At 37.9% G+C, this 144,179-nt stretch overlaps 2 protein-coding genes and 1 long non-coding RNA gene across 4 annotated transcripts; 2 read left to right on the top strand and 1 right to left on the bottom strand.

Annotated features, from left to right (window-relative positions):
- Nucleotides 1–29,704: 29,704 nt before the first annotated feature.
- On the top strand, nucleotides 29,705–60,751 carry Tbpl1 (TATA-box binding protein like 1). The gene is made up of 7 exons (XM_027938517.2): nucleotides 29,705–29,793; nucleotides 53,945–54,122; nucleotides 56,083–56,165; nucleotides 56,331–56,394; nucleotides 57,789–57,892; nucleotides 57,986–58,080; nucleotides 60,203–60,751. Exons 2-7 carry the CDS (start codon nucleotides 53,988–53,990, stop codon nucleotides 60,280–60,282), a joined length of 561 nt encoding a protein of 186 aa, XP_027794318.1. The 5' UTR covers nucleotides 29,705–29,793; nucleotides 53,945–53,987; the 3' UTR covers nucleotides 60,283–60,751.
- Nucleotides 60,752–63,415: 2,664 nt separating this feature from the next.
- Slc2a12 (solute carrier family 2 member 12) lies at nucleotides 63,416–114,822 on the bottom strand. Of its 2 annotated transcripts, XM_071613009.1 has the most exons (6): nucleotides 100,892–100,961; nucleotides 100,440–100,550; nucleotides 96,675–98,015; nucleotides 79,137–79,259; nucleotides 75,344–75,476; nucleotides 63,416–64,557 (listed from the first exon to the last, which is right to left on the bottom strand). In XM_071613009.1, exons 3-6 carry the CDS (start codon nucleotides 97,876–97,878, stop codon nucleotides 64,404–64,406), a joined length of 1,614 nt encoding a protein of 537 aa, XP_071469110.1. In that variant the 5' UTR covers nucleotides 97,879–98,015; nucleotides 100,440–100,550; nucleotides 100,892–100,961; the 3' UTR covers nucleotides 63,416–64,403. The 2 variants fall into 2 exon arrangements, with proteins under 2 accessions (XP_071469110.1, XP_027794305.2); XM_027938504.2 differs by lacking the exons at nucleotides 100,440–100,550; nucleotides 100,892–100,961 and adding an exon at nucleotides 114,525–114,822.
- On the top strand, nucleotides 108,347–128,998 carry LOC139706017 (uncharacterized). The gene is made up of 3 exons (XR_011707702.1): nucleotides 108,347–108,429; nucleotides 121,092–121,202; nucleotides 128,921–128,998. It is a non-coding gene; the product is annotated as an uncharacterized lncRNA (long non-coding RNA).
- The last annotated feature ends 15,181 nt before the right edge of the window (nucleotides 128,999–144,179 follow it).

Raw genomic sequence — 144,179 nt, 5'->3', positions numbered from 1 at the left:
ATTTAATATAATATTTCATATTAAATTAAATTTTTAAATAAAATACATATTTTTAAGTAAAAATATGTTTGGAAGGGCCTTACACAGATCTCTTAATCCATGTAAACTTTGATTATAAAATCTTCCTAGGATTTAAGGTAGCTTCATACCCAGGTCTAATGGCTGTGCCAGGAGTTTCTGATGTAGTGTAAAAAGGATTTCATGTTCTCATAAATCTCAATAGGTCATGATAACAATTAAAGAAATAATTCTTGCAAATTACTGTTATAGTTTATGAAAATTCATTTTGCATTATTTCCCCCCTTCTCAAATTTTTCTGTATAAATCATTCCTTTCTTTTCACATATCAAACCACAAGAGGGCAGCCTTGTTTCTTGTTTCCTCTTCTGCTCTCTCCATCAGGGATCCTTATTGTTTTTTTTGTTTTGTTTTGTTTTGTTTTGTTTTGTGGGAGGTAAATATTTTTTTTTCTTTTTTTTAATTGGTTGTTCAAAACATTACAAAGCTCTTGATATATCATATTTCATACATTAGATTCAAGTTGGTTATGAACTCCCAATTTTACTCCAAATACAGATTGCATAATCACATCGGTTACACATCCACATTTTTACATAATGCCCTATTAGTAACTGTTGTATTCTGCTACCTTTCCTATCCTCTACTATCCCCCCTCCCCTCAGGGATCCTTATTGTTACAGAGTTTGGGGTTTGGGAAGGAAAAAAGCAAAACCCTGAAAAAGTAATTGATCAACCAAATTATGATATGTGCATGTATGAATATATCACAACAAATTCCACATTTGTGTATAATTATAATGCACCAATTTTAAAAAATAAATAGAATGGAGACCAGTAGAGGTGATTGGGGGTGGGAGGGGAAGGGAAGTACTGGGAAATGAAATGGAGCAAAATTATGTTATATGCATAAGTGGTTATGTCACAATAAACTCCCACAATTATGCATAATTACAATGCACTAATAAAAATAAAATTTAAAAAACCCAACTGATGCAGAACCACATTCTAGAAGAAATTTATAGAAAAAAAATAATGGGAGCCTGTGTTTTCTTGTTAGTAAAAAATAAATTAGATGACCTTTAAAGTCCATTCTAGCTCTAATTTATGATTCTAAACCTGACTCAATCCAAAACATGGATCTACTGAGCTTGGACTGAGAAGTGAGAAGAAGATAAATATAGGAAGATTTCCCCAGCAAGCTCTACAGGCGTACTCCAGAGATAAGTGACATGGGAGGTAGGAGGGAGGCTGTTCCAGCATTTTCCAAATAGAAAGTAGGAAAACATTAAGCTCAACAAACCTCTTGAAAGTTCAAAGATCTCCAGGACAAAACAAATTAAGAAAGACAGTGACAGAAGTTTAAAAATGAGTTGGAAAACAGGGCTGGGGTTATAGTTCAGTGGTAGAGTGCTTGCCTAGAATGAATAAGGCCCTGGGTTCGATCCTCAGCTTCACATACAAACAGCAACAAACAAATAGACAAAATAAAATTTAGAGTCTTTAAAAAAAAATGTTGGAAAACACAGGTCAAAGTTTCTGTTACCATGCCCTATTAAATGTGCTAAAATCAATACTTACTAAATAAAAATACCACCTTAGATGAAAGCTAGAAAAAAAATCAACTCCTAATAGACTTATTTGTCTAACAGCTGCTTAGAAGAGAAATACAAAACCATCCCTACTCAATAAAAGCAAAGTTTCTGGGCGGAATACCAATACCCGATCAATAATACCTTAATTCCTTTGGGAAAAAAAATAACAGAAAAGTAGCAGTCTCCATGGTGTCAAAAAAGAAGAGACAGAAAAGAATTTCATTTGTCTTCTGTGGATTTGTTTAGCAGTTAAAGTCCTATTCACCTTACATATAAATTTGGTCTATTTTGAATAAGACAGATCCTATCCTAGGTCAATATTGTTTGACACCAAAAATAGCCAAGAGTTTTTTCTTTGAACAAATTTCCTGGTCACTGATTATTTTTGTGATAAAAATACCTTAGTGTCAATATTTACTGGAGGCAATATACCAAAGTATTTCAGAGCCCAAGCTTTGGAATCAGACCAGTTAATTTTAAATCTCTGGCCACTTAAGCAAGTTATTCGACCTAAACTTTTTCCTCATATTTGTAGAGATAATATAACACACTAGGCTATTTTTGAGGAGTAATTGAGACAATAAAAATAAGCATTGTGTAGAATTTTCAGGGGGGAGGGAGTACTCAACAAATAGCAGATATTGCCACCAAGAACTTAGTTGAAGTTTTATTAGTTTTCATGGATATTTTTAAATGGATTATAATGGTTTTCCAGACAATACCATTATGTGGAAATAAAAATAATTTTACTCTGCCTTTATTTCCATTATTCCTTTTCTTATCTCACTGTATTGGCTATAATTTCTAAAACAAACAAACAAACAAGAAAGAATGATGACAAGCGGTACCCTTGTCTTAGCTTTAATGAAGATACTGCGAATGCAGGCTTCACAAATAATCCAAACATGGAAGACATCACAATGATCAAGTCTTACTTCATACCTATCCCATTCCCTTGCACTGGCCAAAGGTAAACAGTATTCTGAAATTTCTGTTTATAATACCTTTCATTTTTCTTGTGGTTGAAGATGCTGTGGAGTTACCCTGGTCGTGTATTCACATATGAGCATAGGAAAGTTATGTCTGATTCATTCTATTGTCTTCTCTATTCCCATCCCCCCTCCCTTCTCTTCATTCCTCTTTGTCTAATCCAATGAACTTTTATTCTTCCCTTCCCCACCCTCCCTTATTGTGGGTTAACATCCATGTTTTAGAGAGATTCTAACATTCCATCTTTGGTTTTTCGGGATTGGCTTGGATTGTCTTATTTCACTTAGCATGATAGTCTCCAGTTCCATCCATTTACTGGCAAATGCCATAATTTCATTCTTCTTTCTGGCTGAGTAACAATCCATTGTGTATATGTACCACATTTTCTTTATCCATTCATTTGTTGAAGGGTACCTAGGTTGGTTCCATAGTTTGGCTATTCTAAATTGAGTTGCTGTAAACATTGATGTGACTGCATCATTGTAGTATGTTGATTTTAAGTCCTTTGGGTATATACTGAGGAGTGGAATAACTGGGTAAAATGGTGGTTTTTAGATAGTTCTGCCTATCTAAGAACAAGGAAGATTATTCATCTTTAAGATTTTCTTTAATTTCTTTCTTTTAGGTCTTTCACCTCTTTTGTTAGGTTGATTCCCAAGGGTTTTTTTTTTTTTTCTTTTGAGGCTATTGTAAATGGGGTAGTCTTCCTAATTTCTCTTTCAGAGGCTTTGTCACTGATGTACAGAAATTCATTTTATTTATGTGTGTTTATTTTATATCCTGCTACTTTGCTGAATTTATTTATTAGTTCTAGAAGTTTTCTGGTGGAATTTTTCGGATCCTCTAAGTATAGAATCATGGTGTCAGCAAATAATGATAGTTTGAGTTCTTCTTTTCCTATTCATATGCCTTTAATTTCTTTTGTCTAATTGCTCTGGCTAGAGTATCAAAGATTATGCTAAATTAAAGTGGTGAAAGAGGGCATTTCTGTCTTGTTCTAGTTTTTAGAGGGAATTCCTTCAATTTTTCTTCATTTAGAATGATATTGGCCTTGGGCCTAGCATAGATAGCTTTTACAATGTTGAGATGGATTCCTATTATTCCTGATTTTTCTAGTATTTTGAACATGAAGGGGTACTGAATTTTGTCAAATATATTTTGTTCATCTATTGAGATGATCTTATGATTCTTTAAGTCTAGAGATATGATGAATTACATGTATGTATTTCCATATGTTGAATCAACATTATACCCCTAGGATAAACCCTACTTGATCATTGTACACTATCTTTTCAATATGTTTTTGTATGGAATTTGCCAGAACTTTATTGAGAATTTTTGCATCTATGTTTCTCAAGAATATTGGTTTGAAGTTTTCTTTCCTTGATGTGTCTTTGTCTGGTTTTGATATCAGGGTGATACTGGCTTCATATAATCAATTTGGGAGGGTTTCCTCCTTTTCTATTTCATGGAATAATTTGAGGAGTATTGGTGTTAATTCTTCTTTGAAGGTCCTGTAGAACACAGCTGAGAATTCGTCTGGTTCTGGGCTTTTCGTTGTTGGTAGGCTTTTGATGGAATTTAGAAATTTGTTGATGTCTTTGAGTTTGTCTATTTTATTAGAATATAGGATAAATTTTCAAAATAGTTTCTAATTATCATCCGTATTCAGTAGCGTCCATTGTGATATTTCCTTTTTCATCACAGATTTTAATAATTTGAGTTTTTTCTCTCTTTCTCTTTGTTAGCATAGCTAAAGGTTTATCAATTTTATTTATTTTTTCAAAAAAAACAACTTTTTGTTTTGTCATTTTTTTACTTGTTTCTTTTGTTTCAATTTCATTGATTTAAGCTCTGATTTTAATTATTTCCTGTCTTCTTCTGCTTTTGATGTTGATTTGTTCTTCTTTTTCTAGGGCTTTCAGATGCAATGTTAGATCATTTATTTATTCCTTTTGATCCTTTTAAGGAGTGAGTCCAGTGCAATGAACTTGCCTCTGATCACAAACTTCATAGTGTCCCAGAGATTTTGATATGTTGTATCAGTGTTCTCCTTTACCTCTAAGTATTTTCCATTTCATCCCTGATTTCTTCTGCTATTCATCCATCATTCAATAGTGTGTTATTCAGTCTCCAGTTGTTGCCTTCTATTTTTTTATTTTATCATTGATTTCTAATTTTATTCCATTATGATATGATAGAATGTACTGTAGTAGCTCTATATTTTTGTATTTGCAAGGAGGTGCTTTGTGGAATAAGTTATGATCTATTTTAGAGAAGGACCCATGTGCTGCTGAGAAGAAAGTGTATTTGCTCATTGATGGATGAAATATTCTACATATGTCTGTTAAGTCTGAATTATTGATTGTAGAAGGCATTCCCTCTAAAATCTGGAACAAGACAGGGATGCCCTCTCTCACCACTTCTGTTCAACATAGTTCTCGAAACACTGGCCAGAGCAATTAGACAGACGAAAGAAATTAAAGGCATAAAAATAGGAAAAGAAGAACTTAAATTATCACTATTTGCAGGTGACATGATTCTATACCTAGCTGACCCAAAAGGGTCTACAAAGAAACTATTAGAGCTAATAAATGAATTCAGCAAAGTGGCAGGATATAAAATCAACACGCATAAATCAAAGGCATTCCTGTATATCAGCAACAAATCCTCTGAAATGGAAATGAGGACAACCACTCCATTCACAATATCTTCAAAAAAAAATAAAATACTTGGGAATCAACCTAACAAAAGAGGTGAAAGACTTATACAATGAAAACTACAGAATCCTAAAGAGAGAAATAGAAGAAGATCTTAGAAGATGGAAAAATATACCCTGTTCATGGATAGGCAGAACTAACATCATCAAAATGGCGATATTACCAAAAGTTCTCTATAGGTTCAATGCAATGCCAATCAAAATCCCAACGGCATTTCTTGTAGAAATAGAGAAAGCAATCATGAAATTCATATGGAAAAATAAACGACCCAGAATAGCAAAAACAATGCTAAGCAGGAAGTGTGAATCAGGCGGTATAGCGATACCAGACTTCAAAGTATACTACAGAGCAATAGTAACAAAAACAGCATGGTACTGGTACCAAAACAGGCGGGTGGACCAATGGTACAGAATAGAGGACACAGAAACCAATCCACAAAACTACAACTACCTTATATTTGATAAAGGGGCTAAAAGCATGCAATGGAGGAAGGATAGCATCTTCAACAAATGGTGCTGGGAAAACTGGAAATCCATATGCAACAAAATGAAACTGAATCCCTTTCTCTCGCCATGCACAAAAGTTAATTCAAAATGGATCAAGGAGCTTGATATCAAATCAGAGACGCGCCGTCTGATAGAAGAAAAAGTTGGCTACGATCTACATACTGTGGGGTCGGGCTCCAAATTCCTCAATAGGACACCCATAGCACAAAAGTTAATAACTAGAATCAACAAATGGGACTTACTCAAACTAAAAAGTTTTTTCTCAGCAAAAGAAACAATAAGAGAGGTAAATAGAGAGCCTACATCCTGGGAACAAATCTTTACTCCTCACACTTCAGATAGAGCCCTAATATCCAAAGTATACAAAGAACTCAAAAAATTAGACAATAAGAGAACAAACAACCCAATCAACAAATGGGCCAAGGACCTGAACAGACACTTCTCAGAGGAGGACATACAATCAATCAACAAGTACATGATAAAATGCTCACCATCTCTAGCAGTCAGAGAAATGCAAATCAAAACCACCCTAAGATACCATCTCACTCCAGTTAGATTGGCAGCCATTATGAAGTCAAACAACAAGTGCTGGCGAGGATGTGGGGAAAAGGGTACACTTGTACATTGCTGGTGGGACTGCAAATTGGTGCAGCCAATTTGGAAAGCAGTATGGAGATTTCTTGGAAAGCTGGGAATGGAGCCACCATTTGACCCAGCTATTCCCCTTCTTGGTCTATTCCCTAAAGACCTAAAAAGAGCATGCTACAGGGACACTGCTACATCGATGTTCATAGCAGCACAATTCACAATAGCAAGACTGTGGAACCAATCTAGATGCCCTTCAATAGATGAATGGATAAAAAAAATGTGGCATTTATACACAATGGAGTATTACTCTGCATTAAAAAATGACAAAATCATAGAATTTACAGGGAAATGGATGGCATTAGAGCAGATTATGCTAAGTGAAGCTAGCCAATCCCTAAAAAACAAATGCCAAATGTCTTCTTTGATATAAGGAGAGTAACTAAGAATAGAGTAGGGTCGAAGAGCATGAGAAGAAGATTAACATTTAACAGGGATGAGAGGTGGGAGGGAAAGGGAGAGAGAAGGGAAATTGCATGGAAATGGAAGGAGACCCTCAGAGTTATACAAAAGTACATACAAGAGGAAGTGAGGGGAAAGGGAAAAATAATACAAGGGGGACAAATGAATGTCAGTAGAGGGGGCAGAGAGAGAAGAGGGGAGGGGAGGGGAGGGGAGGGGAGGGGGGATAGTAGAGGATAGGAAAGGCAGCAGAACACAACAGACACTAGTATGGCAATATGTAAATCAATGGATGTGTAACTGATGTGATTCTGCAATCTGTATATGGGGTAAAAATGGGAGCTCATAACCCACTTGAATCAAAGTGTGAAATATGATATATCAAGAACTATGTAATGTTTTGAACAGCCAACAATAAAAAATTAAAAATAAATAAATAAATTATTGATTGTATTATGTAGTTCTGTAGCTTCTTTTTATTTATTTTAATTTATTTATTTTTTAGTTTTTGGTGAACACAACATTTTTATTTTATTTTTATGTGGTGCTGAGGATCAAACCCAGTGCCCTATGCATGCCAGGCGAGCATGCTACTGCTTGAGCCACATCCCCAGCCCTCTATAGCTTCTTTATTTAGGTTTTTTTTTTTTAAGAGCTATCCAGTGATGAGAGACACATGTTAAAGTCACCCAGTATTGTTGTTTTGTGGTCTATTTGATTTTCAAACTTGAGAAGGGTTTGTTTGATGTACATAGATGCTCCTGTTTGGGGAATAAATATTTATGATTGTTATGTCTTGTTGATGTATAATTCCTTTCAGCAGTACTAAATGTCCTTCTTTGTTCCTTCTGACTAACTTTGGCTTGAATTCCACTTTATTTGATATGAAAAAGGAAACCCCTACTTTTTTATGCAATCCATGTGAGTGATATGTTATTTCCCATCCTTTCACCTTCGGTCTGTGGATGTCTTTGTCTATGAGGTAAGTCATGATTCTCTTGGAGACAGCATATTGTTTGGTCTTGGTTTTTAACCTAATCTACTAATTTATGTATTTTTCTTTGCAGGGGGATTACTAGGAATTGAACTCAAGGATACTCAACCACTGAGCCACATCCCCAGCCGTACTTTGTATTTTATTTAGATACATCATCTCACTGAGTTGCAGAGTTTCTCACTGTTGCTGAGGCTGCCTCTGGACTATCCTCCTGTCTCAGCCTCCCAAGACACTGGAAGTACAGGTGTGCACCACCACTCCCAGTCAATCTATGTCTTTTGATTAATGAGTTTAGGCCATTAACATTCAGGGTTATTAATAAGATATGACTTGTATTCCCAGTCATTTTGGTTTATTTCTGGTTTTTAATCTTAGTTTCTCCTTTGATTGACTATTCCTTTAGTGTAGTTCCTCCCTTTGCTGTTCACTTTTATTCTTTTCCTCTTCATATAATATTTTGCTGAGAATGTTTCATAGAGCAGGCTTTCTAGTTTTGAATTCTTTTATCTTTTTGTATAGTGCGGAAAGTTTTTATTTCATCTTTAAATCTAAAGCTTACTTTGGCTGGATATAAAATTCTTGATTGGCATCCATTTTTATTTCAGAGCTTGGTATATGTTGTTCCAGGACCTCCTAGGTTTGAGGGTCTGGATTGATAAATCAGCTGAGATCCAAATCGGTTTCCCCCTCTCTATAATCTGACACTTTTCTCTTGCAAACTTTAAAATTCTATCCTTGTCCTATATGCTAGGCATTTTCATTATAATGTGACTTGGTGTGGGTCTGTTGTAATTGTGTACATTTAGGGCCCTATAAGCCTCTTGTATTTGATTTTCCATTTTATTTTTCAGGTTTGGGAAAATTTCTGATATTATTTCATTGAAAGGATTGTGCATTCCTTTGGTTTGTATCTCCACACCTTCCTCTATTCCAATAAATCCTAAATTGATATTCTCATGTTATACCATAATTCTTGAAAATTTTTTTCATGGTTTTTTACCATCTTCTCTGTGTGGTTAACTTTATTTTCAAGGTTGTATATTTTGTCTTCATTGCCTAAGGTTTCACTAGTTTGTTAATAATGCTTTCCATTGAATTTTTAATTTGGTTTATTGATTCTGTCATTTTGAAGACTGCTATTTGATTTCTTTTTATAATCTCTATCTCTTTTTTAAAGTGATCTGTCACCTCTCGAAATTTATCTCTGATCTCACTCCTTACATTATCCTTTATGTCACAGATCACTTTAACTATATACATTCTGAACTTCTCTGACATTTCTTCTACTGTGTTGTCATGGATTCTATTTTGGAGTATCTTAGTTTGTTTGGGGTGCTTTGTTCCCTTATTTTTTCATTTTATCTGTGTGTCTTCCTATCTAGCAGTATGAATCTGAGGTAGTGCAGTTTCTACCCTGTAGACTTATAGTGTCCCTGAAGGGGACACTAGTACCTCACATTTAAGGGGGAGATCAATATTAACCCCACCCAATGCAAACAATATACAGCCTTAAGCCAAATAGCTCCTATTAAGATGTCTACAGTTTTGTCATGATAAACAGAAATGATGTGTTCAATTATTATCTGCAATATAAACAGTAGGTTTGCAAAAGGGTTTATCATGTCTAATGGTGGACAAAGAGAGAAATGGTGTAGGATGTGATTTTATGAGGGAGAAAGAAAGAAGTTAGAAGTAAAGGATTATAGGAAGTGTGAAAAAGGAATCAATAGAAGTTGGCTGTTAGCAGGAGAAAAGAGAGAAAGAGAATCCAGAAAAACAGATAAGTGAATGGAAAAATATATATGAAGTAAAAAATTAAAAATTAAAGGATGTGCAAAAAACTATAATATGTAATTCAGATAGCGCAGTCCTCAATAAACTGATCCATAAATAATACTTGGTCTCAAAAATGGTGGGGATGTGAGAGAGGGAAAAGAAAAAAAAATCTTGAAGGAAAATTGAGCAATTGTTTCCATTGGAGTTCAAAAGTTTCTCAGCTTCACTTTTTGGCCAATATGTGGGGTTGTCTGGAGATTGCTGGTAGCTCCACCCTCAGGATGATGAGGGTTGATATAGTTGGAGAGTTAGTCCTGGAGGTAGAACTCCTGGAGGCAAGGTCCACATTGGAAGACTGCACCCTAGGAATCTCCTTTCAGTTCCACTCATGTGATGTAGAAGCCTGATCTTAGCCCATTATGTCACCTGTGGACCCCACAATTTCTGGTCTCTGATTTAGTCTCTAAATTCGGTGTCTAAAGTTCCCACCCTTTTGAGATCAGGCACTTCTCTCCCAGGCATTCCTGTGGGCTGAGCATTGGGACCTGTTCTATGAGCCTATTGTGGAGAGCTATTCTGTATCAAGCAGATCAGGGCTAGGTAGTGAGAGTTGCAGGCCAGCCATGAAGCTGTGAGCACTGGGCTGGGTTGGTTTCTAGGACAGGATTGGGAGAGTGGAAATTTGGGAGCCATAGGGCCATGTTGGGTGCTAAACTGATGCCAGAACTGGTGGGACCAAGTAATGGGGGGATGCCAAACTGGGGAGGGAGTCAGGGACTGGGCTGGTACTGGGGCCCAAAGTGCCAACCCAAGTGGGCCCTGGGAACCCAATGGGTACCAGATGAGCTGAGAGCACGATGCCCTCACACCCTCTTCCAACCTTCCAAATCACTGTAGCCAGCCCCATCAGTTGCCAAGTGCTTTAGGACTTATGGAGCTGGGGAAAGTCCACTCTCTCCCACCTCTGCAGCAAGATGGTGGCTATTAGCACACCTAGTAGGAAGACCTCAGGTGTAACCAAACCTGCAGGCACCTTGATAATGGACTTCCAGGCCCTGCCTGGTGTCCCAACATGGATGGTGCTGTATCTCGACATGGTGATGGTGGTGGCAGGTGTGTTGCCTCATTTCTTGTTAATCCTTTTTCTAGAGGCAAAGTCTTTGGCATTTCAACATTTGATATGTTATTATTATTGTAAATACTCTTTATCAGTTTAAGAAAACTGGGTTTTATTTCTGACCCTGTGTTATGTTTTAAATCATGAATGCATATTAAAGTTTGTCTAGTGCTTTTCTGCATCTACTAAAATAGTCAACTGATTTTCCTTTTTAACCTATTAATTTAATGCAAAAATTATTTTGTCATGTGAAAACAATATTTGAGAGTTTTATTGACATATTACTGACATATAATAAACCACACATATTTAAAGTGTATAATTCAATAAATGTTAACATATGTATACACTCATAAAACCACTACCACAATCAGATAATGAACATTTTCATCACTCCCCAAAGTTCCCATATGCCCTTTTGGAATCTCTTTTCTCTTCCTACTCCCTTATTTCATCCCCAAGGAATCACTAATCTGCTGTCACTATGTATTAGTTTGAATTTCCTAGAAGTTTATATAACTGGAACATGCAGCATGTTCTTAGTTAGACCTGACTTTTTTCACTAGGCATAATTATAATTATTCTGAGATTCATCGGAGTTGCTCTTGCCTGTATCAATTATTCAGACCTCTTTATTTCTGAGTAGTACTCTACTTTGTGGAGATGTCACTGTTGGCTTACCCATTCACCTGCTTGTGAATATCTGGATTGTTTCCCGCTTCTGTTACAAATGAAGCTGCTATGCAGATTTGATATAAGCCTACATTTTCATTTCTAGGAGTAGAATGGTTGTATTAGATGAGAGGTACAGATTTAATTTTTTAATATACTGCCAAATGGTTTTCAAAAGTGGCATTACTATTTTACATTCTTCCAGTAGTATATGAGTTTTGGTTCTTGCATCTCTTTTTCACCACTCGGTACGATCTCTTTCTTAAAATTTCAGCAGCATCTCATTGTGGTTGCATTCACACTTCTTTGCTCACAAATTCTTTTGAGCATCTTTTCACATGCTTATTTGCCAGCTGTGTATCTTCAGTGAAATGTCTGTGAAAATCTTTTGTTTATTACTTTATTGAATTGTTTGCTTATAATTGAGTTCTTAGGGCTATTTATAAAATATGTGATTTGCAATATTTTCTCCAAATTTGGCTTACCTTCTCATTCTCTTCACAATGTTTTTCAAAGAGTAGGAATTTTCATTTTTATAAAGTCCTGTGTATTAGTTTAGCCTTACTGGGTATTCTTTTAATGTCATATATAAGAAATACTTATCCAATACAATATCAGAAAGGTTTTCCCTATGTTTCCTTCTAGAGGTTCCATAGTTTTAGGTCTAGGATCCATTTTGAATTAATTTTATGTATAGTACAAGGTATGAAGATATGGATTGGATTGAACTTCTTTTTTTTTTCTTTTGCATTTGGCTACCAAATTATTCTAGCACAGGTTGTTGAAGAAATTATCACCTCTCCACTGTTTTGTTCAAGAATTTTACATATTACCACAGGCTGGTAATTTTCATATCTCGCACTTCCTTTGTTATGCTTTGATACTAAGACATTTTAGTTTCATAAAAGAAATCTGGAAGTATTTTTTTTTCTTTTTTTAGTATTTCTTATTTTTCTATTTTTATGTCAGATTGAAATTATTTGTGGCTGGGGATGTGGCTCAATGGTAAAGGGCTTGCCTAGCATGTGTGAAGCACTGGGTTCAATTCTCAGCACCACATAAAAATAAATAAATAAAAAGATCACAATTATTTTTCTTCTTTGGTTAAGCTACCCACATAAGTCATATGGAACTGGAATTTCTTCATAAAATTTGGTTTTGACCATTGATTTGAGATCTTAATTATGGAAAAAAATGTTTGCTAGGAATTTTTTCTTATCTTCTATATCTTCAAATTCTTTTGTATAAAGTTTATCATACACTCTTTATTGTTGTCTAATGATTAGAGTATCTGTAATAATGTTTCCTTTTTTATTCCACATAAATTATTTCTACCTTCTTTTTTCTCAATCTTAATTAAGCAGATATTTATGATTTTATTAGTTATTTTAAAGAACCAACTTTTGGCCCTATTAATTTTCTGTTATGGTTACTTTCATTTTATTAATTTATTTTATAATAATTAATATTTTTTTCTCTTTATGTTCTGTAAGGTTACTTTGTTTATTTTAATTTCTTACTGCTGACAAAATTCATTAATTTCAGCCTTCTTTATTTGCTGATATGTATGCATGAAAGATTTTAAACTCCCTATAGTTCAGCTAGATCACAGAATTTACCAATAGCATATTTAATGTCATTAAGTTTAAAATATTTTCTAATTCCTATTAAAATTTCTCATTGGTCCATAAATTATTTCAAATGGAATTTCTTAATCTTCAAATATATAAGAATTTCATGTTATATTAGTGTTATTGATTCTAATTTAAATATTGTGTTCAAGGGAACATGTTTGAATGTTGTCAATCCATTGACTTTTTTTTTAATTGCTGTATGGTGCAATGTTTAGTCAATTTTTGTATATGTTCTATATGTGCTTAAAAATATTTGTTCCCAAATGGGGTGTGTGTGTGTGTGTGTGTGTGTGTGCGCGCGCACGCGCGCGTTTGGGTTAGCTCAGACATTTTCTTTGTGTTATGTTAATCTTTTCTTTCTTTCTTTCTTTCTTTCTTTCTTTCTTTCTTTCTCTCTCTCTCTCTCTCTCTCTCTCTCTCTCTCTCTCTCTTTCTTTCTTTGTTCTAATCAGTTATACATGACGGCAGAATGCTCTTCAATTCATTGTACACAAATGGAGAACAAATGTTCACTTCTCTAGTTATACATAAAGTAAAGTCACACCATTCATGCAATCATACGTGTACTTAGGGTAATGATGTCTGTCTCATTCCACCATCTTCCCTATCCCCATGCTCACTCTCCTTTTCTCCCTTCCCTTTGGCCTACACTCATCCAATACACTCCCCCACCTCCATTATAGACTAGAATTCACTTATCAGAGAAAGCATTTGGCCTTTGGTTTTTAGGGATTGGTTTACTTTGCTTAGCATGATATTTTCTAACTCCGTCCATTTATCTGCAAATGCCATAATTTTATTGCCTTTCAATGATGAGTAATATTCTATTGTGTATATATACCACAGTTTCTTTATCCATCCATCTATTGAAGGGCATCTAGGTTGGTTCCACATTTGTCTATTGCAAATTGTGCTGCTATGAACATTGCTGTGGCTGCGTCACTGTAATATGCTGTTTTTAAGTTCTTTGAATATAGATCAAGGAATTAAATAGCTGGGTCAGATGGTGGTTCCATTCCAAGTGTTCTGAGGATTCTCCACACTGCTTTCCAGATTGACTGTTCCAATTTGCAGTCCCATCACCAATGTATGAATGCACCTTTCCTCCCACATCCTCACCAACACTTATTGTTGCTTGTAATCTTGTTAATTGCCATTCTGACTGGATTGAGATGGAATCTTAAAGTAGTTTTGTTTTGCATTTATCTAATTACTAGAAAAGTTGGACATTTTTTTCATATATTTATTGATCTAATCTTCTATTTCTTGAATGCTTTGTTTTAAATACTGGTTTAATCAAGTTCTAAGAAAGGTATAAGTATCTTCCAATAGTGTTATGGATTTGTATTTTCCACCTTTTAATTCCCTCACTTTGCTTTATTTATTTTGAGGCTACATTAATAGGTACATACAAATTTAAAATTGTCAAATATTCCTGGTGATCTGATATTTTATTTATTTATTGGTACCAGGATTTGAACCCAGGGGGCTTAACCACAGAGCCACATCCCCATTTCTTTTTATTTTGAATTTTGAGACAGGGTCTCAGTAAATTGCTTATAGCCTCTTTAAGTTACCAGGGCTGGCCTCAAACTTACGATCCTCTTGCCTCCACTACTACCCCCTACCCAGGAGTTAATAGGATTACAGGCTTTCACCATCATGCCCAGCCCGATATTTTATCATTACATAGTGATCTTTATTAGTTCTGGTAATGCTTTTGCTTTTAAAAGCTGTCTTGTCCAGCTATATTAACTTTGTTTTGGTTAGGATTTGCAAGTTACATTGTTTCAGACTTTTTCATACTTTAGCTTTCAGTCTTTCTATAGCTTTATGTTTAGATGTGTCTTATACCCTATATATATCTGGATTTTAAATTATTCTGCAATTTATTTATTATTCTTAGGGTCTAAGTTGCTTAGGTTCTCACTAAGTTGCTGAGGCCGGCCTTGAATTTGGGATCCTCCTGCCTTAGCCTCCCAAGTTGCTGGGAATACAGATGCTTTTCTCATAAATTTCACTTTTAACCATAGCATTTAGTCTATTTAGATTTAATGTAACCTTCCAAATATCTGGGTTTTAATTTACCATTTGTGTGTGTGTGTGTGTGTGTGTGTGTGTGTGTGAGAGAGAGAGAGAGAGAGAGAGAGAGAGAGAGAGAGAGAGAGTGTTTTGTTCTGCCTGTTCATTATATACTTCTCTTTCCTTTCTTGCTTCTTTTCAGTGGACCGTTTCTTAGAGTCATTTGATTCTTGCTCTTTACCTGTGGGAAGTCATAGTCTGTTTCTATTCTTTGAGCAGTTATCCTACTAAGCATGCATACTTAACCTTTACCTTCCTTCCTAATAGCACAAGCTTAGACTGTTTGGTTCCATTTACTCCTTCCCAACATAAATGCTATTACACATTAGTTTTCTATTTTTCGATGCCATGCTATTGTGTGTTCTTTTATACATTCAATTTCAGTATGTGCTAGATTTACTATTTTATTGCCCACTTTTCTTTGCTCTTTATTCATTTTATTTTACAAGTTTAATCTGTTTAAGATAGCTTTTCTTTTATTAAATAATCATAGTCACTTTATTGCTTGCTTTATAATCTGTTAGGTACAAATATCAAGTATCTGTGGTTCTGTTTCTGTTGTCTGTTGTTCCTGTTGGTTCTTGCTCATGTTACCTTCCAGTCTTCTGTGCCTGTTTAAACCTGACTATTTATGTGCTGCTATTAGTACTTGGAAAGGCACTTGTGGGAATAATTTGAAGCCTACCAGGAATCTGTCTCCCAGAGAGATCTGTTTCTGCTATGCAACTAGGAATACTATCAGCCTGAGATCATCTTAACCTAAATTCAAAGTTTGAAATCCCTTGGACCACCAAGGCAATGGAAACAACCACAGGAGGAGTTATCGAGTTCAAGTGAATTCTTACCCTCAGGATACAGCCCTTTTATGTCCATCCCACCATAGGGTCAGGAGGGCCTCCCATTCAACTTTCCTCTTTGTGTAATCTCTGGGCAATTAGATATCAAAAGGAAGGTTTAAAATCTCAGGATGGGCAAACGTCCACAGGGTATAAGCACTTTCCAATGCCCATTTTCTTTTCTTCCTTCTTCTCTGTTCTCAATTTTGGTCTCATAGTATTTTAGTATTTGCTTTTAAGAAAGTCTTCGAGATAATGCTAAGTAAAGTTAGCCAATCCCAAAAAAACAAATGGCGAATTTTCTCTGATATAAGGTGACTGATTCATAGTAGGGTAGAGATAGGGAGCAGGGAGGAATAGATGAACTCTAGATAGGGCAGAGGGGTGGGAGGGAAAGGAAGGGGCCAAGGGGTTAGCAATGATGGTGGAATGTGATGGACATCATTATCCAAAGTACATGTATAAGGACATGAATTGGTGTGAACATACTTTATATACAGAGATATGAAAAAATGTGTTCTATATCTGTAATAAGAATTGTGATGCATTCCACTGTCATGCATTTAAAAAATAAAATCAATTAAAAAAAAAAGAAAGTCATCTAGATATTCCACCTCCACCCTCAGCATTTTTCATAGTTTTCATCAGTAGGGTTGGGCAATTCCAAAATCCACAGGTCCATTCCTTTCTTCCTGAGTCACTCTTGCTGTTATTTTTTGTTTGTTGAGGTAAAGTCTCACTATGTTGCTCAGGCTGGCCTTGAACTTGGTATCCTCCTACCTCAGCCTCCTGAGTGTCTGGGGTTACAGGCATCTGCCACTGAGACCAGCTTACTCATACATAGGTTTGCAATAGATTTATTTAGATTTACATATTTTTAATTGGTGTATTATAGTTGTTCATAATAGTAGAATTTGTTGTTACATATAGTGTGTACATGCAAACAACATAACAGTATAATTTGGCCAATATAATTCCCCAGTATTTTCCCCTTTTTTGCCCTCTTCCCTCGCCCTGGTCCTTGTCTCTGTTCTACTGCTCTCCCTTTGATTTTCATGACCCCTGCCATGCACCTTTCTTTTCCTTTTTCCTCTCTAGCTCCCACATATTAAAGAAATCATATGAACTTTGACTTTGTGAGTTTGATTCATTTTGATTGATATAATATTCTGAAGTTCTATTCATTTTCCTGCAAAATGACATGATTTCATTTTTCTTTATGACTAAATAAAACTCCATTGTGTGTATATATCATATTTTCTTTATCTGTTCAACTGTTAATGGACACATCAACTTAGTTTGGCTATAGTGAATTGTACTGCTATAAACATGGGTATGCAGGTATCACTAAGACAAGGTGACTTTAATTCTTCAGGATAAATACTGAAGAGTGGTATAGTCATATGGTGGTTCCATTTCTAGTCTTTTAAGGACCCTCCTACTGATATCCATAGTGGTTGTACTAATTGACAGTCCCATCAACAGTGTAAAAGTGTTCATTTTTCTCCACATCGTCTCCAGCACTTATTATTGTTTGTATTCTCAAAGGCTGCCAGTTTGATTGGAGTGAAAAAAAATCTCAGGGTAGTTTTCATTTGCATTTCCCTAATTGCTAATGGTTTTAAACATTCTTTTCTGTATTTGTAGGCCATTTGTATTTCTTATTCTGAGAAGTGTCAGTTTAGTTCATTTGCCCATTTATTAATTTTGTTATTTGTGGGTATTGTGAATGTGTGTGTTGTTGTTGTTGGAGTTCTTTATATATTCTAGACATTAGTCCTCTGTCACAAGAGTAGCTAGCAAAGACTTTCTCCTATTCTGTAGGTTCTCTCTTCACATTCTTAATTGTCTCCTTTGCTGTGCAGAAGCTTTTTAATTTGATGCCATCCCATTTATTAACTACTGACATTATTTTCTGAGTTTCAGGGTTCCTAATGAGAAATTCATTGTCTGTGCCTACAAGCTGGAGTATCGACCCTACATTTTCTTCAAGGAGTTGCACAATTTCTCATCTATTTCCTAGGTCTTTGATTCATTTTTAGTTGATATTTGTGCAGGGTAACAGATAAACATCTAGTCTCAACCTACTACATGTGGATAACCAGTTTTCCCACCATTTGTTTAAAAAGATGTCTTTTTCTTCAGTGTTTTTGACACCTTTGTCAAGGATCAGATGGCTATAAATGAGTGGGCTTGTCTCTGTTTTTTTCTTTCTGTGTGATTGGTCTGTGTGTCTGTTTTTAAGCCAATGCTATGCAAATTTTGTTACTATAGCTCTGTAGTATAATTTTAAGTCAGGTATTGTGATATCTCCAAAAAAAAATTTTTTTTTTACTTAGAATTATTTTTACTATTTAGGTCTTTTATTCTTTCAAATAAATTTTAGGACTGTTCTTTCTAATTCTGTGAAGAAAGTTAATGGTGATTTGATGGGGATTGTGTTGAATCATTTGTTACTTTTAGTAGTATTTTAACAATGACCATTTTAACAATATTTATTCTGGCTATGCATAAATGTGAGACGTCTTTCCATCTTCTTGTATATTCTTCAATTTCTTTCTTTAATTACTTATTTATTTTTTAACCCACCAGAACACAATCTCTGTCCTTTCTTTCTTTCTTTTCTTTTTTTTTTTTTTTTTTGGCACTAGGGATTGAACTCAGGGGCACTCAAACACTGAGCAACATCCCTAGCCCTACTTTGTATTTTATTTAGAGACAGGTTCTCACTGAGTTGCTTAGCACCTTGCTTTTGCTGAGGATGGCTTTGAACTCGAGATCCTCCTGCCTCAGCTTCCCAAGCCATTGGGATTATAGGCATGAGCCATTATGCCAGGAAATCCCTGTCATTTAACTGGTGAACGCAATATATTTATACACATAATATAATTGATTTAATTCATTATTGCACTTTCTGACTTTTTGAGTCAATTGAATGCATTTACACATATTATAATTCCTAAAAATTTAAAATTTGTTCCCACTTTCTAGCTTTGTGCTTTCTACTTGTTCTACTTTTCTATGCTTTATTTTTCCTCTCTACTTTGTATTTGTTTACTTGTTTTTTTATTTCACTTTCTTTCGTCTGCTAGAAAGGAATTTGTACACTGTTTGATTCTCTTGTGATAATATTGTTTTAGTTCCCTTACCTAACAATAAGATCTAAAATTCATCATACTTTAACTTCTCTTTCAAACAGTACAAGTCTTAAGGACTCTTCTTGCTTCAACATGCAACTCTTTTCCCCAATTTGAATTGCTAAGTATGTGTCATACAATTTCCAGAATAGAAATATAGCGAGTAATATTTTCAACATTAAAGATTAAAATGCATATCAAAATAATTTTTAAAATGTTGTATATTTTAAAATAATGATAATATTTATCTTAACTTTTGTTATAAATTGAATTGTTAAAATGCCTAACTGAGCTTTTGGCCTAACAACACATATTTACCTGTTTATATTTCTGAAATCCAATTAAATTAATAGAAGAAATAAAAAGAAAATTAATTTATAAAAGCACTAAATACAAGTCTGGGGGCCACCTGAAAACTAGAACAGTGGAGAATTTCTGGATATAAAGTAGATGTCATATAATATAATAACTCTGAGGAGGAGAATGAGATGGCAGAGGAGATTCAAGGAGATTTCATTTTGTGTGTGTAAGTTCTGCATTTCTACAAAGAAAATGTGTTCATGTATTATTTGTGTAGAAAATGAAGTTGCATAATCATTTATAAATAAATTATATGAATCAAGGATACAGATTTGACAATAAAACCTAACACAGATGAGGATCTTTGAAATTTATACATTTGAAAAATGTTATAAGAACTCCTTCAGTAGGGGCTATAATCAAAGATAGAGGGGATCTGTAATCTATGTGGAATGTACTTTTGTTATAAAATAAGAACTTACTACGTATGTATTTTATCTAATGGCTGGCCAATTGACTTAATACCATTTGTTAATAATGTATCCTTGCCGAATAGAATTAAAATGTCACCTTTATCATTTGCTAAATTTCTTTAAATAAATGGAACTTTTCCACTCACATTCTTCTCCATCTTTGTATCATCACTAAACTGTATTAATTATTATTGCTTTTCAGTGTGTTTTTCTATCTGGCAATATTGATGTTCTTCTTTTGCAAAATTTTGTTATGCTTTTGCATTTTATTTTTCAGATTAAATTTAGAATCTGAATCTGATTAATTTCATAATTAATTGTCATTGGCTATTAATTTGGATCATGATTATAGCTGCATTTAAGGAGAACTGACATCTTTACACTATTGAGTCTTCCCATGTAAGTAAGCAGTTTAACACTTGTTTCACTTTTCTTTAAATCTTTCATTCTACTTCTGCTTCTGTCTATGCCAGCTTTGTTATCTGTAAATATAATCCTCATCTTCACAGAGGAGGAAATGTCAACTTGTTGCTTTGGATTCATACCCTCCCAGTTCCACTACAGAAAAGGAAATTGCTCTTTCGCCCAGCTGCACCTTAATAAATACAGCAGTAGGCTACCTGTGTTAGTCACCTTTTAATTGCTGTGACCAAAATACCTGAGGAGAACAACTCAGAGGAGGAAAAGTTTATTTGGGCTCACAGTTTCAGAGGTTTCCGTCCATGGCTGGCTGATTCCATTCCTCTGGGTCTTGGATGAGAACAACCTGGTGGTAGGGTATGGTGGAGGAATTCTGTTCACTTATGGCAGTAGGGAAGTAGAGAAAGAGAGTAGGAGGAAGGGGGCCTCCAAGAAGATAAACTTTTCCAGGCCATATCCCTGGTGAACTACTGTTAGGGTTTAGATGTGATGTCCCCCAAAAGCTCATGTGTGAGACAATGCAAGAAGGTTTGGAGGAGAAATGATTGGGTTGTGAGAGTCTTAACACAATCTGTGAATTAATCCCCTGATAGATTAACCTGAGTGGTAACTGAAGTGGTAGGGTGTGGCTGGAGAAGGTGAGAATTGGGGTGTGGATTTGGGGTATACATTTGTATCTGGAGTGGAGTTTTCTCTCTCTGTCTCTCTTTACTTCCTGATCATCATGTGAGCTGCTTCCCTCTGCCATACTCTTTTGCCATAATGTTCTGCCTCACCTTGAACCCCCAAGGAATGGAGCCAGCCTTTTATGGACTAATACCTCTGAAACCATGAGCCCCTAAATAAACCTTTCCTCCTCTACAGTTGTTCTAGTCTTTTTAGTCACAGCAGTGAAAAAGCTGACTAAAACAACTTATTTCTCGAACAAGGTTTTACCTCCCAGTAGTCCATCCAACTATCAATGAATTAACCCATTAGAGTGAATTTATCCACTGATGAAGACAGAACCCTCAGAAGCCAATTATTGAGTGCATAAAATCCCTACCTCTGAATCTTGCTGCATCTGGAACCATACTTTCAACACATGAGCTTCTGGGAAATATTCCAGATCCAAATAATAACATGTGCTGGCTTGATCACATACCTTCTTTCCATCCATTCATAATAGTTCAGGAAGGTGGGGTATTGAATTCAATTAGGAAAGATAAATCATACAGTAATTTTAAGCAGAAACAGTAATATAAAAAAATCTCTAACAGGGTGCTGGAAATGTTAATGGGTTGGCTAGTAAGAAATAAAGAAAACTCTAAGTAATATAAAAACAACACATAGAAGGAGCAGGCAAGACCCCTAGGGCTGAGATGGAGGACACAAAGCAGAGCCTCCCTCCATCTGCTTCACCTTAACCTGCACCATTGTGGCTGATCTTCAGGTCTTATTGGAGAGGACATGATCATGGCTCCCTGAATGACAGAACCTATAATGCTTCACAGATAGAATTCACTGGCAATCGACCTTCTGTGTGGTAAGAAAAGCAGATGACAGGGAGGTTTCTCTCTAGAGGCACTCTCCCTGGAAGGGTTGGGGTTGGGGGTCATTGCTGCAGGAGTCAGATGTTGGAGAAGTGGCTCATAACATAGCAGCTACATACATTTCAGGCACCTGGCTGACTTCTAAGTTTCCACATGCCCCTTTCTACACCCAAACGGTGCTAGATTTTTTAGTGATAGATATAGCTATCTTTCTTACAAGTGACGTTGGCCCTTTCCACAAAATGAGGAAACTTAGAATCCCAGGAGTTATTGTATCCATCACTGGATATATAAATTAATCCTCAAATTCACTCATAGTTCCTCCAAATAGTCTATTACCTGAAGACTAATAGTGAAGTCAACTTCTGTATAGAGTCGCATTGTGACCTTGAAAAATATGTCTAAAAGTATAAGCTAGTGGCCAGAGTATAAAGGGGAAAGGATAGTTGAAGACAGGGGGAAAAATGATGAATGGGCACAGAGTTTCTTTTTTTGGATGATGAAGATGTTCCAAAATTGATTGTGGTGATGGTTTCATTACTTTGTGAACAAACTAAGAACCATTAGATTGCACACTTTAAGTGGATTCATTGTATGATAGGTGAATTATATCTCAATAAATGAATAAATCTATTTTAAAAATAAAAAACCTAAGTGCTACCTCGCAGTGCCTGTGATTGGAAACTTATTTGGAAATAAGTCTTTGCAAAGGTAATTCAGTGTCAAAATGAAGTCCCCCTGCATTGAAGGGTGGGACCTAAAATCAATGGCTGGTGTTTACAAGAAAAAAGGGGAGGTTGAGACAAAAATGATATGGAGATGGAGAGATAGAATGGAGTGATAAGTCATAACCCAAGGAATGCAAAGATTGTCAGGCAGCCATCAGAAACTAGGAGAAATGCATGGGACACATTTTCCTTTATTGCTTGTGAAAGGAACTAACCTATAAATATCTGGAATCTGGATTACCCAGAGCTGTGAGAGAATACATTTCTACTGTTTTAATCCACTGAATTTATGGTACTTTGTTATAGGAACTCTGGAAAATTAATACGCCTGCCAACAATTTGGATATAAATAAAAATGGCGAGGAGTGATGAGAAGAAAATGGTTAGTAAATACAAATTGATACCCAGAACAAGTCAATAGAAAATATCCAAAGATACTAGTCTTTGTTTCTACAGTCCTTGTCCCACAAGTCTAAAATTGATATTTATGGCTTCATTTTTTTCACACTCATTCTGTATTTCCCCTAACCTCAGTCAGAATGTGAGCTGCTTGGGTTTCTTTACCTGGTAAAGTGATCCAAAAAAATGGTCAGTTTTGAAGGGTCCAACTCCTCAAACACTCTACCTTTTATTTTTGGTCACTGTCAGTTTTCATTGATCTTGATATTGGGAAACACTAAGAAGATACCCTGGATTCTACACTGCTCTCCTTGCCTCCACTGTACAGAAGAAAGCCAATTTCTTTTTGGTAATTAGGATCAATCACTCCATCAGACAGATTACCTTTTGCCTTTTCCTTTTGCTTTAGAAGAATAAAGAACCCAATGGTCAGGTGGTAGTCTGCCATTCAGTCTCGTGAAATCATTGTTGCATCTCCTGACGGAAGCACTTTCCCCTTGGGGTCTAAGATCTCTAGACCAGCAGCTAATTTCCCAGGTAAGGAAGAAAAAATTCCAAGAGAAGGTTGTTAGGCGATATCATGAGATGAGTCATTCTCTCTGCAGCATCTTGATTCAAATGTGTCTTAGCTATGGGAGAGAGTGCCTCATGACTCAAAGCATGTCATGTAAGACAGAATCTTATTTTTCTAGGGCACTCTTTCCCAGCTGGGACCATAACTAAATTGTCCATAAGTCATTTCACTGTTCGGTGAAGCCAGCTGCTTCCCTATGATGGTGTATTTGGTCAGCCCAATTAATTCTGTAGGCACTTTTGATGTAAAATGAGTTCCCAAGAAGAGACAATATTGAGTAGAATTCACTGAGAGTAGATGAGGCATTTAGTGAGTTCCCAGAGAGTCACGCTGGCAGGAACATTATGAGGAGTAAAAGCAAAGCAATTTCCAGAATATGTGATTATTTCAATAAGGACAAATCTTTGTTGGATGATGGAAGAAATCCAATGTAATCAACCTGCCACCAGATGGCTAGTTCATTGTCCCCGGGAATGGTGGCATATTAGGGACTCACAGTGGTTCTCTCCTCTTGAGGGATTAAGCATTTGGCAGTAGTGTTGGCAAGGTGAGCCTTAATAAGGAGACATCCAGGTTGTTGAACATGAGCATAACTTCCATTCCCACCACCATGACCACTTTGATCATTGCTGAGAGCCACAGCCAAGTCGGAATGGCTCCTGGCATTTTGCCAATAGTATTCGTTGAGAGGCGAGCCATTAAGATGATGCTGAATTGATTCAATTGTATATTAGACCTTTACTATCCGCCTGGGCCGCTACTTTGGAGTTCTCGTGCTACTTTGGAGTTCTCGTGGGGATTCCTGGAGAGTTCGCATTGGTTGGGGAAGTGCCAGAGGAGGGATTTCTGGTTGGTGGTTCCTGGAGGAGCCGCGTGGCGTTCGGGAGAGTTCCCGGGGAGTGTGTGTGGAGTGTGCTGGTGGAGTTCAGAAATAAAGTTTGTTCCTGCTTCAGTGGCTCGTGACTTGTCCCCAGCCAGACTGCGGCAGATCATAGGTCTATTGATCAGGCAGTGGAGTGACTGAGTAAAGATGCTGACTGACATCTTCAGGGTGTGCCATTCTATCCACCTAGCTATTAACAGTCTGCTCCACAGCATATACCTTTGGTGTGTCTTCAGTTAGGACATAAATATCTTAACAGTTTGCACCCATTTGAAGAAGTCTGCCTTTTCCCCAGACTTCCTTGCCACCTACTTTCCAATCCCATTCCTCCTAAGACTTAACCTTATAAACACATTAGCAACTGCCAATTCTGGATCTCTCACTCTTGATATGCTGGACAAACACTCTGAATTATGCCAAATAGAAGTTTCCTTTACCACTATCCTTTAGACCCCTGAATAGGGCTGGGAAAACCACTTGTGCTGCAGAAGGTGGATTCTAGATAGGACTTCTTTATTGCAGGAGCCTGTCTGACGGACATGCTTGAACTTTCTTATTTCAATATTTAGCCATCATTCTTTACTAAGAGAACTTAAGAGTCCAGATCCAACTTCACAGAACAATGAATTTGGAAGTGACAGGCAATAAATCAATTACAGCATGGATACTATATAGTTGGCCCAACTTAGATCAAAAACATACTTTTCTATAATCACCAAGGACACTATAGTCAGTTTGGGCTAGGCAGAGAGAAGTAGCTCCTCAAAACATGGGAGAAGAACACTCTTCCCAAAAAGGAGATGAGTTCTAAGCTAATAAAGAAAAGTTTCCCCTACATTTCACTCTTTGGCTGCTCAAGGCATGTATGAACACACACACAAAAGGACACATATGTGCATGCACACACATACCTTTGCCTTATATCTCTAGTTCCTCTTAATATAAATCAACTATTCCATTTGCCATTGCAAATATATGCAACTGTCCTACTACAGTAGTAGTAGAAAACTCAATCACATCCAGCTACTGAATTATGCCCTAAATTTGGGAGCTTCAAGTGCTGTCAATTCTGATCAGATCCACATCAGGCTAAATGATAATTAGAAAAATTATCACTAGTGCACAAATATATGAGAAGTAGGGGAAAACAGGACAAAAACTAATAAGAAAAGGGAAAAGTAAAAACAGCATGCAATGATGGTAAGGATATTCCATATCCTGCTAGTCAAGAACAGTAAAAGAAAGACTGCACTTCTCCAGCAGACAACTAAGATCTTTGGTTATTCCATCAAAATTCCAAGATTTCCCTCGTCTCAAAGACACTGCCTTAAATATGTAGTAAGAAGGATGGACATGGTAGATCTGAAGCCTGGGACATCGCCTTTAAGAAAGTTCAAGAGTAAGTAACTTTTTCCAGGTTGAAGACTTTCTGTCATACCTTAAAAGTTCACTTGGCTGCCAGTCAGAGTCATTTGGGGAAATCCATTAGCTTCTTATCAAAAATCTCACTGAGAAATAAGCTTTGAATATGGACCTTGTCCTTCCTGTTTCTACCTCTTTGAAACTAGCCGAGCAACTTTTGATAATCTCTGAGAGATCTTAGTTCAGTGACTTTTGTCACAGATTCTCTGAGGGGAGGAGGAGAAAACATGTTTGGGTTATAAAGCCAGGTCATAGCATCAGACTCCATCCCTAAGTTGTTCACCACTCAAGTGACAAAATGGGAGGAATTATCTTTATGGTGAAGGAACATAACAGAAAATATTTGGGGAGAATCCTGAGGAACAAGGCATCCCTGACTCTATACTCTCTATTCTCATACTTAGTGTAATAACTTTATGTGAGGCAGAAATTTAGTTACTCCAACTGGCAGAACAGATATATGATCCTTATCCGTTGTTTTAGTTACCTTTTTTGCTTCTATGACTAAAGGACCTAACCAGCACAGTTACAGAGGAGAAAGAGTTTATTTGAGGACTCACAGAAGTCTTAGTCATAGAAGGCCAGTTCCATTTGTTGGGGCTTGAGGTGAGTCTGAACATCATGGCAGAGTGTGTGGCAGAGGGAAGCAGCTCACATGAGATTAGGAAGCAGAGAGAGGTCTCCACTTGCCAGTTACAAATATATATATCCCAAAGCCATGTCCTAATTTGCACCTCTTCCAGCCACACTTTACCAGTTTAGTTACCACTCAGTTAATACCTATCAGGGGATTAATTTACTGATTGGGTTGACTCTCACAACTCAATCATTTCTCCTCTGAATCTTCTTGCACCATCTCACATGTGAGCTTTTGGGGGACACTTCACATCCAAACCATAATGTCAGGATAGGATAACTAACCCACTGGCAGCAAGAACTCTTCGGAACAATGCAATATGTTTTTTACCCACTAAATGCCTGTCTCTTTTGGAAAAGCCATGCTGAATCACACGCCTCTTAGCATTAAGGGAGACAAGAAGCAGTCAATATTTCCCAACAGCCTAACAGCCTGTTGTTTTTGTTGTTGTTTTGTTTTTGGTTTTTTGTCATGTTCCCTAAAGCCAGATCTTTACTGAGTATAACAAATGATGTACCAATGTCTCAAACTGTCTATGATAAAGGATTCATTTGTTGTTGTTTAGTTACCAACCCATCACCAATGCTTTCATAAATAGAAAATTGCTTCCTTGGATGCCACTGTAATGTCAAATTGTTAAAAGTTTTAAAATTTTCCTCTATTAAGAGGAACATTCTATATTCATAACATTGCTGCTTACTATGGCTTGCAGATTGGCTTTGGTCTGTATATTACATTTTCAATAGCACTGAAATAACCAATAATACTTGCAATTTTTCTAGCCTGGATGGATGGCTCCTCACCATTACAAATGCACCTTGGTTAAACCAATTCTACATGTTAGAACTGGACCTTCCATCTACCCATTTCCAGATGTCAACTTCTATATTAATCTAGAGCCTTAGAACATAGTGTATTCTACTTTAGAGTGCATTGTTTCTTACCTGGCATATGAATAATGGGGCACTTTAAAAAAGCAATGAGTCCTATGAACTTTATCTCAGTGTCTTACTTCTTTCATTTGAAGTGAATTTCTTGGTTAGAGAAATAGTTGTTGATAGCATATAAGTATTCAAAAAGTCTATTATTAACAGAAAATGGCGTTTGCAGTGAAACCACATTCACCTCCATAATGAGAAACTATGGTAGAGAAGAAAATGGTTGACTTATCCATGACAAAAGGGAACCCAAAGAAATTGGGATGCTTGGTTCTAGCCATCTTGTTGCTGGTCTCCTTAAAGGACAGTGTCTTGTAAGGGCTTTGGAATAGGTCACCATTATAAAATGGACTTTTCAGCAGTGGCAATAGTTACTGGAATAGAGCATTCCACTGCTCCTGCCTTTGCCTTGGTAAATAGGTCATATTTTTCTCTACCTTACAACCTTACTTTTCCTACCACTTGGAAGAAAACCCAAACTATTCTTATGGCCTACAGGGTACTGCCGGGTTTTAAGGTCCTAATGTATCTTCAAATTCTATTGTCACTCTTCTCTCTCCCATGTTCCAGATGCCTTAGCCATGCTAATTTCCCAGCACAGCAAGCTCTCACATATCCTGTTCACTCTGCCTGGAACATTATATGTGCTTCCCTCCAACTCCCATTCTTTTAGAAATAGGTTGAAAAGTACAATACAAACATTATTTTCTAACCCAGTTTCTTATTTTCTTCATTCTATCTAAGACAAGATACAATTATTTAATATTCCTTAAAAATAAAATTAGATTTCGAAACAAATCCAATCGGTCTACAGAGCTTTAAAGTGCTTTTCACACTCAGTGGAAAGCAAAAGATCAAGAGGTATCCTTGGAGATCCGATAAATAATTAAATACCCCAGTAGCTGCAACCTCCCCTCAGAATTCTGCCTGTGTTTTCTTCAAATGTTCAGTGGCATTTCCATCTGCATTCTTGATTCACAACAATCGGAAGCCAGGCACCTATGAATCCATCTCATGCATGGTCTTTTAATAATTAAATCGGGGCTACCCATTGGCTCAGCCGGGATCAAAGGCTGCAGGCCAGCTGGGGGAGCTGAGACCCGCGCCCGCTTGGGAGCGGGGTTCCACGCGGCGGCGCTCCCGGGGCCGTTGAGTCTCGTTCCCGCGGGCAGCTCCTCTCCGCCACCCCCGAGGAGCCCCGAGATCGCACTCGGGTCCCGGTGCGACCGTTCAAACCGGCGAGTGTGCGCCCGGGGCTCCCCGGGTCGCTGCAGGGCTACCTGGGCGCAGAACCGCAGGAGGGTCTCAGTCTCCAGGCGCCCCGCTTAAGTGGGAGCCCCTTCCCAAAGTCCGACCGGCCAGATCCGCCGCTTCCCCGCAGCGCCGGTCGCCGCCGGCAGCCGCGCTCTCCCTCCTCCCACTCCGGCATCCGGCTACCCTGCGCAAAAGCCTCCGAAGCGCCCCCGCCCGAGGGAGAGCTTGGACCGTAAACCCGAGTAAGGACTATCGAAGGAACAGGCGGCAGAAGTGGCATAAGCTCCCTCGTTATCCGTCCATTTTTCTCTCTCCATCCTTCTATCATCCCCTGCCGCTCTCTTCTAGGACTAGGATTCGAATTTCTCAGTAAGAGCTTTATCGCGACGTCGTAAATTAACGCGTTTGACTAAAATAGTGACAGAATCGTTTAGTGGTTAAAGACTACTTTAATCGTGATACGAAAGGCATTTTGCATAAATTGAACGGACAAGAAAGTTCTGAGGTTTGACAAAAATTTAAAGTCCATTTATGTATAAAGTACCCAGAAATTACACGTTTAGAAATCAACTAAAAATATACGAGGGATGCGGATTATTTACAATCTTTTCAAGCGATTCTCAAGTTAAAAAAAAAAAAGTCCGGCCAAAGACCACACATCGCCCCATGTCACGCCAGCCTCGCTAAACCTGAGGTCAGGAGAGGCCGGACTCTTGGTACTAGGAAGGAGGAAAAGGGAAAGGGGACAGGGGCGGGGAAAAGTGACGGGAGCAGAGAGAGCCGGAAATGAGTGGCTAGCGAGGAGCCCCAGAGCGCCCTGTCCGGTGGCGCTCTAGCCCCTGCGCGCCGTCTCTATGCTCCTCCGCGTCTGGTCTATTTATTGTCGCGGGGAAGCAGGGGCCGCCCTGTACCCGGAACAACAAAGCACGAAAGACGGAGCCCGAGCCTCGGGGGCTCCTAGCAACGGGCCGGGGCGGGAGTTCCATGGAGACTGGGGAGCGCGCCCGCCTCATCTTCATTCTTGTGCTCCAGCTTCTCCTTCGCATCCGACGCAACCGGCAGCAGCGCTGCCGCCGCGTCCTCTGCGGCCGCCCCGTCTTCCCACGGTAACCCCGTCGGCGATCCTGGGCGGGGGGAGGCGGGCCACTGGGCGGCCCCAGCGCCGGCCGCGGGGCGTCTGGTCGCCGGGCGGGCGTGTGCCGAGCCAGGGCCGCGCTGCGGGTGGAGTGTGCGGGGGCGGGGACTGGAGGAGAGGAGCGAGATGTGGGAAACTGGCCCGGTGGCCGAGGGAGGGACCAGTCTTAGGAGGACCGGGAATGATTTGGGGGCATCTCATTAGGGATAACGGGGTGGGGGTGGGGCGTCCCTGCCTAGGATCTTTATCGAGTCGGGTGTGGGGTAAACCACCCCTGGGAAAGACCGGGAAGGGAGTTCCCCGTCTGTCTCTGTGGAACCCTCAACCTGGGAATAGAGGAACCCTGCAAAGATGCTTGGGGTCCGTTGCTTCCCAGAAAACTTCAAGTGGCCTCTGCAGCAGCGGGAAGGCTCCCAGATAGCGGCTTTAGGGGCGCCTGGTGCTGCCAGTGTTAACAGCCCCAGTTTATTATCATTGTTATTACTGAACCAAAATTAGGCTTGATGAATAAGGATCTGGGACCGAATTGTGGGTAGGATAGGGTAAGAATGAGAGTAGGGATAATAGCTTAGTAATAGCCAATAAGAGCCTTAAAAATAAATCGAATAGGGAATGACGGTTTTTAAAAAAGCTCTCCTGAGGAGATGTGCATTTGCAGGCTCTCTCAGTGTGTTTATTGCAATAAGACGCAAACTGCAGCGAGTCCACATCTGTGAACTCCGACTGCATCTGTCACCTGCAGATCCAAAGCGACACTGGCAGTAACTAGTGTGAGCTTCTGTGTTTAGGGTTAAGAACATTTTCTGTCTCTTTCAAAGTCTCAGAAAATGGCAGTTCATTCAAATTGAAAAGTGACTTTTAACACTATCTGGTTGAAAGAATTATTCAGAGTTTGAAATACCCAATTATTCATTAGTTTATGCTCTCTTTTTAGCTTTACAAACTACTTAACGGTTTTATACTTTCCTAAACCATTTTAGGTCAGTAAATGAGACTTTTATGTGGCACACTGGAAAGGTCGCATATACATACTGCAATAATAACATTTTTGTGGTCAGTGGGAACAAAGCTCTTTATGTAAAACTGAAGATTAATGATGAAAATGAAATTGTTACAGAAGCAATTATGTCCAACACAGCTTATGTTTTGTCCTCCATTTCTTTTGCTTAAGACTGACTTCTCTTAAGGAAAAAAGTGTCATCTTGACCCCCAGTCCCACTTCTTTTCATGCTATGTATTCACTTTTCATGTTATGTAATGTATTGTAATTGTAATGACCTGCTACTATGGGCTCTCCTAAATGAGGAATAGCCAGAATAGGAGTTTTGAGTCCTGTATTTCATTTTAAGTATTTATATTTAATCTGGAATTGAGGTTCGGTGTCTCCAGTTGAAGTAATTTAATGTATGTGTGAAGAAGTGGGTGGTTTCCTTTAACAGGAATGGGAAATGTGAACATTGGGAAATGAATTGCGTTCTTAAGAAGAAAAAGTCAATATTGTGATCTTTGGATTAATGAATCAAATGCTATTGTTTAATCTTTTAATATGGCTGTTCTATGAATGATATTCTGAGATGACCTCACTTGAGTTTGTGGATATTGACTCCCAAGATTTATTTCATAGTATATATGAGACTTAATGAACTCCTTTGACCTCAGGGCTACCATCTGACTCACTTCCCCTGGACTTTGTTTGCTGAGTCTTCTGTCCATTTTGAGTGTGAGAGGGGATCAACACCTAGCTTCCACCTTTATTAATAATACAATTTCTGCTTTTTTTGCATTCTGCCCAAACATTCCTATCGTTTGGTATTGTCCTAGTTTCTCTCCTTACTTAATTGTGTTCCAAGCAAAAATGATTTTTTATACCATTTGTATTTTTTCTGGTGTTTTTTTGTTTTGTTTTAATGGAATTTTCAATATATGCCCTTAGCCTGTATATACTTTCATTAATGCTACTTCATCTGTTTTATTTTCCTTCTGAATTTTTCTCCTTTAGTGGAGAATTGGAGTGGTCATATCAGATGACCTGTGTTCATTTTGAATAACTATTGACTGAAAATATAACAGGTAAGAAAATTATCCAAGAATCAAAAGATCATATTGAAATAAGGCATGGGAAAATGTTTGAAGTTTTCAAAATAAAAGGCCTTTAGAAGTCCAAGTGGTAATACTGGAGTTGTAGATATAATCACTCTTTTAAAAGTAAAAGGGTAATGTAGAGTCTGCTATATATTTTAATTCTTATCCTAAAAAATTAATACAACTCTTTTTGATCATTTTGCATGTATTTGAATAAAGTTACATTTTGCCAAATTTGAGGGAACTGCTTAAGTGAATTTTGCACATTTTTCTTCACATGGGAAATTGTTACACCGAAATCTTTGAGAATGTATCTATGTATAGAATATGCAGAATTTGCTATAAAGTAAAATAAATAGCAAAACATAGCTGAATATTTTGGGAACATGTCATTTCTTACCTTCGGTGTGAAATGTTATTTTAATCAGCAAATAATGTACAGTCTAGCTGAGTAGGTGAATTCTGTTTTTAAGTAAAGGAGGCCAGTAATAACCTGGTGATTGATTTCCTTCTGTTGCATCATAGACCATGTGATGAAATTATTGCTATGAAAAATAAAGTTTAAATTGATTTTAGAAGAAATTTACAGTAAAATGTTTTCATAGGGTCACTACCAAAACTTTGTAGTGCTTTGAATATTTAGCTGTACTGTGACATTTGGACTAATATAAAGATTTTCTGAAATTTATACTCATTTTATTGCACCTTTTATATGCTTGCTGCCTCTTCAGGTGTGTAAAGCTGGATGAAATATATGTTTCCCTTCAGGTACTTTTTGTGCACTTATCCCAGAGAAATGACAAAACATGGGTAACAAAACACTATAGACGCAAATTTGAATTTTTTAATACTTTGTTACACACTGCCTAGTATTGTAATTACTAGTGTATGGATGTCATCTTGCCTGCTAAAACACAAGTTTCTTGAGGGTCAGGTCTATGAGTCACCATCACAGTGTATTGTTTGTATCCTTGTGTATTTTGATGATAAATATGTTTATTTTTATTTTGCTTCAGGCACTCATCCAGTGGATGAAGAGAACCTTTTTGGAATCTAGTTCTTGATGCCTAAAATTTCAATTTTTTCGTGGCTCTAGGGATGCAAGTTACAAGCAGCCAAAATTTCTAAAACATGACTAGGGCTTTGTTTTAACCAGTTGAAACAATAAAAACAATGGTTGGCTGCCATAACTTGAGCAGATACAGGATTTGCTGTCATCATATGACTACCACTTTGGGATATTTCAAAAGGGTGAAAGTCTATATACATATCTAAGATCTTTTTGAGGCCAGACAGACAAGTTTGGTTTTTGTATTATGACGCAGGCTTTTCTTTAGGAGAGAGATGGAGTTGTGGGTTTTTGTATAGTTGTGAAAAAACAAGATTCCAGTATTATGTTATTAGTGGAAAGGAATCAGGTCACAACAAAAGTTTTGTTTATCTGGTCTTATTTGTTGTTACTAAAGGGCAATTTGGTTTACATGGCTGGTTTTATGCTAGGTATTATGCTAGGGATCCTATTAAATGTTAAAAATCACTGAGGTGATTTCTGGCACAGTTCAGATATACTTTCATGTGAGAGTCAATAACTAAACTTTAAAATTTCATCAAAAAAGGGAGCACAAAGTGTGGTTTTAGGTTACTTTTACCATGAAGCATTATCCATTAATAAAGAATACTGAAAATCAGATGAAGTTAAGGACAGAGTTTTCTCAGGATATATGTGGGTGATGTTAGTTTTGAATTATGACTAGCACAATAAGTATCTATCTGTAGATATTGGCCTTGGTATGATTTGGTGTAACTCCCTAGCTCTGGGTACTTAGAATATCTTAAAGTAAACCATTTGTTTCCATTACTTAAATAGTTCCAAAAAATAGGGTGTTACTCTTCCTCCTGATAAATGGGATTAGAGTTGGTATAACTTTTGAGAGTATGGACTATGGCTACAAGTTGCCAGTGTTCTGCATCATGGCTTTTCAATAATGGTAAGGTCTTAGGGAGTGTTTTTCATTGTCCTGAGCCCCAGTTTCCTCATCCGCACTGTGGAATTAATATTAATATTACCTCACAGGGTTGCTGTGAGAATTAAATGTGAAGCACTTAGAACTTCAGTTTGATTTGAAAAAAAATATTAGCAGATACCATAGCAGGTGCTGTCAGCAGTGGTACTAGGTAGTGTGTTAAAGGTGAACCATTAGATCACTTGAAAGCTTTGTTTCTTTTGTTCATAGGCTTTTTACTGAAGCATTGAAGTTCTGTTCTTTTTGATCTTGAACCATTGGACTCATCTCTGCTGTTAGATTTTGGAAGGGGAGAGTACTTTTTAAAAATTTCGAATAGTCACACAGGCATCGGGTTATCACTTGAGGCAGATGGGCTAAGTAAAGAGAGACATCTATGTTTCTTGGATAAGGAAGGCCAACAAAAGCCAGATGCACCAAGTTGCAACTATTGAAATCTATTTTCCTGTGGACTTGACTATTTAGCAGTATGGTACTTCTGAATAAAAGGAATAGACTCCACTGGTTTCATTTAGCAGAATTAGTCTTTAGAAGACACTATTTTTTACTTATACAACCTTAATTGATGGTAAACTTGAAGCTTGTTAGTGCCAGTCCATTTAACTTTGAGTTTTCTGTGTGACTGTAAATGTTCTAAATGGTAGCCTTCTTGTAATTTTAGAAGTTGCTGAAATTGCTGCTTTGCCCCAGTAGTTCAAGTGGTTAAGAATGACTTTGTAGGATTATAGAATTATTTATTTATGGTAAAGCTAAAACCAAATATTGAGGTTACCTACGCAGGGAAATAATTTGATAATTCCAGCTTTGTTTAAGTTGCTATTGAGATAGTGAACTTTTAAAGTTAAGTCCAAATGTTTTGGTTTAAATGTATGAACATTTGAAACTACTGACAAAAAGTGTTTCTGCTTAAACAAAATGAATTTTAAACTCTTTTCTGTTTTGTCTAATATCCAGGTCTTGTTTATTACTTGAAATACATTTTTATACAATGTACATTATAAAGTGTATATGAAATATACTATTAAATGTATTGCTCTTTAAGTGTGAAGAGATAATGTTTTGTAATTCCTTTTTCCATGTTGTGCTAGTTTTATTCATTTTAGGTTTATTTTTTTTTTTTTTTTATAAAATTCTACACACTAAGGAGATTAGCAAATTTGTTTTCTCTTCAGAGGTGTGGCTTTTGTTTTTCTGTTCAAAGAAAGTGAATTCTAATTGAGACCATTGATTTAGTTGAGCAACTAGATTGGCAAGAATTAGCTTAGTATTGATATAATATTGTTATCATTATTTATTATAGATCTGAAAAATACTAAGAAAAGAGAAGAAATGATCACAACTACTTTGCCAAAAAAAATTATAGATGTAGAGATAGAGCTTCTTTAATTTCAGATACCCTGAGGACTGTGTCGGGAAACTTTTAATACAGCAAGTCTCCAGGATGTCAATACTATTGTCTATAATAAAACTTCCCAGTTTTGAGCAAAGGTCTAACACATTGTTAATGTTTCCCTATTGTCCTTTCCACCACAGTCTTTTTCAGGGACAGATGTTGCTTGCTGTCCTTCAAATATCAAGACAGTAAAGCCAATATGTAACCCCAAAGTGCAAATAAGATGAGTATTTGATTTATGGCAATAGTCAACATTTATAGAGCAAATTATTATTTGAACCTTAGCTGAGACTCCTGGTGAACCTGATGCTTTTATAGAACAAAAACGACTCCATCCTTTTTGTCAGATACTTATGTTTTGCCATAGAGCCCTTTTCTCTTATCTGCTTATGGCTCCAGTGCATTTCTTGGGCATCCCATTACTTGTGTGTCTGTACAGCCTACTGAAGTTATGCTGGGATCCCTTAATTGACCACAGTTGGGCACCTTTGGTGGTCACAGGAGGCACAACCATGTTAAAGCCAGTCACCAATTCATGAGACCTTCTTCAGATTTTGTGTGCTAATCTCAAAAGCAGTCTGTTCTGTATTCTTGGGGGATATGAAGTAAGGGATATGACATGGCTCAGTAGATTAAACATATTTATGAATAATTTATCATCTTCTCAGCAGCATATTGCTAACATAAATCTTTAGGTCAGTGTAGCAAAGAAAACCTTTGACTGACCAGTAATCTTGAAACTTTCACTTCAATATGCAGTACAAAACTACTTGGATAATTATAGTTATGCTTAATGACATTTTGGTCAATGAAGGGCTGCATGTATTACTCTTGTCTTTTGAGATTATAATGGAATTGAAAAATTGCTGTTACCACATTTTTACTGTACCCTTTCTATGTTTATATATGTTTAGATACACAAATATTTACCATTCATTGTGTGATTGTTACCTACAATATTCAGACAGTAAAGTGCTATGTGGATTTTGTAGTCTAGGAGCAACAGGCTATATATACAATATACCCTGGGTGTGTAGCAGAAGCTATTTTATCTATGTTTGTGAAAGTATATTGTGATGTTTGCACAGTGACAGAATCACCTATTGACACATTTCTCAGGATATATCCTATCTGACAAGTAATACATGAGTGCATTTAATCCGTGTATGCATTAAGAATGTGTACCTCTTGATTTACCCTTTTTAGATTTTTGGTTTGGGCCTGTTAAACTTGAAAGTGTTTCAGATGTCTGAATCTATATCTTTGTCTTGTGTTGTATCCTCACTCTTACTTTTAGATAGAAGAGTAATGACTTTATCATCAATTTCTGTAACTGATATCCTGAAAGTGACTGACAGGACAGTCATTGTATGATGGCTTCAGCTTTCATGGAATCACTGTAAGATATGGATGAGTTAGACCCTGGGGGGTGAAATAGAGGAGAGGTTAACATTTAGGGGGAAGGAAATGGAATGTAAATAGTGCTGAAAGTCCATGTGTATATTTTAATTAAAATAATATTTTCTTGTATCATAAATGTATTTCTGTATTTGCAAATATTCCTGAATACAGCTGCCCTTTAGAATTTGGAAGTCCTAACTCAAACACGTAATAACTTGGCTTGGTCAGGTAGCTTTATTTCTAGTAAAGCTAAAACCAAATATTGAGGTTACCTAATCAGGGAAATAATTTGATAATTCCAGCTACATAAGACAAATTGAAAATTTGAGTGCTTTGGGGCTGCAAATTCCACTTTCACGTATAGTGTGAAACTACTTGGATAATCATTTAATTCATGCATATATTAATGATGCAAATGCATGCCTCTTGATTTATTCTTTTTTACAAGGTAAATCTTCCCAGTCCCCTGCAGTACTGAGGATTAAACTCAGGCCCTTGAGCATTCTACACAACTACTTTACCACTGAGCTACATCCCCAGCCTTTTATATTTTCAAGATTTGAGTTTCACTAAGTTGCTCAGTCTGACCTCAAACTTCAGATCCTCCTGTCTCTGCCTCTGGAGTAGCTGGGATTATAGGCAATGTGCCACTATATCAGGTATACAAGTATAAATCCTAATCTTTAAAATTCTTATTGTTGTCATGATAAATGTCTGCATTTTCTACTTATCCCTCAGCCCCACAATTCTTTCCTTAATTTGTCCTTAAAATATTTATTTAATTTAGCAATATTTTATTGCGTTTAGAACCAAGTGCTAGTTACTGAGTCAAGATCTAGTTAAAGACACATATTTAAATTAAGCAGTTCTCAGATGGGTGTTGTGGCACAGATCTGTAATCAAGGTAACACAGGAGGCTGAGACAGGAGGATTGCAAGTTTAAGACCAGTCTGGGCAATTTAGCAAGACCCTGTTTCAAAATAAAAGAAGTAAAAAGGATGTAGCACAGTGTTAGAGTACCCTGGGCTCCATCCAGAGTACCATAAATAAATAATAAATAAATAAACAAAGCAGTTTTCTTCAGGAAGCTGGGTCCCTGTGATCTAGCAGGCTGTTGTAATACAGATAGGACTTCTCATTTTTGAGTCCTCTTCAAGTGTTCATTGGCTCCCTCTTATCCATCAAGATCTCATTTTAAAAATCATTTCTTATCTCTAAGATGTTTGAAATGCCTTCCACAGATCATTCCTCCTAAAGTTTCTTTTATCATATTGTTTCCTCGATCATATTCTCTGATTAAAAAATTGCTGGCCTATTTATTGCTTGTTTTCTTCCACTCGAATATAACTGTTATGAGGTTTCTTGCTTGATGATTTTGTTCTGAGCTGTATTCCCAGTGTATACCCACAGGCTGTGGCTCACATCAGTTACATACTAAGTGCAATTAAAAGTAAGAGTTTGTTATTTGAAGGAGTGGGGAAAGGGCATTCTAGGCAGGTATAAAATCTTGAAAGTCAGCCATTGTAAGCTGGAATAGTAAAAAGTTGAGAATGTTAAGGTATATTGGAAGTGAAAGATTAGATTATAAAAAGAAAATTGGAAATGGGATGCACACTGCATTTGAAGCCAAGCAGATTAGATTCTGTTATATTTTTCTAAAAGAGCCAAGAGATATTTCTTTAAGTAGGAGTATGGTACAAATAGGAAGATAATTCTGGTGGCTGTTTGGTAGATGAACTAGATTTTGGAGACTATCTGCAGTGAAGAGTTAGTTCCATTATAGGGTTGTAGCCATAATGATATGTAAGAAAGCCTAAAATAAACCTTGATTTGAATGCAGAAAAGAAGCTAGAATCAAAGTGAACTGGGCATAAAGAAAAATTGAAAGATGAAAGATTCTGAGTACCGGGTAGAGGATTTTGAAATTTCTGATTCAGGCATGTGAATATTGGATAGTGGCTCCATTCACTAAAATTAAAGAGAGAACAAGTATTTTTAAGGAGATCAATGAGCTTTGTTTTGGATGTATTGTTTTAATTTAATAGATAGGCCTAATAAATATTTGGGAATGTGGAATCAAATCTCTGATAGATCAGGATTAACATAGGCAGCTGTAAGCTTATGGGTAGCAATTGAAGCCTGGAAAGCTTCAAGAGGACAGGGATGTAAGGCAGTGGTTTGTAACATGCAGGTATCTTAGACGTGTCTGAGAATGTGGGGAAAACAGTGGCCTCCACAGGCACACAAGCAGACTCATCTGTATACAATTTCAAAGGGGTTCCTCACCTCAGGAACTGTTGTTTCAAGCTTTTCAGGAACTGTCCTAGACTTCAATTAAGAAGTTCTGGTGTAAGGGGCCCACAGAAAAGTATTTGAGATGGGTAGAGAACCTAAGGGACATGCCTCAGAAGCTAGGGATGGGGAGGGAGAGGGAGGGAGAATTTTGAGAATAAGAGGTTCCCGGTGCTTTAGGCTCTGGAAAGGTCTGGTAGGAGGGAGTTTCAGGTGTGCCATTGGATTCAGCAACAAGCCATTCATTTTTACATACTGTGTAGAGGCAGAAGGAGATTGTTAGTTTCCAGTATAAATCAGAGTTCAGGAAACAAGACCTAGTAAAGAGAGGGTGGAAATCTTGATGTTGTCTATGATATAATGTAAGAATATAGCCCCATTTTAAGGGACTTACTGAAAAGAAAATTCCATTATTTTGATTACCTTTTTTGAGAACCCAGTAGGTTCTCAACTAGCTCCCCTTTAGAAGCATCTTAAAATGGGTTTAAAAATTAGAGTCCTATCAAATTTAGTTAATATTTTGGAAGTAGTGGGAGGGGAGCTTCTTCATAGTCTTTGTTTGTTTCTTTTCTTTTTTTCCCCCCTTACCCAGTGTTCCTGTTATGGTTTGAATATGGTCCCCATTCTTCACTCAATCAAGAGTGTGATCCAAAAGTTTTATGTTAATGATGGTTTGAGGGTGGAAAATTTTTTTTCTCTCTGTGTTATTTAGGGTGTGGTACCTTTGGAAAGTGATTAGGTTTAGATAAGGTAGGATGGAGTCCCCATGACTAAATCCTGGTGGTCTTATGAGAAACAGAACAGAGAACAGACACACATAAACAGGTGTGCCCCCTGTCTCATGATGTGATGATTCTCAGTTGCCTCCGCACTCTGCCAGTAAGTAAGTAAACCTTCGCCAGAACTGATGTCAATACCATGCCATGCCCTTGAGCCTCTAAAAGTGTGAGCTAAGTAAACCTTTTCTTTATAAAGTTAGTCTGCCATGGGTAATTTGTTTACAGTAAGGGCAATTTAGTTAATATAGCTCAAACTGAAAAACTTCCTTATCACTCTTGCAGTTATCTTCTGTGTAAGAACCCTTCCTTTTGCTTGAATATTATCACCAAATTTCTTACCTTACTGTTGTGCTACTTGAAGTTAATTTAAAGACTTTGTCCAGACTTTAAATTTTTTAAAAATTGACTTTCTTCTGATCTCTAGCCACATTCTTTGTATTTGTCTTTTTTAAAGTAACTTTCAACTCTCAAACAAGAAATTCTTAATGGTGCTTACATGAGGAAAGAATATTCTGTAATCTGTTTGCTTTATGTATGTTGTTTTTTTTTAATCTTTGCTCTTTTTAACAAGGAAAGTTTGATACTATAAAAGTTTTATACTGTTTTTCCAATTAATTAATTTCATAATCCCTTTCTTAAATTAACATCCATGTATGAGACCTTGAAATGAGTTGTCTACACTAAAGCAAATTTTTATATAAAAGGTAACCCTATAAAAGCAGTTGAAAGAAAACTGTTCAAATAGGATATTTCACTTGTGTTTTCATCTTGCTGTGCTTTCTCTTAAATTCTTGCTGTCAATGGCTCAAGTTTGAACCTGCATTCAAACCCTTAATAAAAATCAGAATACAGAGAAGTTTGATCTTAATGGACACCAGCCCTAACACTGACCAGAAGCTAGAAGAGTGTTTGTTCTGCCATTAGCTACCCAGTGAATTAACAATTATACTTGTAAATAAAAATAATTTTTTAAATTATATTAGTTTAATGACTAAATTAACCTCATAAATTGTAGTCTTCTATTATCGGTAACTTAGGACAAATGTCAAACTTCTCTGTAAAGAAAGAAAATTTCCAGTTTTTAAATGGCCATCTATAATAAGTAAAACTAGGGACATGTGTGAAACTTACTTAAAAACTGATGCCTTGCAATTTAATTGAGGTGAACATCTTAAAACTTAATTTTCAAATTTAATACCCACATCTATTGTATTCTAATTTTCCTGCTTATGCAGTTACCTAAGTAAAATTTAGCAAAATATTCATAATGTGTAGTTGGTCAGTCTTTCTTTTTCTATTTCTATCACCATCTTCCTCGTATATTGCCTCCCCAAAGAAAAACCTCACAATCAACTACTATTTGTTTTGATTTGGAATGGTTTTGTTATTGAATATTTTTAAATTCATGGTTAAATTTAGGCATTTTTTAATACTAATTTCACTTACCAGATTCGTCAAAATTATATTCTTTTATCTTATCCATTGCTTTTAAATTTGAAGAAATGTGTTCCAAAACTTGAGGACTGCAATGAGTAACTAGAAATCCTTGCCATTTTTGAACATTTCTCTGTCCATGGAAAATGAAGAAAGGATAATAATAGTAACAGTGAGAATAGCTAAATTTAAATGCTTACCATGTGCAAGTACTGTGCTGTGCACTTAATATGAAATTTTACTTAACTTTCTTTTTTTTCTGTTTGCTGTTCTTTTTAAAATTTTTTAAATAATTTTTTATTTATATGAGACAGTGGAATGCATTACAATTCGTATTACACATATAGACCACAATTTTTCATATCTCTGGTTGTATACAAAGTATATTTACACCAATTCGTGTCTTCATACATGTACTTTGGATAATGATGTCCATCACATTCCACCATCATTTCTAACCCCATGCCCCCTCCCTTTCCCTCCCACCCTCTGCCCTATCTAGAGTTTGTCTGTTCCTTCCATGTTCCCCCTCCCTACCCGACTATTAATCAGCCTCCTTATATCAGAGAAAACTTTGATTTGGGGGGATTGGCTAACTTCACTTAGCATTATCTTCTCTAACTCCAGAGATATTGTATATCTCTCCTTCAATGTCTCACTAGTTCCTTCAATTCAGAATACCCTCCTCCCCTGTCTTTCCTGCAGACATGTCCTCCTTTTAGTGTTTTCTGTCAATAAATAGTAGCTTAAACCGTAAACCTGAAGTCATCCTCCCTCTCCCTAACTAACTCCATCCATTACCTGCAGATGCCATGATTTATTCTCTTTTAATGCTGAGTAATATTCCATTATGTGGAATATTATGCCACATTTTTTTTACCCATGCATCTACCGAAGGGCATCTAAGTTGATTCCACAGTTTAATTTGTGCTGCTATAAACACTGATGTGGCTGTGTCCCTGTAGTATGCTGTTTTTAAGTCCTTTTGGTATAGACCAAGGAGAGGGATAGCTGGGTCAAATGGTGGTTTCATTGGTTCAGTCCTCAGCACCACATAAAAATAAATAAATAAAATAAAGGTATTGTGTCCAATTACATAATTTTCACAGCACTCTGGTAGGTTCTGTTATCTGCCTTATTTTACAGATGGGGATATTGAGCATGGTGTGGAAAACTGCTATGGTCGGGGTATGCATGATGGCATGGTAGTGGGACTCAGAATGGTGACACTGGCTTAGTCTTGGGAATCAGATTTCTCAGTTCCTTTGATTTGTTAAGAAACATTTACCCATGATAATTTTAATTATTTTCTATTCTAGGGTTTCCACATTTTCATTTCTAATCTCTAGACCTAGACCAGTCCCGAACAGTCCACTCTTCTCTGATTATTGTGTATCTCTCCTTAGATGTCTCACTAGTTCCTTCAATTCAGAATACCCTCCTCCTTTCCCTGTCTTCCCTGCAGACATGCCCTCCTTTTAGTGTTTTCTGTCAATAAATAGTAGCTTAAACCATAAACCTGAAGTTATCCTCCCTCTCCCTTTTCCTCATCCCCATATCAAATGCAAAGCCCTGTTTATTCAGTTTCCTGAAAATACCTGTCTTTTTCTGTGTGTTTCTTCCCATCTTCAACCAGTACCACCACTCTCATTCATGTTACTGCTGTCATTTCTCTTCTGGACTGCTACACTATATCCTGAGTGGGTTTTCTTATCTGTTCTTATCTTCCAATGCTATTCCAAAAGGGGTATTGCTATATTTTTTAAATGTGAATGCATGTTTTTTTTTTTTTTTTTTTTAGCTTACCATTGCTCTTCAGATAAATGAAAATCCTTAACATAGCACAAAACCCAATTAGGACCCTCCTTCATCTCTAGCCTAATTTTATAGCATTTTCCCCTTTAATTCTCCCAACACTGGCTATACTGCCCCCCCCCCCCCACACACACACCAAGTACTGAACAGTTTATATTCTTAACTCCCCTCAGTGCTGAGAATACACGCTATTCCCTCAGGTCTTGTTCATTGCTGGATCCCTGTATTGTAGCATGGGGCCTAATACTTTGATTTCCAGTCTATTATTATAGAATTGATTCAATAAAGGTAATGCCTAACTATAGAACAAGTAGGAGTTAGCCACATGTGGAGGTATAGATAAATCATTTTTAACCAAAGGAAGAGATTATATTTTTTTACATATAAGTGCTTTTATAAATTAGAAATCTCAGAAGGAAAATGAACAGTGAATGTGAGTACTTTGAAGTAGTTACCTTCAAAGAAATATAAGTGGTTGGTAATATTGGAGAAGTTCACCCTCATTAGTATCCAGGGAAAAATCAGCTAATTCAGTGTTGCTTGTTTTCATACCTCAAGTTATCAGTGGTTTTTGTAAAAATCCTTTGGTGGCTAGATAAGAAAACATATATATATGGTCCTAGTTAATTTGCACAGATAAATACATTGATTTAATAATCTAATAACGTGTCTATATGATAATACTTAGCAGTAATTATCACTGTAGTATGATTCTGAGCAACTTTTTCTTTCTTATGTAATCAGAATGAAACACTGTCTTTTTGAAAGTCATATGTTAAGACAACTTATTTAGAAATATTAAGATATCTGTTCAAAATAAATGTTGCTTATACAGTATACCAACTTTTTCACCTTTGAGTTTGTATTCCCAGTTCAAAGTTGTATTCTATAAAATACAGAAGGTTCCTGGCTTATCATGGTTCAACTTGCACAAATACAAAAGTCATATTAATTCAGCAGAAACTGTACTTCAAATTCTGATCTTTTACCTGGCAAGCAGTATGTAATAGGATACTCTCTTGAGATTCTGGGCAACTCCCAGTCAGCCATCTATCTGATCAAGATGGTAAACCTCCAGTGTCTGCTGTGGACTGTGTTGCTAAGATGCTCAGTGATTCAGTATAGTAAATGCATCTTCCATTTATGATATTTTCAATTAATGGTGGATTTTTTAGGGGTGAACTCCATGGTAAGTCGAGGAACTTCATACACTGTCTCCCTCCCCTGTGTTACCCATAGTATAACTAATGGTAGCATTGACTGATATGACATTATTTTAAATAGAACATATTATAATTTGTGAGGTGCTCAGTAATTCCTCAGAACATCAGTAAATGATGTTTGCATTTTACAAGTGAGATTAGTAGCAGTTCAGAGCTAGTACATAGTTACATAGCTTCTGTTAGGATCATGTCTGTTGTCTTTACATCCAGGTTTTCTTTGTAGATAAGTTTGTTTCTGTGTTGAAACAGTTTTATTCTTAAGTAGGCTGCTGTTTAAACATTGTTAAGATAGGATTAGTATTAAATTATGAATTCTTATATTTCATAATATTTCAGTTTTTTCAACAAAACTGTTTCATGAGAACATAAGCCATTGACTGTATCTTTCCTTAATGAATGGTTCAGAAAATTAGCATTATTTAAATCTTCTCTCACCATCTTCTAGGCATCATTGCAATTTTTCATTGACAAAAACATAAAATATGCTCCTATTTAGTGTTTTGGTGTATGGGTTTTTTTTTTTTAATAGATAGTTTTTGTCAACCCTCAGAATTGTTGATTTCCATGAAAATAGCATCATGGCTCTCTAAATAGATTTTGAGAAATCATAACAATTATTATGATGCCAGTTATTCACATAATGGTACCTGCTTACCAATCTATAGACTTAATATCTAAATTGTCATAAATAGTAGATGGAGACATGTAGTGAAGATTAATTTTCTTTTAAACTTAGTGTATTGAGGATTTTGTGCATCAAATACTTTTGCTTTTACTTAAGCATTTATTAGATATTTTGTATAATATGGGTGGTACACTGTGTAATTCTTTCGCTTAGTTTAGATAAATCATCATCCCAAAGCTGAACTTCCTACATTTTCTTCACCTTGCATTCAGGTTCAGAGGGATGATAGAGGGATAAAGTTAGATGGACTAAGGAGCAATCTCACAGCAAGATGAATAGAACTAAAAACCTTTAACTTGTCTTTTGTGTGTCCAGGCATACTGTTTTTTCATGTAACTAGACTACCAAAATGCTAACCCTGAGGACTATCTTCTAAAGAATAAGCTCTTGGGCCCAGCACAGAAAAGTCCTCATAATTTAATGTCACCCTGCCAGATTTCCCTCAGGTGTCTCTTATACTGGTTTATTCAATGACAGTCCTATCAAGGGTCATGTTATATGCACATTTTGTTCATTTAATAAAAAAATGTGGACTTTACATTAATCAGTGCTAAATGTTATTTTTTGATAGTTCCTCATTGGGCTGGCTCAGTGACCAGCAAACTATTTCTTTTTTTTTTTTTCCATTTTTTTATTGGTGCATTATTTTTTTAAGTTGGCTTACATATTTATTCAATTTACTTCAACATGATTCACCATATCATTAAAAAAAACTGAGGTGTATATTCTGATATATGAACCACAAAGGCTCCCCGGACTTGCTTTTCAGGAACAACGAGAAGTAAATCTTAAAACAATAGTTGTGGTAGGCAGCCTCCAAGATGACCCCCAATGATCCTCACCTTTTGGTATTCATATCCTTATATAATTCCCTTTCTTTGAGTATAGACTGGATTAAGGTTGATCAAATATGGTGAAGCCCGGTGCTGTGGTGCACACCTGTAATCCCAGTGGCTCGGGAGGCTGAGACAGGAGGATGGTGAGTTCAAAGCTAGCCTCAACAGCAAGGTGGTAAGCAACTCAGTGAGACCCTGTCTCTAAATAAAAATACAAAATAGGGCAGGGGATGTGGCTCTGAGTTCAATCCCTGGTACCAAAAGAAAAAGAAAAAAAAAAAAAAAAACATAGTGGTTTGCTCAAGACTTAGGAAATGGTGCATTATACTTTTAAATAATGGTGGGATTCATTGTTACATATTTCAATTGCACACAGTGTAACAATATAATTTAGCCAGTATCATTCCCCAATATTTTCCTTTTCTATCTCCGCCTTCCTTTTCCATGTTTCTTTCCTCTACTCTTTGATTTCCATGAGATTTCCCCTACCTTTCTTTTTCTTCTCTAGCTTTCACGTATGAGAGAGAACACACAACCCTTGAATTTTTGAGTTTGGCTCATTTAGCTTGACATAATGTTCTCAAGTTCCATCCATTTCCTGCAAAATGACATAACTTCATTCTTTATGGCTGAATAAAACTCTATTGTGTATGTGTGTATATATATCACATTTTCTTTAGCCATTCATCCAGTGACAGACACCTGAGCTGGTTCTATAGTTTAACTACTGAGAATTGTGCTGCTATAAACATGGGTGTGCATATATCACTATATTATGATGGTTTTAATTCTATAGGATAAACACAAGGAGTGGTATAATTAGGTCATATGGTGCTTTCATCCTGTCTTCGAGTTTCATACTGATTTCCATAGTGATTTACAGTCCAACCAACAGTGTAAATTGTTGTTCTCCCCATCTTCTTTAGCATTTATTATTGTTTGTAGTCTGGATGGTTGTCATTCTAACTGAAGTGAAATGAAATCTCAAGTGTAGTTTTGGGTTGCATTTCCCTAAAGATGTTGAACTTTTTTTTTTTTTTGTATACCTGTTTGTATTTCTTTTAAGAAGTGTCTGTTTAGTTCATTTGTCACTGAAGTTTTACAGTGTAATTTGAAATCAGGTATTGTGATGTCTCCAGCTTTGCTTTTTTGACTTAGAATTGTTTTGACTATTTGGGTCTTTTATTCTTCCAAATGAATTTCAGCACTGCTTTTTTTCTAGTTCTGTGAAGAACGTCATTGGTATTTTGATGGGGATTGCATTAAATCTGGACATTGGTTTTGTTAATGTGGCTATTTTAACAATATTAATTCTGCCTATCCATGAACCTGGGAGGTCCTTCCATCTTGTATCTTCTTCAGTTTCTTTCTTCACTGTTCTAAATTTTCATTGTAGAGGGCTTTTGCCTTGTTGGTTAGATTTATTTCTAGGGTTTATTTTTGGTTTGGATTTGTTTTGAGACTATTTGAATAGAATTGTTTTCCTTATTTCTTTCTCAGCAGATTCATTATTTTGTATACAAAATCAATAGCTTTCCTAAACACCAATAATGTAACCTGCAGGTTTGTAAACTGCTTCTTTATGAACTCTGGCAGTCTTCTGGTGGAGTCTTTTGGGTCTTCTAGATACAGAATCAGATCATCAGCAACAGAAATAATTTAGCTTTTTCTTTTCCTATTTGTATCACTTTAATTTTCTTCTCTTGCCTGATTGCTCTGGCTGTGGTTTCAAGAACTAGAAGTGGTAAGAGTGGATATCCTAGTCTTGTTCCAGATTTTAAAAGAAATGCTTTCAGTTTTTCCCCATTCACTATGATGTTGGCTCTGGGTTTTTCATGTAGAGGCTTTATGATGTTGAGTTCCTCCTATTCTAGTTTCTTCAGTGTTTTTATCATGAATGGGTGTTGGATTTTATCAAACATAAAATGCTTTCTCAGCATCTTTTGAAATAATTATGTGATTTTTATCCTATTGATGTGGTGAATTTTATTTATTGATTTGCATATGTTAAACCATCTTGGCAACTCTGGGATAAAACCAAGTTAGTTATGATGTACAATCTTCTTAATATATTGTTGAACATGATTTGCTAGTATTTTAGTAAGGATTTTTGCATCTACATTTATCAGGAATATTGGTCTGTAGCTTTCTTTCTTTGATGTGTCCTTATCTGGTTTTGGTGTGAGGGTGTTACTGGCTTCATATAATGAATTTGGAAGTGTTCCATCACTTTCTGTTTCCTAGAACAATTTGAGGAGTGTTGGTATTAGTTGTTCTTAAAAGAGCTGGTAGAAGTCAGTTAAGAATCCTTCTGATGTAAGCTAGCAAACTGTCTTAAACAGCGACAGTAAATATGTTAGGCTTGTGGGTGATTTGATCTTTGTCAGAACCACTCAACTGTGCCACATAGTCTGTACAGAAACACATGAGCATGGCTGTGTTCCAATAAACTTTTACAAAACAGAGACGGGTCCATTGGCTGTAGTGTGCAGAACCCTGCCAAACCTTTTGTGATCTAGTTTGTTTCGTTTTGTTTCCCATCTGTTGCTCTGACAGTTCTCAAGTTTTTTTATTAATTCATTAAACTGTTTAGTTATAATACTCAACTATGGATCTACCAAGCAGTTAATAGCTACTGTTTAATACACACTTGGTGTTATGCTATGTACTTGACATGGATAACCACACTTAATTCATTAAAGCACCCTGGAGATGGAAATGATTGTATCTCCAATTTACAGAAGAGGGAATGAAGACTTAGAAGTTAAGTAATTGATGATGTTATTGCACAGTTAAATGTTAACTCTAGGTAAGAGCCGTCTTTTGTAGGGTTTATACTGTACAGTCAGGCAGATGTGAAAGAACACTCTAAAAGACAAAATGCTATTTTTCATTACTTGACAGTCGAGGGACTGTCCATTTTCTGATGTGCTGTGCTATTTAGGGAAATTTATAAAGAATCTGAAGTTAGTTTGGATGGCATATCATACTTTTAGAATAGTGATCCTGTGTGTTCATGCTGTATTAGCCAATTGAGGTAGCCTTTGATGAAATTCATCTTAAGAGCCAGGAGATGGCAGTGTTTTCCAGGTGATAATTGGAGGTTGCATTTGTAGTAGTTGCTGGAGTAATGCTTTGTAATACCACTCAAAAGTCCTAAAATATAGGACCTAAAATACAGAAAATATATTGTTGTCCGTAACACCATTGAGCAAGGAATAAGCTGTTGCAGTTTCTGTAGTGCATTTTCATAGAAATCTATTTCTATGAAATCTATTTCTATTTCCTATCTGGAGTTTTGAATTTGACTTTTTGTTAGGAGGTAACATTTAACAAATCCAACTCATACCAGGCATTTATTCAAGAAACAGACAAAAACACTTGATCAAACCAAATCTTAGTATTAGATTATGGCCATGAGCAAATTGTTGATGTTTATATATAAATGGAAGTAACTTTTATTTTTCTTTATAGTAAACGTAACATATTTGCTGTTTTTTTTTTTTAAATCAAACTCTACTAAACAAAGTAGAAGAAAAATAATAAAAATACTGATGTGACAGTTCTAAGTAGAATAATTGTTAACATTTTGGCAGATATAAGTATAGAAATGCATACCTACATAGATAAAAAAATGAACTATCATTAGACTTAGGTAATATTTTGTTACTCTAACAAGCATTATGGATCTGTCTGAGCCCTTGTAGTTTTATACTTTATAAAATACATTTATCAGTATATTATATGAGACTTGTACTTTATTTAAGCAGTTCCTTTTAGATGGACTTACAGATTGTCATATTTTTAGCAGAATTTCTGTGTATAGTCTTGTTTATAATTTGCTCAGTTCAGTTGTTTATCAAGATGCATGTTTATTACCAAGCTTGACTACAATTTCATATATGTATATTGACATTTTAAATTACTTGAATAATCATGAAGAAATTTTTTTCCAAATTTAAGAGAATTTTTGGTTTACTCGCACCTTTGTCAGCACTACTTGGTGTTTACCAGTATGAATAAATGCTATCTTATTCTTTTGTTAGCATTTTCTCAGTTGCTCATAAGTTTAATATGTGTATGTGTGAGTGTATACAGAGAACTTATAAATACTAACTTAATCTAAGAAAAATAATAATGGAATTTAAATATTACCAAAAGCAAGGGATCAATGAAAACATTGTATATCCAACTTTAGTAATACCTAAAACACTGGGTTGCAGTAGCCTTGAGTATTTATGCAAGAAAAGAGGAAAAAATAAAATTACATAGTAAGCATTCACCTTATTTTCCAATATAAGAAGTTAGGCAGATAATTAAACAGAGAGGATCAAATGCTTATGGTTTTGTTCTTTGAAGAAAGTCGTAAAGCCTTTCAGCAAGATTGAGGGAAACAAAAAAGCACAAATAAGGGATACTAGAATTAAAAAGGATTTAACTGTACCAAAACAAATTTTTAAAGATTGTTATGAAAACCATGAAGAATTACATGCCAAATTAAGTTAAAATACTTAACAATAGAAAATTTCCTAGGAATATTTAGTTTAGCAAAACTGATTAAAGAATTAGGACATCATTTGTATTAAAAACTCTTTAAAAAACTGAATTAGTGTTCTAGAAATCTGTCTAGCAAACAAGCAAGAAACAGGTCCACATAATTTTAAAATAAGGTCTTCTGAACTGTCTTCCAGAGAATTTAAGAATGAAAAGAAATTCCTGACTTGTCCAATGTGTCTAGCATAATCTCCAGACCCAAACCAGATAGGACAGTATAAGAAAAGACTAGTATAGGCTAATTCTACTTCTGAATATAGGTGTAGCAGTCCTAAATGAAGTATTAGCAAATCAGATACATCAGTATATTTTTCAAAAATTATGACTTAATTCCTTTTGGGACATAATATGTATACATGTAAAAAAATTTAAGAAAAATGTATAAGAATGATAAAAATTGATAGTAGAAGTTTACTGTGGAGAGGAGGAGGGATGAGAATGTGATAACAGGAGAAGTACCTTCAGGGAAACATAAATTGTGAGGTTTAATTTTGAAGGTGAATGGTGGGTACATAGATGTCCATTGTAATATTCTTTTTGCTCTTTCATATATATTAAATATTTCACGCAGTAATACTTCAGTTAGCAGGCTTGACAACTTGTGAGTTACTTTAAAATACCTGATGATCATTATTATCCAAAGTACATGTGTGAAGACATGAATTGGTGTGAATACAGTATGTATACAACCAGAGATATGAAAAATTGTGCTCTATATGTGTAATAAGAGTTGTAATGCATTCTGCTGTCATATAAATAAAAAATACCTCATTTTCTGTAGAATGGCTTAAATATTCCTTTTGGAGCCGTACAAACTAGTAAAAAAATAAGTATAATAGCATACTTTTCATACACATTTTCATGGATATTGTGTTAAAGGGCTTGTTGGGAAGAAGAAGGTTCTTTCACATTCATATGAAAATAGGTGGCTTTGGTAATGTTTTCAGCCTTGCTAACAAGTTCTTTTTTTTTTTTTTCATTCCTAGAATAAAAAGAAATTGTTTAGATATAGATATGGGGTTGAAATGTTGGATTTTATACCATTCCTTTCCAAATAATAATTGAACATTTACACTTTGCCACATGCAGTGTTGAGCTGTGGGCACTTACGGACACATACCATATGTAATATGTAATACCACATTTAAGATGTGGTATTTGACCTCAAGAAGCTTAAAATTTGTGGGAAATAGATGATCTAGGTGCCAAATCATAGATAACATAATAGAGGCAATTTGGAATATTTCTTCCCAAGTAGGAATTAGTTTTTACCATTTTCTTATAACTATTTTGTTGTTTTATTTTAAGCAAAGTTATATGTGTATATTTTCAGGAGTAACGTAAGCATTTTGGACTACTAATATTCATGTAGACATTTTTAACCCTCTGATATATTATTTACACTTAAAACTGGAAGAGATAAAATAGGCCCCTAGATGCTTTGTAGAAATTGAAATTTGTCTGTTTCACTGGACTGCCTTTCTAGTTACCCTTTTTAAAAAGGGTATATGTTTAAGAAGCTATAGTATTGTCTGAACCTGCATGCCAGTTTACCTGTCTAAAATATAACCACTTTATAATTTAAAATGAACTATTCCTATGACTTCATTTTTAGAATTTAAGTTGCTGGCATGTAAAAACCGTTGTCAATCTTGGATTAATTTCAAGGCTTCTTTGCATTCATAAAGATTTATTTTACCTCGTATTTCCTATGTTTTTAATCCTACATATTGTCCTTGTATGGTTCCCCTCAGGCAATTTAGTAGCTTTAAAACTTCAAGTAGTAAATCTGAGTCAGTTTGTTTTAACCTGTTTGAGATATATATATATTTTAAAGTATGTCATGAAACAGTAAACTTTATTTATTCTTCATTTAAAGTTTCTCCTTAAGTATTTGGTTTTTGTAGCCTCAGAGCTTTGTAGCAGCTTATATTGGGCCACATATAACAAAAACTCAAAATGAGGGGAATTGATTTTCTCTCACACATATGAGATCTAGAGTTAGGAAGTACAGAAATAATAAGAGCACAGCATCAGGAGCAGGCTTCTTCTGTCTCATCTCATTGTTCCATGGTCCCAAATGGCTACTTCAGCTTTAGCACTCATAACCAAATTCCAGGCAGCAAGAATGAAGGACAGAAAGGCAAAGGAATCCTTGGTGGCTTAGCTTGTCATTCTAAGCAGACATCCCAGGAAACAGTAACCATTTTATTTGTATATCATGAACCAGAACATAGTCTTGTGGCCACTTGACTGTGTCCGTAGCCAAGGAGCCTGAATTCTCTAGTATTTTATTTCTATTACAGTCTACCCAGCTAGACATCTGGTCATTATAAAGGAAGAGTAAAATTGATGTTAGAATGAGCACCCTAGAGCCTCTGCCTCACAGTTATTTCACAGTTTTTTTTTTTTTTTTTTTTTTTTCAAGACACTCTTAATTTTTTATTGTGGGTTGTTCAAAACATTACAAATTTCTTGACATATCATATTCCATCACAGTTTTTGTAGGAAAAAGCTTGGTAGTGATCAGATGGCTTGATAAATTGGCTATAGTATAATCATGGCAAGTGATATGAGGAAATCTCTGATCTGCCTGTTGATTTGAACTTTCATCAACAGCCACTATCATTTACTGTGTTGTTATTTTCCAAATATATGTGTTTCCTACTTTTCATACATTATTATCATTTTCAAAAATTTTTATTCTAATCTGGGGATTGAACTAGGGCTTCATGGTTTTAAGCAGCACTCTACCACTGTGCGACACCCCCAGCCCTCTCATTCAGTTTTTATGCAATATTCACACCACTCTGGTAGGCACTATTTCATGTTACAAATGACAGCACTAAGGCACAGCAGTCCACTGCCACCCTCGCCCCACCTCGTGTACGTAGAAATAACTTGGGGTAGCTCAGACATACACACGAAACAAAAACAAAATTATATTCACAGTAAAGGGAATATGGGAATGTAAAAGCAAATCTAGTGAAGTGTGGGAACAATTGATAGAAAATTAAATGTGGTTTTATAGAGATGGTAAGTAGACTTGCTCTGTCTTGTTTATCTGCTTTATTAGAAACTAAAAGGCAAAAAAAGAAGGAATTTTCTCTTTGATCTCTTGGCATGCTTATTGTTTTAGTCATATAATAACTCAAATGCTTGTATAGAAAGTTTTTCATATTTTGTCTTCAAAGTATCATAAAATAATCATAGTATATTATTATATTTGCTGATTTGTATGTATGGAAGGTGAGAGTTAGAAAAGGCAGATATCCATTGTTTATTTTTTAAAATGCTAAAACCCAAATAGCATTTTTTAGCTGGCTATAGATCATGTGCTCAGTAAAAAGTAGGGCTTGCCTATTTATTTATATCAATGCTGTTATCATAGGAGTCTTGTAAAATTAATACTGGTTTTGCATAACTATTTGTTAGAGCTTTGCTTATACACACAAGTATGTGAGCTCCTTGAGGACAACACAGTTTGCCTTATTCATTTTTTTTCCTCTAGTGTCCTTGGCATAACAGGAAGTATCAGTGAGTAAAGAATTAATGAATGCCTAGTAAAGGAGTTTAATGACTTTTATTTTGTTTTATTTCTCAGGATGTGATCTTCGTGGCCAGAAGCTAAGTTTTAAACTACCCCAATGGATGCAGACAGTGATGTTGCATTGGACATTCTAATTACAAATGTAGTCTGTGTTTTTAGAACAAGATGCCATTTGAACTTAAGAAAGATTGCTTTGGAGGGAGCAAATGTAATTTATAAGCGTGATGTTGGGGTAAGTATTTGAATTTTGTATGTGTACTATCATAACCTAATTTTATACTTCCATGAATGATACTACAGATAGTTTATGAATACCTTACTATGTGCTAGTTGTACTCCATAGGTTGTTGAGTCCTGAAGACAATGGCCCCTCCTCTCATGGAGGTAGCAAATTTTGGAAATTACCTATCTTTGAGTCTTAGCAAAGAATTCATTGGTTAGACATGTTATTCTCTCAGTTTTTTAAAAATAATTAGATATGTGTTTATTAGACTTTTATCTGGCTCTGCTGACATATGTTTCACTCAGAAAGATAGCATTCTTTAAGAAAGCGTCATTAGAACTGCTAAAATTATCCTCAGAAATAATTCTAAAGATTGTTTACCAGTCATCCATCACTACTTTGATAATATTTCTGGTTTGTAATTTATCTGCAAAGCACCTTTTACTTGTAAAATGAGAAATCACGATTCCTGTATATACTTCTATCAGGATTTTTGGTAAATTTATACATCTATACCTGTATAGATATATACATTTCTTTGTGTATTCATATAACTCAGTTGAATCTACAAAAAGGCTGTGAATTTTAGGAAGATTTTACTGCCAAGGTGACAAATCATCACTGATTCTCTTGCAATTTCAACTCTAGAATCTAGGCTAGGGCTGGGGGAGTAGGCATGTGTGGATGGAGAGGGAGAAAAATGTGTTTCCTTAGTGTTCTTACAGCTTGTTCAACAGGCAGATCTCTCAATGTCTTTGAACTGAAGAAAGGGACCTTTATATTTCAAATGTACTTAAATTTAATTATATTTGAATAGTGCTCTAATATATACTTTTTGATGTTTGCACATCAGGAGCTTTGGAGAAGCTGTGTCTTACATTTGGAACATTCTTCCCTCAGTATCTTCACTGCATTCTGATCTCTCACCACACATGACTTCCATACCGACCCTGATCAATCTATGGCAACACCTATTCCTTCACTGTTCTCTAATTTGTAGCCCTGCTTTATTCTGCTTCATGGTACCCATCACTACATTATATTGCATCCTAGAGTTGAGATGCCTGTTACATACTCAAGCTCCTCACTGAAATCTTCAGAGCAAGAAAAATGTCAGAGCGAGAAATGTAATTTTAGATTCCTTATATATAAAAGGCATTTAAAGGTCTGGGATAGAACAAAATTATTTACACAGTCTGAATTAATAGGTCAAGGATTAAGGTCTAAGATAATATGTAAATTTAAATTTTCATTTTAACTTTTCATTTATGGAAATACTTATTACATGCCCATTATTATGTGTAAGAAAGAAATAAATGCTTACTGGGATAAAGTAATATAATAAATCAGGCATGTCTCCTTAAAACTCTAGTTACATTTTTAGTTTTTTTGTCATAGGCAATATTATCAAATTAGAACATTACTAAATTTGGAGAGACTTAAAACTGCCAAAAATGACAATAAATAAAATACCTTATAAAATTTCATACACGACTGACTGACTGAGAAACATTGGACTGAGTTTATATTGCATTTAAATGTTTCTCACCACCAGTTTCTCCATCACCTAAAACTTCTCAGTCAACCTTCCTAGAAAAAAAAAATCTCTCCATGTCATCATGCTAAAATACTAGAGCAATGTTTCACACTTTCCTTTCTAAAAGATCCATGAAAGTTCCATTGATATGACTAGAGTAGAAAGAGTTGAACTGTTTATGTTTTTATAGTTTGTTGATACCAAGTATGTAGTGAGAGATTTATGTAGATCTTGTTTTTTAATTAATTAAATATTTAATGAGATTAATTGTGTTCTCTATTCAGTCTTGAACTAAATTTCATTTTGGGTGATTTAGAGAGAAGTTAACTTTGAATAAGCTTGGAATAATACTTAGACATTGGCATGGCTATACAAAATAGAACCATACATGAAAATTAACAATCATTAGGTAATCAGATTATTTTTTTTCAGAAAGTATTAATGAAGCTTAGAAAACCTAGAATTACAGCTACAATTTGGTCCTCAGGAAAAATCATTTGCACTGGAGCAACAAGGTAAATGTTTCTTGGGTTCTTAGTTTTTTATTTTTTACTTTCCCCCCATGGAAAGGGTGCTTTTCGTAGACTTAAAAACAAAGTTCTATGTAAAGTTGGTTATGTTCCTCAGTGTGAAGTATTTTTTCCTGTGTAACTTGGTCTTTTTCTTTCCTTAAAACATAGCGAAGAAGAAGCTAAATTTGGTGCCAGACGTTTAGCCCGCAGTCTGCAGAAATTAGGTTTTCAGGTAACATTTTCAAAAATTACACAAAACTGCAAATATTCAAGGATTTATTTTTGTAAAATAGAATTCGTATGATTGACTTTTTCTGAGTTTTATATACTGCCCTTCAGCATGAAAATTTGGTAGCAAAACTTGGCTGTGTGGATATTTTAAAAAGATCCTGGCTTTTCCTAATCTCCTTTCCTATAAAGAAACTTGTTCCCTTTCAAGTTAATTGTCAAAAATGCCAGGTCAAAATGATGAGCTGAGACCTGCAAGGCCCTGGTGATGTGGACACACTGGTTAGCAGGCTTATTGCTGTCGGCCTTTTCAAATATTTGTACAAACAAAACTTTGAAATAAATTATTATTTATTATGAACCTGCTAGGTCACTTGCAAATGATGACTAAGTGGAAGAGAAGGGCGAAATAGTCCTTGAAGGTGTGGGCCAGGCTGTTTGGGATTTGGATGTTTATAGTGTTGGGAAGTTTAGTTTCTTTCTGATGACCTTAAGTCTTAGAAGGAGCTGAACTGCTGGTGGGGAGTGGGGGTGGGGAGTGGGGCAGGGTCTGGGGGATGCTGGCACTTGAGGAGAGTGGCAGTAGAAGTCTAAAGGTGAAGCTATGTGATAGTGAGGCCATTTGACACTTTTCTGGCTTTCTACTGCTTTGTGTAAGTAATACTGACTTGGAGGATAGACAGTGCACCCAAAATTGTGGTTTTAGGAGGAATGTTGGAAAAGATAAGGAGATGAAACAATTCAAGATGTTGGTAGGAGTGGCTGAAGTTATTAATGTGAAGAGAACATTTTCAGCCTGGGAACTGCTTTTCTTAGAATAGCATTAGAAACACTGAGGGCAAACCCAGCTTTTTAAAAACAGTGTATCATTCTAGCCCCCAAGGAAAATAAACCTCTAGTTACATTCAAGGAAATGTCTTTTTACCTTAATGAATATTAGAAAGACATCTGACCTTTGGAATCCAATGTACAATCTCTCCATTTACTGACTTTTTAAAGTGACAGCTTTTCCATTTTGACTCCTTTAAAAAGGAAGAATTAATTTAACTTTTTTCTTTACTATTTCTTGCTTTAATTTTTTTCCTTACTATTCTTGTTTCTTTGATAGTTCAAACTGTCTCATTTAAATTAACAAATTATATACAAGATTTAAAAATCCTCAAATGTGCCATTTTAATCATGCAGATATCTCAGATTTTACTATTTTTTTAAATGAAGTTTTTGAGCTTTTTTTCTTTCATTGAATTACAGCTTTTAATACTAAACAACTTATAATACTAAATTCATGCTCAGGATGTTTGGTTCTCTATATAAGAGTAGAAAGTTAATAAAGAGTGCCATGATGAGCAGATTCTTTTGTTGCAAAATAATTCACTGAGTTTCACTTCTCTCCCAAAGGTAATATTTACAGATTTTAAGGTTGTTAATGTTTTGGCAGTTTGTAACATGCCCTTTGAAATCCGTTTGCCAGAATTCACAAAGAACAATAGACCTCATGCCAGGTAGGTCTTTGAAGAATCAAGATAACTTAAAAATTTGAGATTACCCATCAGACTGTAAATATTCATATTAATTTTGGCATTTTTAAAATGTAGTTATGAACCTGAACTTCATCCTGCTGTGTGCTATCGGATAAAATCTCTAAGAGCTACATTACAGATTTTTTCAACAGGAAGTATCACAGTAACAGGTAATGTGTGATATTGAAACCAAACTTGTCAATTACAGACCAAATAATATAAGAGATGTGTACACTAAGATAGAATTAATGTCTAATTTGTCCCCTTTCAGTCACTACTTCTGCACTTCAAGGGCAGTAAGTCTTCTGACCTTTTTTTTTTTTTTTAAAGAGAGACTTTTTTAATATTTATTTTTTAGTTTTTTCGGTGGACATAACATCTTTATTTTATTTTTATGTGGTGTTGAGGATCGAACCCAGCACCCCGCACATGCTAGGCGAGCGCGTTACCACTTGAGCCACATCCCCAGCCCTAAGTCTTCTTTTTACCTTATAGATAAGTCTTCCCTCCTTTTGTACTATTTGTACATTTTATATCCTGTTTTGTGTCTAATTTCATTCTCCATTATCTTAGTGAGATCATTCATTCTCATTGTTGTATAGAATCCAATGTCCGAATGTACTCCATAGGCGTTTCATTAGTTTTCAGATTGGAGCTTTTAAGAACATTCTAATATGTATCTTCATAGTATTTTTTTAAATTTATGATATCTTATAAAATACCAAAGAGAAACCCAGTCTCTGAATTTCATAGAGATTTTTACATAATTAGAATATCCAAATATAGTTGGTACCTATTTGTTACATGTGTTTTGTTATATCTTTTGAAATTAAAACAAGTATTTGGGAAGGAGTAGTTTTGGGAGACTAGCAAACATGTCAAAGGGCAGCATTAGCATACAAGATGATTCTTAAAGGTGCTGTGATTGTGAATCAAGCAGAGGCATTGCATGAGAGCCAGTAGGTGCATGTTAGGCAAAATTGAGTTGAGGAACAATTCTTTAGTCTTGGAAAATGGCTTTTTATTCCTTTAATTCTTAGAAGAGAAACATTAACAAGTAAATTTTAATTTTGACCATCTGTGGGTTTTCACATCTTCCTTGGGGACTTTTAAAGCCAATTGCCAGGATCCTGCCTGAATCTTAAAAACAGGGTGGTGGAGAACAAGTCTGTTTGTTCCCTTTCAGCTATCTGTTTCTATACTTTGGAGCCTGAACTTCTAAGAATATCCACAATGTACTGTTAAGTCCTGCTAAGTATAGAGTTAACAACTCATATGTAAAAATCTGTTTATTGAGTTGATGGACAATTAGACAATATAACAACAAATTGAATACAGTCGACCTAGTTAATTACCATGCAATATACATGGACACCTGGAATATCCTGTGAAATGTTAACAATTCAGTGAAACACCTTCTGAGTGGTTTCTGTGAGGAAAGTTCTATTCTATATGGAGGGGGTGAGGTGAGGTGAGTCAGAAAAGAGACCAATACAAGATATGTTCAAAACCTTCAGAGTCTACAATGAGTGGATCTGTAAATATTCACAGTTTTTCAAAATGGGTAATTATACATTGGTGAAACCATTTTATTCGAAATTTTGTGAAAATATTTTTATACCTTTTTTTTGTTTGTTTTTAGCTACTTAAATAAATAAAAGATTATATTTTTAAAAGTTGTTCCAGAGCTGTACAGGTTAATTTATATGTAGCATTACCTCACTGCCTTCCCCACTCATTGATTTGGATAAACTCTGAGGTTACAGGGACCAAATTAGTAATAAAAATGCATTCCAAGTAGTAGTAAATTTATGAGGAATTTTAGACTACATAGTATAAAAAAGCCAATATTTCAATAGCAACTTTATTTTACTTTGCTATGTTCCTCCATATTCCTCTGAGTCTCAGTTGTAGTCTAACCAAAAGCCAGAAAACAGTAACCAAAAAAGATAGTGTGTGTCTAGTTCTGTGTATTATTCTTCCCTGTGCATATTTTTGTGCTTTTTATTCTCCTCCGTAGTTTTGTTTGTTTATTTTTACTTCTTTTCATACTGGTACCCTAAAACAAAATGAATAACACATTTGATATTTCAGATTTCTTTTAATTATGCACACACAAAAAATTGTGTTCTCTGATTCTTATTAAAATTTTTTTCTTGATTCTTTTTGTGGTTGTTTGTATGATGATGTATGTGAATTTGATATTCTAAAGTAGATGATATTTTTAACTGAAAAATCAGTATTTCCTAGCTTCTCAGCTCTTCTCAACCTTTTCAATTGTGTTCATTTCAGGGCCCAATGTAAAGGCTGTGGCTACTGCTGTGGAACAAATATACCCATTTGTGTTTGAAAGCAGGAAAGAAATTTTATAACTCATCACTTAATTGGTTAGAATCTCTAACTGAGCACCTTTTAAAACCTGCTGCACATTGGACTCAAAGCAAAAGGAAAACTGGACCAACAGTAATTGAGGAAATAGACTCTTTTATTCACTCACAGCTACAGTGTAAGCTCCAGTCCCTTTGGATTTTATTTCAAACTTTGCTGTAATATAAAAAGGAAGTTTACAAGACATGACATTGCTGCTTTTACAAAAGGACATTCTATTTATTTTCGCAGTAATTCTCATGTCCCCATAAGCAGAGCTGTCACAATGTGCACTACCTTAAATTGTTTTATTGTTGTCATTGTAATTTTTTTCCAGTTTGAGCTAATGTGTTTTATTTGTGAATAGTCTTTTACATTTTTGTATGCTGAATATGGGCACCAAAGAACCTGTAAAAGTTATCTTTTTCAATTGAATGTGCACAAATAAAAGTTTGGAAAAGATCTTTATTCATATCCATTCTGTAACTTTTATTCCCCATTTTCTATTTTAACAAAAATTGTATTCATAATTCTTTTTTTTTTAATCTATGCAAGTTTAGACTTCGGCTAAAGTGTGTTAGCTTATTTTTGAAGTGTATTTTGTATATATATATATATGTATATGCTGTGTGTGTAAAGTATCTTTTCATGCTCTGTTACCAAATAACAAATAGGAAATTTTTTTCTTGGGGATTAGAAGTAAACACTTGTATATACTCTAGGGAACTGGGTAGGACTTTATAAAGGATAATGTTTTATGTTACTAATTTAATATGATAGAAAATGTTAAATAACTTTTAAGAGTTAAGAAATTGTAGTTTTTAAAAAAGAAGCCTCTTTCCCACTAGATGAATATGAGAAAGAAGCTGTGATGGGTGGTACCTCATCTGTTACATTTGTTATTCTGAAGAGACTCTGTAGTTGTAGGGAAGTGATTAAGGTTCTTGGTGCTCAAGGCTATATTAAGAGTCCTGTCAGAAGTTGATAACATTGTGTAGTTTTAACAAGAAGTGCCCACAAGCTGCCTCTGTGCCACAGTATAATTATAATATAGTTGAACTTGAACTTGAAAGCCATTTTGCAAGTTATGTCTTTCCCTTTACTGTGTCTTATTTAATGGAGCTAAAGAGTGGCAATTCAGTGTATAGGATTGCAATGCTTAAAATTATTATAAATAAGTGTTTATGAAGCAGTGGCCCCTGGCTCACCCTGAGCCTTGGAATGGTAGCACAGGATCGATCAGTCTGCAGTTGCACTCTTCTTACATTTAGGAGTTTAGCATAATTAACAGTGGTTTTACCAAGAAATACAGCTGTGTAGAATTGAATCAGCTTCTCGGTAGAAATTTAGTAAAATCAGTATTCCAACAGTGTCCCGAAAACCTGAATTACCAAAATGTCTTGAAACATTTGTAAAATCTTACAACATCTGAACCTTCATGTTCAGTACATTTTCCATACCATATTATAAAACCTTGAAAACCTAGCTTAAGCACTGCACTGAACAATATATTTTCTGTTTATTTTTATCTTCTTTCTCTCAAAGCCTTCCCCTACCCTGTCACTCCCTCAAATGTAGGAGGCAAAAGCTAACTTTTATACTTTATTTCTTATGAAAGATTCAAGTGTGTGTTTTAGAATTTTATTCTTTTTTTCCCCTACATTTGTGTTTATTTGCTTCATTTCAAGATCAGTAGGATAGCTAAACTCATAAATACAAAGAATATTACTAGATGAAAGAATTATAGGTAGACTTTTTTAAATTTGAGATTTTTCCACTTAGTTTTAATAAACAGTCATAAGTAAACTGTCCTGCAGTGTTCACAAAAAAGAGTAGGGGGGAAAGAATTATACAACTAAGGTGCAGATCCAGGCAATTTAACATTTTCAGTATTCAGATGACTTGAGAACCTTGCAGATCAGTAGAAATGAAAATGCTTTATCTGATGGAGAGGAAAGCTAGCCTGAACAAGTCTGGATTTAGGTTGCTACATGTATGCTCACCACCTGGCAGTGTTTGTGGGTGATCCACTAAGTATGACAAAGCTGGGAAGAAGCAAGTGTGTCTGATGTCTTCTGGCTTTCCACAAGTACTGTACATTTTTTATATAAATAAAAGCTGTGAATATATACATACAAATTATAAGTATTACCCCCTTTTTATTTTTGAAAACCAAAAGGCTTCATTTGGTGGGTGTGGGGGACAGGTATTGGGTAAAAATGAATCTGAAGACAAAATGGCCTGCTCACAGACTCAGGATGATAAAAGGAAAATGTAAGAGAATGTTTAAGACACTGAAGTTGAAGTCACAAGTAGTAAACCATCTTGGTTTATTTTCTGCCCATTTGCAATGAATGGCTAAACCAAGAAATAGCTTAAGTATAAATGGTGTTTGAACTTGAAAGGAATTACGTTACAATTTAAAAAAAAAAAAATACCTTAAACAATCTGTGATGCTTAGAAAAAAACAAACAAAACCAAGATAACATGAAAACCTGACTTGTATTTTTAAAATCCTGGCATGTAACTCTTAAGTTAAACTGCAGAACACATTTTGCCTTCTTGTTCCAAAACAAAAGCACACTCTAATTTGCATATGAGGGAATCAATATCTATTTTGCTCCTTCCTACCAACTTTTAATTTAGATGGTACATCTCAGAACCAGACTTTTAGTCATTTTCCTGAGTCTTTGATATTAATGATTTACTATTTATATAGATTTATAGTCTTTCCCACTTTTTAAATGAATTTAGTAGATCATGTACCTTTTATCAAACTGGGACAGTTTGTTAGCTAAATACTGGGGTTTTGATACGTAGGATTCTCTTATGATCAATCATTTTTAAAAATTATTTTTCAAGTTAGGTTGTTCATGCATTAAAAGTTTTTGTGTGTCTTCCATAGTTTATATTAGTAATCTAATGGGTTTCTACTTAAGTGGTTCTAGATTCTTTATTATGGATTTTCTTTCATTCTGAATTCTCTTGATGAAATACCTTATCTAGTCTTAAATTCAACTGGAGAAATGCAGAATAGAGCAATTCATTACTGTTGGGTAAAAAACCCACTGGATGTTTGCTGGTTTGGTTGGCCATCTCTTGTTTCATCACAGAGAAGAACATAGGGAATTGTCCTAATTTCTGAATGTCATTTATTATGTCTGTATTGTTCTGAACGTCAGCATCATTTATAGCCTCTCTGCCATAACCTGAGGTAGAGATATTCCTGAGACATGGGAGGAATTGCAGGAAACCATGGATTACTAAAAATTATGAGAGTCTTCCAAGGAGAAAATTTATAGGTTTGACCTAATAACATAAACCTAATTGCTTAGAGATTTAGATAAATAACCTAAAGGACTGATTCCTTTTCTGGTGTTTTACTAATAGCTACTTCTAAATAAATATGGTCCCAAGATTTTAAAATTTTCCTCTTTAATCATTTAAAAAAATGGAAAATGCTTATTTTTCTCAAGTATTACACAGAATTTTCTTTTAATATTTTATATTAACATGAAAGTCATAATAGTAGTATATTTTGCATTAAATTTTACTTCATAATTCATAAGATAAGCTCCCATAATCTTTATTCTTGTAGAACTGTAACTAGGAATTACCACAAAATCCTAGCCGGGAGCCTATCCTAATCTAGAACACGTGTGTAACTAAATTGTCTACATTGCGTGTCCTGGTTCTTTTTTACATGAGACCCAGTGCAAATAGTATCTTAGTAGGCAAAAATGTAAGCTTGGATCCAGAACACTTATGTTTCTGAATAATAAAGCTGCAACTGGCCTCCATACATAGCTTAAGGCAAAGGTTGATCTCTTTACTAGGATTTAGTCTTTAAAAGCCTGCGGTGTGAAGGAGAAAGTATTGAACCAGCCAGTATTTTCTTTAACCTGATATCTTGCTCAAAAAAAAAAAAAAAATTAGGGCCATGTATCTCATCTACCTTTTGAGATTCCTTTGGGGAAGAGGGAATTAAAGGAAGTCTATAATTTCAGGTGTCCCTTTAAAAATAGCTTACGACACTGAATAAAAACCTGGGCGTGGGGAGAGGAGGGTAAATATGCCACTGGTAGTGCTTTCATCCTGTATCAGCATTCCTAAGGCCTTGAGGCCATTAGGTCTCTGGAGAAAGCTGCTTTGGTTGTCCCCTTCCACACAGCTTTTTACACTCCAGGAGCTGCTCTTGGGGTTTTCTTTTTTGAAGCTGTGTTGGCATTAATTCTTCTTGGTGATGACTCATAAAACAAATGTTGTTTTTCACATAGTTCCTGAAAGAGAAAGAAGCACTCATGAAAATGTCATTCTTAGTTTCCATACTTGAAAAAAATAGGCATGCTTTTATTTTTTAAATCACCCTGGAGTTTTAATGTTTTAGCTATGCAAAAATGTTTTATTGTGAAGCCTCTTATATCATGAAATATATAAACCCTAGAACCTGGGTCAATTTCTTGCAAAAAGTAAGGTGTAAGTTAGGGTGTGTTCTCAGAACACAACTCCTATGACTCTGCAGGCCAGGCTTCCAAGGGTTAGAAAGAGAACCAGTGAGGGCTGGGGATTTAGCTCATTTGGTAGAGCTCTTGCCTCACATGTACAAGGCCCTGGGTTCAATCCTTAGTACTGCAAAAAATAAAAAATAACTAGTGGAGATTTTATCCCAAGTCCTATCTCATTTTCTTCCATTTCTCCGATTCCACCACTACGCCTGTATTTACATCTGTATATTTTGGCTTCTTTATTATCCACTCATTTCTGCATGAATAAGTTCTTTTCTATAAGGTTATTCCCACCAGCATAAAATATGCTTTAGTATTTTATCTTTATTTTACAAATATCTTTCAAATATCTTTTTTCTATAATTTAACCACTTAATCAAGTGGCTGTGCCCTGGTAGGTGGTAAGGATGGAACTGCATAAAGACTCCTGCTTTCAAAGCTTAGGTTTTCCCAGGGGAGACAAGCATGTAAGCATATAATTTAAGTAAAAGTGCTGGTGGGAAAAGTAAGCAGTAAAAAGGGAAAAGAATGACTTTGGGGGAGAGATTGTATTATACAGTAACATGGGGCCGGGCACAGTGGCACACTCCTGCAATCCCAGTGGCTTAGGAGGTTGAGGCAGGAGAATCATAAGTTCAAAGTTAGAGGCCCTCACCATTTGACCCAGCTATTCCCCTTCTCGGTCTATTCCCTAAAGACCTAAATAGAGCATGCTACAGGGACACTGCTACATCGATGTTCATAGCAGCACAATTCACAATAGCTAGACTGTGGAACCAACCTAGATGCCCTTCAATGGATGAATGGATAAAAAAAATGTGGCATTTATACACAATGGAGTATTACTCTGCATTAAAAAATGACAAAATCATAGAATTTACAGGGAAATGGATGGCATTAGAGCAGATTATGCTAAGTGAAGCTAGCCAATCCCTAAAAAACAAATGCCAAATGTCTTCTTTGATATAAGGAGAGTAACTAAGAACAGAGTAGGGTCGAAGAGCATGAGAAGAAGATTAACATTAAACAGGGATGAGAGGTGGGAGGGAAAGGGAGAGAGAAGGGAAAATGCATGGAAATGGAAGGAGACCCTCAGAGTTATACAAAAGTACATACAAGAGGAAGTGAGGGGAAGGGGAAAAATAATACAAGGGGGACAAACGAATGTCAGTAGAGGGGGCAGAGAGAGAAGAGGGGAGGGGAGGGGAGGGGAGGGGGGATAGTAGAGGATAGGAAAGGCAGCAGAATACAACAGACACTAGTATGGCAATATGTAAATCAATGGATGTGTAACTGATGTGATTCTGCAATCTGTATATGGGGTAAAAATGGGAGCTCATAACCCACTTGAATCAAATTGTGAAATATGATATATCAAGAACTATGTAATGTTTTGAACAGCCAACAATAAAAAATTAAAAAAAAAAAAACAAAGTTAGAGGCCCTAAGCAATTTAGCAAGACCCTGTCTCCAAATAAACATAAAAAAGGGATGGGGATGTGGCTCAGTGGTTAAGTGCCCCTGGGTTAAACCCTGGGTAGGGGAGGGGAGGATTAGGTCAGAAACTGGGATAAGAATTCCAGAGAACTGAAAGGTACAAGCAGGGATATTGGTTGGTGCTTGGGAATTTGAGTCCAGGGAAGTTTTTTTTTGTTTTTTTGTTTTTTTTTTTTAGTGCAGAATAGTGCAGTTTTTTGTGTGAGAAAAAATCCCACCAAAGAGGAGATGGATGGTAGTGGGTCTGTGCACAAATGAAAGCACGGGCCTTTGCATCACAGCAGAGTAGGCACAGATGTGGGTAGGTTAGTAGATCTCATGGCAAGAGGATGAGGTGGTCTTTTTTATTTCTGTTTTCTCAGTACACTAAAAAGAGTCATCAACAGAAAGTGGGAGGCAGTTCTGGAGGCTTGATGAGAGAATGTAGCTGTGAGGTAATTCACCTTGTAAAATAGGAAAGTCAGCACACCAGGGAGCCACAGTAGATTGCAGGGCATTCCTAAAGACCTGCTTGAAAATTGTTCTTGTAAATTTAAAACAAGACTGGTCAGCGTAATTGTATGTTTTCTACAGCCTCATTTAGCTCCTCAGATAAAGGATAAAATAAGCTAAAATTTGGTTTAATCAGAACTGAAGTTTGCCCGAATGATAGTCAGGGGAGGGCAAGGGAAGGAAAAGAGACAGAAAAGGGAATGGCTATGGTGGCCATCCATGGACCTGAGCAGCAGAAGAACGAAAGAAAGTGAGAACATGGACAGTGGCTGCCCAGTGGTTTCCAGTTCTGGGAGGTTGTCAAGATTTGTCCAAGTGCAGGTTTTTGAGAAAGAAAGCCAGAAAGGAAGGGTGCAAAAGTGAGTGGGGTATTGGTGAGTGGTAGGAGTGATGGGTAAGGACAGCGGAGGGTGTGACGACCACCCACTTGTCTGCTCCCCTTCAGAGCAGAACTTCAGGGAACGGATTCTAGCTGGTGTCTTCACTTCTATCTCCATCCTCTTTGGTCACCTTCTGTTCTTATTCCACTGACATTTAGCCTCACATGCCGGTGATCACCTCCCTGTTTATACTTGGCCTCCCTGGTCTTGCCACTTACAACAAAAGTCTTTTGGCCTCAGTGACTTGTATTCTTAGCTTCCCTCCAGCCTCACTACTTTCCAGGCCTTTCTGATATTCCCTCTCCTCTGCTTGACCCCTGCGTGTTGACATAATCTAGGACTTGGTCTTGGGCTTCATTCCTTTCTCTCTGCTCTCCAACTGGATGATCTCTGGTTTCATGACTTCAATACCACCTACAAACTGATGGCCACCCACATTTACTCTAAAGGGTCTCAGACTTAGGTATCCAACTGCTTACTGATCTGTATCTTTACTCAACGTCTAATGAACATCTCCAAATTAATATATCCAAAACAGACTCTGTCGTCGCCTGCACCCTGAAGCCTAGGCCTCTTTCGGCTTCCTTATCCCTTCATCCGTGCAGTTTCTCAAACTAAAACTTGATGTGTCATGCCATGCTAATGTGTCATGCCAACTACTCCATTGCCTACGCCTGTATCCAGTTCATTCATTCATCCGACAGAGAGCTTCAGCTGTATGCCAAGGGGCTGGGAAACATCAGTGAACAAAATACACAAAATTATCTGCACTCAACAAATTTAAATGTAATGAGATAAGCCAAGTCAATGAGCGTTTCAGTTTTCAGTGTTTCCAAACTTAAGTTGGAAAGTCTGGGACACAATAGTGATCTTAAATAGGGTGACAGAAAAAGTGGAAACTGGAACAGTGAGACAGGTGGATATCTAAAGGAAGGAAACTAGACAGAAGACAAATACAAAGCCCCTGAGTCTTGAACATGCCTGGTGAGCCTGGGGTATAGCAGAAAGACCAGAGTGGCTGTGAGAGTAAAGGGGGTGAGGGGAGCAGAGCAGGGCTTCGAGGCTGTGGTAATGCTTTTATGCTAGATAGAAAGTAAAGGGATCACTCTGGCTGCTGTGTAAAGAAAAGATGTAAGGGGGATGAGGAAGGGAAAGCATCAGGTAGGGTGGCTAGTGCAGTAACACAGAAAGGAGTTCATGATTACTCAGATCTGGGTAGTTCATGATTACTCAGATCTGGGTAGTAGCAGAAGATACACTCTTTAAATAAGAGCCAAGACAGCGTCCTGATAGACTGAACATGGGGTGAGAGAGAGACTGATTCAGGGAGACCCCAAGGTTTGTGGCAGAGCAAGGAGAAGTAAAAGTTTGACAACTGAGTAGAATAAGTTTGGCAAAACACAGGTTTAATTTAGGACATGCTAAGCCTATCTGGTAGACATTCGGAAAACGATTGGAGTCCAAATTCAGGAGTGGATCTGAGCTAGAGATAAACTTAGATAAACAGCTAGACTGTAAACTTACAGTCCCTGGCATATTGATAATACAGACCATCGAGATCATCAAGCCAGTAAGTGTGATAGAGAAGTGGTCACAGGACTAAGCCCCCAGGTTCACCAACTCTGAGAGAGAGAGATGATGGCCCTAGCTGAAGCTGAGTCAGGGACTGGTGTGGACCCAACCAAAAAGTGAGTCCTTGAAGGCAGTGAAGCTGATATTTTGGCAAGGAGGACGGACTTTTCTCAATCCAACCATGGGATGGACGTGAAGATGGTGTAAGAGGAGGAATAAGACTGAGAGGACTTTAAGGTGTTAAAAAGAGCCATTTCAGGGTAGTGGAGGTCATAAAATCCTCATTGGAGTTGGTACACAAGAATGATGACAGAACTTTAGAAGGACTTTGCTATAAATACAAAAGCTGGAAAGAAAGGTGCAGTCAGAAGACCTTATAAAAAATATGATGACTCAGGGGTGGGCAGAAAGAATGTAAAGAACAGATTGGAGAATGTGCTAGAGAAGGTGAGAGGGGAGGGCATGATGGGGTTGGCCTCTAAGAGTGATGGAGTTGATACTTAGAACCCTGAGGGGTGGGTGCAAATACTGGTGCATGGGTTGACGTGGAAGGTGGTGGAAGTTCCTTCCTGGTTATGTCCACTTTCTTGGTAACCTGAAAAGCAAGAGCATGGTTAGATACTGAGGAGGTCCAGAGGTTTCCAGGGAAAGGTGGTATTGAGCAGTTGTCCAGGGCAGAGGCAGACTGAATAACCAAGGGGCATGTGTTGGCAGCACTGAGGGTCACTTGAGGTCAGTGGCCATGACCGAAAATAAGTCTAGCACTGTGCTTCTGTGCTTCTCCACTCAGCTAGGTGACTGCAGATGCTCATTTGGACGTACCTTAGCATGCCCACTGGGTCCTATCACTGTCCCACTTAGAACCCTTTAGTAGCTTCCCATTGCATTTAGAATGAAGCCCAAACTCCTCTGCCAGCCAAGCCCTACTCAACTGGTCTCCACCTGCATTTTAACTTAATTTAAAGGCAACAGCCTCCAAGACTTCTTTCCATTCCTGGAACAGGCCAAGCGTGTTTCTGAGTACCCTTTGCACTTACTGTTCTCTGCCTGAATTCTCTTTCCTCCTGTCTTTTATTATCACCCAGATTTTATCTTAAAAGTTACCTCTCAGGCTACCTTCTTGGATTATCATTCAAATGATCCCCTAACCACTTAGACTTACTCTATTTTCATTCTTGTGGCAGTTTTTCTGACTGATAGTGTCTCAGTACCTAGAATCAGTACCTGGCACATAACAGCTGCTAAATCAATATTGAAAATAAATAGTCTCATGAATGAATGAAAGAATGGCCACATCACATTGACTGTTAGAAGTGAAATGTAATTTAAGCTTTTGAACTAAAATATTTATAACACATTAACTTGTTTGGGTTTTTTTCTATTTATTCCCATTGAAATTGGGGGCTGGGGGAGCAGAATAAAATCACAGTTGAAAAAGCAAACATGGCAAATGTCCCATTCTGAGTTTGTAGCTGGCAGGGCAGATATTCAAAATAAAATCCTTTCAAATTATATTGTTGGGGAAATCTTTTCTGACCTCTCAGCTGAGTCACTGTTTATTTTATAAGAAACTTAACATCCTTGGAAGAATATTTGTTTTCTCAGCTTTTTAGAAATAGAAGTAAAAGAACCCAACTCCAAATGTGAGAGAGGAAAATATTAAGCAAAGTGTAGTATCAAAATTGAAGTTCATCTAATATTATAAATAGTTTCCTTTCTTACTCCTTAGGACAACTTATCACAGATTTCAAAAGTTGATTCACTGTTTTATTAACTTCTAAATTCCTAAAGACTTCCTTAGCTTAGGAGTGTGCTTCCTTAGTCTTCAAGTTCACTGCAGCTTCTCTGTACTAGCAAGGTCCATGGGCTTTGCCCCTCATTTCCTTAGCTGTTTGAAAACTCATCAATACCATGACTTTTGTGATTATTTTATTTTATTCGCTTGGACATTTCTCTCCAGGGAAGCTTGTTTGAGATATGCTTCATACATACTTTGGTCAGTTTACATAATTTAGTCTGCTTTCATCTTTATTTTAAATTCTTTTGCTAACCTACTGCATCAAGCAAAGAAAAACCCTGGGCTTTCTTGTATTGCATAAATAGGTGTTAACAAAGATTTCTAGAAGTAAATTATTTTCTGTTTGTGCCCTCAGTACTGGGCTTCCCTATGGTACACACCTAGTATTCTATTGTGGCTAGAACTGAAAGTGCAGAATTGTTTCTGTCTTATCTTTCATATTTCTCTGCCCCAATGTCCTTATCTATTTTTGTCCTTCAGCCCAAACCTCAAAGTGTCATTTAGGTTCACCATACCTTCAGCTTTGGTACATTCTTAATTTATGATTTACAGCTTTCTTTGAGGGAGCCTGCATTTGAGGAATTGCACAACTCAAAAGTAACAGAAACATGATTCTTTCAGAAACATTTCACAAGTCATAAATGTCCTTCTTTAGACAGGTTCTTTCCCCACCCTAGATTCTGAATTCATAAGCTTTGTTGAGTTTTAGACATCCAAATCATATGTTCTTAAGAAATGTCTCATTCTGGAAGCCCACTAGATGAAAAGATTGCATTTTCTTAAATTCTGTCTTCAAATTTTCATTTGGTTTGCAATATGATACATTTGACAACCCTATATGAAAGAGATCTGAAAGTCTCTTGATCTTCAGTTGTGCACAGCTCCCTGCTTTCAAATTTGACTATTTTTGGGGGGGAAGGGGTACCAGGGTTTTAACTCAGGGGCACTCAACCACTGAGCCACATCCCAGCCCCATTTTGTACTTTATTTAGAGACAGGGTCTCACTGAGTTGCTTAGCACCTCACTTTTGCTGAGGCTGGCTTTGAACTCCTGCCTCAACCTCCCGAGCTATTTGGATTAAAGGCATGCTCCACGACACCCAGCTCTAATTTGACTCTTTAAAGAGTAAAATAAAATAGGGAGTGATAGTAACAGACCCTTAGTTTCATTCAATTCATAGAATAAACATAATAATTCTTTCAAGTAGCAATTTGTTACTGCTTTCTCCCTGCCTCAATTTTTTAGTTAGTGCTGTTAATAAGATTATTTTTTTAATTTTTATATGGTGCTGAAGATCAAACCCAGTGCCTCATACATACTAGGCAAGTGCTCTGCCACTGAGCTACAGCCCCAGTCCTTAACAAGAATTTTAACGAACCTCTGTTTTTAAAGGAATTTGCCTTCTGAAGATAGTAAATGGGTAATTTGAGAGGGCATATGCATCAAATGGACTGATGATGAGGCCAGTGAGAGCCTCCAGGCCTCTCTCTTCCTAGCCTTTTCCAAGACTCACACAGTCACACCCAATTTTGCATTTCATAACTTGTAATAGTTTCTTAAATAGGACTCTCAAAAGCTTAGGCTCCACAAAATGTACCTTACTCTGACCTTGCCTGCATACCTAATACCTACATGTTGAACAGCCATTTTCTATCCCCTATGTGGATACTTCCCCAAAACTCCGGTCCTGATGGGGCTTGCATTCCTTCCCTTCCATCTTCCTGTCCCATAGTCACCTCAAATGTAATATGTACAAACTGAGCTCAGCATTACCCTTAAACCCCCACCAGATTCCGACTCCCGAACCTGTTCTTTCTTCCCCTCTGTGTCTCAAATCAGTGATTGACACTGTATACTAGTTTAGTCTTTGAATCTTGGGAGATGTCCCAGTTCCTTCAATATAAGTAACTTATCACAGTAGATTGCAAATATTTTTCAGTCATCTGCTAGGAATCAGTGTGACGCTAAATACTATCGAGGTTATGTAAGAAAGATAATGGATAAAGAGCATTCATGGAAACCAAAACTTCATCAACCTAAAGAGGTTTAATTGTAAGAGTGCTAGCTAAGGCAAAATAGGAGAAAATGTGACTAGGAAATATTGAAAGTCTGGGAAAAAGGAATTCTTCCCAGGTTTGGGTTACTTAGGGTTTTAGGCTGAGGATTTGAATTGACTCTTAAAGCATAGGGATGTAGCTGTAAGTCTTGAGAGATAGTACTAACGTGGAAATAGAAGGAGAAATAAGGACATAAAAGACAGAGAGGAGAAGGAAATTTAGGCAAGAAGATTGTTTCATGGGAGCTAAAAGAGAGAGTTAAAAAAAAAAAAAAAAAAAGGAGGAGTAGACTTTGTATGGTAGCCTATCCTGTGATCCCAGCTATTTGGGAAACTTAGTTTGATTGCAAGTATGAGGCAAGCTTGGGCAACTTAGAGAGACCTTGTCTCAAAAAAGTAATAAGGGCTGGGAGGGTAGCTTAGAGCTGGAGTATTCTTGAGTTCAACCCACAGCATGTATAAATAAATAAGGTAGGTGTGGTAGATTTGATGTGGTCAAAAATTCTTTGCCCTTCATTCCATCAAAAGATAAAGTATGGGCCTGAGCATATGGCTCAGTAGTAGAGCATTTGCCTAGCAAATGCAAAGGCCCTGGATTCAGTCCCCAGTACTTAAAAAAAAAAAAAAAAATAGTAAGGTCTACTACTTCTAATGGCAACAGAAAACAGATGAGATATATGAATTTCAGAATGCAAAAGGGCCTTGGAGTTTCAGCCTCCACCACCTTGCAGTGTTGCATGAGAGAAAGCCACATTTGCTTCCTAGAAGATGGGAAGCCATGTGCAGGAGCACTGAAGCTCCCTACTGACCACCAGAACCTACCACCACCTACCCACTCAATGCAGCCAGATGTGATCATGGGCCTTGCAGTGCATCTGACCATCTCACCCACATAGCCCATGAGTGAATCCAAGTGAAACAGGCAGCACCACCCAGCCATGCCAAAGAGTCATGGGAAACAGCAGCTGTTGTGTTAGGCAATATAGTGGGATGATTTGTTATGTAGCAATAGGTAACTGAAGTGAAACCAGAACAGGGAAGGAGGAAAAGCAAAGGCAGAGACCAATGGATATGCAAGTCACTGGTGTCCTGGTATCTCAGTACTGGAAATGGCCTGAATCTGTCAGGAAGGTTTCCAGTTCCAGGTGGAGGCATTGAGTTACTGAGGTCTGAGGCCAGTAATGATTCAAATCAAATATCTGTAATTAATAATCTTGTTCAGAGCCTATGCTAATTATTTGACTTCAGCTTGCATAAAACCAGGCAGTGTGCTGGTCAGGCTGAGGATATATAGCCTTTCTGTATTTCTCACTGTAAATGAATCATTTTTGTTTTTATTTTACTTTAAAAAAAATAACCTCATCTGTATCAAAACTTAGCCCTACCATTTGATAATTACCTTATGGCTTAAATTAAGAAGAGTTTTTCTGCTTACTAAAGTAAAATATTTTTAAAATCTCAACATATATACCCACCATCAATTCACCTATCAGGCTTATTCTTCCTTCAGATAAAAACTAGAGGATCAGTATGCCCACAGTTTCTGTAAGCATATTTCCCTCTAAGTGTATTAAACGTTTTTAAATGAAAATCACAACTCATAAAAGAATCACAAGTCAACAATGTGATTTTTCCTGTTATATTAATACCCAATAATAAATATCCCTACATTTCTATGTGTAATGATTTGATCCTAAGGAAAGAAACAAGTTGGCCTTCATTCCTACTCCTATGTGTCACCTCTTCCCCCAGGCCATCCATTTTGGCAGTTAAGAGCTTTGAGTTGTGTTACTAAAAGAAAGTTTTCCATGGCCCACTACTGAATTAAATTATTTAAATTCATTTACCCCGTTTTTTAAATGCTTATATCATATAAGAAACACTCGTTCTGTCTCAAAATTGCCTAGAATGTGCCATATTTTGAACAATTATGGATGTTTAGGCCCAAAAGTTTTATTAAGGCTGATAATGACAGCCTTAATAAGTGCTTAGGGATCAAAGATCTGTTAAGTCTGATAACAGATGAAGGGCTGAAGCCATGGTCCTGGCCCAGGGTGGACATGTTATCCCAACATCCACCCCAGGTCTCAAAGAATGCCTTTTTTTTTTTTTTTGCCAAAAGCTAGAGAGATGGTTGAGGTTCTCTGCTCCTTACTGAACAGAGCTTTAAAAGCAAAGCCCCAAGCAACTTAGGAAGACACTGTCTCAAAATAAAAAATACAAAAGACTGGGGATGTGGCTCAGTGGTTAAGCACCCCTGGATTCAATCCCTGGTTACCCTCCCCCCAAAAAAGAGCTTCACTTGCTGGAAAGCAGTGCTTTTTCCACTTCCTTGACTGAATCACCCACATTGATGACAGGGCAGGGAAACCAGATTATGCACTGAGACAGTCTTACACCAAAGGAATATCTGGAAAGAACTTCAGATATTACTATTTAACTGTATATAAAAGTTGTGGATTTGGGGTTTTGGGGATTTGTTGTTGTTGTTGTCTGTTTTGGTACTGGGGATTGAACCCAGGGTTGCTTTACCACTGAGTCACATCCCCAGTCCTTTTTATTTTTTATTTTGAGACAATGTCTCCCTAAGTTGCTTAGGGCCTCACTAAATTATTGTGGCTGGCTCTAAACTTACAATCCTCTTATCTCAGCATCCCAAGTTGCTGGGATTATACAGGCATGAGCCACTATACCTGGCAAAAGCTGCATGTTTGACTAAAAGCTATTTATTTATTGTTCAAAGATCAATGCATACAAATACTTACGCTTTTGCTAGTTCCATTGATATTTGTTCCAAAGAGCATCCCTTTGTTTCAGGTATAAAAACAATAACAAAAACCAGAGATGCTAAACTCATGATTGTATATATAAAGCACACCCATGGCAGGCCAATAAGATCTATAAGGAACAAAAGAAATTGATTAGAAATGTGTTTTGTGTTGCTTGGATCCCATTTTATAAATGCTTTTTAAAGCATATATAAAGCCATATGTATTTTCACAAATGCTAGTAGTATCCAGCGAAATAGGATTCATGAATTTAAAATGTAGTCAGCTCTGGAAACATGTTCTTACTAATGATGTCAGCTTTCTCTGGTAAATAATAATCTTGTGACTAACCCAATTTAAATTCAATTGCCATCTTCTTGCTGGGCATGGTCATAGTGAAAACAAATCCTAAAGCCATACAGAAAAATACAATGCAGAAGATAAAATTTCTCTTCTCACCCTCCATAGTTTTCCCTCTTGGGAATTGACACTGTAGCAGTTTGGTTTTTATTTGGTGGACATTTGTAGTGACACATTTATACAGATGGACTTTTCTTAGATTGGGTGCATTCTATTTTACTGTGATATGAGTAACTTACTTCATGCAATATTTGATCACTTTTTAATAGTCAGTTGTATACTTTGTAATACTTCTTTCTAGGTCCAGAGGGAAAAACATGTGATATTGGGTCCAAGAAAGACACCAGTGAGCTAAGATGCATCAAGAAGCAAGATCCTCAAGATTTTGATGGGTTTCACTTTGCCAGTCTAGTTTTTCCCTTGACCACTTCTAGCCAGTGGTACAATCCCTTTGTAGTCACTGGCCAATATCAAGGAACATTAAGTGATGAGGTGTGCCACCCCTCCCCATTTGCACTGTGCTAGCCACTTGCATTGTGCTGGCTCCTGGCTCAGCAGCATGAAGTTCCGTGTCACAAGGAGTAGTGAGAAAGTAGTTGGCTCTTTCTGCACATACATAGCTCAGGCCAACTGTAGATAAGATTTGCAAATAGCTCTTAACAGCTGCAGCCACAAATCACAGTTGGTCAGGCAGGAAAATGAAGAGGTTGTATACTGAGGCTGATTTGGTAAGTGCAGTGTGGAAAGATCTAAGCATAGTAATCACATGTGAGTGAGTTTTGCTGAGGTGGGATGAGCAGGAAGAGCAGTCCCTTTGGCCATTGCTGGTACAGGGCTCGGCCTGACTTATTGCTTAATAAAGTGCTTATAGAATTGGTCCTCTCTCTTTCTCTGAATTGTAAACTTGAATATGGAATTGAAAACCCCAAAAGGCTGTCTCATTGAATTTGACCTCAGTTCTGTTAGAGCACTTTCAGTAGCAAGGAGCTCACCTTTTCCCAAGCTTCCCCCTGCACGGTGATCCAGCTCGCTCTGCTCAAAAGTTCTTTGTCACCTGAATCTACCCTTTAGTCATTCTGCTTTATAAGATAGAATGATTTGACCATTTTACATTAAAACCAAAATCATGCTTAATTAGTAAGACCCTCAAAAGTAAATTCCAAAGGTGATATACTAAATGTATATTCATGAACGTATATGTGTACATATATTTATGTATATAGGTGTATGTGTATACATGTGTGCACTTTGCACATACATATATGTATATGTATAAATATGTGTTCACAACCCCGTTTTAATGACAGCCATGCAAATATTTGAATGCACTCTGTCCCTTTCCTGAGACTTTCTTGTCCAAGTTGAACATCCTGAACTCCCCTCCATTCTTCTCAGAGCATAGGTGACCTGCCTTGGTTATCCAGGTCGCCCTCCTTGGGTGGACACACTGCAATTTTTAAGTAACCTTTTCAGAATGCTTTGAGCTGAACACAATACTGCAGTTGGGTCATGCCCACTGTACAATATGTTTTCCTATCTGGAACAGTCTGCTTTTATTGATTCAAATGAAATTTCATCAAAATGTTGGTATCTGAGGGCTTGTTGCCAGCTAGAGCCTCACATCTTTAAGGTCTTTCTAACCCATACTTGGAAAATTGACTTTCAAAAATAAGTAGAAATCTTCAAGTACCCCCATTAAATATCATCTAAAAGTTTTAGATCATTCCAGGCTTTTAAAAATTTGGATCATTTTTCCTAACATTTGTTCTAAAAAGCCCATTTGGAGAACTTCAAATCTTCATTAGCTCATCCAATATATTAGCTAGCCTTCCCAAGGGTTTGTGTCATTTTTTTATGCCTTGACATTCCAATTCTCTCTCTTTTTTTAAATATTTCTTTCCTCACACCAAACAGCGAATGAAGTGTGTGTGCGCACGTGTGAATGTGTGTGGGTGAGTGAAGGTGAAGGGCACATATTTATGTGAGTTATCTGAGCAGGAGAGGTATGGCCAATGCTAATAACCAGCAGTGTAGTTTCCTTCAATCTTAGGCTATTTCTAAAAATGTAGGACATAAGGATTTGACAATTTTATATGAAAACCAAAATCATGCTTACCTAGCAATTTCAAAAGCTAATTCCAAAAGTAATATACTAAATATATACACATATGTATATGTGTGTATGCATATATTTATGTATACATATGTTCATATATAAACATGTGTGTGCACATTAAGTAAATATCCACTTTTGAAAATAAACTATACAAACATACACATAAATATGAATGCAGACTACACATACAAATTGAAGAAACTGGGTAATTTGTTTAATAAAATTTTCTAATTTGGATTTTTTTATTTATTGTAGCCAGAATGACCCCTAAATATATGTGAAATAAGAAAAACCCGTTGATCTCTTTCTGCCCTAGTCCTGCCTGGACTTATGGTTGGAGACCAGGGATGATACCTGCCTCACTGGTCAATTTTAGAGGATGTTGGGGCACCACCTCATTATTTTGGGAACTAAAAATAAAGTTCCAAGCACTCATCTTGCCTGTCTTCTATAATCCACACTTCAGGTTAGCTAAATCACTAAGAAGAAATTTTTCTCTAGAGAAGTATTCCATATAAAAACATAGAAGGAATGGTAGAATAAAGATAGTGGGTTTAGAAAATAGTGGCTCACAGCAGTTTAACATGGCAAAGTAGGAGACCATTCCTGACATTCCTCCTGAAGGTAGGACAAACGCTGTCACCTACCAGGGAGTTTGCAAACAAACCAGAATACCTAGACCTCCTCAAGTCCCCATCTAGATCTAAATATTAATGTACAGGAAACACAAAGAATAGATGGACATGTGATATAAGAACAATCTACAAATTCCAGACTCTCTAAAATTCTATGAAACAAATGATCCAATTTCTTCATAAAAATATAAGGTGGGGTGAAAGGTGAGGGGAATGGAGATGAAACTGACAAAGTTGTGTTTCATACATTTCATTGTAGGTTATATATTTGAATGTGATTCAGCCAAAGTATAAAAAGTAATTATAAGACAATTACTAAAATGTGAACACAGACAGGATATTTGATACTTAAGGATGATTATTAAAATTTTCCATTATACTGTGGTCCTATTTTTTTAAATATCTTTTTTTTAGAGGTCCCTGCTGAAATTTTACAGGCAAAAATGACATTATGTGTAAGATACAACTAAATTTGGTAGGAGGAAGATCAGGCGGGGTCATAAATGAATTAAGACTGAGAACAGCTTTAAGATAGGTAATAGGTACAGAAGGTTCATTGTCATTCTTTACCTCTGAGTGTGTTTGAAATTTTCCACAATAATTTTTTTACAAGGATGTCCATCCCTAATGTTTGTCTTAAGAGGATACAAATCATCAGAGGAAAACAAAGAGTTCTTACCAGTTACAGTCAAAAACGTCAGAGAGATGAGGAGATTGATGCCCCAGTTCATGCTAGAGGTTAAAGCCATGGCTCGTCCTCTGATCCCACCAGGGAAGATCTCGCTGAGCACCAGCCAGGGCACTGGAGAAAGAAAAAGTGACGAGACAGCAAAATTAGGGAAAACCCATTGTGATGGAGGGCTGGCTCATTGATCTCTCTGTGCCAGGGCCAATACCTGTGACAGCAGGACAGGACAGCCCAGAAAAGGAACATGCCTTCTCTTCACCTTCAGCCAAGGGAGACAGCAGACAATGGGCCTCCGGAACATGAAATACTGGTCTAGGACACAGGCTTTCGACACACAAAGGAAGGGGCAGTGCCTGGGGCAACCAAGGGCTGACTCTGAACAGCCACCCAGCTCAGGAGCCTCAAGGCTAGATACCAGCTGCAGTTGCTACCGTATGGTGTCCTTTCCTATGCCCTCCTTTCCCCTGGACCTGGGAGAAGTCTAGAGTCATAGCTAAGGAGTGGGTAGGAAATGGAGCTAAAAGGACAAGGGATACCTGCCACTCTCCCTTCTTCCACTTGAACCTCCTGGCCCTGGGTGAGCTGGGTGGAGGGAAGCCCTAAATTCAATAGAACTTCCAAATGTGTTTATTATACCAGACTAGACATTTGAATTTCTGGAAGAAAGACTCTTCTTGGCACCAAAATAATCAGAGCACTTTTTTTTTTTTTAATTTTCTGTGAGTGACAAAGAGCATTAGGGATCCGCTTAATAGGATTAGAAAGAACAGAAGCGAGAAAATTAACTCATCTTCCTCTCATATCCCAGCCACCGAGTGTGCCTAGTAAAGTCTGAGCAAGTTCTTACAGGGAGCTGACTTTACAAACATCCAATAACATTGTCATTTGATCCTCACTAACCCTGAATAATTAGTAAGTATTTATTATTCCTCTTTCATAGAAGAAGAAACTGAGGCTTTGAGGGGTTAATGACTTGCCAAGATCACGGAGCTCCTACGTGACAGAGGTAGCATTGAACCCTGACAGTCAGTCTCTGGAACTCGTGTTTTAATCACTGTGCTGTCTTCATAGTGGCACAGTAAATATTTGTTTATTAATAAATAACTGTGAATGCAAGCACATTTGATTCTGTGGAAGAAGGACTTTGGAGCTGCCCAGCCTTGGCCCCCTGCTGGCTAAGGCGCCATGTGTCAGAAAGCCAGTGTTTGTAAAAGGACCAGCTGCATAATGCCAGCCCAGAAGAAGAAGCTATAAGCCAGGGAGGGGTCCCATTGGCCAGCACCTCTAGCACTTCCAGCACCAGAACCGAGCAGTCAGCTGTGCGTCTCACTGAACAATTAGCTGCTCACATCAAGATCACGTTCTCCTCGTCGTAAATGTGCTGTTTTACAGTAAAATAAATAAATAAATAAACTGAATCAAAAATTTCTTTTTTCTTGATTATATTCTCCAAGTGAGTCTATATAGGGTCACCTTGAAGACACGGAAGGTGACTATAACAAAAACAACATAGTTATTGTTTTCATTGATGGGAAGTTTTTAAAAAAATCCTTATCTCCCACCCTTTCACCTCACCTTTTCCCCCCACTCCTTTTCACCCCCAAAGACCTTTACTAATTTGTATCCTTGGTGGAATCTCTTTTCTCTTAGTGAGCTTAGTGCCTAGGTAATCCTATCTGGAGCTTTGCAAAATTGAGGCTCTAACTCTGGGTAGACTGAATAATTCAAAGCAAGCTTTCCAAAGGGGACCTAGCCTTGTGTCAAATAAAGTAAATAATCTATGCCACAGACATATACCCTACCCATGTCCCTTTCTGACATGGGCATTTGACACAGATTAGTTGGAGCTAAGGGTCCCTTAAGACCTTATGCTGTAACAGGAGGGAAAAGAGGGGAGAAATCCTTCATTTTCTTCTAGTAGAGGAGTTAGCTCAGATTTTCTTGATCCAAATTCTAGCCCTCCCTGAACACCTGTCTAACCTTCTTGTTTCTGACTTCACCTTTCATCCCTATGGACTTTTGAATTATCTGGTGGCATTCAGTAGATACATTGCTGAGCTCATCAAAACCACATTGGCCTCAGATGAAAATGAACTGATCCTGCTGTTATAGAAAGTGATGGATTCCATCAACATGAAGACAGGTGCTTGTGCAGAGCACAATTTGCATGTTCTCTGTCTGAATTGCCAGGGTCTCCATGTCTTGAAAAACTTGAGATGCTACTGAAAGTCTATCCTAGGCATACCTTCAATTCAGCAGCTAAGCCAAGTCCTTGGGCAATATAAAATTCTGAATAATGAATCAAAGGTCGAAAAATAGACTTCCTTCAGTCTATGCTCTAGTGGGAACTTGTCAGACAAACCCTGCACCTGACATTTCCCAAAATAAATGTATCATTGCTAAAATCTTCTGCTTCCTTTTTTCCATGGAATGGGAAGAATTCAACAATGAATGCCTTGGTTGATTACGATCAATAAACTGGATGTTGCAACAATTGACAAGGGAATGCTTCAGCCATCCCAAGATGGAGAATATTGTTTTAATAATGATTTCAGAGCTATAAAATTCCAAGTTTTCAGATATGGAAGAGTGAAATAAAAACCTGAAAGTGGCATTTGTGATAAGAAAGTCTTTCCATGGCAGTCTTGGGAGCAAGACAGTGTGAGAATATTATAGTCTTCATGGTTCTCCAAAAAGATGTTGTGAATGGCCAAACTGAAGAAATGAAGAAACTCTGCTTCTTTTCATAAGTAAAGAACATAGAGGTATAAACCACCACATTGGGATGTAATATGGCGATTTTTATAATAATGGGTGGAAGCTTTTTTAAAGTCACTATGTTTTCTTTTCCCAAGAAGGTGACCCAGTTTCTCCCCAAGTAAAATCCAATTATTACTAAAAGGGAGGGCTCCTTTTCATTGCCACAGGGAGGAGATGTGGCCCCCCTGAGCATCCTCTTTATTCCCTACGCCGATGATAAACCAACAGAGGATGCATTGTCCTATTGTCTCGGAGGGGGATCTGCAGAGTACTCATGACAGTGACAGAGATTTAGTGAACTCCTACGCAGTGAGCCCAGCAGCTGCAGTTCATAAACAGTTCTCCTGGACCCCTGTTATTTCTCCTTCAACCTCATCATTCTAGGGCCACCTCAGCAATTTGCACTCCCCATAAATGTCGGAGTCTACATGTCCTTAAGGTCTGCTGTATGCTACAGTGATTGAGGAAAATTTGGACTAGCATGGGCCACTGGGGAGGGGTAATTGTTCACAGATATGAAACTCATATTTCACATGATATTAAGTCATGAGGACCGCCCATAAGAACTTGCCCGGTCTAGATGAAATAAACAGACAGAACATTTATGGCTACACAGAGTGTCATAAAAAGATCACAAAAGAAACAATATGTTGAAGTCCCTCTGTTTTCAGTTGGGGACACAGACTTGGGTTAACAGGGGCACTCCATAGAGATAACAGCCCTACCATATGTAAGTTACCCTGTGTATTTTCATACATCTCCTTATTTCTGGTCACTGCCCTAATTTTTCCTATAAACCATTGTCATTTAACCCCCTGCACTTTCAGATTTAAACCCTGCAGTTCTCTAGGCACATTTCCACTTGGCTGGGGTTCTTCCTGAACCACCTGGCATGCTCACCCAGAGTGTGAAAGAGGTCTTGAAACTCTTGCCAGAGAACTCCTAGCAACTTTGGAGTCAGTTCTACACTCAAGCTACAGAGTGTTTAGCAATTTGATTTGCTAGGAAAGCTATGTCCTGTGCTTTGTAGAAATGAAGCCAAATCCTATGGTTTTTATTGTATTTGCAAGTAGGATGCAGCACACCCAGCTCTCTCTCTGAAAGGGGGTACTTAAAATGTGATTTTGAGTAGGAGCATGCCATCCCTTCCAACCAGATGTTTAAATTCTGGCCTCATAAGTTTCCTAAGTGGAAAAAAATGGTCTTTAAAAATAGACTCCATGATAGGCCACCAACTCCAACATCAGCAATCATGTATCAAATTCCTTTTTTCTCTTTTCTTTTTTATAGTCTCACTATTCTTTTTTTCTTTTTTTTTTTTTTTTTGTGTGTGTGTGTGTCTGTGTGGAGCAGGGTGTTCCAGGGATTGAACTCAGGGACACTAGTTCACTGAGCCACATTCCCAGCCCTATTTTGTATTTTATTTAGAGAAAGGGTCTCACCGAGTTGCTTAGTGCCTTGCTTTTGCTGAGGCTGGCTTTAAACTCGTGATTCTCCTGCCTCAGCCTCCTGAGTCTCTGGGATTACAGGCATGTGCCACCATGCCCAACTAGTCTCAGTATTCTTGTGCTCACTGAGTTGTGCCACTTGTGGACTTTAGTAAAAGAAATACTTTATTCAAAAATATTATCTGGGATTATTTAAGTCACAAGCTAAGAAAATTGATAAAGTATTCCTCAATCTTTTGCCCTAATGATTTCAAATCAAAATAACTGAAAAGATTTTCAAATAGTATTTTAGGGAAAATTGGACTAAGTGAAGTAACCCTCAATTTATAAAAAAAAAAATGCCAATGTTAAAATTTGTGATCAGGTATCAGATGAGAATAGGAAAGAACTTTGTCAGTGGGCTTTCAATTTTCTTGCTTGTGTTGCCTTTAAAGCAATTTGGAAGCTAAGTTTTTTTTTCCACATATAAGCTAATATCTAACATTTTTTTACCATGAATTTAAATAGTGACAAAGGATGCAAATTCTTGTGTATTTACATTCTAGCATTTAAAGAAAAATAGTTATGTCACTTTTTTAAATGCTTCTGGCAGAATTTAAATATGATAAGTGTTTGATACCTATTACCATCATCCATCCAAAAAATATGGGAACAAAGAATTAGCATAAATTTTACAGAGTTTCTTTTTCACTTGACTTAATATTTTATCCTACTAATGAATTTTTAAGCCTCAAAATCTTTCACTTAACACCCTACCATGCTTCTCCTCAAAAAAATAAAAAAGACCTTAAATTAAAATTTTAGGTTTAGTTTTATTTATTCTAAAAGAGTATAAGTATTTTTTTCTGAATTGAGTTATCAAAACAATACTTAATACAAAACAAATCAAAATCATAGAAATATCTTACAAATTTTAGCAATGATTATTAAATATGAAAATGAAAATTTATTGCAAATACCTCAATGAAATGAATGGGACTTTTTTTATTATGTATGGTGGGGGGTGAATGTCATCTATTTCTAGAGTAAGATGATTCGGTTCTACTTTTTAAATAGATGAAATTTATTATTCTCAAGAATAAATAAAGTAGATGAAGAGTTGAAGGGATCTTATTATAACAATGCCACTCAGTTCTTTGAATTAACAACAAAAGTTATTCGTGATGATATAATAGCTGGTAACTTGATTAGGTCATCCTTTATTGTTTTGTTGAAAGCAAATAATTGGAAATATCTTGGCTTATGAAAGAACCATTATCTAGTCATTTGAGTCATTTCTTAACACCTACACCAATATTTCCAGATGTCACTTTGATTAGTATTCTTGGGTTTTTATAACTTGTGATATGTGTCATAATAAGATTTCCGATGGGTAATAAATGAGCCTTCTTTTAAATGGAAGAATTATTACAACTTGGGTGATGGGGATGAAGAACTTTTAAGAAACATGTTTATTTGAACTTGAAGCTCTGGAAATTGACTTCCTTTGAGTTACTGAAGTGATGAAACTAGTAACAAATGAATGCTTGTGTTTATTGTTACTGTTAAAACCTTAGTCTATGTCTTCAGCATCTGTACTGTCCAATATTTATAATTTTTAAGGACATAAGACTATAATAGAAGTAAGTCAGAGAGGAAAGTTAAGCACTGAAGTCTTATGTGAGCTGTTGCTCATGGTGATAGAATCAATGGTGCCATTTCTCTGTGCTTAGCCCTGTGCATGGTGCAAAATTTTGCAGTGTTAAAATCTTTGGTTCTGTGAGGTACTACTATTGCATCCTCTAATTCTAAACAGGAAAAAGGATTTTATTAGTTAAATGTATATATTTCTTTAAGTTTTTCCTCTGTGGTTTGGATATAAAGTTAGTGTAAGAACTATATGGATGCTTCTTAAACATACTTTGCATTATTTTAATGACAAATGCCAGAGAACCAAACAATCCCCACTGCAATCAAAGTGACCTTTAACCTAGGTAGTTGGGAAAAAAAGGACAGCGATTATGTGAATATTGGTAATAACTGAAACTTAAGATCTCAAAGGAAAAAAAAAGCATTTTAAAAATTTTAAAGGTCAGAACACTGAACCCAAATCTAATATCTGAATACTACTGTGCAATGGCTATATTTGGTAATAAAATAACAATTTATGCAAAATACCTTTTTTCTCTAAAGTTATATAGATAATTATCCCATAAGAATGATAGAAAAGAAAGATAAAACACATTAAAAGCCTTTGACTGTGATGATTCTGAGTGTTAGAGGCCTGCAGCCTAGGAGGAAATATGAAAATATCAAAATCTCTTTTGAAACACTTGATGTGCTTCTGGAATGTAAGCCTCTTTGTCTCAAACTCAGTCTGCCTTGGAGTGAAGCAGTTAAGTAAACTTCCAAATTAGAACCGTTCCACCTCCCTGTAATTGTCATAATTTTGAACTGTGCAAACATCACATGAACAATTTTTTGAAGAGCCAGAGTTTATTTAAATATAAAATCTAAATTTAAATGTTATGGCAGATGACTCCTCTTATACTTCCTACTGATACCCAATCTCCGAAAGACTAGTTGTACTCCATAAGATAAAACAAACAAGAAGCTAAACTCCGCAATCTCTGAATCTAAAAATTCTAGTCTCTTGTTGAAAACAGAAAAGAGGACGTCTGGGTTTTCGGATATTTGCGTTGGGAGACAATGCTGAATGGGTCTCTGCTATTTCCACATGACTTGGGAGCAAAGGCACTGACCACTTTTGTTCCAGACTCTCTTTCTAAGACTACTTGATAGTGTCTCACTCTGGAGGAAAGGACAGCTTTGTTTTCTGTCCAGAAAAGTAAAGATAACATCTGCCTCCAAGAAGTCAGCAGGCTTACTGTCTTATAAAGGATTTGTGTTCTCTAAGGGTGGGGTTCCTCTCTTACACAACCCGTTATATGTGCAAGCATCATCTAGCCCTCTTCACGGTGACCTGTGGGGATGGGGGTCTAGCACAAATACTGATATTTTTAAAATTGCTATTGCTATAAATAATAAGCTGCCCTTTGACTCTAACTAAGGAGTCTTGTATCTTTTAAAAAAAAATCTGTTTTTTTTTTTTTTTTATTTTAGGTGGACACAATATCTTTATTTTTATGTAGTGCTGAGGATCAAACCCAATGCCTCATGCGTGCCTGGTGAGCACTCTACCACTGAGCCACAACCCCAGCTCCAGGAGTCTTGTATCTTTTATCAACATCCGTGAAAGCACAACAGGCTAACTTCCTAGCTTGCGTGTGGGGCAAAATCTCAGGCCCTTTATAGTTATTGACAGTTTGATTATTTTGCAGCTATGGTATGATTTTTCTTCAAAGGTGTTTTATTACTATTATTAACTTCAGATTGCTCATTCATATCTGAGGAATTGAATCTGATTTTTAAGCCCATGCTAATCCAATGAAATATTTGTATAAAATCTACTACTAATTAGGTAAGCAAAAACATCTCCCTTTCAAATTCCAGATTTAGATTTTTACATATTTCTCTTAGGAAAACCATAAAGGAATTACCTCAAATCTTTTTTTCTAAAGAGTCATATTTAAATGCATTCAATTGCTAAATCAAAGTAGGAATAATTATCCCTACCTTATGGATACCTTATTATGGAAAACCTCTATCTTTTAATTTTTTATTTTTTCAGGGAAGTCTGTTTCATACTTGGATAACAAAATGGAAAAACTTGGAAATGAATATTTTGTCTAGCACCATAAAAATTTTAAATGGCTTTAATTTCAGTAAATTTAAACCAAGAAACTTCTTTAGTCATCAAATATTAGAGATGGCCCTGCATCTGTAATTAAATAGCTTTATTTGGATATAATTTTTGGCCAAATGTGCCTGGGATTCACAATTATCTCATTCTCTAGATATGGGATCTGATTCATATCAAGGGAGATCTGGATATATTAACCCCAGACTAGAGAGCTTTCCTCTACTCACAGAAATTGAAAAAGTTCTAAAAAAAAATTTTTTTAATTTATCCAACAAGTATTTATCCTGAGCCAGGTTCTATGTTAGGCTTCGGAAAGCCACAGTGAACAGGGCAGAGTTTACATGAGCACAGGTCATACAGTCTAAATTAGTCACACCAATTTAGAAGAGTGAGCATTTGAGTGTTTCTTGAAATCACACCTTTTGCCTTTCACCAAAGCTTCATGATTTCCTGTAAAATCTGTCTGGTTTCTTAGGAAGTTCTCTTGACTGTAGGTGATCCAGGATTAAAACAGGCTTCTCAAAGCCACAAATCCATTTCTGTAGTCTTAACCCAACTGGAATAGTTTATAGAGGAAGGTGAAGATATTAGGTGTGGAGTGGACACACAAGTAGCAAAATACCTGCTGAGGTCAGTGCTGACATCATCAGAACCATTCTCCTCATGTCTAGACCATGACCAGATGTTTAATACCACCAGTCATGGAGTGTACATGAGGCACTAAGCTCAAGGTACCGTATACAGATTGCTTCATTTAATTCCACGATTTTGTGGTGAGGTCGGGATTATTGCCCCATCTTCTCAGAAAGGAAATTGAAGCTCTGAGAGAGAATCTGAGAAGCAAGAGTCTTATTTGGATCCTACTCAAGATCATTTGTGATCTACTGTAATCTCTGCTTACATCTCCATCTTCCTAGATTGTCATGTTTTGTTTTGTTTTGTTTTGCTGTGGCCCAAATGTCAGCACCTCAGAAATGTCTTCTGTGTCCATTATATCTGAACTAACCCTCCTCCAAGCGTATTATTCTCTTTAATTTTCTTTATCACTTGTTTCCACCAAAATTTCAATACCCCTATTTCCTGAAGTAGTATTCTACATGTATTCACTCTTTGCTTATCACCTGTCCCCACCACTAACTCCATGAGGACAAGGTGTAGATCTCTCCCATCCATTTATGAATCCCCAGCCCCTGGCACCATATATGTCAATATATGTCATTGAGTGATACACACCTGCCAGATGGGAGAGTGAATCAATGAATCCCCACGCTTTCTCCCTCTTTTCCTAGTCACTCCAATATACTTACTGCTGCCTATTTCAGTCCTCAGAGTTGGTAAGAGATTGGGAGGGATTATTTGGTGTCACTGACATTCAGCCTTCAGTGTGAGGTTCCACTTGATTATGTGATTCAAAGGTAGTTGACAGATGATGGCTATAATCTCATTTTCTAACTTAATTTGAGATCTTGGGCAAATTTTTTTTCTATCTGCTCATAATGAAAAGATACCAATAATGACATGTAAGAAGAGGTTCATTAACCAACTTATAAACACATGAATTGTTGGATTGAAAAAGTCCTAATAATCATTGTGGGGGAAAAAAACAGTCACACACATTTTTCTGAGTTACAGTGGCTATTTTAAGGAAGTCTGGGTCTCTACACAAGTATAACCTTAAATGAACTCATCAGGCCTTGAATCTTGGCTCATCTTCTCTTACTTCTGAAGTGTGAGGAGAAGAGAAATCCTCACATGCTCCATTTCTTCACAATGTCAAGAACCACTGATTTAATGCTAAAAAATTTCCAGTTGTTAAAAAGAGCTAAAATGACCTTTAGGACCATCCAGAAACACAGTAGAAAGTGAGGTTAAGATATTGAATGTATATTGAAATGAACGATGAAGTATGGACACAGAATATTTAATAAAAGCCTCTAATAATGACAGTGGATTACATATACTGATTTTACGTGATGGAAAATTTTTAATATTAATTACAGAGAAATGGAAGATAGGGGCTGTTACCTCTTATGGGCCATAAACCCCTTCAGCAGACTACTGATGCTAATGAACTCCTTCTTAAAATATTTTACATGCATAAAATAAATAAATAAAATTACTTGTTACTCCATTTATGCTTCCCTCCCGAATTCTAGATTCCAGGACAATCTTGTTGTTTTACAGTTAGAGAAACAAAGGACCAGAAAGTGAAATGTTGTAGTGCATATACTTCAGCCTCAAAATAGAAACACTTTCCTGGCAGAAGAAAACCATGCTGTGATCTAATACAATGAAGGAATGTTGTTTTAAGCCAACCCATATTTAAGAAGATTTAATAAGGATGGTTTAATCTTCCTTTTGCTGTTATGTGAGAACAGCACATACTTTACCCTTTAAACCTCTGTTTATACAAGAGATTTGTTTGGATTACAAGCAATAAACTCTCTAAATGAAATACCTGAGCAATAATCACATCAGGTTAATGAGCTTTAAAATGCATTCAAAACCTGGTATAAAAATCCTGCTCCTAATAAAGACCTTGTTTAAATTCCAACTAGTTTAAACCAATAACCTAAAATACAATTCTAAGGATTGAAATGAAATTCCTATGGCACATTTTCTTTAGAAAAGAAAAATCACAACATGAATGTAGATATAAATGACTAACTCTTAGCAAAGGGTGGGGGTGAAGAACAATTATTCAGACTCTCCTAAAACCACTAGGAAAATCTGTAGTACAAGTCATGGTGAGAAATGATTGTTCCTTTAGAGAGGGTGATTCAGATGTCTATCTCTAATGGCATGATGCAGCGGGACATGTGAACACCCAGGTCAGCCCTTGGTACTACAGTTATAAGTTAGACAAACCAGGAGATGGGAGACTTACTCCCTTTCTCACATCCAGATTCCCTATGATTCCAATAGTCTCCATCTTGCTAGTATTACTTTTGGTCTATAACATTCTCAACATGTTCGACCAAAAGCCTCTCTCCGTTTTTGTGGCGAAAAAAAAACAGATGTGCATGTGCACACACACAGACACACACACACATAAATTCTAGGATGACTCTCAGATACTCTGTGTCCAAATAGCTATCTATAACTTAATTAAAGAAATGCCCGACTGCCTCCCATTGATTGGTTCTGAGCACTACTATCTCCTCTGTACCTTTTCTTACAGACAAAAGTAGAAGGAGATTTTTTAAAATCATGTCCAAGTGATAGATTGTTCTGCAAAATCCTTGTGATGGTCTCTGGCAGCTACAGGACATTCTTGGCAGTCTAGCGTTTCTAGCTCACTGGGGCCTTCATCCGCCCACTTGAGAACTTGACACAAGTAAAGGAGCACACTGAGATCTTTTCTGCATCTGCATGGTTATTTTCAAAGTCTTTCTCCACTTTCCCTCAGCAGCCTAAATGTAACCCAGCATCATTTTTAAACAGACTTATATAATGGTTATTTAAAAGGACAGAAAGAAAAACACAAGATGTGGTTCCTTCCTTCAAAAAACAATCCAGTAACTCTATTCTAATTAATACACCCTCCAAAACAACAACAACAACACACACACACACACACAGAAGCAATTCATAATGTCCTTAAGGACGAAGCTGAGTTATTCTATTACAACACTGGTATTCTACTCTATGGCATCAAAGTGTTCCCATACACATTATTAGCTCATTTGACTCACCTAGGCTCTGGAAGATAGGTCAGGCATTATTAGACCCACTTCATGGATTGGAAACAGCTTAGAGAAGAGGAATGACTTCACTAAGAGCTGAGACTAGAATCCAGGTTTTGTTTTTGTTTTTTTGTTTTTTTTAATTTTCACTTGGTCTGTTCATAACCTAGAGTCAAATGACTCTGTGCTAGAAATTCACTAGCTCATATGAATGGAGATCTGTGAGAAAAAGTGTAGATTCATAGAGGAGGTAAGATTTTCCATTAAGATCCAAAGAGAGGAAAGATATGGATAGAGTAGAGAGGGAAGGAAGAGGCCACTACAAGTGCTGTGTGTTTATTGGCCTGGGGGTGGAGCAGAGGGAAATGAAGAAGCCCAGGTGGGCCAAGAATTGCCTGGTTGCACAGTGCCTGGGGCATCATTCGCTACTTCTGGAGGTAATTCTCTGAGAATGGTGGACCTGGAGCACAGTTCCATACACTGCCAAGTAAATGGTGCTCAGATGCCTTGAAAGATAGGGTGAGATAATGAAGGACCTTGAAAAATATCTTCTCTCAAAGATGGTTGATAGAGTCATACAGAGTATGGAATTAGCCCACAGGGCCTAAAATTCTAGTCCTCATCTGTGTGACCTTAATCTGCTGTACCATCTTATTTCTTTTCTATAAAAGGAAAATGTCAGACTAAATAATTTCTAATCTTTTTACCTTGAAAGGCACCTGACTTATGGTGAAAAAAAGAAAAAAAAGTAGGAAAGAATAGAAAATTCGGGAACACGGGCGACATATGGAAAATGTATATAAGTAATACAGAAATAGAGGATGGGTAGGCATTGGAAGGTTCTGGAAGGGAAGAGGACTACTGGAAGGACCTCCCAGTAATCTAGGAATGAGAACATAAGGCTAGAAAAGAATGTTAGAAATAGAAAGGAAACAATAAACAGGGGGAGCTATTTGTGAAGAAAAATCCAAGAACATTTGGCTACTGACTAAATTGAGTAAAGGCCCCAAAGCATCATTTCCAAGTAGCTGGAGGAGTGGTTACCCCATGTAAAAGGAAGGGAAATGGTAAGAGACTTGGTATAAGAAGAAAAAAATTCCACTTCAGGCTTGTTGTGTTCGGCTGACAGTGAAGCATCAAAGTGGAAAAGACTCATACCCATTGGGGAAAAAAGGAACAGGAAGTCATGTGAGATGACAGAACTGGAGATAAGTGAGAACCATCCGCTCAAGGGAGATGATTAATGTTCCTGAGAAAACAAACATGAAAACCTTTATGATGCATTAGCCAAAAAGTGTTTTTCAGTTTTATAGTTAAACAAACAGCAGCCAAGAGATTAATAAAATGACCTCACTTTTTTTTTAGAAGTGTTTTGAATGGAAGCTAATTATACACTTTAATAATTAACATTTTAATTTTTTAGAAATGTTTACTACAGAAACTGAAGACCGAATTCAGGTCCCTTGGCCTTTTGAAATGTATTTTTCCGTATTCATATCTATCCTATTTGAGTTCCTAGTTTATCATTGTGGTGGTTTTATACTGTGTTACCTCAATTAAGGTGGACCTACATTTCCCAGAATTCCCTTCCTGTGCAGTTCTGGATGAGAGTTGAGATGAGAATCCTGTATCAATTTAGGACCAAAGTGACACATCAGTCCTGGACTTGCTTTGGTTGCCTCTAGCCATGATTACGGTATGCATACCATGTTGCTCATCACTGGCTCTCTTATCAATGTTGGGGAGCAGGGATTGTGGCTAGATCTCTTCCTACATCTTCTCTAAGTCCCAGGCCAGGGAGGTACATTGTTGGATTTCTTGGAGAAAGGTGGCCATTTTTCTGCAGCTGGCCTGAAACCCGGGACCTGATGTGGGGAACGACAGATGCAGACTGCAGTCTCTTCTCATGGACTCTAGTTTGTTGTAGCAGGTTCAATGCTTTTTCTTCCTTCTGCTTTGAATCCTGTTTTCCCTCTGTCTGCAGAGACTCTAGGCTGCAATCAGACGCATAGGCAACAGTCTTCCAAGGACATCTTCACTAGCCTTTGTGGCCCTGATCAGTAAGTTTTTGCCTTTCCTCTAGCTGTCCTGTTCTAGACCTTGCTTCCTTGATTTCTTCCACAATTATGTGATGTCTATTCCCTATGAGAAATCCCTTACCATATTACACACAGTAGTTCTTCTGGTGCAGTTGTTCACGTGGTTACATTTACCCAGGCATTTCCCTACCCAACCTCCCTTGAAGTGATTTCACCTAGCATATTGTACTTATTCTAAAGGGAACATTAGCTACAACTAAAGGATAATAACATTTTAAAATGCATCTTAACAATTTAAGATAAACATAGACTTAAGATAAAAGATAGACTAGGAACATATTAACATAAGGGTGTGGGACAACTAGGACTTCGGGTGCTTGACGCTAGGCATTTACCAGCACCCAGAACTACCCAAGCTCCAGCTGGTAAGTGATAGAGAAAGAAACTTCTAACTTGCTTAAGCCATTGTTATTTTGGTTTTTAATTTATATCAGCTGAGTCTAATTTTTAACAATACTTACATTCAACATATTTGAAATCAGGTTCAGTTATCCAAATAAATGCACATCAAAAATTCTCTTCTTATTATTATACTTCTCTTTTTTCCTATAGTTCGGCCTTTAAAAAAAAATGCATACTCAACCTATCAAAGCTGCAAAAAAAGAGCAGTTGTGTCTCTACCTTGCAAAAAGTACAGAGCGGCCCATGTGATAGCCTGGTGAGTATACAATGACAAACTACTTTTATTCATTCCTACTTTCAATGTCTCTTCCAGGAGAGGGCTGAACTAAAAATAATTAACAGATAATGTTTGGATCTGGAATGTCTAGGCCCCTGGGTTAGAGGCTTAGACAACAGCCTGGGTGCTATCGGAGGTGTGAACCTTTAGGAGGTAGAGCCTAGTGGAAGGGAATGAAGTCATTCGGGGTATGTCTTTGAAGGCAATATTGAGATCCAGGTCCTTTCCTGTCTTTCTCTTTGCTTTCTGGCCACCGCTATGTAGGTGTTTCCTCTACCACACATTTCTGCCATGAGGTACTTCCTTGCCACAGGTCCAAAGGCAACAGAACCAAGCAACCATGGACTAAAACTTCAGAAACCATGAGCCAATATAAATCTTTCCTCCTTTTATATTGGTTTTTCTGCTCCACACAGCAATGGAAAGGTGACTAGCACGTTAAAATTTGCTGTCTATTCTTGTCTTGGACTGGGGAATTAATGTTAAATTTCGAAATACAATAAATGTTTTCATCTATTCCAACAAGTTGCTCAATTTTTTTTTGAGGTTCAGTGTCTTTGTTTTTAAAATTCAGTGAATATTATTTCTTCACAAGGTAGTGACGAAGGTAAAATGAAGTACTCCAAAATATGTGAAAACTGCCTATCACAGTATGTAACATAAGAGGTGTCAGTACATACTGGTTGACTTTAAACTTTAATCATATTTTTAAAAATTAGAGTAGAATGTTGTTTAAGAAATCCTAGAAGGTAAATAACAAACAGTCTCTAGTAATTGTTTCCAAAACCAAACTAGGTTTCCTGAAAAAGGGAATTCATGATCTAATGCAATGTGGTATCAAGTGATGGGTTAAAAACTGCAAAATTTGCTGCATTTTTCAAAAATTTTCAGAAGTCAAAGGCAGAAGACTAGCATGAGATTGAAAGGACTCTAACCATGAACAAGTTGATTCTGGAAATTTAAGATTACTATCATATATATATATATATATATATATATATATATATATATATATATATATATATATATATGCCATGACACAAACTCTTTCAACCTGAGAGTTTCAAAACATTGGGTCAAGAAAATTGATGTACAAGGAAATATTTTTAGTTTTATAATGAACATACATGGAAAAAAATAATTCTGACAAAAGAAATCAATGGATTGATAACCTACTACCTGAAGTTTCTCAAATAAGCCCAACTTACTTGCTCATATAGGAAACTTTCACAAATAAGATCAAGTTGTTCCTCTGTGTATGACCTGATCCTCTGATAGACTATGAAGAACTTAAAATAAAAATGTAAAGAAGATGCTTGATCAGATGTCATTAGCTTAAAGTATCAGAGTAGCCACATAAATATCACACAGATATATACCCAAAATATTGAATCCTAATAAAGGTGTTCATTAAGGATATTTTATCATTGATAAGTCTTAAGAAGAAGGACCAAATTTCAGGAACAAGTCAGAGCAATCCAAGGATAATGGCATGCTAATATTAGTCTGTCTGCCCCACACAACCTTCTCTGGGAAATATGGAGTCAGAGAACAGGCCAGCTTTTGGTCACCCACGTTTTGAAACCTACAATCAAACCTTGCCATTGTTGATTATACTTGAACCGACACCACTGACTTTGCATAGCAAAAAGCAGGGTTTATCAGATTTACTCCTCATCTCTTGGAATTTGAACAAATCAATATGTAGAAGCTGAGGTTTTAGAAGTGGGAGTAGAAGCTGAACAATGAAGAGGTATAATTGGGGCAAGAGAGGCCATATCAGCATATACAAGTTTAGTGCCCAAAGATGGAGCAGGCCAACCCCAGTGGTTGCTGATTGGAAAAACCTGACTGGATATAGTACACCTGCAATCTCCATGAGGACAGGAATGAGGCCTTGCTTGTTCATCACCATTTCCCTAGCATTTTGCATGGTTATTTATTCTTTAAAAAAAAAAAAAAAAAAAGACACTCAACATATCTGTGGAATGCAGGTAATGAGTTAGCATTGAATAGAGAGAGCAAGCCCTTACTTGTCCTTCCTCTAGAAAGCCCGTCCAGCAGACCTACATTTGCCATGAAATTCCTTCTTCAACACAGCCCCTATCTCTTCTTATTTGTCTGAAACTTCCAACGTTTCTTTTTATTTTAGCCAATTTGTTTGCCTCCTTGGTTCTTGTCAATAAGTTTCAAAACTAACTCGGTAACAGGAAGAGACCGAGAAAAGGGGGGAAAAGGAGGGAGAGGAATGAGAAGGGGGAAAGAGAGAAAGAAGAGATGAAGGTAGGGGTGGTATGGAAAAACTGCCTTCAATATTTAGCACTTTTTTTTTCCTAATGAGGCATTAAAAAGAACTTTCTCAACCGCACTACAAGAAAGTTCCAACTTTGGATTGAGGCTAAAAGTCTGCAGAACTGCACAAACAACCTATTCTAGCAGATCCATCTCTAAAAGAGTTTACTCAAGAAGTGTTTGGATTTTCTTATGGGAACAGACTGGATCTAAAAAATAAAAAACAGAAAATGTTCCCTGTTAGCTGCTCATATTGTGTTGAATGGACCTAACTAAACTTCCATTATTCTATTTAATAGACAAGAGTGAAGTGCCCTGAAAAGATTATTGTAGCAAATACAATTTACTCAGAGAAAGAATGCATCCTCTTCTATATTCATAATTTCTCTCTTCGTCATTATTACCTGAATATATTTATCGTCATGTCTTTAAGAAAATATAAGCACTTGATTTATTTTGCTTCCACCCACAAGGAAACTTAGAAATGGTATGCAGGAAAATATAATCCCAGAAAACATTGCTTTCATAAAACAATACAATGTCCTTGGGCAATAAATCTCTTTATAGGTTGATTCATACCCAAACAGTTGTATTAAAGTATCCTCATATTTACTTATCCTTTTCAAAAGTCCTGGGCTTTTCAAAAGCAGGTACAAACTGACCACATTAGCAGAAACATCAGACAGTCATTATTACCCTTGTCTTGCTTCTAGTACTTATATGTAGCAACATATTATAGCAGTATGATGCTCTGACTAGTTAAAAACAGTACACAGACATTCATAAGGCAAGAGAGAAATGGGATAAAGAATAAAATACTTACTTGGTCCTAGACCAATGGAAAAAGCAGCAATATAAGCAAGCAAGCTGGCTAAGGACAGCCATTTCAAAAATGCTGGGACATCAGCAGGGTCGGTGACTATCTGGTGTTCAGTTTGGCTTAGTCCAGCATTTGGTAAGGGTGTGGAGGTGACCTCCCCTCTCTTATCCATGTCACTTTGCATGGGCATGAGCGAGCCCCTGCTGAGGGAAGTGACCCCTTTAAAGTGATCTCTGAGAGTACTGTTGCTAGCTGACAGATTTCTTGCTCCATAATACACAGACTCATCCAAGGACTGGTTGATAGGACTGTGGTTTCTGCAGATGTTGGTGAAGTTCATGTGAATGTTAAGATTCACAATGCCCATGGTCAACAATGAAGCTGCCATTACAGAGGAGCCAATGCAGAGGAAGGTTTTGCTGCCAACATGATCTACAAGAAGGGTGGCTGGGATGGTGCTGATGACCTTGACCACCCCAACCCCAGTGGAAGCGAGGCTGGCTGCCTCATTACTTTGAAAGCCAACAGACTTCAAAACAGTTGATGCATAGAATAATATGTTTGGCTGGCCAGTGACTTGTACAAAAAATACCAGTGTTAGACCTATCATGATTCGGGTCCTCATGTTGTCCTTGGAACGAAACAGATCCCAAAAAGTATACTGATATTCATCTTTCAAGGAAGATTTAATCACAGTGAGTTCCTCAGTTGTGTCTGAGATGGCTCTTAACCTTCCAAGAACTTTGCTAGCAACTTCTTCTTGTCCTTTCATCACCAGAAACCGAGGGCTTGGAGGAAGACAGTACATCGCAATTGCTTGCAAAACTCCCAAGGGAATAACAAGACCAAACATATACTTCCATCCATGGGAAACACTGGCGAATGCATAATTTGAAATATAGGCAAAAAGAATGCCGGTGACAATCATCAGCTCATTCAGTGACACAAGAAGGCCTCTTCTGTGTTGGGGAGCAATCTCTGCAATGTACACACAAGTGGCAATGGAAGACAGGGAAATGGAAACCCCTATAGCAATGCGTCCCAATATAAGAACTGTGTAGGAAAAACTGAGTATCAAGACCAAGCTTCCAAGTCCAAGTAGACAGGATGACAAGATGATTGCAGTCCTTCTTCCATATCTGTCTATCAGAACCCCTCCTGTGAGAGAGGCGAGGAAAGCCCCAATGAGGAGGGAGCTCACAACCATTTCCTGCTCATGGCAGGTCAGGGCTAGTAGGGTTTTGATCTGGAGAAGAGCCCCAGAGATGAGTCCAAGTTCATAACCCACCAGGAGGCCACTGAGAGCTGCAGTGACCGATGTCAGGAAAGTGAACAGGCTGCAACCTACAGGAGAGGAAAAAACGGACATTTGTTCCAAGTTGTAATTTTAAACATTGTGTGTTTAGAATGGAGGCTTAACCTTATAAACAATGAGTTTAAACACAACTACAGAAAATCATGCACAACCCCCCCCCCAAAAAAAAAAAAAAAGATTATAGAAGGAATTTTTTTTTCTTTCTTGTTGAGGAGGAAAGACATGGAGATATTCAGGAAGTCCAGTTTTCCTCTATCTGTGATATTGATGTTGTTTTTAGTTAAGAGCAGACAGCCATGTGACTGATGATAAAGACTGAACAAACAAGGATACTGCTTAGCTTGTGCCTTGGCATTGGATTAGAAATTCAGCTAGCCTGGCGCTTCTGGTCCCACTCCAGTTCTCTAAAGACAAACTTCTGAGAGCAAGATGCGGTGGGTAGGAGCCTTTAGAAGGGCCACAAGCTCCCTGCAGTACACGGGAACCAAATGAAACTAGCCTCCAAAACACTCCTGTCTCCCCAGCCACATGGGGCTGTAACTGGCTTCGCTGAGGAACGTGAGGATGTTGGGGCAGGAAGTGGAAGTGGGATGGGAGGTGTGTAAAAGCCTTCACAAAGTCAAGGTTGTGTCAGAAGGAAAGAATGGCGGGGGGATGGGTGCAGGGTAGGGAACCAGCAATATTCATTATTCACTTTGAGTAAGAAGGAAAGGGAATGAATCAGGGAGAACTTTCTTTTTTAATGTTAACATTCTAGGGAAAAGGTCAAACAGCCAGCAATTATTAATTTCTGTTAGTAGGTGCACAGGTGCTTATTATATGTCAAAATAGAAACCAAAATTTTTAAAGTGGCAAAGGGAAAAGCATATTAGCACAGGATAGGGCAGTTTCCAGGGTGCAGGACAGGAAAGCTCTGGCCATGTCTTAGTAACTGTCAATGGCCTGCAAATCGTGTGTGGGGCTCAAGGTGGGGCTGGAGAGGTAGCTGCGATATGGAGAGTGAACTTGCATAGGCAGGGAGGGAACACTTCATGTAGACCTTGAAGGTCACAGTGACACCTTTTCATTGTATTATATTCCAAGTATAATAGGCTCAACACCCACTGAATGGTTTCACAACATTTCACACTATGGATTTCTTGTTTTCCTACGTGCTGCTGCTTGGAGACTAGCTCTTCAAGGGGCAAGATTAGGGGCAGAGAGAAGTATGTTGCCTTGGTTTTCAAAAGAGGAACACTTAGACCTGGGTGTTCAGAGTGGAACTGGAGACAAGGGGACAGATATAAGAATTATTTGGGAGCTAAAAATGACTATTCTTGCTCATGAATTGAAGGTGGGTGAATGTTCTGGACCTAAGATGGCTCTGTGCTTGCAGCACAGTATTTGACTTGCTGTATGCAGTACTGTATACCACATGGGACGATACAACACCACAGGGAAGAACTGGGTGTGTGTGATAAAAAGAGGAACAAACATCAAAAGTTACACTTAGGACTTAACTAAAATGCTGTGCTTGTTTTACCTGGAGGATATTTGGGTACAAATGTCCAGTAGTGGATGTTGGATGTACAGATTTGGAGTTGAAAAGGCAGATCAAAGCTAGAGATATATATATTTGGGAGTCAGAAATAGAAAAATGGGTGAGATCACTTAGAATAGGGGAAAAGAATAAGCAGGATTAGGACTGGGTCTTGGGGAATTCTGACATTAAAGGAAGAGGATCCAGCAAAGGAGGAGGGGAAGAAGCAGAACATGGGCCAGAAACAACTGCTTAGGGCAGACAGTCAGCAGGCCCATTTAACCCTGCCTTGGAGGAGAGGAGAGTGTTCTTTGGAAATGTTATTCTGCTCTCCTGGAATAAGCAGGTCAAATGAAGGTGATCTAAATCTCTTCTCATCACAGATTTTCCAAGGTATTTTCCATCTACAGGGTCCTGGTGGAATATGGTCATTGGGAGATTCCAAAATTCCATAAATAGAAACAAACAACAACAACAACAAAAACCACTGAATATTTAGATGGAGGGGTAAATAAGAATGCAATAATTCTTATTAAATAAAACTGATTTGTGAACATTAGACCATTAACTTAAAATTAAATCAGTAATTTCTCTAGCTAATCAGAAAATAAATATTCATCACCATTTTATAACAGGCTGAACCATGTATATAGATAGTGGTAATAAACAAATGTACCCCTTTCTCCCAAGAAACTGAACTACCCGATGATATTTCCATTATCTATTATTTATCACGTACTGGTTTTATATGCAAAATGACTTTGAAGTGGTCTCTTATATAAAGTACTTTTAGGCCATTCAGTATCATTCAGGCCTTCAGTTTCCACATATTCTTTTCCCCATATAGTCTTAAAACCCTTATCAACAGTTCCTCGACCACAGAATGAGTAGGTAGGATCTTCACATTTGGAAAAGAATATTTTATTATTCTTACCTTTACTTACTACTCCTTTTATCCATGATTGGTATGTGATTCCTGTGTGTCTTTGGCAATTGGTAATTGGTCTCTGATATTCTGATTGAAGAAATTTTGGAGCTTGAAACCCTTGGAAGACACATTAAGTGAGGCATTGGAAGGCCATTTGGAGTGAACAAGGGCAGCCAGGGCCTCTGAATTAAGGATACAGGGAAATGAATCCCAGAATGACTGTGTAGTACAAGATTGTCCTTGCCACCTTGTCCATCTCCTTCTCCTTCCCCTTCCTTGCTTTCCCTTTTATTAGATGAGAAAGAGCATTTCTTTCAATGAAAAAAAAAAAAACCCTCCTTAAGTTTCAAGGATTCCTTCCTTTGATGCTCTATTATCATATCTTGGACAGGGGTAGGGGAAGTAAGTTAAAAGAATGGGGGTCACAAAGCCTGCTTCCTATAGTCTGGGGAAATTACCTCCTGAGAGAAGAGAGATCTGGCTTCTGCCGCTGCTTTCTGGACTTAGGTCATTTGCCTAGTTCTTCAGCCAGGGCTTGTAGGACACTGACAAACGGGGATGTGTGCAAAGGGTCTGGAAGCCATCCCAGTTTGTCAGAGTCCCTGAAACTTAACACTGAGCCACTTCAGAGACATAATAAAGCTATTTCCACATAAATTGGTATGAAACATTTTACCTTCAATGTTATATAACAGATTAATTTCTTATTACCTGTCTTTCTATTTTACCTATCTCAAGACCTATAAGATTGAAAAGTTGCACTAGGACATTCTATGATCTTAGTCCCATGTGGAGAGCTTACCAACATGCTGTTGTATGCCATGGAATTAAGCTAAAGCTTTAGTAGTCTGAATTTTATTTATCTTCCCTATTCCATGCTTTAAAGGGTGCTGCCTCAAACTAAGCATTCTCACTCACCTTACTACTGGGACTTACCACTGCTGATATTTCACCACAACCCTCAAGCTATCCTTTCAGCATTTCTAATTCAATGTATAAGGCTACCTAATTCCAAGACTGCAACCTCTGACACCTCAGGACACCATCGGGGCTACAGATAAAGTCTTGAGGTGTCACAGGCTGTTGCTACTTTCCCATATAAAAATCATCAAGAGTGTCTACTTTTTGGTTAATGATGATGATAGTAGCAAGATGTCATTCTATGGATGCCAGGAAATACAGTAACTATTCCAAGAGATCTGGCAGTGAGCAGAAGAAATAGGATGTGGTCTGAAGGGATGGCAAGAAGGTGGGGTTTGTGTTGCCTAAACATAGCTGCTAGAGTTTGGGGCAGCTGAGTGCACTGAGAAGCAATAGCCAGGACTAGGTAAAATGAGAATTTGAAATTACTGCTTTTCAGAAAATCCCCAGCTCCGAAGTTAAGCACTCTGCCCTCAACGCTATTTCACTTGTGGCCTTGCTTCATTTACATCCCTGTTCTCCCCAAAAGTGCCATAGGGAATTCTCAGCTATTCATGGACATCACCAAGGTAGAACTGTCTGGTGCCCATGGACTGTTTGGTTCTGCTCATTCTGTGTCTTCTGGCCACTTGGCTCAAAGACCACTCACTGCAATAGGAAAGTCTCCAGCGTGCCTCCGAAGGCAGTGACCTCGCTTCACTAAGGTAGTATGAAGATGTGCTCACAAGAGGCATTAGGCAATTCAGCGGTGAGACCCACAGCACAAGGCGCAGGGGGCAGCACCGGCCATGAGATTGCAGCTCTGGCTTCCACAATGGCTGCATTGTCCCTGCTCTCGGTGAGTCAGATGAAACTCCAACTGGAACCAGCACTCAACACAAAAACGCTCCATTTTGCACAATATTTGATTTTCTGCTTGCTTTCTCCTTCCCTTTTTCCCCCATATGCCTACCATGGTGTATGGACATAATGGGCACACAATAAAAACTTGCCGCCTGACTAAATCCCGCAGCAGGCTGAAAAGCAGGCACACACAGGTTGCTTTGGCAGGCAGCCAGGTAATTATACATACAGCTTGACCAACTATGAATGCTTCACAAATTTAAAAGAACCCCCTCCCCTTCATGTTTTGTTAAAAAAAAAAAAAAAAAAAAAAACCCAAAACCTTGCAATTGTCCAAATAGACTTGCTGTTTATGTTCCGCCTATTTTGGCTCTTTCTCCCCAAATACCTTTGATGTCAACTCATCTTTCAGCAGCTATCTCAAGCGCCACCTTCCCCTAGAAGACCACCCTTAGTCACTTCCGGGTCCTGCTCTGTTATATTCTGCTGTGTGGCTCCCAGCCCTTTTGTGTTCCCTCTGTGCACAGGCTATTTTCAGAGAGCCTGACCCATGGTAAGGCACTCATTGATGGACTTATTTGCCTTTACTGTTGACAGAAAGTTCCTTGAAGGTAAAACCCTGCTTTATGCATATCTGTGTTCTCACCTGTAATCATTTGGCACAAGGAAAATGGTCATTGTTTGTTGAGTTAATGACTGAATGAATAGGAACACTACTCCAGGGTACTTGGTCCCCACCTCCCACAGCTGTATTGTCAGACTAAGGTCAATGCATAGTATTAGGTAATGGCGGACCTTAGTCTAATGATACTCAGTGTTTAGCAGTTCCCTTTCAAGAGCCAGGTTTTCAAGCTCCACATCATTGTACACATACCAGTTCTTGGGCCCATCTGCACCATTTGCTATTTCCAGAAACTTCTGCATTCTTTTACTTGTGCTTCTCATCATGCTGCCCCTTGCCCCCCCGCCCCAACCCCATACCCCAGTGTCTTCCATCTTCCTCCACAGCCTGGGGAAACCTGATTCATCTTGGAAGATCTAGCTCTAATATCCCCAGCTCTACAAAACCTTCCAGACTTCCCTTCTTGGGTTAGCACTGATCTCTCTCTCTCCTCTCTCTTGCATCGTATGACAGCAACCTGGATTATATTAAATTATTTCTGTCTCCTGCCTTAGATTGGGAACACCTTAAGAGCAAGAGTGCATATCACAGGCCATGCTAAGGAGAGGCTCTAGGATAGGCCATGAAGAAGGTGTTCTGGATTAAAAGACTGCTCTGCCACAAACTCCCAGAGGACATGTCCATGGAGAATGTGCTACAGGGTTTCCAGCCCATCAATGGTCCAAGATGCTGCCTTTGGGCCCTGGACCACATATGGTGCCCCATGTGGTGGTAATATTAGGCTCTAGCCTTTACCTAACAATTATCCCCACCTCTTCTCTGAACCCCAGTCTTCCCTCTAACACACAGTAAAACTCAGGCCAACAGAAATTTGGCTTCCCTCAATACCAACTATTGTTTGACATTCCAGAAAAATAAAAAATAAAAAAAAAAAAGATAGGCACCTTCCTTTCTACCTTCCTTCCCTGTAAATTTTTCTGGTACTTGTTGAGTTCTTCCACTCAAAAAAAAAAAAAAAAAAAAAAAGGTTTTCTGGCTGGTGCAATGGCACACATGTGTAATCCCAGCCACCTGGAAGGCTGAGACAGGAGAACTGTGAGTTCAAAGCTAGTCTCAGCAACTACGAGGTGCTAAGCAACTCAGTGAGACCCTGTCTATAAGTAAAATACAAAATAGGGCTGGAAATGTGGCTCAGTGGCTCAGTGCCTCTGGGTTCAATCCACAGTACCAAAAAATAAAAAGTTTTCTATTTTTTTAATTTATTTTTGGTCCAGTTGTTTAGGATTAATTATTTATATGTTCCTTTCCTTTTTCATATCTATCTTCTGGACCTTTTCGTCTACACTCTCATATTTATCCTCCACAGCCCAGATTTGGGACAGTTATTCTGCTTTTGTAATTTTCTTCTCTTCCACCTGTCTTGTAAAGCTCTGTTTGCATCTCGGTTCTCAGCTAGCTCTACCTTTGCCTTAATTTATTCTTCATCATCAGAGGTTGCTATGTGTGGATGTGGTTTGTCCCCCAAAGGTTCCTGCGTTGCAGTTCTTGTTCCAGTGTGGTGATATGGAGGTGGTGGGAACATGGAAGAAGTGGGCTCTAGCAGTAGAGGTTAGAGGTCATGGGTGCTGCCCTTGGAAAGGAAGGAGGCTTCCTGGAGTGAGTTCTGGTGGGAGTGAGTAGTTAAAAAAAACTTGAACCTGACCCCTGACTCTTTAGATTCCTATTTAGAGATGTGATCTCTTCCTCCCACCTGCCATTGCATTTTGATCCTCACCAGTGACAAAACTAATGCCTCCCCAATTTTGAACTTTCAGCCTCTAAAACTGGGTGCGGTGGCACACACCTATAATCCCAGGGACTGAGGAGGCAGAGGCAGAAGGATTGCTAGATTTACAGTTCTTCCTTCTAGGAAGAACGCTGTATTTATTACAATTAATGTTTGGATGTTCAGGTGGATGCTAAGGCAGAGGCTCACAGGGCATGTTCATGGTGAGTGGGTAGACTCAGGGAAGAAAGAAGGGAGAGGGAGAAAAGGCTGAGGGGCTTTACATAATACAGAGGGAGACTTTTTGAGAGAGAGGGAAAGAAAGAGGGAGGAGAAAAAGAGAATGAGAATGATATCAGTAAAGAAAAGTTAAAAGAGCTCAGAAACAGGAGAAATGGAAGAAAAGGTCAGGATAAGTTGTCAAATTGTGTGGATGGGGATGGAGAGAGAAGCCTAGGGAGCAATGTAGGCTGATTTTAGGAAAGTGATTTTATGAGAAATTTCCTTGAGGGATTAAACAACAGAAGTTTAAAGAATGGGCCCACCTAATAGTCCAATACAGTATAGCCCTTTTCAAATCATTAGTAATGATCTGCAAAGGGTTTATAAGATTAGGTTTGGGACTGCAAAGGGCAAAGGGCTATGGTCTACTTATGGCTTAGAGTGGGGTTAACGGGAAAGACCAGTGGCTGGAAGTGAAGGCAAGAATCCAGAGAAAGCAGAAAGAGGGTCCAGGAAGCATCAGAAGAATCAGCACCTCAGGTGTGCTGGGCACCACGGGCTGGCAGGGGCAGAAAAGACTTAGGAGGCATGTGTGGGTTTAACCACATGAAGGCTGTAGCCATTTATTTGAATATTGAAAGAATGGTGACCCTTAGAGCTGCAGAATTAGGAGGCATGTGGTGGGGTTTTCAATGAAAACTCAATTCTGTCTCTATACCATCACTTGCAGCAGCTGTCTTGATTTCTCTAAACTAATATGGTCTTCTTCCCAGGAGTTCCTGTTTTCATGGTCAACACCCAGGTCTCTCAGCATGGTCCCTGTGTACAGCTTCAGATTCCGTGCTGTTCTCTTTCTTCATTTTACATTCTGTGCTCCCATCCTACCAAAATATTTGCACTTCCCTGAATATGCCATTCTCCCTTCTCCAACTTGTATATATGCTATTTTCTCAGCTTAGATAGTAGGTAAACCTATTGGCCTCAGTTATACTTCCTATTTTTTTTTGTTTCTTTTTGATCATTTATTTATTTTTTTATATTGGTTCTTTTTAGTTAAACAGGACAGGAGAATCCATTTTGACAAAGTTACACAAGCATGGAATATATCTTATTCTAATTAGGACCACATTCTAGTGGGCGTACACAATGGTGGGATTCACTTACGTATTTTCACATATGTATGTAGGAAAATTATGTCAGATTCATACCACTGTCTTTTGTATTCTTATCCCCTCTCCCTTTCCTTCATTCACCTTTGTCTAACCTACAGAACTTCTCTTCTTCCCTCCCCCCGACCTTTATTGTGATTTAGCTTCCTCATATCAGCAAAAATATTCTACCTTTGGTTTTTTGGTATTGGCTTATTTCACTTAGCGCGAGAGTCTCCAGATCCATCCATTTGCTGGCAAATGTCTTAAAGCCATTCTTTATGATTGAGTAATATTTCATTGTGTATATGTAACACAATTTCTTTATCCAGTCATCTGTTGAGGGGCACCTAGGTTGGTTCCATAGCTTAGCTATTGTTGACCTGCTATAAACATTGTTGTGGCTGCGTCACTGTAGTATACTAATTTTTAAGTCCTTTGCATATATGCCAGGGAGTGGGATAACTGGTTCAAATGTGGTTCCATTCCTAATTTTTTTGAGGAATTTCTGGACTGCTCTTCATAGAGATTGCACCAATTTGTAGCCCCACCAACAATGTATGAGCATACGCTTTCCCCCACATCCTTGCCAAGATTTATTGTTACTTGTATTCTTGATTGTCATTCTGAGTGGAGGGAGATGGAATCTCAATGTAGTTTTAATTTGCATTCCTCTAATTGCTAGAGATGTTGAACATTTTTTCATATATTTATTGACCATTTGTATTTCTTTGTGAAGTGTCTGTTCAGTTCCTTTGCCCATTTATGGATTGGGTTATTATTATTGTTGTTGTTGTTGTTATTATCATTTTGGTTTAAGTTTCTTGAGTTCTTTGTATATCCTGGAAATTAATGCCCTATCTGAGGCACAGGTAGCAAAGATTTTTCTCCCATTCTGTAGGCTCTCTCTTCACATTTTTTCATTGTTTCTTTTGCTGTGAAGAAGCCTTTAAACTTGATGTCATCCCATTTATTGATTTTTTTTTCTTGTGCGTTAGGAGTCTTGTTAAGGAAGTCAGCTCCTGAGCCAATATGTTGAAGTACTGGATATATATTTTCTTCTAGTAGATATAGGGTTTCTGGTCTAATGCCTGGGTCTTAGATCCACTTGGAGTTGATTTTTGTGCAGGGTGAGAAACAGGGGTTAACTTGTTATTACTTATGGATTTCCAGTTTTCCCAGCACCGTTTGTTGAAGAGGCTATATGTTTTTGGCACTTTGTACAGTATGAGGTGACTGTATTTATATGGTGTTATGCCTTCTTGACTCAACTTAGTCATACTGTCTTCCAAGAGGCTTCAGGAACTGGCCAGACTCAATCCTCTGTGCATCTTCATGGTATTATGTACGTGGCCACCTCTCCATTGTAGAATTCCCTCTCTTTTTTTTCCCCAGTTTTCAATCAGCATCTGCAGTTCCTGGATGTCTTCTATTTACCATTGGGCCCCAGGACATAGCATCATATATGATTCCTAGTAGATTCTCAATATTTGCTTCACCACAGAGATATAGTCTGATAAATATGTTGTTAGGTAATTTCATTGTTCATACAAACATCATTGAGTTTAATTATACAAACCTAGATGGTCTAGCTTACTCCACACATAGACTATATGGCATATCCTATTGCTTCTAGGCTACACAATTGTACAGCATGTCACTGTACTGAATACTGTAAGCAATCATAACTCAATGGTATTTGTGTATCTAAACATAGAAAAAGTACATTAAAGGTATAGTATAATCTTATGAGACCATCATCATGTACGAGCCCATTGTTAATCAAATCATCAATACACAGTGCATGACTGTAGCTATGTAGTCTTTTATCTTTCTGATGAGTTGGTAAAATCTCTAGATGGGGATAATGTCCTCAATATCCTTACTCTGAAGCATTCAACTGCGCCTCTCACACAGTATATGTTTCATGGATTAAAATACCTTTTAGTTCAGTTCAATCAGCCCTTCTTCACTCCTGTGCTCATATAACCAACATGTATGTACTATGTGCATGTATGTACAAGGCTTACCCAGATGGTCAGCAAAACCAGCCTTGGTGGTTATAAGCACCATGTTGAGATGTTTCCTAGGTCACATTTGGATTCATTGCCACATTTACGTTATCACTAATGAATAGGTTGGAGATATAGGGAGCATAATTCCAATTTACTATGGATTACACAGTACTTTTTAAGCACAATGAGTCAGCTCAGAAATCTGATACGTATGATAATATATATTTTATCCAGGAACTTAAAATTTTACAGAAAACAAAAGGCCACATGAAAAAATAGGGAACTAGCTAAAATTGAATCCAATCGGTTATGAAATGAGTGTAACTGGTTTCCAAATTCCCAGATTAGACATGCTGGAAGTAAAGAATGCTGACTGATGTTATTAGTCAAGAGGGCAAAACCCTGGACTGGGTTTACGATATTGAGGTTCAGATCCCCACGCTGTCACCTACTACATGGGGTAAGTCACTTTGCTTTTCTCCAGCAGGTTTTTAGGCTGAATGGTGAAGAGTCTGAATCAGAGTGCCTATAGCTGCCAGCTAGACTTTGACAGGCCCAGCAAGGCTTTAATCTTTCTGTTCCTCTGCTCCTCACTGGTAAGACAAAGATAACAGTATTGTGTAATCTGTAGAGTTGTGAGAATGAATGAGATAGAAGAATGCAAGGAAGAAGGCAGTCAGTGCTTGGGAATTGGCAGCTGCCGCTGGCCTCAGTTCCCAATGGTGAGCTGGGATACACCTCATGGACTCATTTTAATAAAGATAAGAAGGAAAAAATAGTAACGAAAGCACTTGGCCCACAGTCATTTAACAAAAATTTGTTTAATCTGAATCCATGTGCTAAAATCTTCATAATATAAAAGTAAAACTTTGAAACAATCTGTCTTGCTGATTGCAAAGGAAATAAAATGATACCTTGTTTCCAACCTAACAATTGTGCCTTTTCATAAATTCTTGAATTCCTTTGTTTTCGAAATTGGCAGCACCTACATGATTGGACTTGCATCATAAAAGTTTCTTCATGTGATTTTTGCCTTGTGGTTTCTACATTTTCAGTTTCTTAGTGGAAATTTTAAAAAATCAACATTTTATTAGTGTAGGGCTGCTTTCTCATTGGACAAATTGATCTAAATTGCAGCTCTCTCCCATTCTTAAAAAGTCTTGCACCTCTGAAGCTGAGATATCATCTCAAGTAAGTTTCTAAAAGAGCTTAGCGCATAGCTTTCAACTCCAACTTCCATAAAGTGTGGAAACATTTTGTATATAATGATATAGACGTTGCTAACAGCTCCAAACTGCCAGGCAGACCTGAGTCATGCGTTGTTTGAAAAATAATTACTTCCAAGGGAATCACAACTGAACAGTTCAAAGTTAAATTAAACTAGATTTACTTAAGGAAAAAAAATATTCCTGTAAGTCAAACAAAGGACTGCATTTTCCTCCCTGATACTTAGGCAGAGTCATTGAAAAATGAGTCATTGTTCAAAAACAATAGAAACTGCTAAACTTAGATTAAGGTGATCAATTATTTTAGTCTTATTATACTTACTTAAATTGTATAGAATAATTAGTATATTGCTGATGCATAGCCATTTAGCAATACATAAATGATTGTGCTATAAGTGGAAAAAGAAAATAGTGCCAATAAGAAAACAGAAATTACCCATATAAATCTATGATTTATTATGAAGGTTATTTGACTTCATTTCAACTGGGAAGTATTTTGAGAAATTTCCATTTCTATGATTTTAACTGAAATTAGGTTCTTTTGTTGAGGAAAGATAGGATGAGAAATTGTCCTGTGTGGTATGGTCAAATAGTCCCTTGGGAAGGAGTCATCCAACTTCTTCTTTCTCACCATCATTCCAGAGCATCGTTTAAATTATTCAATAATGCACTCTTCTGGCAGAGATTGTTTATGAGGGGGAAAAAATGAACTAGAAAGCTTCAACTTGGCTTAACTTAAATGTCACATAAAACCAGTTCTTGCTCATACACTCTGAGTAAATAGCTGCGGGGACTCTTAGCAGCCAGAGCTAGCTGCATACTAGTGGAGGGTCCCTTTGGTGCTCTCAGAACTTTCTTTTAACTTTGAGGCTAAATAGTACTTGGGTTCTTTCTATTGAGAAAATGCTACCTATAAAATTATGGCTCGAAGACTAGCTATTCTTGAATGAAAAAAATCCCACATATCTACAGCAAGTAAAAGCTATATTTTAAAATTGGCCGATTTCATCTTTTATATATACACATTACATTTGTTTCCTCAGGCTGTCCCACAGTGTATTCACTTTATTATGAGCTTTGTTTCTATCAGCTGGTGTCAGATAGAAAACCAAAAATTACCTCTTTGAGAATGCATAGGGATTCTACTAGTGGGCCCACCTCAGGGTCCTAGCAGCTACTCCATTCCTGGGACCTCTGCCGCCTCCACTACTGCTGCCCACCTCGTAGAGAGCAAGTGGTGTTGAAAATATTCAGCCACTTGGACAGAGGTTTCTGGCCATCAGAATGGACACTGGCTGCAAGAACCAGTTCAGGCATGCTGGTGTGTGCCGGCTAAAGCTCAGCCTGTGCAGGTGGGCCCCAGGGCTTGGCTGGCTGTTCCTGGGCTGGCCATATCCATGTTTGTCAGGCCCTGCCAAGGCCTGTTTGCCTCCTGCTGCTGTCGTTAGGAGGGGTCTGTGGCAAGAGACAACCTCTCTGCCTCTCTGGGTGACGTGTCCTTAGAGAGCAACAAGAGCATTGCTCCTGCTGCGTGTGCCAAAAACCACCGGGAGTTTGCGGTGAAACAAATCCCACCATGTTTGTTTAGAGCCTTCTCCCTTTCTAGGAGGCCCCAGAGGGGTCATTTGCTCAAGGCTCCTCGTCATGCAAAGTCTCAAATTTAGACTTTTGATGTGATTTCCAAGTTTAAATATACAGTCTTAGAGAGGTGCTGACTGGACTAAAGAGGGAGATGTTTATCTTTAAATCGGATCTCATTACCAGACACAAGAAGCTCTAGTTCTTCATAACTTGACATGTCTATAAATCCTGTCATTTTCTTGGGAATATCATGATACACACAACAATTTGTTGCTATTATTATCAGTCTCCCATTTGTTCATTGCACATTTTTAAAGAATTAACAATTTTTTTCACAGGTTTTGGCACTTGCGTTTTTAATATATAGAAAGCCTGGGAAATGGGGATGACCTAACTTCTCACAAACTCTGAGAGGCCCTGGCTCCAGGCTGGCTCTGCCCAAGTTAACTGACCTGTTGTTAGAATCCTGCTTCCCACAACCAAAGCTCTATTGTCAGGCAAGCTGGTTGGACTGACTTTCTCTTCCCTGGGGATGAGTTTGTTCCCAGAAGTCTCCTCCATCTCTCTGACAAGAAGACTTCCTCTGGGCTGGACTGAATTTAGGAGGCCCAGTTTAAGCTAAACCTAAGATAACAGCCCTCCGTAGGAGCCAATCTACGATGATATCTAACATACTGATCATCCCTCAGCTTCCAACAGGAATTCACAGGGTGTTTGAGAACAACTGCTCAAGAGTTTCCTTCTGTTATTTTTTAAGTTCCTGACTGAGGCATCTTCTGAGAGAAAAAGAGCAGTTTTCAGGTGGGTCCAGGAGCCCAGTTCTGGGTATTCTAGGTTCCAGGGTATTCTCTGAAGTGCTAAGGACTTGCACTCATACAACAAATATTGCTCTTGGTTTTTGACTTTGGGGACAAATAGAAGAGGAAAAGGCACTGTTAATAAGGGCAAAAGGAGACTTAAGGGAACTCTCTCTTCCTAGGAGACATCAAAGCTCCTGGGCCAGGGGTCACCAGGTCAGTTCCACATCAACCTCTGCGTGAACTTGGGTCAATGGCCCATCATTTGGCCCCATGTTCCTTGGATGTGAGATTCTCTGGTGTGTAGTTTCTCACTTTCTCTGCATCTGTTGTCCACTCTGGGTACCAGGATTTCAAATTGAACTTGGCACTGTCCTAGAAGATCAATTAGAATAGGTCCATGAACACTGAAAATTGTGCTAACAATGTACCACTTTGAGTCAGAGCTTCTTGAAAATGAATTAAGTTCATTAACTTCTAGTCGTTGGAACAAAGCATTCTTTCCAATTAAGAGAGTTGGCCACGGAAGACCTGCCAAAATGTTTCATTATGTGTAATCGTATTAAGGCAGACTTGATTGTGGAGCTTAGGATTTTCATTTTGTTTTGTTTTTCAGTATCTCACATGATTTAATCACCTCGTCCTGGGTTATATAATTCACCCCTCTTTGTGACTGATTTTTTCCATCTAGGAATATAGAAAAGTTGCTATCTTCAAATACAGAAATATGATGATAATTACTGAGCATATTTTATTTTTTATTGGTGTATTATAGTTGTATATAGTGATGGGATTCATTGTTACATATTTGTACATGCACACAATAGAACAATATAATTTGGCCAATATCATCATTCCCCAGTGTTACCTCTTTCCCTCCTCTCCTCCTTTTCTCTGTTCCCAAAAGGACTGAGCAACAGTCTCTATTTGACTCATCTCCCTTTGGTTTTCATGAACTGAGCATTTTTTAAATCCTCTGAATTCCCTGGATGAAAGAAATTATGGAAAATTAACCTGCAAAGAAGCTAAGACGAGTATTTGACAAATATTATTTCATCCAACCTCAACATCTTCATAAAAGACCAATATTAAGGAATGGAGATGCTAAATGACTTGTCAAAACCGTACAGCAAGAATGCACATTCATTCATTAACACATAGATGTGTATAATTTCTTATGAGTGCCAAGAGATGTTTAAGACAAGTTAGGAAAATTTACAAAAGTAATAATAAAAGATTCTGAATCCATCTCAATCTAAACTACATATAACATAGATCAAATCTGTATTCATCTGAGACTTTAGGGAAACATTTAGGCTTCTCTTCTAGATAACGGAGGTTCATTTAAAATTAAACTTGAACACTAATTTACAGCATTCATTTATCACTTGTCTACAGTTGCACTTGAGGTTAAATTATGAGCATGGAGTCAATTTTTACAAGCATAAATACCCATCGCCTTTCTGGGGGATAATTTCAAACTTGTACAACATCAGCTATTAAGGTCTACCATGCTTTCAAAATCATATCAAAATTAGGTAATCAATTTTTCATGGAAACTATAAAAGCCCCTCCTGGACAGAATTTCTTTTCATTTTTGTGATCTTAACACTGACCCCACTTGGCTGTCACCATCACCTGGGCTTCCTCTGCTGTCTACACTGAAGCTCAGTTTCTCAGGGATTTAGAGAAAAGAACTGTTAACTCTTTCTCTTTACCCCCATCATCCTAGCACAGATTTTTTCTTGCCTGCTCTTAGGAACTTTGAATCAGCTAGCAAAGCCTTAGGGAAGGGACAGCTTTGTTTTAGAGAGGGTGAGGCCATTTTGAAAAATGGCCCCAGCTCTCCCTGCTAGCTTGAGTAAAAGTGGGAAAGCAAGGGGAAGCTGAGCATGGAACAAGACAAGGAAGAATGACAGTTTCTTCATTCCTGAGGAGGCGCCACTTCACCTTGGTGGGAGGGTATGTGGACTCTATAACAAAGCCAGGCAAACCCATAACATAAAAAGCGAATGTAGGCTTATTCCAGGGTGACAGGCCTTGTATCGTTTAGCATTTTAGGTTACTGATGACATTTCCATAGGTAACTGGGACTATTACACATGGATAGAAAGAGCAGGGCTGAGGAGAGCAGTAGGAAGGAGAGAATTACTTGTCAATGATTTTATTTTATAGTACAATCAGTCTCTATTCCTTTGCAAACTAAATGAATAGGAAGAGGTGGTCAGAAGTGTGCAGTGTATTTGTGGAAATCCTCAAGGTGGAACTAAAGAAAAGCATTTGGGTTAGCAAAGACCATTGAAGTGAATTAAAACTTTTCGAAATTTCACCTCCCTAAGGAAAAAGTATTCCACAAACTTCAGTTTGAAAGACTAGTTTTAAAGAAAGAAGGATCACGCTAAGTAGGGGGTTCAGGCTCGGGTTAATAAGTTCAGAACAAATATGCAAAGAATTTTAAAAGAAAGTTGTGTTCATTGATTACATAACTAATAATTTTTATGAACCCCACTTTAAAAAATTGATTTCTTAAAAGGGTGCTTATAATGCTCTCTTGTTTATGTATTGTCCGTTTGCAACAATAAATGAAAAAAATGTATGTGTGTTTACAAGCGAAGTTGTTGACCAAACTTTTCAAAATGAAAAAGATTTATACATTGTGTTGTGTAAACACAGTTGATGGAACCCATCATACGAGCAGAGGGTATGTAACTCATTTTTTTTTTTTTTTTTAATTTTTACCAAAAAAAAAAGTCCTAACCAGACTTCCATCCTCGCTTTACAGCTCTAGGTCATTCCGCGTCCCACCAGATACTCTCCCCGTTGTCCACGCATCCAGCGCGCTCACGCACGCGCACACACCACACACATACACACGCGCGCGCACCTACACGCACACAAACGGACAGCTCGCCCCGCTGGTCTGTCACGCTAGCCCAGCCTTCTCACTTTACCTCCCGAACAGGCAGGATGCCGGCCGCCGCTGGCTCCGTAGCTGCCATCGGTCTCCGCCTCTCTCCCCTTCTGGTTCAGCAGATTGGGGCCCTCTGTGTTTTCAACAGGTACCATGGTCACGTAGAGTTACAGCCTCTCCCTCGCCAGCAGACTACCCCGACCTCCCCCGCGGACAGGAGTGGTCACTTGTCCCATGGTAGCATGCTAAAGAAGAGTGAGGGGGGAAAAAAAAAAAAAAAAAAAACTTCGGGCAAAGCCAATGTGATTTGTGACCAACTTTGTTTCTATTTCCGAAGGCTTTGCCCTTTTCGGTGACACAGGCTGTTGCTATTCCAAGCAGCCTATCACAGCCAGGGGGAGGGCCCCGTCTCCAGGGTTGTTTTTGCCTTTAGATGCGGACTTGGAAGCAAGAGGTTAAAAGACTCTGGGACTGGACTCAGACACAGTGTTTGGCCATTAGCTAGGGCTAGCTCTTGTATGCCTGCACCTTTGAAAAGAGCCAGAGAAAAGAAACAGATTTAAATGCAAGCTGAGAGTGGGGACAGAATAACTCAGATTTTATCAGTTAATCTTGCAGAAGAGGAACAGTTTATGCAAAGACACACCAGAAGGAAAAGTGTGTCAAGTTTTCAGCAAGTCTGTTGTTACAGGAATCATAACACTTACCAACTTAAACAAAGCATAAAACGTCTTTAATATTTCAGCCTAAATTGGGTCTAGGTAAATGCCTTATTTACCTCTCTCCAAGGCCTGTCCAACAAATCAAGGCTTGCTACCAATTCAGAATACATAGATTCTTTAGACTTATTATATCCTGAGATTATAACAAAGTAGCTTTTTAACGTGTAACTGTCTTTAAGAGAGGCACTAATCCTGAATCTTCTGTCAGGTTGCTTGATTGCTTGGGTAGGAGGATACTCCTAGTTGGGGAAGGCTGGCGGGTGGAAAAAATCCACTGTGTGGGTGTGATGGTCATATAATCTGAAACAAATCAGAGTGTGTGAAGGGAGGTTTGTTTTTCTTATTCATGCAAATATATATAGTCTTTCAGAGCTGTGATTTTTTTTTACCTTTGGTATACATTTAGCAAATCATATTTGTTGAAAATTTTATAGAGGAACCTAGGATTATTTTAGAAAATCATTCTGAATGAAAACTAAAATATACCTAATACATATGTGCCAGAAATAATGCTAAGTTCATTCAAATGATTCTTCTGAAAAAAATAAAAACTTGTGAGGCATGTGCTACTATTACTGAAGAGAAAACGGAGGCTGAGTAACTTGCCTTTTCTTGACCTTAAGAAGATGCCCTGAAGTGTGATCAATAGTCCTAGTCACTCCTCTGCACAGGGAACCAATCCATGCTTGTGTAGGCAAAAGATGACTGTCTTTGCTTCCTTTCCACGTTTTTACTAGATCACCACCAAGCTCTTCATTAACACCATTTTTAAAAATTCTTTTTCATCACTAGATATTTCTGTACTTTTCTTATCCTTTAGGGAATCAGACACATCTGCTGATAATGCAGAAAAACTGGAGTCCTTCTAGTGTGGCCCAGGCCTGTTCTGATTAACAGGGTAGAAGTACAAATCCCACACATCAGCTTGTCCCCACTTAACAACAACATCAACAACAACAATGCTTAGACAAGTGCTCTAATTTGTTCCCAGGATGTGTGATGATGGTAGGAGCAGGAGTTTTTAGTCTGTGAGACACACGTACTTTTTATCAGTTCTCCATCTTCTCTTGAGTTCTATCTTCTCTCTGCTTGGAACCAGTGACCTTAGTATTGGTATGGGGAGACAATGTTCTTGCTGTGGGTGAGTCATATAATTGCTTTGTTTCATGACCCTCAGGACCCGTGTCTTTAGCAATTTGTTGGCAAGGTGGAAGTGTTGGACTGTTTGCTATAACAATTGAGTAGGCACGAGATAAACCTGATTCCAGATTACCAAATCATGCTTAGGAGGAATTCAACAATTCTCCTTTTGCTTTCTGTAGCTGAACTATACAGGTTCTCCATGGGTATAAATCAATCAGAAGTTAAGAGAAATAACGAAATGTGACTAACCATATTGTCCATAGGTACACCTAATTCTCTTCCTTTTCTATTATTGTTGGCCCGACAAGGGCCACTGGCTATCTGAAGCATATTTCATTCTCTTAACTCAGAGAAAAGTTTAGAGGGGGGACATTTCTTTCATCCAAACAAAAGAGGGACATTTTCTCTAAATCCCTTCAAGACCCTATACTCCTTCCCAGAAATTTTCATACTTCTAACTTATTATAGTTACATACAGTGATTTGATTGCATCTATATTCCTTGCTAGATCAAAAACTCCAAGAACGATGGACCAGGCCCATGTGGTTTACTGTAGCATCCCAAGTGCCTTGTACAGAAAAAAAATTCTTGGTAAATATTCCTGGTTCTGTTAGGATTCATATAAGAATACTCCAAAGCTTAGTCCTGTGGCATGCTGGGTACTTTGAACAGAAAGTTCAAAAGGAAAGGCATCAGAAGCAATGTTTCTTTGACCTTCTTCTGCCCTCCTACCTCCCACCCCCTTCATCCTCCCATAAAGCAAGTGATAGAAATCAGAATTCCTGTTCCTCAATGCCGCAGTCTGGCTGGGCACACAATCACGAGCCACCACACAGCTTGTAGATTCAAACAGCAACTCTTTATTCCCGAACTCACACCAGCCGTCTACAATCACGTTCTGGGGAAATCCACGTTCTCTGCCCAAATCCACGTTCTCTGCCCAAATCCACCTCCACTGGGCTTCTATCTCCAAAATATACTGTCTGAATCACGTGAGAACTCAAGGGGAACTCAGGCAGCAGGATACGCCCTATTCCCAGCAGGAATAATCTTAAACCTTAAACCTGGAACCTAAACTGGGAACGCCCTAAACACGATTATCTTAAAACCGGGAACACCCTAATCTGCCTTGGTCCTTGAGCAAGGTCACCTACATTCAATGTCGCTGCAACATGTCAGCAACATGGGGTACGCTGGCAAGGAAATTGTCATACCTACTTGGCTAATGGCTCCCAGCACCTCAAGGTGGTGATAGAAACTAGAATTGCTTTTTTCCAAAGCAAGCTGTAAATTCTAAAAAGGTTACACTCTGTCCCTTCTTCCTTGAAGAGGGTCCTGCCCCACAATCAGTAGGGAGGAATACTATATGGAGAGGCCAAGAAGAATCTGGACAGTCTATGCTGTGATTCCCCACTCATTTTATTATGATGAGATCATATTCTTTTGTCCATTCATATTTTATAGGCATGTCCATTCTTCACCAAACCTAAACATAAAAATGGACAATTTTACCTGGGTCTTTGGGTCTTATTTCTGAAGTCTTATATGTCACGCAAAAGTTTGATTAAATTTATTATGCTTTTCTCTTGTTAATCTGACTTTTGTTATAGTCATGCCAGCCATGACCCTTATGATAGGGAAGGAGAAATATCTCACATTTCTACCCCTTCAGCTGACAGACTGATCCAGTAGTGAACTTTATCATTACTAGAAAGTGAGCTCCAAGAGGACAGACACCTCTGTTTGTGTGTGTGTGTGTATATATATATATATATATATATATATATATATATATATATATATATATGTTCATCTGTTTCTGTATCCCCAGTTTCTAGGACAATATCAGGGTTTTTTAAAATAAATGATTGCTCACAAAAGGAACTTTTAATGAACAAATAACTCTTTAGATTTTTAGTATGAAAACTCATGTGATGATTGCTAATGATACTTCGTCTTTCCTCTCTCCTTTCTGTCCACCTCTTTAAAGCACGTATCATCACCAGAAGTCACTGCAGTTGGAGCTACTACCATCATTAAAAGCTATTTCTCCACTCAAGGAACATATAATCAGCCATCAGCAGACAGCTCATTGCTCATAACCCCCAAAATTTAGCTACATACCATTTTAGCCACTGCTCATAGGCAATGTTATCAAATCCCAAAACACTCATCATGACTTAAAATTAACAAAGAAGTGAACTAAGTGCTTTGCTTTATGAAGTAAATACTATTACCTCCTTTTGCAGAAATCAGAACTAAGAAGCTTATGAAACAGATCCAAGATCAAAAGACATTTTCTAATGTTTGATTATGAAAATTTTTAGTCACAGAGAAAAACCTAGCTGCTATAACATTTTACTGTGCTTGCCCATCTACCCACCTACTGACTATTCTATTTATCCATTGATCTATATTAGTTTTTATGTATTTTAAAGCAAACTGGAATACTTAGCATTAACTAGAGATCAATATTTGTTTAGAATTATGTGCTTTGGAGGGGGCAAGTTTTACCTAAAATGCAGAGCACAAATCCTCAGTTTACCATTAGATGTGTTCAGAAAGCACACATACATGTACCATCCAAACCCCTCTTACATGACAGAACTTGACTGTTATCCCAGAAAGTTCTTCATGTCTCCTGTATCAATTTTACCAACCTCTAGAAGTGACCAAATGTTCTAATTGTTTTCTACATAAATTGCCTTTCCCTGTTTTAAATCTTCGTGCAATAGAACTGTTGAGTAATTACTCTTGGGTAAGACTTTTTTCACGGAGCATGATTTCAGATTCATCATGTTTTTGTGTATACTGGTACCTCATTCTGTCTATTGCTAAATGATATTCCATAGGTGAATATACCAAAGTTAAGCCCTTCTCCTACTGATGGGTGCCTGGACTGTTCTACCTCAGCTATTATAAATAAAGCTGCTTATGAGCATTCTTGTGCAAATCTTTTTGATGAACATAATATTTCAAAGCACAGCAGTCCAAGTCTGTTTGGTTCCAACCCTACGTGCTTTCCACTACACCCTGCTGCTTCTCTGCAGTGCACTATATTTGTGTGGAATGCATCTCCTGAGGTTTTATTCCAGAAGTGACGGGTTCACAGTGCAAATACAAATGGGTAAATCTGATATTTAGGTAAATAAACAAAATAGTCAGATACAAATTCAATTCTGTGTTAGCTGTATTCCAATAAAATACCAGAGTATGATTGAAGAATATGTATTATTTCATCTATCTATGCTATTTAAATTACTCTCTAAAGGTTTTTAATGTGACATTTTTTCCTATATTTCAAATGGTGCCAATCATAATATAATGATTAAAGTTCCTAAAATTCTAAAATAAACTGAAACTTGTTGGCACTGCCTGTAATCCCAGATATGTAGGAGGCTGAGGCAAGGGGACCATGAGGCCAGCCCGGGCAATTTAGCAAGGCCCTGTCTCAAAGATGAGAAATTATATCCCATCTCTGTATGATATATCAAAGTGCATAAATGCATTCTATTGTCATGTATAACTAATTAAAACAAATTTTTAAAATTTAAAAAAATAAAAAGAGTTAGTGATATAACTCAGTGATAGAGGAACCCAGGTTCAATCCCCAGTAACAAAACAAACAAATAAATAAATAAATCACAGTTAAATTCTTTTTATGCCTATTGGATATAATATTATATGTCATTAAGTGAGAGATTTGTAGAAATCTGATAAAGTGTTATTTCTATTATTTTAAGTAGAAAAGCTATTGGAAAATTAAATACTTAATGCTATCACAACATTTTAAAATATACATGTATATTGTTCAGGTCTGGAAGGGCATTTGAAAAAATTGAAAATAATTGATACATTGGGGTGGCAAATCATATGTAAAAAATACTCAGTTATAAAATGTTTGCTTTGCTTGCTGAGGGTATAGCTCAATGATAGAGCACTGCCTAGTATGTGCAAGGCCCTGGGTTCAGATTTCCAACACCACATACATACCAAAAAAGTTTCTTAATATCATTATAATAGTGTATGTATAATAACATAAACCTAAATAAAAGCTTTCCATATTTAGGGCTGTCAAGTAAGTGGGTCATTTGCATCTTCAGATGGCACTGTTATTTATAAAACATTTTTTTCTAAAATATCTTAAAGAAGGGGCAGCTTTTCCTTATTTGCACAAAGATGCATTTGGGTGACTACCAGTGCTGTTCAAATATAATCTCTCTTGAAATCACATCAGAATCTTATATATTAATTTGGCCTGTGTCTGCTTTTATAGTATTTAGCTATATAAAATGAATATCCTTCTCCCTTTGACTAGCTATTTTTTTCAAATAAATAATTTCTAGTTTAAAAACTCTCCTCAGTGCTCTTTCCATGTGCTTGGGTGGAGGGCATCCACAAAAAGTCACTCACTGATTGACTCTTCCCTTGAGGTCAACCTTCCTTTTTATACCATGATGGAAAGGTTGTTAATTACCTATGATCATAGGCAGCCCTGGTTGGCTTGAGGGGTCTGGTCCTCTTTCATTACAGGTGTCTTCTTATTTGCTAGTCAATGAGGAAGGCACTACGTGGAAAATGACTATTTTCCAAAAATAAATGACTTGAAAAACTTGAGGAAATTTAAGGAGTAGAAAGTTCCTAAGGAGAAATATCATGTTCAGCTTCTTAAGACCAACTCATCAAATTTCATCACTTGCATACATATGAGAGATTTTAGTGGATTTTCATCTTCCCTCTAGGACACCCAGCTGAAGACCTTTCTGTTCTGTGACCGCCCTCTGTATGGAAGAATCTGTCTCCTAAGTAGATGATGGAAAGGCCTTTTCTCACACCTTCTGTAGGGGCAAAAGGTAAGTTACCTTTCCATACCCATCATGAGGGCCACAGTGGGCAGAACTATAATAAAATGCAGGTTAAGAAGAGAAAAGCAAATTTAATCAAAATTCTGCATGATGTGGAGCCTTCAGAAATGAAGACCCTGTGCATATTCATGCTTAGTTTGGATGAAACATGGACAACAGTGTAGAAATGTGATTGGACAAGAGTGTGATCTAATGGTAATGAAATGAGTGAACCCAGCAAGGCCTGTCTGTTCAGATTCCTCTTGGTCTCTCTGTGTAACATTCCTTCTTCCCTGATGTGGGCCAGGCTACCTCTGGAATGAGAATCTTCAAGGGAGATGGGAAAAGAGAGAGTATGACCTTTCTAGATTTATGGCTTGCTTTGGAGAAGAGCAGTTCTAGTTCCTATGATGTCCCTTGAAGAAGAATAATTCTGGTTTCTGAGATTTACTTCAGGGAAGAAAGAACAGGAGGAGATAGAAGTCCACAGACCTTACTTCTTAGGCCTTCATTTTAAAGTAATCAACATACCAAAGCTGTTTTCTGAGCCTATACACTTTATATTTAAGACGAGGCTTGCCAAGTAGGTCATATACCTTGAATTTTATATCCAAAGCTGCTGGCACAAAGTAGCAGTACCTACAGGCCCCATCTGGTAAGGATGGTGTCAGTGCATTAAGCCAAAAAGTTGTATTCAGAGTTACTAGATATGTGCCCAGAGGTGGCTGGACTAGCTCAGGACAGGACTGGAGTCACTCTTGTCAAATTTCCTCTGTGTCATGTGACAGAGACATGGCAATGGAGTATTCAGCCACTGACTTAGAATCAGTGAAGTTGGAAAAATATTTCCTTTTGGTTTATTACTGAGGTTACAGACACTTTAGTATATAGGTAAGCTCTTGTAGCTCTTCTGGTATAAGAAGGACATCCAGGAATTCTTCCACAGTGCCAGTTGTATTGCACATATTTCACACTATTGTTCCTGTGGCCCAAAGATGAAAAGTCACAGGGCTAGAGGATGTCCCCTTCATGTTATCCAGTCCTGTGGCTGTCTCCTAGGGCCATAGAGGAAGGACTTGTAAGGAGGCAGGCTGGGTTTTTTTACTCTTTCAATAGAAAGTAATGTCACACACACAAAAAACATTGTTTTATGAAAAGAAAATAAAAATGTACACATACAATCACTGCATATGGTGGTGCACATGTGTAATCCCAGCAACTCAGGAGGCTGAGGGAGCCTCAGCAACTTAAGCAAGGCCCTAACCAATTTAGGGAGATCTTGTCTCAAAATAAAAAATAAAAAGGGCTTGGGATGTGGCTCAGTGGTTGTGTCCCTGGGTTCAATACCCAGTACCAGGAAAAAAAATGAAAAGGGTATATAGCCCCAAAATAGAGGTAAAGAAGTATTACAGAGGTATATTAGACAATTCCAGATTATGCAATGTTTGTCATAATTGGCAGGTTTTTTACATTTTTAATTTATCTAAATAATTTTTCACTTTCATACTTAATTTTGTATTATTATTCATAAGATAGGAACCCTCAATTTTATAAATTTTAGGCACTACAATACTTGGATCTGTCCCAATTTTACATTGAAAATACATTATAGAAGAATACATTATTGAAAATATAATTCTTTCCAGATGACCATGCTAACTAAAAAACCTCACTTGTTCCCATGCATACTTCCACTGCCTAAATTCAGGCCACCTCCAGACCTTCCCCACAGATAGCTCCAATAGCCTCTGGGGGCTCCTTGCCTACAGTCTTGCTCCCAGAAGCTCATCTTCCATATTGCAACCAAGATGTTTTTTCTCCCCTGAATTCTAGATTGTTAAGTGGTTTCCAGTTGTTTTGAACCTTTCTTAAGCTTCCAGTTGTTCTTAGAATTGGCCAAAATACCTGAATGAGGCTTAAAATGGCCTTCACAATCTGGTATGAGCTGGCCCCTACAGACTCACTTCTTGCCACTTCTGATTTGAGCTCTGAGATCTGGTCTCATTCTGGACTATATGGTGGATCAGCCAATCACTGCCTCCTTGACCTGGTTCCCTTCTGGATGCCTTTGTCTCGCTTCTTACTGTGGTTCTCTTCCACCTCTCACAATGCAACTAAATAAACCAGGAGTAGATGGTTCATGTTCAGGGTACCTACAGGGTAGTTCAGGACACTTTCCCTCTCTTTTATTTTTATTTTGAAACATGGTCTTACTAAGTTTCTGAGGCTGACCTTGAACCTGCAATCTTCCTGCCTCAGCCTCCCAAGTTTTTGGAATTATAGGCATGCGCCATCGTACCTGGCTAGGGTCTCCTCTTTCAGATCCTTTCTCTCTGAATTAAGTTAGAAAAAAAGATTCTATCAGTCAGAGCTCAGTGCAGGAACTTTAAGCAGGAAGGAATTTAACACAGGTCATTTGGTGCTTCTAATATCATTGGAAGGCTTGAAAGATCAGGTTCCAACCATGCAGAAATGACTCATCAGAATAATACCAAGCTGAATCACCAGCTGAGCTTCTACAACTAAGCCGCCTAATGGAGCAATGTTTTGCTTTAATCCAGGCACTGAATTATTTCTGCCCCCAGAACTGCATTCTCCAGGGAGGTTTAGATGCTGGATGCTGCCTCAGGGAAACCTCATGTCTGCCTGGCCCTGGGAAGGAACACAAACAGGCAAAGACAGCAGCTTCCTCATCATATCCATCTTCATGAAGATGCATCTAACTGGTATCCAGAGTACTATAGCAAGGATGTCTGGGAAATGTTGTTTTCTGTTCTCTCCAGTTGGAGGGAGATAGAATGTTAGGTAAAGAGGGCCGCTCCATTGTGTACACCACGAGGGGGAATGTTTGGCTGATCAGAGTCAGGCCAAAGCTTGCGCAAACCAGAGGTATCACAGCTGGAGCAAGATAAATGCAACACATGAGAAAGGTGAATTCAGAGAGGGCAGAAGAACAGAAACTCCCAGAGTGAAGCAGAAAGGTGGAACTCTATGGTCACATGAGTATGATGTTAGTTTGGGGTTTCTTTGAGGTCCAGCTGTGTTTCATACTTGTCTTTTAATACCCAAGGGACTGGCCCATAAACTCTTTTCCCTTCCTTGTCACCCCCTACCTATCCCCATTTGCCAGGTGCTCCCGTCTTTTCTGAGTTCCTTTTCCCCAGACCGGGCCACGTGCCTCTCCTTTCTGCTCCCAGGGCACAAGTTACCAGAACTCAGAGCTTCAAGCAGAGAGGGCTGCATTGTAATAATTTACTACTTGAAACCAAGGTCACAGCCACCTTATTCACACTCCTCCAGAGCCTGGCAGGGTGTCTGAAACCATGACTTGCTCACTAAATATTTGTTGAAATACAGGAGAGAATGATGGAGAAGAGGATGTAAACAACAAAATTTTAATTCAACCCAACATTGTTTCATTGCTGCATCATTTTGAAAGTGAGTTCCAGGACTAGTCTTGGTTTTCATTCTGTCTGCACCACCTGCTTGCCATGGAACCTCTTTATACCTGAGAGTTCTCATCTCAAAAATGGGATAATAATACCCATTATTATAATAATACCACCCATCCCTAGGGATCTTGTGAGGTCTAAATGAATTAATATACAGAGTATCTAGATAAGTATCTGATGATAGTGACCTTTAATAAATGGTAACTGTTGTTGCCTCCCAGGGACTTTGCAGAAGTATAAAGTAATAACTGAAAATCACATATTCAGGAGTAAGATAATAGAAAGTCTAATGTTGGATCTCTATTATTCACATGACTTTGAGTAAGTCAAATAATCCCTCCTGGACCTAGTTTCTTCATATCCCTGATTGGAGGGATACATACACTTGCCTTGAATAAAGCTGCTGATTGCTTGCTTAGAAGCCAAGTTCCCTCCTTTGGGCAATATTCCTCAAATGTTCTTTTGGGCAATTGCATGTCATTTTTTATGAACCTGTCAATGATTATGGACCACCTTCTAGCCAAGTGGTAGGCTTGCGATTCCTGCCAGTTAACCTATACCACTCCCTAGTTAATGTGTGGGCTTGTGGTGGCCTGTTGTGACAATTAGATATTGTGTCCTGGGACATCTTGAGAGGTGGCACAAGAATGGGTGAAACAAAGGTTTCCAGTGGCAGAACTCAGAATAGACTGTATTCTAGTTCCTTTTACCTGGTTTTCTTGAACTAAGTTGGTTCTTCCCAAGACTTGTTTTCCCTATTTTTCTCGTTACTTCTATGAACCACTCTTTTCTTTTTTTAATTGGTACATTATAATTATACATAATAGTAGGATTCACTATGCTATATTCATACATGCACATAACCTAATTTGTTCAATTTTCTTCTCTTTTCCTCTATTCCTACTTCCTCTAAACTACTTTTTCTATTCCACTGATCTCACCTTTATTAGTAGTAATATTAGTATTATTAATATTTTAATTAGTCCATTATCATCTGTTTATAAGCAGGATCCATTGCAGTATACTTGTACATGGATATAGCATAATTTTGTAGCCTTTGTCCCCCAGTACCTCTCAATGCCCACCCACCTCCCTCCCGATGAACCAATCTAAAGCCAAGCAACAAATTCACTGTTGACTAGTGTTACCCAGAGTCTAAAATTTCTCTAACATAAACTCTCTCAAAGGATTTTAGTTATGATAAAATCAGATAAAATATTTGAAATGCCAAAAAATTGACAAGGTACTATATAAATATAATCTGTTCCCCAAGATTAGAGCAATTGCAACTGTGGAAGAGAACTGAGTTAATGCTTAATCTATGTATCCATTCAAACTATGCTCTCTCTTTCTAAACAAGTATGGAAGCAACATATGACAGTAGACTGGCAACCCATACAGTGGTGATAAACCAGAAAGGTCCATGCATCCGCAACTTTTACAATAGCATGACCTGACTCAACATTTCAGAGAACCACATACCCAAATCTCAGGATCTTTAATTCTCAGGTGAAAATTTGGGAGCTGTCTTTTCTCCCAGAATTGGTAATAAAAGAGCAGCCAGGGAAGAAATGCAGTAAGTGTAAAGGACCTATATTTTTCACACTTCATCTTTAGACCTTCTACTCCACGAAATAGCACTGGTTCAAGTTCTGGTCCTCTCCTTGTTGGTAAATAGAACAGATACCCAAAGCTGAGATAATCAAGTTCAGCATAAAAATAGGAATGCAGTTGCTAGGATGGCACTCCCGAGCTTGTCTTCTGCAGAGCTGCATGGTTCCTCAAGCTGTAATAGGTATTGGAAGCAACTAAAAAATGAGGGGGCTGTGTCATCCAAAAAGATTGCAAAATTCTTCATATTGTATGCTGTTCTCAGAACATCAGAAAGACACAATATCTAAGACATTTTGCAGAATAGATGTGTAGGCACATTTTAGGATTTTGGCTTCTTAATTTCTCCCATCAAAATGCCATTGACGTTTGCAACAAAGCTTGGAAAATCTGCTTTAAGATATTTGTGGTGGTGGGGTGGCTTAGCTCATAGGGTCACGAACCTGAATTTTCTCTTCTTTGCTGCCCCCACTTGATAGATGAGGGGAGAACAGATTTCCATTGCAATGGATAGAGGAGAGAAACTGAACATTGCTGCCAGAGTATCCTGTACTGGGAAAGAAAGAGCCACTTGAATCCTGGGAGTTGCTCTTGTCCACTGCTCTGTACAGTTTTGTGGAACCTGTTGTCTGCTTGTTTATTTGGTATCTATGCCTCCTCAGGTTCTCTTGAGTCCTAAAGAAATGGGAAGATTGGCATTCTTTCAGAAACTCATCCAAATGTTACCTGTGACCCTAGCAAACTGAGGTGATGGAAACAGAGTAAAGGGGGAACCACTCTTTTGGAAGAATCAGAGACATTTCTAAGCTATCTGTCTACTCTCATTGTGTCTGTGTCTTTTGATTCTAATACCCATTTTGTCTAAATATCAATTGCAAAGACTGACATCTTTGATCTAGATTTCTTTCTTATCACACCCAGCAACCATCTTTTTTTTTTTTTGGTGGTGGTGCTGGGGATTGAACCCATGGCCTTGTGCGTGTGAGGCAAGCACTGTACCAACTGAGCTATATCCCCAGCCCTCAGTAACCATCTTTTCCACAGCTTCCCAGATCCCAAACACTGTTTAATAAGAATACTTTGCTTTTTTTTTAAGCTATAAATGGCCTCCTTAGGGTTATATAATTTTCACTGTCCACAGAATTCTGATTTCATTCTGGCTTGTACTGAGATTTGAAGCAGAATCTAGGTCACAGAATATCCCATTTGAGGCTGTCCTGCACATGAAAGGGTCACTATGGAAAAGAATTTTAATGTAATTCTTAAGACCTAAATGTGTCATCATCCCACACTAGAACATTTTAGAATTTCTACAGAAAGATTTATGAGGCAGTTTCTAGGCCTCCATTCCTCCACTGGCTAACTCTAAATTCACAGCAACTTCCAGGTGGCATTGAGGCATCTCTGTCAAATTTCAAAGACTTCCCCAAGTAAAGGGCACCATGGAATGGTCTACCCAAGATTGAGATACTTTGTCACTTCAATCATTATCACTGTATGGTATTTACTGACCAATAGGATTCAGGTGAAGGGGGAGGCAGCTTTCTCTTTTTCTCTGACCATGCAGAAGTAAACAGACTCTCACAATCTGCTCTCAAAACAACCTGCTGGGCGTGGGGCTCTGAGAGGTCTGATGTGCAGGCAAGCTGTCTAAACTCTTCCTCACTGTTGGAGCTCTTATATATGATTCATGGGCTGGACAAAAACAAATCTTTTTCTCTTGCTCTCCTAACTTCTGCCAGACAGGTGCAAACAGCAAATTATAACAGTCTTCTGAAAAAAGCAAAAGAACTAGAACTCCTGTTATGATGGGTAGCTCATCAGGAACAGCGTCATCTCCCAGACCCTGTCCCCAGTTCTCCACCCAAAACTGTTTTAAAAAATTGTTCACAAAACCAGTGACCACAATTTGTTCTCTCTTCAAAATTTCACCTTCATTACAATTTGTCTTAAGCCCTTCCACAGTACACATAATCTATCCTAGTTCCCTTTATGGAGAATAAATACATCCCATACAAACTGCACTGTTCTCTGAATGATCCTTCTATCCCTTAATTAAATGTTCCACAATGAAATAAGAGAAAACCAAGGCTCAAAGATCAGTATGTCTAAGAGACCTAACAATTACAAACATGTTAATTCAGAGTGAATACCTTTTAGAGAAGAGCAACACCGAGATACCTTTCTTGATTTATTTCCAGAACACTATTCCTGGGAGAAGCAGATTTATATTTTCCAAAAGTGTTCTACTGATGGCTGAACTGGTTCAGATTTCTTTATTCTGATGTACAATCATGATTGAATAAACTGATCACTGGTCATTTCTTCTTTTGAACTTTATAAGTAAATCACCAAGAATCACATGTAAGGACAGAGTGTGACCTCAGAGACTGCCTAGCCCAGTGCTCAGTGTCCTCTTTTGACAGGTAGGGAAACTGAGGCCCTACACAATTAAATAATTAGCCCCCAGTGACCCACTCAGCAGGTTCAATTTATGAAGAAATCACTAATTAGTAGGTAGCAAAATTATTAAGTTCACATTATCTTGATTTGTAAATTATCAAAAGCCATTAAATTCCAAATCACTTGTGCCTCAAAACCTGTGCCCTGGGCCCTGCAGGTGCCAATTCTTGTTTTTTTTTTTTTTTTTCTTACCCAACAAAGGACCACCAAGGAAGAAAGCAGCTTGTTCAAGATCAAGAAGTGGGTGAGGAATAGGGTGAAGACAGACATCAAGCATTAGTAAGTATAATTTTCCCCTTGTTCTTTCTGATTTTTTTTCCTATATGATGAAATATTTAAACATCATGGTGGGAAATTAAGAATATACATCTTGTCCAAATTTATTGTGGTTAAGGAATCAATGATGAATAAGTGTTTTGTAACTATTCTGAGAGCAATCTTGTTTTAACCATCATCTTAATATTCATTATGCACTTCCTTGCCTTGGTTAACATATGGTATGAAATAGAATGAATATTTTGTAGATTATTCTGGGTAATGAGTGTATTCTGTTTTCCTACCATGGTGTCCTGAGGAGTAACTGATGTGTGAGTTATGAAGCCAGCTCTGCTTGTTCACTCAGTTGTGTCTCGATGGAGGTCCTCGAAACATTTCGTTCATAAACCTCATAAAAGAATGTACAAACTTTGTGAAAATTTTTTCATACATTTTAAAGCTGCTATGTAAATGTTTTACCATTAGTTAAAATAGTTGCAGAGTCTGTATTTTCCAGGGTACCATATAATGTATATATTCTTTAAATATGTGAATTAAAACAAGAACTATAGATCCAACATATGAATAACATCTGCTACATATCCTAATAGGCCTCAGTGTCAAACTAGACAAATAATAGACATTTTCCACCAGGAAACTCTTAAGCTCCATTTTAGACTCAAATAAACACATCAATGTGTTCTCTGATAGTATTCTCATTCCTGGATTCTTTTTCTAAATTAGATCGATATTAGATGGGAAGATGGAGACCTATCTTGAGTTGAACTTGAGACCTGTGGTTTGCAGGAGGAACAGGCAGGCCCAACCTGCATTTCTCAATTGAAAAAAAATCGTGCAAAAGCAGCTGGAGTTCAGTCTCTGAGAAGTTTTTGAGAAAACTTGAAAATGTATTACTCAGTGGAAAAAGGCCTATCTGAAAAGCTACGTATGGCACGATTTCAATTATATGACATCCTAAAACAGGCAAAAACTTTGGAGACAATAAAGAATTGGTGGTTGCCTAGGCTTAGTGGGGAAGGAGGAAGCACAGAGGATTTTTAGGAGAGTGAAACAGTTATACATGACACTATAATAGTGGGCGTATGTCTTTATACATTTGCCCAAGCCCACAGAAAATAAAACTCCAAAAGTGACCCTAAAAGTGTGTCAGTGTAGAATCACCAGCTATAACAAATGTCCCACTCTGGTGGGGGATGTTGATAGTGGGGGAGATGGAGTTTGAGGAAATATGGGAAATCTTTATGCTCTCTGCTCAATTTTCCTGTGAACATAAAATTGCTCTGAAAAGTATAGTCTACTCTAAAAAAGAGAAAGCACTGGACTAGATTTGGTCAAGCTCAATCAGAGGTGATCTGCTGATGCTCACAGGTGGTGTAATACCAGGCTGAGTATTCTCCCCTGGGAACAATGCCATGCTGGTCTACCATGTCTTATCATTGTCTAGTGGTGCCAAGAAGGCCAGCCCCCCTAGACTGGGGATGCAGCTCCATGAAGCAAACAAATTTCCATCCCCAGCAGGGGCAGATCTGCAAACCAAAAAATGAGAACTTTGAGGTCAGGATGAGATTGAGTGTGAAAAAAGGAAAATGTTCTTTTCTTTGTGAGAAGTAGGATTCTAGAATCAGAGAGGCAAGGATGTGCCCAGAGAACTGCTGGTGAAGCCCAGCAGTGAGATGAGGTGGTTTCTGCACAGGCAAGTGGATGGGTGTCAGTGAGGTGGCAGGAGGCCAGCCCTAGGTCCCTGAGCTGACAGCTGCTGTAAGTTATTCTTTGTGTCAACCTGTCTGCAGATTTGGCTCGGGGTGGAAGCTGGACCCAGCTAAATTGTGGGGAGACAATGCTTTGTGCTCAAGACATGCTCAAGACCAAGGCTGAGAGATGGCAGCAGTTGCCTCTCTTTCTCTGCTTCAGTCCTGAACTCCCGGGTGGCCTGAGGGACTGCTGCTTTCACTTCTCTCTTGTCCTGTGGTCTTTGTTTTCAACATCAAAACTTTCCACTAGGAACCCAGGAAGAAGCTTAAGGCTGCCAAAGGAAAACTGTTAACTGAAAAGCACCTGTATGCTTAACTAGGCTCTGTGCCTGCAGAGAAGGGGTGATGGCCCCTCCCAGGTGAATAAAATGTACAGACCCATAATAGCTCTTTTAAGTGACTGAAGCAGTATTCTGAGTGTGCTTATTTTTTAATATTAAGCTCTTTGTGTGTGCACAACAATACCATATTTGTTGGGTTCAACTATATCTGGAGATAGAAAAATCGGAATCTAAATAATCATCTAAGAGCAGCATTTTTCCCTTCAGAGTGTGTGTGTGTGCGCGCAGGCGCACATGTGCATTTGTATGCACATGCCCATGTGACACAGCAGCCTAGGAGTGGTGGTGATCTGGCACTGAGGAAGCAAACCTCCTTCTTCTTTTGTTTTTTTCAAGTCCAGATGAATGGATTGTTCTGGATGATCTAAAAGACAGAGGACAGAGCGGCCAGTGCTTGTGGTTTGTGGGTGTTTCCTAGAAAAAAAAATCCACAAACTGGGTGGCTTAAAACAACAGAAATTTATTCTCTTGCAGTCTGGAGGTTGGAATCTAAAGTCAAGGTGTTGAGAAGAATTCTTCCTCACCTCTTCTAGCTTTTGAGGAGTGCCAGCAAGCCCTGGGATTCCTTGGCTTTTAGACAAGTTTCTTCAATCTCTGCCTGAACATCGTCACTTGGCTTTCTCCCTGTACATCCCTATCTGTCTCCTGTTCTTCTTCTTCTTCTCATAAGCACTCCAGTCACACTGGAGTAGGCCCCACACTAAAACCCTAATTGTACCTTTATTGGTCCTGTTTCCAAATAAGGTTACCATCTGAAGTTTCAGGAAGTACATGAATTTTGGGGGACATGGAGGTAAAGAGTCAGGAGCGACCCCTGTACCAATGGAGCTTTGAGGATTTGGGGAAGAGACAGAAGGCTTTGTAGTGCCATGATTGGCTGTATTTGAACTCTTGAGCAATCTGCCATTTGATTGCAACCCATAAAGTTGAATGCCATTGATTCTTTAGACAAAGATTTTTGGAGAATTGATCAGCAAGGCTGAGTGAGAACTTTCATGAGTTACTGTTGATTTGGGGAAAATCAGTGGGTTTTGAGATAATACTTTTTAAAAGACCTATAAAATGCTTCAAAACTCCTGGGCAAACACAAGGTGAGATATTAATAAAAATGTCAGAAAGAACACAAAGACAACCTTCCTAGGGTTTATGAAAGCAATTTGCTATATACCTCAGGAGAATTCATAGCAAGGAACAACACAGATGGTCATCTTTAAGGTCACTGTCTCAGATTCTGAATTTTTTCTCAAAAATAACTTTCCTCCAGGAACACCAGGGCAGCCCCACTGTATTCCAGCATGGCCATGCTGCCTGAATTCTAGACTAAGCTCCTGGGATTGGTGGTGGGAAAAGCCCCTGGCAGAAATCAATCAGAAAACGAGCCATGGAAGGTCTTGGGTTGGGAGTGGGAATATTAAGTAGATGGTGCCACAGTGACAGATATCCAAGCCCAGAAATAGTATCAACAAATGAAATAGCCAAGATGTGTTCATTTCCTAGGGTACTAAAACAAAGTACTATGAATAAGTAGCTTAAATAGCATACATTTAGTGTCTCATCTTGCTAAGGCTATGAGTTGAAGCTCAAGGTGTCAGGAGAATCACACTTCTAGAAGGTTCTATTCCAGACCTCTGTACTAGCTTCTGGTGGTTCCTTGTCTCATGGCAGCAAAGGGTGTTCTCCCTGTGTGTGACCCTCTCCAAATTTCTTCTTTAAGAACACCAGTCATTTTGGATTAGGAATTCATACTCCACCAATTCTTAACTAATAACTGTCCACCTTTAGGGATGCTTTTTCTAATATGGCCATCTTCTGAGGTCCTGGGGTCACAGCTTCAAAAATCTAGATTTTGTGGATTTGTCTACTTACATTAACAGAGAGAGATCCCCCAAAGATTAATAAAGGTTTTCAAGGTATAAACATTGCAATGCAATGGGAAGATGATGTCATAGTAAGCTTTGAGCATATTCAGGGAAATAGAAGAAGACAAGTGCATGTAAAGGTGAAATGAGGAGGGTTATACTAATTCATTTTGAAATAATGATTCTTGGTTATGGGTCGATATCAAGGGTATTGTGAGTCCATGGTTGAACAGAACGTTGCTGGGCAGATGTTCTTGTAAGAAGCATTTCTGTGCGAGACTGTGATTCTGACAGTCTTTTGTGCTAGCTCTTGTTATTAAAGCATATGTGTGAATGAGGTCCCTTCCTTCATAACTGTACAGCTTTATTTATTTATTTGTTCATTCATTCCATTAGGCTTGACACGGGTGACTCCATTTTGATTCTGATAACTTCCACAGACTCTTTGCATAGAGAAACCTTTCTTCAGACACTGCCTCCGAATGCCTCAGAACTTTAGGAGAGTCTCCATCAGGGGGACCAGATTTATTTTTGCTACAATTTAATTGTCTTTTTCTTCTAATGCCTTTAAAGCAAATCCTGCTTCCTAAAGCTCACTAAGGGCTTCATCAGGTTAAGAAAATTCTGAGATGGAGATGCACAGTGAGATGAGGGGGCTCCCTTGCCTAGGCCTGAGGACTTCTGGGGAAGATCCCTCACCTACTGCCAAGTGACTGTGGTAGAGCTAACATCCTGGGAAGCCCAGACTTGGCTCTTTTGGACTGTATCCAGGTAGAAATTTCAGGATTTTCTTTTCAGAGACTCACAACTGCTTAAGAGATGACAAGGAGAAGAAGAAGAGAATGATATAAAATTATTCTTGGGAATGTATCAGTTTGCTTCTCAGTCTAGCTGCCCCAGTGTGTTTACCTCCCCCAACCTAGAAGATAGCCAGGCCTTTGTGTTCCCAGCCTGCCACGGGGTGCCTTTGTGTGGCACTGCAGGAAGTAGCGGTTGCCAAGCACCGAGAAGATACCCCTCCTCCTGGCTTTTGTTTTGACTAGGCCAGGGCTGATGGAGGGGAAATTACTCTGCCTAAGAGGGAGAGAGAATGGAGAGAGAGCAGGGTTGAAAAGACCTCAGCCACTGCAGGAATGGGAGGTTTTGAAGAGCTCCATTACAGAACTGGGAGGGGAATGGGGCCTTTGTGATTCCCACCCCTAGAGAAGCAACACTCCCCTCAACACACTTACAATACCTTGTCACCTTGAACATTTGGGTGAGGGGAGAAGGCAGAATCTCTGTGGATTGGATTCTTGGTTCACCCACTGAGGCAGCTCCTCTCTCCCCACCCAGTCCTTATAGAAATTAGAAAAAGATGCCCCAAGACATCTTATGCCAGGGATGGTGTGCAGATTACAGACTAGATTTGGTTCCCACTGGCTCCTTTACCTACACAAAGTTACCAATCCTCCTCTCTCCTGCCAATCCATTGCAGTAATTTTTAACTCTTTTCTGCCTCCAAGGTCTGTAAGTAAACTTATTTTTACATTATCAATTTTAATGGAGTCTGTTTCTCCAAATCTAATTAACTCATTCATGCCTGTGAGACAGGGGCAAAAGACAGGTAGCTGGTTGTCAAAGAAAAGGAAATGGGTAGATAGCACTCCCCTTCACCTGGTTGCTAACAACTTCCACAGGAGGGGAAGGATCACATTTTCCAACACCAGCAAATCCACCTCATAGATGGCTGCTTTCCTGCCCTTTTGGTTACTTTTGGTCACACAGACAAGATGGGGGGGGGGGGGACATGAGAAGAAAGAAAACCTAAAATCTATACAGGAGCAGGACATCCCTACACCCTCAGGCACCAGCTCTGGACCCTCTCCTCTCCAGAGGGCTCTCTCTCTCTCTCTTCTATCCTTTAAATAAAACTTTTTGCCCCTGCCTCAGCATTTCTTCAGTGTTTAATCTTCAACACGGGAGGAACAAGGACCCAATCCTGATTTTCATTTGGCCTATAAATTAATTTTTAAAAACTAGTATTCACCATGTAGCATTTATAATAGTTTGATTATGAGTATATTATTCACTGTAGAATTTAATTAAACAACACAGTTGTTACACAGCTGGGGTCTTCCGAAACTGAGGCAAGGTGAAACTCTCCCTTCAAACTCTAATTCTTATAATCAAGTGAGAAAGATTTCAGATTTCAGACATGTTCCTCAGAGTAATAGGATTAAGTTTATTGAAGAGATAACAAAAGGGAAAGGGGATACTCTCAGAGAGGAGAGAGACAATGTGCCTTTCCTGCACTTCAGTTTTATTGGGGATCCCAGAAAAGTTTCCAGAAAGTCCTGCCAGGTCTAACTCTTGAATTTTGAAGCAAGAAGACATCAAACTTTCAAGTACCCACTGCCATGGCAACTTTAGGTCACCTTGGCCCTTGCTGACTGGTTCTAATTGGATTCTGAACTATACATTCTTACAGATTTTGTGGTTAAGAGGAACTACCTTTATCTTCCAGAGTTCCAGGATCTGGTCACAGAAGTCTCCTGGGTTCCTCCCATTGACATTATCTTGGCCTGCATTCCTCCTGCAGTTAACAGGTGGTTTACAGAGGAATGTGACTTATCCTGTCCACTGTGGCCAGGCAGGGCTGCAGGTAAATTGCTTCTTGGAAAAAAAAAAAAAAAAAGCATGTAGGGGTCAGCATAATGGGCCCATTTTATAGAATTATTCTGTTAACCTCATGTTCCCACCATCCTCATCTGTCTGTTCCCTACACTATGAGACTCAGAAATGTACTCTCATGTCACTAAAAATTGTGATACCAGAAAAAGGATATGACCAAGTGTAGAAGTCAAATAATTAATCTCTTTACACTATATCAATTGCTCAAAATTATATACTACATTTTAGATTGTTTCATATTGAAAACCTGACTTCATTATAGGTAAGTTTGTTTTTCTTTTACTTTCTAATTGCCATTTTTTTTTTTGCTAAGAAAAGCATATGCCTGTGGCTGGGAATATGGCTCAGTGGCACAGTGTCTGCCTCGCATGCACAAGGGCTTAACCCCCAGCACCACACACACAAACAAAAGAATATGCCTATCCTTTTCACAAATGTCACTTAGCTTCTTAATGATATTTGTCAAGTGAATCCATTGATCTTCCTTGATTTTTTGTTTTAACTTGGGCAGGTTTTGCTTTCTATGTCTGCTACATAATCTTCATCATTGTAGAGACAGATGTGAGTGGTGGGAGCAAGGGGTTAAGGGAATAATTCTATAAGTTGGGCTCATAGTGTGGACCCTCACATGCTTTCTATTTTAAAATAAATTTACCTGCAGTCCTGCCTGGCTTAAGTCGAAAAGATATGTTACAATCCTCAGCAAACTACTTATTATCTTAAGGAACAGTGCAGGCATAAAATGCCAATAAGAACGCAGTTACCCTGAAGGTAGAGACTTTTGTGACCCTTACAGACCAGATACCAGAATTTAGGGAGATAAGAATAATTGCCCCTAACCATAAAATCTGTAAGAACAAGTTTCAATTAAAATCAGTCAGCATGGGCCAAAGTAACTAGAGTTGTCCTGCATAGTGGGGACTTAAAAGTCCTCCGTGGGACTCTGAAAATTTCCCTGGACCCCTGAATAAAACTGGAGGGTAGAAGAGGTGTGCTATCCCTCTCCTCTCACAGACACTCTCCCTTTAGTGTCCTCTTTACTCTTTTCTATCCCTTCTAGTAAACTCATGCCTGTTACTCTGAGCAATATATCTAAAATCTTTCTGGAATGATTGTAAGAATCAGGGTTTGAGGAGAGATTTTTGTGCTGCCTTGGTGTTGCAGAAGGCCCCAGTTCTGTAACAACTGGTTAATCAGCTCTTTCTTGATCTCTATCTTCTTTGAATTCATTTTAACTTTTGCTGAAATTTGCTCCAATATTTTTGAAGGGTAATTGGTAGAAAAATTTCTGAGTTATTCATGTCTGAGAATATCTTTATTTTGTCTTCATGTATGAGTAAAGATGTGGGTTGGTATATAAATCTAGATTAACAATAACCTTTCCTCAGAAATCCAAAGGCATCCAATAATAGGACAAGAAATTTGTTGCCATCTGATTTTTATTCCTTTTGAAGACATTATATCCTCTTGCTGTTCACTTCTCAAAAAATTTTAATCTATTTTATGTTATTATGAAATTTTATATCTTAATATGAATCTTTTCCCCCTCCATCAATTAATATTTCTAAACATTTTCAATCTAAGGCTAGATTTAAAAAAAATATTTTAGCAATATTATTGGTATTTTTTATTTATTATTTCATTCTCTTTATATCTCTATTTTTCTATTTCTGGAACTCCCATTGACTAGGTTTTGGATTGATCTCCTATATATAGTACCAGGGACTATATATAGGGGAGATAGATAGATAGATAAATAGATATATTAGCTATCTATTGCTGCATAACAAATTACCATAAATTACTTTGTGTATAACCAGAGATATGGAAAATTGTGCTCTATATGTGGAATATGAATTGTAATGCATTCTGTTGTCATCTATAACAAATTAAAATAAATAGAAAATTACCACAAATTTAGTGGCTTAAATAGCACACATTTACTGCCTTTCAGCTTCTATTGGCTGCATCCTCTGTTCAGGGACTCAAAAAGTTGTGGTCAAGATGTCAGCTGTGCTGCAATTTAATGGGACAGCTTGGATGAGAAAGATTCTGCTTCAAAACTTGGCATAATTTGTTGAGAGCCACAGCCGAAGGGGCCCCAGCAAACTTTCAGACTGCCAGCTGATGATTGGCTCACAGCAGCCCCAGCAACATCTAGCTGATTGGCTCCTCTGCCATGATGCTAGTTGGGCTGTTTCCCCGCCCTTCCAGACTATGGAGCTGCTCATTGGGGGACTTTTTTGGCTCCGCCCACGCGACCCAGCCAATCAGCCTCAAGAGCAGGAGGAGTGGGGGAAGTTGAGAGGCTTGTGGGAAGCTGGTGGTGGCAGTTGGGCTCTGAGGGTTTTTCCTGAGGAGCTGTTTTGTTTGGCATGTGTGGTTCTAAAAATAAAGTTAGTTTCTTTTGACAAGTGGCTCCTGAATTGTGCCCAGCCAGGCTGCGGCAATAATTGATTTCTTTGCAGCTACAGGATGGAAATTCCCAGCATATTGGAGGTTGTTGGTTAGAGGCTGCCATCAACTCCTAGAGGCCACCCTCAGATCTTTGTCATAGCATCCTCAAAATGTGGCTGTTCACTTCTTCAAAACCAGCTGGGGAAAAAGAGTCCCTGGCACTAGTTTTCTAGAAGAAATGATTCCAGAGAGAAAGGGAATACTAACTAGAGCAATGACTTTCCATAAACAAAAGGGGACAAGATGTGGTACATAAGTGGAGAGATTGGCCATAGATAGGTAGGAACCTAGGCAGTTTATCCATAATGAAAGAGAGAGTGGTAATTGAGAATTGAGGTTAGTAGCGGGAATAAAGCTTCCTTCCCACTGAGATGTGGAGAGAAGGAATGATTGACCTTGTCCAGACTTCCTTATAAATATGTTAATGATATCTGTCAGAAAGACAGTCAGCCACCAGGTGTCAAAAATGATCAATTAAGACATCTTGGAGATATATAACGATCCACACCAACATGAAGCAAAATAAAGAACTTTTCAGGCATGCAGAGCTGAATGGACAAAATTAACTGTTTTTCCTCTATTAATCTCTTACTACTGCATCTTTACTTTTGACAGCAGATAATGTGGATTTTTTCCTACAGTGAGCAATTTTACCATCCTTTCTGGACATCAACCAGGTGTCCTACAATTCAATTCAATTCTGACAGTATCTTCCTGAAGTTAGTACAGCCCCCACAGATGTAGGGCTCAGTCCCACAATCCCATCCCCCTCTTCAGATACCTGTTGCAAGTCCAGATCTCTACTCTGATCGCCTGGTATAAATGGAAGTTCCAACAAGCTCCTACTCAGTTTCCAATACTTGTTAGAGTAGCTCACTGAACTCAAAAATAATTTACTTGTTGCAATTAATTTTAAAAGGTAACTACTCTGGAACAGTTAGATGGAAGAAATCAGTGTAAAGTATGTGAAAGGGGTTTACGGAGCCCTCTGTGGGTGTACCACCCTCCAGCACCTCCATGTGTTCAACAGCCCAGAAGCTCTGCAACCTCATTCTTTTGGACTTTTATGGAGACTGCATTACAAAAGAGAGATTGAGTATGTCATTTTGTCATTGGTGGTCCAGTCAATCTTTAGCCTTTCATTTCCTGTGAGAGTGGGGCTGAAAGTTCCAACTCTAATCACACGGTCACCTGAAAACAGCCTCTTTCCATCTGTAGGGGCTTTCCAAAAGTCACTCCACGAACATATACTCAGGAAATATGGGCTTTTTAGGAGATATGTGCCAGGATCCAGGGATATAAATGCTGGTTTTCTACCATTTATTTTTCTGAAAAAAAAAAATTCAGGCTATATTTTAACAAAACAAAAGAAGGTAATAGGTCAAGATGGCTTATTGTAAATTCACCTGGAATTTGTGGAGTTATATGGTATGATGGGCTGAAGAACAGAAAGCTCAAAATTAAACATCTTTCTTTGAAAACAATAAATCTATGCACACTGTTCAGAAAACAATTTTTAATCTAAAAACAAAACGCATCCTAATGACAGAGAAAGAGACATATTTTTAAAATGCAGACTGATCTGGTCTCTCCCCAAAAGAAATGCTACCTCTGTAACTGGGTCTTGACTGTGGCACATGAAATTTGATGCTGGGTGAGATCTATGATTCAAGTACTTCTGCTCTGACAATCTAACCCTTCTACCACCAAAGTGGGTAGGAGGGCAGATGTTATTGTGGAAGTGTGGTGCACATGATATCTTTTCTAGGCTTTAAAAAATAATTATCTTTGGTTTTCTGGGTAAAGTTTGATTCCTCTGGAATCAGTCTTTCTGTTTATTCCTCCCAGTCCTTCCCTTTGATCACTAATTTTGGGAAATCGTTCTTGGTTACCTGGCAACAAGCTAGCTGAGACTGATGGCTCACGCCTCCCAGGGGAACAGCTTGAATTTTCCCACGCAATAGAGGGCTCCTCTGCATCCAGGTGGAGGACTGGTACCCAACTCAACTTCTCATGGTAGCAGACACCTTCAAATTCTCCAGATGCTGACAGCTGGCACTTCCCAGAGATAATCAGCACCTGAGCTCAGCCATCTTAGTGACCGAAGCCCAAATGTTTATTTCTCATGTTCAAGACCATAATCATGCTCACTTCACGCAAAGAGAGAGCAACAAGAACTCAAAGACTCCAACTGGAGCCCCACCCCACTGTGTGTTCAGCTACTCCACAGATCAAGCATGGCCCTCAACCGCATGTGAGTCCCCAAGCACTCTCTGCTCTCAGCTTCCACCACATGTAGCCTCTGGTTTGCAGGATTCCTTTGGTGACTCTTGGGTGTTCCTTCTGATGTTTACATGAAGGGTTAGACTGGTTAACATATGCGATTGGCCTGGTTTCCTACGCACCTGTGTAGGCCTATTCCCCCAACATAGCTTGCCTGAGATGGGCAGCCTGTGTGTGTGTGTGTGTGTGTGTGTGTGTGTACGTACATACAACGGAATGACAGGCTTTACTTTTGGATGGAAACCCAAAGGGAACATACAGGCTAATTTTGTTGACAACAAAGCTAGGGCTTTACTCTGGTATGTTAGTGGCCACTGTTAGAGCCCTAAGTCCAGTGTGATAGGACACTGTATTTCTTTAGAAATTAAATCTCAGTGATCCCTGTGACCCTGAGGAATAAATACACTACTGGCTACTTGTTTGGTGAGTGTGGGATTGGAGAAAATAGAGGAGAAGGCAGCCACTAGCTGTTCCGGCAAAAACCTTCCAATAAACAACTGCCTCTCACCTCTGCTCTTGTCCCTGCCAAGGCTGTTTAGAGACTCGCTGGGGCTTGCAGTGAAAAGCGCCCACCTCTACCGCAGCCTTCTCCTGACAGTCTCGGGAGCCTGTCTTCTCATTCAGTACTACTCAGTCTTTTCACTGTAGTTCAGAAGTAAATCTGTAGTCCACCCATTGCCTGTCATGGTTGTTTTCACCTCTCTGTTTCCTTAGTTGTCTCATATACTCACCCAGTGTTTTTCCCTGGAAACCTAACCCCTCTATTTTTTCCTGTATTTTTATTGATGCATTATAGTTTGTACATGATGATGGGATTTGTTGTTACATTTTTGAAAATGCACACAATATAACAATATAATTTGGCCAATACCATTTCCCGGTATTTCCCTTTTTCCTCTCCTACTCCTTCCCCCTAGTCCTTTTCCTCTACTCACACTGATCTCCCTTCCATGTTTGTTCAAAAGACCCCCCCACACACACATACACCTTTCTTTTTCTTTTTTCCTCTCTAGTTTCCACATATGAGAGAAAACATACCTTTGACTACTGAGTTTGGCTTATTTCACTTAATTTAATATTCTCTAGTTTCATCCATTTTCTTGCAAAGGACAATTCTGTTCTTCTTCTTCATTTATTTTTCAAGTATCAGCAGACACAACATCTTTGTTTGTATGTGGTGCTGAGGATAGAACCCGGGCCGCACGCATGCCAGGCGAGCGCGCTACCACTTGAGCCACATCCCCAGCCCCAATTCTGTTCTTCTTTATGGCTAAATAAAACTCCATTGTGTATATATACCACATTTTTGAAATCTGTTCATCTGTTGATGGACACCTAAGGGTTCCATAATATGACTATTGAGAATTGTACAATAAACATGGGTATACATGTATCACTATAGTCTGATGACTTAAATTCTTTAGGGTAAATATTTAGGAGTATATATGGATCATATGGTTGTTCCATTCTTAGTCGTTGGAGGAATCTCCATACTGATCTCCATAGTAGTTGTACTAACTTACAATCCCACCAACAGTGTAAAAGTGTGTGTTTTTCTCCATATCTTCTCTAGCATTTGTATTGTTTGTATTCTTTTTTTAAAATTTATTTTTATTTTTTTAGTTATTGGCGGACACAACATCTTTGTTTGTATGTGGTGCTGAGGATCGATCCCGGGCCGCACGTATGCCAGGCGAGCGCGCTTCCGCTTGAGCCACATCCCCAGCCCTTGTTTATATTCTTGATGGCTACCATTCTGACTGCAGTGAGACCAAATCTCAGTGTAATTGTGATTTGCATTCCCCTAATTGCTCAAGACGTTGAACATTTTTTTATAGACCATGTTGACAGACCTTTATTTTAGTCATTTTATTTATACACAATATTGAGAATTAAACCCAGTGCCTCACTCATCTGAGGCAAGTGCTGTACCACTGAGCCACAACTCCAGTCTGAACATTTTTTTCATATATTTCTTGGTCATTTTTATTTCTTCTTTTAAGCTGTGTCTGTTTAACTTACTTGCTCATTTATTAATTAGGTTATTTACTTTCTGATGTTAAATCAGGTCTTTGTATATTCTGGTTATTAATCCTCTGTCAGAAGAGTAACTAACAAAAAGATTTTCTCCCATTCTGTAGGTTCTCTCTTCACATTCTTAATTGATTCTTTTCTGTGCAGAAGCTTTTTTAATTTGATGGCATCCCATTTATTAACTTTTGGCATTACTTCCTGAGCTTTAGGGCTAATATTTGCAAATAGAGCCTGGGTTTGAAACAATAGGCTACCATAATCCCTGCCTTTTGTGTTTGAATAGGATGCAAAAAAGGACACTTTTCCTCACATTTTAAAAAATTTCTGCCTTAGAAGATTGAGTCAAAAAGAATAGGTGGGGGACTGGGGTTGTGGCTTAGTGGCAGAGTGCTTGCCTAGCATTCATGAGGAACTGGGTTTGAATCTCAGCATCACATATAAATAAACAATGTAAAGGTCCATTGGCAACTAAAAGATATTAAAAAAAAAAGACTATGGATATATCTCAGTGGTTCAGCACCCTGGGTTCAATCCCCAGTACAAAAAAAATTAATGCAGATTTTTTTTTTTTTTAATTTTCCAGGGCTGAGGACCAAACCCAGGGCCTTGGGCGTGCTAGGCAAGCACTCTGCCACTGAGCTAAATCCCAACTCCATAAATGCTGATCTTTAAAAAAAAAAAAAAAAAAGAATAGGTGGCAAATATTCCCATATTTCCAAGTGAGGTGCTGAGCCTCCTAAGTAACACTAGCAAAAGAGAGGATCAAAAGCGTCACTCTGGGCAGTGTAAGCCCTCTAGTGGCAAACTCCCTTTACCCACTACAGACCTGTTTTCATGACATCCTTTCCTCATCCTACCATCTACCAAAGGATGTAAGAGGTTGAGATTGAGGAGGGTGTTCTTATGAAAAAATGCTGGCAAGCTGAGACCTTTCCCCCCTCCCCCCACCCCCAGACATACGGCTACCGGAAGGATGCTTTCCTTCACCTGAGGCCCAGTGACAAGGCTTAGAGGCACTTAGAAAGACTGATAAGTTTGTGAGAGTTTGACAATGTGTTTGACCCACAGCTAAGCAGCCAAAAGGTGAAGCTGAAGCCACAGAGCAAGGAAGGAGGGCTGTGGTGGGGCAGGAGGGAGGCTCAAGGATGCTTGATCATACCATGAACCAAGTGAGCTATAAATGGACTGCAACTGGATCTATTTGGAAGGAACTCAACACAGGAGAGCAGCCAGTAAAGGGGTCTCATCAGCATCAGAGCAAGGGAACACCACTGGTGCAGGTGCTTAAGTAAGTGTTGTTGGGTGCAGCTAGAGAGTGCACCATCTACTGGTAGAACTGTGCAGTAGAAGGTTCATAGGAGCTTCTGAAGAGCTGCCAAGAGCACTCAAAAAGGTCATCTTGGAGCCTCCATAACCCACTCCCAATTACAGCCCCAGAGCAGGTGGTTGTGTGGAGAGACTCGAGGAAATAAAAAAAAAAAAAATAGACCAGTCCTCTCTTTTCCATGGCTAGTTTCTAGTCCAAAGGAGGCCTGAGCTGGGTGAGGCCAAAAACTTAATTTAAAATAGGGTTGGAGTTTTTTACTTTACGTAGAACTAGATATTTCAATTATTTAAATAAATCTCATTATAAATGAATGTGACCATATGGAGGTCTTTTCTGTAGCTTTAGAATTAAAAGATTCTTGAGGCCTGCCTTAGATTCTAACAGACAGAGAAATACCTCATCTTCAGATTTGAAAGGTCAATGAAGAGGAAAAATAAAGCTGTTGCTTTCTGCTTTCAT

This window comes from Marmota flaviventris, chromosome 6, assembly GCF_047511675.1.
Source record: "Marmota flaviventris isolate mMarFla1 chromosome 6, mMarFla1.hap1, whole genome shotgun sequence".
NCBI classification, from domain to species: domain Eukaryota; kingdom Metazoa; phylum Chordata; class Mammalia; order Rodentia; family Sciuridae; genus Marmota; species Marmota flaviventris.
The sequence above is the reverse complement of the archived record's forward strand: the minus strand, read 5'-3'. Positions and strand labels throughout refer to the sequence as shown.

Excerpts from the sequence above, each read along its gene's own strand:
- Tbpl1 (XM_027938517.2), top strand. The coding sequence starts at position 53,988 with ATGGATGCAGACAGTGATGTTGCATTGGACATTCTAATTACAAATGTA. Across the intron at positions 56,395-57,788 it reads TGCAGAAATTAGGTTTTCAG|GTAATATTTACAGATTTTAA; the intron begins GTAACATTTTCA and ends TCTCTCCCAAAG. Across the intron at positions 58,081-60,202 it reads AGGAAGTATCACAGTAACAG|GGCCCAATGTAAAGGCTGTG; the intron begins GTAATGTGTGAT and ends TGTTCATTTCAG.
- Slc2a12 (XM_027938504.2), bottom strand. The coding sequence starts at position 114,639 with ATGGTACCTGTTGAAAACACAGAGGGCCCCAATCTGCTGAACCAGAAG. Across the intron at positions 98,016-114,524 it reads GCATCCTGCCTGTTCGGGAG|GTTGCAGCCTGTTCACTTTC; the intron begins GTAAAGTGAGAA and ends CCTCTCCTGTAG. Across the intron at positions 75,477-79,136 it reads GACGTTTTTGACTGTAACTG|ATCTTATTGGCCTGCCATGG; the intron begins GTAAGAACTCTT and ends TGTTCCTTATAG.